Raw genomic sequence first — 144,179 nt, 5'->3', positions numbered from 1 at the left:
GTTATTAATTGACCATGACAGTTACTGCTCAATATGAAGAAAACCGACATTTTTTATCTCTAGATTTCCTGTAAAGAACATCCCTATGAAACACTGTAGTTTGAGAACCTGTCACCACTGTGAGGCAAGTATTCACTTAGGAATTATGGACTCCAAGTAAAATGAAAATACAAGTTGCCAAACTCGTTAAGAGTTAGTTTTTCAAGCTGCAACTATGCAGATTATGCCCTTTTTTAGGCAACAACTTGAAGATTGTCATGCATGGTCTGGTGCTTTCCATATTTGATTATTGTAATTAGTTATATTTGGGTTTGCCTTACTCTACTTTGCAAGCTATGCAGTTAATGCAAAATGCTGCAGCATCAGTCTCTGGGATTCCTATTAGAAACCACATCTGGCCAAATTGCATTGACTGCCAATTACATGGCATATTAGATTCCAAATTCTACTTGGAGTTTAAGGACATGAAGTGTTCAGCACCTTCCTTATTTAATGCTGACGTGAAAATGCATTAGCCTTAGGTCAGTCTCAAAATCTATTTTGCACTTCTTAAACTGGTCAGACTGGATAAATCCTGAGAATGTATTTTCTATGTTCAAGGACCAGAAAGTTGGAATACTTTACCATGACAAAGCTGAACCTAGTCTACATCTGTTTCAGCAGGCATTTGACCAATGAGAGACTGTGCCTTTAATGATGTATAATCTTATGTTATCAGGTTAAATGACTGTACTGGAATAAATGTTTCAGAGCCAACTTTTAGACAATTTTCTAATGAGCCACGGTGTTAGTGTTTTATATTTTATTAGTTAGTTATGATTTTATGTTTTGTATTTTAGCTTCTTATGGATGTTTAACTGCTTAGAAATGATGATAGGTGGTACAGAAAAAAATGAGCCATTGAAGTCACCATGGTTTTCACTTGAGCCTTGACAATTTAATCTGTAAGCCAGTTAGGTCACAACAGTATGAGATAGTACACTAAACTAGAAACTGAGAATGGCAGTTGCCAAACCAACCATCTACGGGGAGCAAGGGACAAGAACAGAAATATAGAACGACAGCAGAAAGACCACATGGCCCATCTAGTTGGCCCTTCCATCCTATTAATTTAGCATTATAAATTCCCATCACTTCCTTAGAGATCCCCTTTATTTATCCTATGCTTTCTTGAATTCAGATAGTCTCCACACTGACTGGGAGGCTGTTCCACCCATCCACCACCCTCTGCAAAGAAATCATGACCCCTCAGTCTAGAGCCTCCTTTCCATGCACACATTTAGATCTTTAAGTCTCTCCATATGCTTTAGGACAAAGACCATTGACCATTTAATATCCACCCTCTGGACTAACTACATTTTGTTTCTATCCTTTTGAAGGTGCAGGATCCAGAACTGTACCAAGTGGTTCAGTTCTGGATCCTGCACCTATGCCGACCATTCCTCTCCCTATGCAGGGAAGCTTAGATGAATTTCACCTTCAATAGTGTACCTTTCCCTTGGGTTTTTACATCCTAAATGCATTGCTCTGCATTTTAGTATTAAATCTTTGCTGCCAGACCTTAAGACCATTCCTCAAGCTTTGTTAGATCCCTCCTGGCTGTCCACTCTTAGATTTTGGTAATAGCAAAAAAAAAAACCCAAACATTTCCTGACCATCCTTCATGTCACTCACAAAAATGGTGAAAAACAGCTCAAGGACCAATCCAAGGCACACTGCTAGTAATATCCCCCTCAGAGAAAACTCCAGCACTACCTTCTTCTGTCACCTCCCACTCAGCCAGTTTCTAACCCAGTCAGTTATTTTAAGTTCCATACCAAGGGCACTCAATTTGTGCAGAACCATATCAAACACCTTAGTGAAATCCAAATCATTATATCTAGCACTCTCCCTTCATCCACTTCTCTGGTCACACAAAGAAATTGATCAGATTCGTCTGACAAGATTTACCTCCAGTAAAACCATGTTGCCTCAAATCTTGCAATCCACTGGATTCCAAAAATTGCACTATCCTCTGGTTTTAGCAGGAATTCCATTAGTTTACTCACCACAGGGGTCAGATTAAACCATCTGTAGGTCTCAGCCTCCTCCTTACTTCCACTTTTATGAATAGAAAATAAATATGCCCTTTTCTGGTCTTCTAGGATTACTCCAGACTCTAAATAAGCACTGAAAAAGGTCAACCAGAGCTACCAGGATCTCTCTACGTTCCCGTAATACCTTTGGATGTATCCCACCCAGCACCATTACCTTATCTACTTTAATTTTAGTTAGCGCCTCGAAACACTGATCTGAAAATGTTTACCTCACTTCTAATCTTATTAGTATTTGTTTTATGTGCTCCTGCTCCAGGCTGTACACCCACAGTAGACACTGAAAAAAATTTGAGTAATTTAGCTTTTTCCTCAGACTCTACATATTCCTCCCCTTCACCTTTGACTCACAATGCCACTTTTCCACTCTCTTTTGTCACTAACATACCTAAAGTCGCATCTCCCCATTTTACCACATTTGCTATTTTTCTTAGATCTGAAATTTTGCATTTCTATGTTCCCAGCTTCTTAGTTTTTCCAGATATCACTTGACTTCCTCTTTCTGCGATCTCTTGTAGTTTGAACACTTTTTCTCCCTTTACCTTCCTAACAAGATAATTGTCCTTATATATTTTACTTTGCCCACTGCCCTTCTATTTCTCCTAGTCTCCCATCCAGCTAACGACTCCTTAAGGTAAGTCCCCTTTTTAAGAAAGTTTTCCTGAAGTCTAGAACCCTTGCCTTAGAATGAACCTTCATCTCTTGTATTCTAAGATTGGAAGTTGAGTGAACTTGACAATGAAGATGAATCCTCCAAGTAATATGCCAGTGCTCACTTGTAGTGCAAATAATAATGAAGATCTAGTTTTGTGCACATGAGGTCTTGGAAAGAAATACAATAGCTTGATTAATGTGGAATGCAGACACTTTCAGAAAGAAAACTGGTCTAATGAATAAAACCAGAACCTATAGCTTGTTTACTCTTTATGCTGGAAAGATAGCCATGAGAAACTTTCCAGGTAAGAAACCAAGTCCACCAACTTGAGAGTTTGAAGGATTTCATTAGGTCTATACTGAGGTCCTAAGGCACTGGAGGTTTACTAACAGATTTGGAATGCCAGTCTGTTCAAGTTTGATATCAAGGGGTGGAGATAGATCAAAGCCCCTCCCACCTGCCAGCACTATGCCACAATGGCATAGTGAAGTGCCCACACTGAGGAAGAGAGGTACAATAGGTACTAAAGCAAGGAGAAGGGATACAACTGACTGGACATGCATAAAAAAATCTCTTCCCTTTAAACCAGCAAGATTCTGGCAAAAGCCAAAATATTCTCCCATCAAAGGAGAAAAAGAGGAGAGTACTGCACATTCAACATACATACCATGAGGGCCAGCAATGATAGGTTCAGATGGCAAACCAAGTCTTCATGCAGAATGGCGGCAAGGGCATTCCAAATAGAATCTGACACTGAACTGACAAGTTGAGATATGGATACCACACTTACCATGGCCGGACCAGTGCTATGAGAATTATCCTCACCTTGTGCCAGAGGACCTTTTAGCTAAAGCTGGCAATAAAGCAGTGTGAACACAGAGTAAACTAATGCTCCAGTCCAGCACAAAAACTGACCTATAACTGCTGATGAATATAGCCGACCTGACCCTAGTTTTTGCTCTTCTAAAACATAAGGTAATGAAACTCCTTGTTAATAGGATTAAACTGTAAAGCTACAGGATCTGAATTTCCAATTCAAAGTTTCACTCTCCTTGCCATTTAGAGCAAGTCTGTTCACAAGTAACCAATCTGTCAAATATGCCAAGCAGTCATTCAGCCAATCATCTCACTAGGGGCCTTCACCAGGATAAGAAGTTGAACAGTCAGCATATAGCCTATGAGCCCACAGCACTGAATGATCCTCCACACAAAAAGCTACTTAAAAAAAAAACCACAACAGATGATCCCTGTGGCACTCCTGAACTCAGTAATGCTAATCAATGACTTGAAAAGTGATTGGAATAGGGACATCATTTTACACACACAACCAAGGAATAAGAAGGTCATTTGCTTGCAATGAAAAAAAAATGGGTAATTAAAACTTAAATTCAGAAAAATTGAAATTGGAAAACAAGAGGAAAAACAAGATTTCTTGTGTTTCAAAAGGGGACGAGCACTACCACAAAAAAAAAAAAAAAAAACAGACCACACTTAGGCCCTCTCCTGTTCCTCCCAACTCCCTTCAGGCTCTTCCTCTGTAGTTGGAAATTTCTTTACAGGGTAGATTGAGGCCAGTATCTTTTGCAATAGCAGCAGTAGTTTAGCAGGAGCAACCGTTTTAGATACAAGGGCAAACCAAACTATCTTATTGGGGGGGGGGGGGGGAGAAAATATGAATGTATATTAACCCTGAGGAAAGCTAATTGTGCTAGTTTATAAAGTTTATGTGACAAGCCCCATTAGGTACCAAAAGATCATGTATTAGATCTTTTAAACATACCACTGAGTCATAGAATGTAGTCTCAATCATTTCTTTTCCAGGGACTTGCCTGTATCCTCAGAACATGCTTAATTGCCTTATGTGAGGGACTAACCAAACATGTAACACTAAATACTTACTTTTACAGTACTACTTGTTGTACAGAGTGACGTGCAATGATAAATACTCAAGTATGCTAAGTGCCTTCCCCGGGATTGATTACAATAGGAGTTCCTGAGGCAACAGGAGCTTAAATGATTTGCCCAACATCATATGAAGCATCAGTGGGAGCAATGAAATTTGAAAACTGGTTCCCAGCCCATAGCTGTAATCACTAGGCCGCCTCACTCTTAAAAAGAACAAAAAAAAAATGCACACCCTTTCAATACAGTTTAAAGAATAAATCAGTTACAGCAATAAACGCCCATGGCACCACACATGTTTCCAAGCCACACCAGTCAGGGAATGGGGAAGACGCTGGGACTTTAAGAACGAACGAGCTCGGGGTTTCTGCCTGGTCACTCCGACCCGAGAGCAGGCTAAGGCTGCCCGCACCGGGCACTCGGATTTGTATTTACAGTAAATTCACGTCCTCCTGCGGGCAGCGAAGGGGGCCGGCCTGACCCCTTTCTTTAATCGGCACACACAACGCCTCTGCCCTGCCCGGAGAGCGGCGGGAGGCCGGGTCCCGGTGTGTGTCGCACCACCGTCAGGGAAACCCCCAACCCGTGCCGAGAGAGTGTGAGAGGTCACTCGGGCACTACCAGAGCCGGGGCCGCGCGCGACGTGAAGGCCTCGCCGGCCGCCCACCCACCCACCGTGTCGCCCCCTCCCCCCCGGGGAGTCGGCGCCAAGGACGCAACGGGGCAGCTTCTAGAAACCTCCGCGCAGCCACCCTCAACGCTCGCTTCCCTAGGGCCCGCGGCCAAAGTACCAGCGTCTCATCAACCAAGCAACCGCCGAGGCCTAGCACCGGGCAGCCGCGCCGTCGCGGCTGCCGCCGCCCCGCCTCCCCCAGCCGCTGCCCCCATCCTAAGATGGGGGGGGGGGGATGACGGCGCCGCCGCCCCCAGGAGCGTCGAAAGAAAGATTCACCGTAAGCGACGAGGACGAGGTGAAAACTGCGGGCGAGGACCACGACGAGAACCGCAACGTCTCGAGAGCCGTCGAGCGCTGTTTCCAGCCGAGCGCGCACGCGCCCCCTAGCGTGACAGACCCAGACGTACAGCGCCGGCACCTCCTCCCGCCCACCGCCCCCTGTGGGTTTATAGCGCGGCGCCGCCCCTCGCGTGACGTCACAGACCACTGCCCGCCCCCCCTCCCCTCTCTCACGCCGGGCCGCGCACGCAAAGGCGGCATGGTGCGTCCTCACGGGCGGGCGCGCGCGCACTCTGGCTACAGAATATGTGGATATTTGGTCAACCCATTCCCCCAGATTTACTACTACTACTACTACTATTTAGCATTTTTAAAAATGCCACTAGACCATCTATTCATGACAAACTTCGGGAGAAGAAGGGTTTAAGGATTAAAAGCGGCCTCTTAAAGGTTGGTTTAAGACTGGATTTGAATAGGGCCAGAGAAGGAGCCTAACCCCTAGAATCAGGAAGTCTGTCCCATGCGCAGCAAGACGACATGGAGCCAGGAGTTAGCAGTGGAGGAGAAGGACACAGCTCAGAGCAATCAGCATGCTTGCATTTATAGGCAAAAGAAGCTATGCAGAAGTGGATGGGGAACCATCGGAGTTACAGGGTCAGTGATGCAGCCGAATTTTGAATCGATTGTAGTGGACAAAGAGGATTCAGTGGGAGGCCGGCAAAGAACAAGTTGCAGTAGTCTGAGCGGGAGATAAGAGAGTGGATACAAATTTTGGTTGTATGCGCAGAAAGGAAAAGATGGATTTGAACACAGCAATAGAGAAGGAAACATGCTTTAGCAGAAAAGGAAATAGAGGCATCAAAGATAACCCCAAGTTCATAGGCCAAGGAACCCTGGAGGATGAGAGACAGAAGAAGAGGGAAAGACAAGTTCTGTCTTGGGCCATGTTAAGTTTAATATGGAGGCAGAACATCCGGGCAGCAATGTCAGACCCTTAGGCTGAGATTTAGCATTGGATTCTTGATGAAATTTCTGGTACAGAGAGATAGATTTGGGAGTTATCAGCATAAAAGTGATACTGAAAGCCATAAGAAGAGATTAGAGCACCAAGGGAAGAAATGAAAAGAGAAGAGGGCTCAGGAGAGAGCCTTGACTTGAGACAAAAAAATGTCAAGACAGTGGAGGTGAACCGGCACATTCACGAAGTTTGGATGTGAAAAAAGTGGAAGATGGGATGATAGCAGGGCGAAAAGGATTCAGTGAGGGGTTTTTGAGGAGTGTTGGGATCACAGCATAGTTGAAGAAAAATGGGTCCAGTCATAGCATCAAATAGACAACTGAGGATGTGACAGATGGATGGAATATTTGTAGGGAAGATAGAACTGAGGAGATGGGTGGGAATGGGGGTCCTAGGAACATATAGTGAGAAGATGGGCAGTTTCCTCCTCTGTGATTTCAGGAAAGGAAGAAAGCGTGGCAGGCGGGAACCAAAGTCGGCAAGGAAAGAAGAAGATAGATTACAACTTACCTGGAATGAAAGTGGGGTGAAAAAACTGAGCGGACCTCAGAGGAGGCAAAAGATTAGAGGAAATGGAAGAGGAGCGCAGCAGCCCAACACCCCCACTGTGGCCTACAGAGCATGGTGTATGGGAGAAATTATAACCTTCATGACAGAGAATAGCAACCGAAGCAGAGTCCTCAGGGGAAAGCCAGGTTTCAGTCAAAGCAAGAAGATGGAGGCAATGAGAGAGAGATCGTGAATACTGGAAATAGAGCAGGCGATCCACGGGGTACATTAGGAAGTCAAAGGAGAGGCAAGAAGGAGGTGGGGGGGGGGGGGGGGGGGGGTAGGATAAGCACCTTGAAATACTCAAATGGGGTGGCGGTTGCCATGGAATGGAGGGTCAGGACTGGGATTGATGTCACTAGCTGAAAGAATGAGAAGAGGTGCAATGACTGTGACAAGCAGCAGATGCTCTCAGGAAGAGAAGTGAAGGCCAAACTCTTCCTGGATTATTACAGTAAATTGTATGCTGAGCATAATACTGCTGATAATTACAGAGCAGACTGGATGAACCTATTTCTCTGTTGGAAAGTACCTAAAACTTGGTAAAGCTCCTGGTGTGGATGGACTTGGCTCTGAATTTTATAGGAAGCTTCATAGTAATTTGCTTGATTTTTTTGTTGCAATTATATAATTTGTCATTGCGGCGTGGCTTTTTCCAGTCTGATGCCAATCAAGCTATTATCACAGTGTTTCCTAAGAACGGCAAAGACCTGCTATCGAAGTCAGAGAACCATAGGCCCATGTTGATATGAAGATCCTGGCGTCGATATTAGCTAGCAGATTAAGTGCAATAGTTCCAGACTTAGTCCTTCCAGATCAAGTGGGGTTTGTGGAAGGTACATGGGGTATGCAATGTTCACAAATGAATTTATGCTTTCTGGGATAAAACACCAACACGTGAGAAAGGCCTATTAGTTTGTATGCAGAAAAGGCCTTCAATAGGGTTCAGCGGAAATGTGTTCTGGCTATTCAGACAATATGATTTTTCTGAGAGCTTTATTCAGCGGTTGCCATTATTGTACACTAATTCCCAGGCAAAGCTCATGATCAATTGCCAAGCGTTGTGCTCCTTTTAATTTGTTAGGTGGCACTAGGCAGGGATGCCCACTATCTCCACCTCTTAACAGTTGAACCCTTAGCAACTAAATTGAGAAGGTATCCTATGATAAAAAGGTTTTCGGGTGAGTAACTCAGAGCAGAAGATGTTTGTTTGCTGATGCTATCCCTCAGTTTAGAGCTAACCCTCATGAATCTCGAAGCATAATATTGTGTAGTTTTCAGGATCTTAGCAAATTTGCTGGTCAATTTCAACAAATCAGATGTGCTACCTAAATAGATGTTGTCATAGGAGCGCAGTGGCAAGGGGATTTCCCTGTGAAATGGGTTTCTGGTCTAACTTACCTGGGGTTGAAATTCATCAAGCCTTTAATAAACAATTTTCAACAACAACTGCAAACATGAATGTGATTCTCTTTATTTGGCAGATGTGCTTTATTTATAATGGTGCTATTACCCAAGCTGCTTTATAAGTTGCAGATGTTGCCTTGCTGGCTACTATGTAAAGACACATTTTCCTTGTAGGGCTAAAGCTAAGAGAACTTGTTATCAAGCCGTAAGGAATGATTTTAGAATGAGGCATGGCAGGTGAAATTTGGTTGGGAGTGGAGAACAGAGAATGATCAGTTTTGTACCCCAGGGCTGGTTGAGCTCCCACATTCACTTTGGGGAGTATTCCATTCTCCTGATTTGAAAGTGCCTTTGGATTATTAAATGTAGTTAGAAAGGCTTGGGAAATGTACATTGCTGGGGATCTTCCTCATTGGTTTGGAGCTTTTTGTCACTAGTGGGGAATGCAGAGTTTCTTTTCTTTAGGGGCAGGCATGAATGACAAATAGCAATATCAGATATGAATTGCCTAGCTTGTTATACAGTTTTCTCCTCTGAACAGCTACAATAGGATTCCCCTATTCCCAAGCAACGTGCTTATGCTTCTTACAGGTTTGGGGACTGAAGCAGCAATGACCAAGCTCTTTCAGTCTAACTCTTTGACACACTTAATAGGGTTAATGGGATATAGATACACTAAGATTTCATTTTGATAAGTCCCGAGACATACCTATTATATCAAGATTAACTTTGCAATGGAATAATGAGATAGGAACCAATATTTCCACTGAAGATTTGGGAACATTATTTACTTGTATTTTACAGCAGATAGACGATGTTGGCTGGATTTATGTATTCTAATTTATGTATTAAGTGTGAAATGCTGAAAGGTTCTTTAATCCATTACTATATGTTATAGCTCTATCTACTACAGAAAAGGTTGCTTATGTCAAGCTGCCATTTCATGGTGAAGAAGCTTCTATTGGGTTCTAGGACTTTGGGCATTAACGTTACCTAAAGCAGGGGTGCTCAAAGCGGCCCTATGAGCCCTCTCAGCCAGTCCGGTTTCCAGGAGGTAGTGCATGCAACTAAATCTCATGCATATTCCTGAGGGATATCCTGAAAACCCAACTAGCTGGGGGGGGGGGGGGGGGAAAGGGCCTTAGGACCGATGTGAGCAACCCTGACCTAAAGGACTCTCCCAATTTGCTGAAATTTCCATTTTACAGACAAAACTCATGTATTTTAAAGTTTGGGATCAAAGACTCCTTGCCATCCCAAAAATTCTTTGGCATGTGCATTCGATTAGATAGACTGGAGTCTAAGCATTATCGAGCTTGCATGGGGAAGCTTTGGGGCTGGGATGTAAGGATGCGTTATTGGAAGAAGCAAGCTTCCTGGTCTTGAACACTGTGAACCGATTGTGCTGTCTGTGTGAATGCTCGTGTTGTGCTTTTCTGTGGTTGTCTTTAGGATACCAAGAAAAGAAAAAAAGGCTGTATCAGTATTGTTGTATTTTAATGGTTAGGTTCTGCACTGGGTTCTGTATGCGCTGTATTCGTTAAATAAATACATTAAAAAATAAAAAGCTACAGTGGACTTGGAAGAGATCCCTTAGTTCAGCTTTTACCAGTCACAGTCACTTTCAGTTTTCCACACAGCAGCCAAAAATAAAAGCCCTGTCCGTGTTTGGCACCAATGCCTATGCCCAGATGCTATTTATGGAAATTGCGTGGCTGTTGGCTCCTATGGAAACTGCGCTCATTTGGGAGAACCTTAGAGCTGGCTCATCCTTCCTCCATGAAGGGGATTTATCTACTGATACTCAGAGATACTCTCTAGTACATTGTGTAGCTGGCATGTAAAATGATTTCTTTATGTGAATGCTGCAGATAGTGCCCAGCAGAATCAGAATTCTTTTTTTCGTTGCCAATCCAATGTTACTGTGGTGGCTACAAATGAGGCTACTGGTGTCCAGCTGTCCGGATTATCCAGTCAGAGCTCAGTCCTGGGGAAAATGTGGGCAGAGGCACAGGCAGGTTGCATCCATTTGATGCTAAATAATGCCCCTCTGCAGTTTCTAGAGAACCTTCTGGTGCCTACGTCTTAAAACATTTGTGTATAGGACTTTTGAAAGCCACTTTATTTGCTGCTATTTTGGACATTAAAAAAAACAAAAGAGGCCATTGTGCCTTAATCATCCATGGCAAGGTTATCAAGATATCCTTTCACACAAATGGTCACGGCCACCCTCATTGCGAGGCTGGGGAAGTGGGCATCTAAATGGCAGGTGACATTTAAATGTGGACAGGGGCAAAGCGATGCACAATCCCGGCTCCGGGCGCACAGTGCTGGGTTCCAGATCAGGACTGCGGGGGGGGTCATTGTCGACACCATGTTCACTGCCCCAGAAAAGTAAAGGCAGCGCTAGGAATTATTTGGAAAGGAACAGAAAGCCAAACTGGAAATATAGCACCACCTCTGTATTGATCCACAGTGCGGCCAAACCGTTAGGACAGGGAGCACCTCATAAACGATACAGCAGACTCAGAAGACAGCAAAAAAAATGAAGGTGGAGGGACTGGCTCCCTTACGAAGAAAGCATAAACGGGTTAGGGCTCTTCAGCTTGATGAAAGAGGTTTGTAAAATGATGTGTGGTAAGGAACACGTTAATAGGAAATGGTTATTTAAACTAATAGTACGAAGACTAGAGGCCGCTCCCTAACACGAAGGGGCCAGCAAATTTAAAACGCATTTTTTTTCAGTCAGCACACCATTAAGTTATGGAACTTGTTGCCAGAAAACGTGCTTGAGGTTAAGGCTAGCAGTATAGAACTGGGTTTGCAAAAGGTTTGGACCTGTGATAGACAGGTCCGCAAATAATTCCTAGCCAGCTACATTTTGGCTTCTCCATCTCTTAATGATCGGGGATTGCAACAGAAAACAGACTTTCGTCTTGGGGTTTGCCAGGTAATTTCCAGGTAGCCCTGGTGGGAGCCAGCATGGCGTTTCTCATTTGTCCCATCCATTCCCTCCGGCCTCTTTCCTAGATCCTATGAAGTAAAAACACTGCGTTTCCCTGCTCCCGTTCATCGTTCACCGTCTCCGCCTTGTGGTATTCGTCACTAGACTCTACCAGGTACGTGCACAAGCTGTTCCTTCAGTTCAGGGAAATAGCGACAACGTCGCCGGATAATGTGCTCTTTTACAGAAAAATATTTTATATTGAATTACTTTTATAATTACTTAGACATTCCACAGTTTTTCTTCTGATTTGTTAGATGCCCTAGGCCTTTGCTTAGTACCTGGCAAGTACCCAAACATTAAAGCTACTAATCCTTATTGATTAATAGTTTATGGACTTCTGCTCTAGGAACTTATCCAAACAGTTTTTAAACCCAGCTACACTAACTGCCGTAATCACATCCTCCAGCAATGAATTCCAAAGCTTAATTACGCATTGAATGAAAAAGAATTTTCTCTGATTTGTTTTAAATGTGCTACTTGATAAATTCATGGAATACCCCCCTTAGTCCTTGTATTATCTTAAAGAATAAATAACCGATTCACATTTACCCGTTCAAGACCTCTCATGATCTTAAAGACCTCCATCATATCCTCCCTCAGCCGTCTCTTCTCCAAGCTGAACAGCCCTAACCTCTTTAGTATTTGCACATAGGAGAGCTGTGCCACCTTATTTATTTATATTCCACTTTTTTCAGAACTTCAAAGCAGATTACATTCAGGTACTGCAGGTATTTCCCTATCCTCAGAGGGCTCACAATCGAAGGGGCAGATGCAAAATAAAACACGGAAAGCGGGCGCTGAAAAGTCAGCGTCCACTTTCTTAATGCACACAAGGCACCCGCAAGGGGGGGGTGCCCTGCTGTATGCAAATTAGGGGTCACGCTAGCAAGGAGGCACTAGTGTCGCTTGCCCGCCCCTTTGCTAACACGAACCCGTGGAGGCTGCCAGTTACGAAAACAGACGCCGGTAAACTCGGCCTCGGTTTTCATCACCGGCCATCTACCAGTAATGGAAACGGACGCTGAGTTGACACTGGCGTCGGTCTTCATAACGCGGCGGTCTGCCGAGGTATTTTTTTTTCTTAAGTAGAAAAAAAAAGGGTACAGAAAAGCAGGCTTTTCTGTACTTTTTTTTACATGCGCTTAGTTATTACCGCCTGCTCCAGGCAGGCGTCAATATCGGAGAACTAAATGTGCGCTAGGCTGAGTGCACTGTATTGCATCAGCCCCTAAGTTTGTACTTCTCTGCACTTTCTCCAGTGCAGCTATATCTTTCTTGAGATGCGGCAACGAGAAGTGCACAGAGTATTCAAGATACGGACTCACCATGGAGCGATAGAGGCATTATGACATTTTCCATTTTATTCACTATTCCCTTCCTAACATTGTTTGCTTTTCTGACCACCACAGGACACTGAACCGACCATTTCACTGTATTCTCTACTACGATGCCTAGATCTCTTTCCTGGGTGGTAACTTCAAGCGTGGACCCTAGCATGTAAACACAGCAAGGGTTATTTTTCCCCGTATACATCCCCTTGCACTTGTCCATGTTATATTTCATCTCTCCTATGAAGTCCCAACTTCCAGTAGGGCAAGGTGCTCCTGCAATGTATCACTCTGCTTCTGGAGCTGGAGGGGTAGAAGTCTAGGAATTGCCCCCTTCCTTGGGCCACTGTTATTTGCACCTTGCTTCCAATCTACAGCCTACCCTGAGAATCAGCAGCATGGTACATTTTTGACAGTAAAGCTTAAAGTAATTTGTCTAATTAAATAGCTGCCTTTAATAACTTGTAAAGCAGAACGCATATGGCTGTAGAGGATGGGCAGGGCTAAGATAACCAGCATTTTTCTCACGTCTGGCTGCTTTTTCAAATTACACCTAAGCTTGCTGATTTTGCATTTTCCATTTCATGTGTATTTACAATCTGCCCACTTTTAAGGGCAGCAGTGTGTGAGTGTAAAGCTGAACCATAATGCCAGATAAACAGTTGCAGGAGAGACTGGTGCTCTGGATATGGGCCTTACCTTTTTCATAAGGAAATGCTGAGGTGCGACTTGGATGACTAAGGCAAGGTTCAAGAAGCTCTCTGTATTAATAAGTAGCCAGCCTGGATCATAACCTTGACTACACATCGAGATACCGTAATGATGCCACGTAATGCAGGATCCACGCTGGTCTTATAAGAAAAAAATTTAAAGTGACAGTACCAGGAAAATTTTTTATTTTTTTTTTATAATCAGGTGAGTAGTTTGAACAATATGAGTCATGTAGTGCTTTAGTTCTGATTTATATTTCATGCAGGAGGCAAAAACAGTGAAGTTTTTGAAATTTTTGGCTCAGTCACACCCATTGCACTGTTTAATCAGCACTGGCCAAATGCTCTGCCAACGTCCCGATACCGTGGAAAATGAGCACACCCTTCTGTGTTTCAAAACACGAGCAAGCTTCCTAGTTGTCAGCCCCTCTCCCGATTTCAGTTTAGTAGGCAAACACCAAGCCAGGGCTTCCCAAGCTGAGGCCTAGCAAGAGAATCACACCGAGAATAGAGGGCAGGCAAAGGGGTGAAATCTGCAGGAAAATAGCTCTAACTGGGTCATCTGGAGTTGCAGTTTTACCTGATCAGTTTCTAAACTATGAAAAGAAAAAGGGCAGGATGAGATGTGTTCCCTGCTAGTTGGCTACCTGAACTTATCACACCCTACTCCTGGGGAGCCCTGACAGGAATCAGTGGTTAGTGTATTCTAGATCAGGTCTTCTTCCTAAAATTGGGATGGTTTCAGAAAGCCAAGGTCATTACTTGCCTCAGGATTGCTAGGCTCCGTGATGCTACAATCCCATCACGTTTTACGGAAAAGTAGACAGCAGGGGACGTGGAGGCAGGTTCAAACATGTTAATGCAAGTGGTTGCACAGACTAACCCAACTCGCTCAGCAAGGACCAAGCAGCCCATCCGGGCTCCCTGTTTCTCCACTCTATACTGCTATGCCTAAGCCACTCTCACCCTTTACTGTCCTTCTTAGCAGGATAAAGTGGTTCTCAAACCTGCTACTTTTATTTTAAAGATACATTTAGATTTTCATATTCATAAAAAGAAACAAGTTGTAATAGTCCACTAGAGATGGAGCCAATGACATTTCTAGTAAATGGTTTCCAGGTATATATATTTGAGGCGAAAGAAATTGGAGAATCTTCCAACTATGATGAAACATTACGCTCACAATTTTACTTCTGAAGAAACCTCAATGGGTTCTTCCAACAGTTTTGACTCTGTTTTCATAAGATAAGACAGGGGGAACCTTAACTTTTAACTCTTCTCTTAAGCACTGTAGAATAGGTTTTTGGAATCTTGGTTCACTACGTGGTCATTACTTTACATCATTTTTCACAACATCATACTGGGTCAGACCAAGGGTCCATCAAGCCCAGCATCCTGTCTCCAACAGAGGCCAATCCAGGCCACAAGTACCCACACACTAAGTAGATCCCATGCTACCAATGCCAGTAACAGCAGTGGCTATTATCTAAGACAACTTGATTAATAGCAGTTAATGGACATCACCTCCATGAAATAATCCAAACTTTTTAAAACCAGCTACACTAACTGCACTAATCACATCCTCTGGCAACAAATTTCAGAGCTTTATTGCACATTGAGTGAAAAAGAATTTTCTCTGATTAGTTTTAAATGTGCTACTTGCTAACTTCATGGAGTGCCTAGTCTTATTATCTGAAAGAGTAAATAACCAATTCACATCTACCTGATCTAGACCCCTCATGATTTTAAAGACCTCTATGACATCCCCTTCTCAGCCATCTCTTCTCCAAGCTGAACAGCCCTAACCTCTTCAGCCTTTCCTCATAGGGGAGCCGTTCCAGCCCCTTTATCCTTTTGGTTGCCCTTCTCTGTTCCAGCTCCATCACCACTATCATTTTTGAGATGCAGTGACCAGAATTGTACACAGTATTCAAGGTGCGGTTTCACCGTGGAGTGATACAGAGGCATAATGACAAATGAAGGAATCTGGTAGTTGATGAATGGAAATGTTGGTTTTTTGATCTTCAGAGGGAATCCTCATTAAAGCAAAGGTAGCCCGTGTAGGCATATTATGGAATTGTCTGCATCTATATTTTGCAGGTTATTTTCTACACTGTACCTTCTGCACCAAAACTCGGCATATTTCAGATGCACCAAAGACTTTGCACTGGTTGCTGCAGATGAATACACCTTGTTCTGCAAGGCTTTGTGCTGAAGATAGGGGATGCTGCTTCGATGAAAATGAGTTGCTGCAATTTGCCTCTGCACTGCCATTCAATGTGAATGGCCCACACTGTTTGTCACACTGCCTTGGGCAAGGGGCTCTAGTACTATGGCTCCTCTATGCCAGTGACTTACTGTGATTTCATGGAGTCTGAAGTGTCTAATGATGGAAAGCAAAATGTTTGTTTTGACTTTTTGTGCAATAAGCAGCTTTTTGAGCTCATATCTCAAACTGTAGATCTTGATAGTCCTGTGCCCTTAGCGATATTCTGCCATGATCCAGATTTAAGCAAAGGAACAATTCATGCTGATGTGCTAGATTCTATATTGGGAAAGAATGTGCCACACGCTTTAAAAGTGCTTTTTAAAAGGAAGATTGAGGACACTATTCATTGTTCTATGTCCACAATTTTTCCTTCAAAGTTTATTGTGGTTTCTTCTCTATTGCAGCAGACAAGAAAGGAAAGACCATGTGACTATTCATGATATAGACACAATTAAGTAGAGGGGCACACAGCAGCACCGATGTGGAACTTCACACATGCCCAGCACACAGGTGAAGTTTCTGGGCAAGGAGTGAGTACCAACATCAATGCTTTAAAATAACATCCAGCTTGTGTGGCTCATTTGTTGTGCTTGTCCATGGAGGAAAAAAAATTACTAAAAGGGAGGACACCACAAAAAGATTTGCACTAATAAACACACACTAATGTAGGAAAGTACCTTAAACACAGGCTTAAGATTAAGTAGGTGCCCCTAAGCCAGCAAGACTGGTTGACCATGATGGAGAATTGCACCATTTATGCCCTGTTCCTGCTCTGCATCAGCCTGGCCCTCTAACGCTATTCTACATGGACAAGGGAAAGACCATTGGTGAGGTTGGAAAGGAATTATTTAGCTTTCCAGAAAAAAAGTAGTTAAAGACCTGGCGCTTTCCTAACAGTTGATGGTTACTTTTATATAGTGATGATTGCAGAGATGGGGAAAAAATTTGACAGTTACTGCAGATTATTAGCTATTTGTCCATATTAGCATTGTTGATATTATGTATAGATCATATTAGGGATGCACTTAAATTTTAAATAAAGGCTAAGGACACCCAATAGTGTAAAGAGGAAGGTGGTGGTGATCATGTAGAATAACCATAGGGTAGTGAGTTTTCCCACAGCTTGTGTTTGGTTGTCTATATCCTTGGTGGCAGGTTACAGCAGGTCCTCCATCAGGCTTGAGTGCTGTGGGGCTCTTCTTACAACAGCAGGCACTGCTACTGCTTCTCTTCTTCACACCCAGCAGTCTAGCAGGGCTCCACTTCAGCATCTCTTGTGCAGTAGCATCAGTCCTATGGGGCAATCAGCTCCCCACCTCTGCCCAGGCAAAATCACCCCAGCACTACAGGTAGGGATCCTCACCCAGCATTGCTGGGATGTCAACCCTGTTTAGCTTGGTTTTCTACAAGCTGAAGCAGCACAACCTATGAAATTTGGTGCTAGATGAGTTTGGCAAACCTAATAGTAGAGTGGCACATTGGACAGGCCTATGATCTTTCTCTGCCATCATGTTCTGTTTCTAGCGGACAGGTCCCCTCTTAACCAGGAAAGCTTGGGGCCTGCCACCTTACTTCTGGAAGTTCAGGAATTCTCTTTCCAGTAGTAGCTGCTTGTGTGACAGTATTGAGCTCAGCATGACATTTATGTAAAAAGCTTGTAGCGGTATTAAAACTACAGACCAGATCTGGCTTGTGAACATTTTAAACCACTTTTGATTGCAGACCGAAGCCCTCATAGCAACTTCTGCCTTAAGTGCATGGTCTTGTGCCCCAGCTACTATTAGTCTGGATAAGTGACAGAAATGGAAGGGAGGGATTTAAGTAACACTTGCAGAAGGAGCATGGAAGAGGCTGAAAAGTACTCTGGCTTACTGCTATCTTCTGAGGTGCAAGAGGAACTGCTCCACCTACTACTAAAGGAGCATGCTGTGGAAGCTGCTGCCACCTGCAGGAGCCACTGGCTTTAATTTCTTCTGTAATTTTGTTGAAAGCAGTTGAGTGATACACTTGCCTTTTGTGATTGCATGTTTCACGATGGATGTAGTATGAACAGCACGAGCAGCTGTATATAAAAACTTGTAAATAAGGAAGGCGAGCACAGGCTGAGCCATGCAAATAGAGTGCAATGCTGCTGGTAGGGGGCCCTGCTCTCCCAGAGCAGAACAGAGGAAGAATGTGCCTACCTGCCACCCCCTACCATTCAGAGAGGAGAATCAGAAGGCAGGATTGCCCAGTTCTAATGTCCAGAATTACTGACAAATGCTACACTCCTGGAAACCCTAACACCCCTGCTTCCCTTCTCTCCCAGTATTTCAAGCGAAACGGGCTCAAGCAGACGGAGGGGGCTCTCTTTCTCTTCGTGCCTGCTTAGTGATGTCAAATGTCTTATGTGGTACTCTCCTCTTCAACTGCACTAATGCCTAAGACCAGAATACTTACCTAGCCTCACAACGTAGTCTCATTAGTGAGCTTCTAGCAAGTGAAGACCCTCTACTTACGTACAGAATCTGTATCCAAGGACTGGATTAAGAAACCTTTCCCCACCACACCCTAGCCAATCATGTTTAGAGGAAATACATTAAGGTTATATTCAATTACATCCAAGTAGGGCTGCAGCTCTTATTACAAGGATCTCATCTAACACATTCCTTCCGTAAGCAGTAAATTTGTTACTGTATACGGTACTTCAGTTCCAAGGATTTGCAGCAGCAGAAAGGGTCTATGAAAGATCTGTTGTCGATGCTTTTGATAAGCTCAAAAAACCAAATCCCTGTGTCTACAAGGGCCAGCTGTGGAATGGAGGAATTACTTTCCTGATAATTTTGTTTTCCTTAGTTTAGATAGATGAACTCAGGACCAGTTGATTTATGCACCCCTGCCAGCAGATGGGAGATTGAGCAACCCTACAGTGACCCCAGCCTGCTAGTATTCTCTTCAAAAGCAGTGTGGACAGACTAGCAAAACACAAAAATAGAACTGTACTCAACCAACCAAACACACTGAATTCACATAATATTCTGGGTATCCCAAGCTAGGGACTGCATGGACACTTCCAGTAATCGCTTGGGAGCCAAGGACTACTGACACTTATGGCAGCCGAGGGCAGGAAGCAGAGTCCATCTGTCTACACTAATGAAAATGAATTTGTCAGGTAAGTGATTTCCTAGCATGTAGACTGATGTCCAGCCAGTCAATACCACACATGCAAAGGTTGCATCCTCCCAGGCCTACACATCCAGACGATAAAACCTAGGAAAAAAATTTAAGAACCATGTTGCAGCTCAGCAGATAGACAGGAGACCGACTTAATCCCCACACATGACCCTGCCTGAGCCCTAGTGGAATGGGCCCTAACCTGAGTAGGCAACAGCTTTCCAGCAGCCACATACACAGCTGTGACCACCTCCTTAATCCAACGAGCTATGGTAGCCTGCGAAGCCGGACTGCTTACTCCCACTGTGGAGAACAGGCAATCCGTCTTTTCACTCCCTTAAAAAAAAACCACTCAGGCCATATCAGGATGAGACAAGGATACACCATTCACCAGGCAAGAGCCACAACCTACACCTTCAAAGAATTAAGGGCCAAGCCTTTACTCAACCCATCCTGCAAAAAATCCAGAATGAGAGGGATCTTAACTGAACAAGGAAGACATCCTGCTCCTCACACGAGGCTCCAAACACTCTCCAAACATACATAAGCCAAGGAAGTGAACTTGTGAGCATGGAGTAAAGTGGCAAACACCACAGAGGAATAACTACGTTTTAACAGGTGAGCCCTCTCAAAGGCCAAAACGTAAGAAAATCAAGTCGATTCTTGTGAAGAACTGTTCCCTGAAGTAGATCCATGTGCAGCAGAAGATGGAGGCCTCCACCAGGAGTCATTACAAATCTACATACCAGGGACTCCTGGCCAGTTCGATTGCGAATTATCCTGCCCAGCAAGGGCCACAGAGGAAAAGGCATGACTCTTCCAAGCAGAACAATACAAGAGCATCTATTCCCAGGAACCATGGATTTCTCCTGCGACTGTAGAAGCAAGAAACCTTTGCATTTCGAGAAGCCGCCAGCAGGTCTAGGAATGTAAGGCCTCAGCAATCCACAGTTAGCTGACAACACCCACTCTCCTGGATCCAGACTCTCTCCACTGAGAAAGTCACTTTTACCTAGTCTTTTCCTGCAACGTGAGAGGCAGATATGATCAGGAGATAACCTTCTGCCCATTCCATCAACTAGTCTATTTCCTGCAACACTTGCTCTTTGTTCCTCCCTGGCAATTGATATAGGCCACCATCATGTTCGATATCACATGAACCGCTCAATTCTACAGCCTGTGGCTGAACTGCAAACATGCCAGCTGTACCGTCCAGACTTCCAGGCAATTTGATGTTGTAGTGGGATTGATATTCCAGCACCCCTCGGCCATTTACTCCAGACAGTGAACCCCCCCCTCCCCCAAATCATAGACTCTGTCATGAGTACCAACCAGGGTGGAGAGGACAAGGGAACTCCCTCTGATGATCCTCCTGCAACCACCACAGGAGGTGAAGATTTCCATTGGCAAGTGGAGCCTAACCGCATAATTCTGAGACTGTGGGTTCCAATGAGATAAGTCACTGAAGAGGACACATGCATGCCCTTGCCCACAGCACCGCTTCCAGGGTAGCTGCCATCAAGCAGAGTATCTGTAGGTAGGACCACACCATCATGTATATGGTGTTTATCAACTGACACTTCAGACATCTTTGGATCCAAACTTCCAGTAGGTAATCTGTCCTGTCCCATGTTGAACCGGACTTTCAGATACTCAGACTTGGATGGTTGAAGATTGCTTTTGGTCAGGTACGCCAACTAACCGAGCCCCTGCAATAGGTAGCTCTTCCTGAGACTTGGCTCAAATCAGCCAGTCGTCCAAGTACAGATGCACCAGGATTCCTTTTTCTCAAAGCCACAACAATCTTGGAAAATGTTGTAGGAGCAGTGGCTAGACCAAAAGGAAGCACCCGAAACTTATAATGGTGGCCTTAACACCACAAAGCGTAGAAAGTGTTGGTGTTCAAATTGGATGGGAATATGAAGGTAAGCCTCTTGCCCCAATTATTCAGTCAGTTCTTATATACTGACACCTAGCTCATTTTAATATTTTAAATGTAAAATCAATCTGGTGGTTACACTTTTCATAGTTACTTCAGAGATAGAGGGTGAAGATTTGCATACATGCAGCTTATTTTTTGGGTACTTGCCAGGTTCTTATGGCCTGGATTGGCCACTGTTGGAAACAGGATGCTGGGCTTGATGGACCCTTGGTCTGACCCAGTATGGCATTTTCTTATGTTCTTATCTGCCCTAGTGCTCTAAACAGAAGGCTCTCTACCTTCACATTACTATGAAAGCCTTTTTCAATCACCAAAATTATATACTAGTAAATTTAAATGCACATAATACAAATAGAACAATTTTGACATTTTTCAAGGGCTTAGTTCACAAGTTTATTATGAAAAATACTGTAGAACTTTTCTGCAGCCACACGGTCTTACAGAAAAAGAGTTCTGTTCAAAACAATTTGCTAAGTTTAGACATTAACAGAACAATTTAGGAGGGGGAGAGAAAAAAAAGAGTGCAGATAGAAATCAATACAATTAAATTATTCCCTGAAAAAACAAACAAAACAAATTTCAAAGTCATAGACATAAGAGGTCTTGGTACTTATTTTTAAAATGTTCTTTTAAGTTCCAATGATTGATAGCTATCATTATCTACAGTCATGCTGAGTAAAGCTATATCTAAATGGAAAGTTAAATCGTATTCACGAGGTGTTAAATGTTTACATCTTAATTTCTGCAGTCTCGGAGAAAGCAAGTAGTAACTACAGACAGTGCTATGCCAGAAACTGTTTCTTGATCAACAATGTCATACTTCAGCATGCAAGGTACTGGTCTTTCTAAAGTAGTCACAGTTGAAGACAAGAGTTTTGTACTTTTATATGGCACATCTTTTGGTCCGTGTGAAAACAGTAAGTTTCTGAATGTTAACTTATTTTCTGACATTTTGGAGTTACTGCTGCACTTCTCGTTTCCTTTAGGTCAACATATGGTTCACGGTAATACTGTACAAAGGTAAAATTTCTTTACAGGAAGTAGTCTGGGGTGCGACGGGTAACATGGGGTTCACCTCTGCGTGGTGCTGGATCAAACTGCAAACTGGAAAGAAAATGTTAAAAATTTATTTCATTATAGCTGAAACAATGTCAAATCTGTAGCCACCATAATAAAGCAGAGTTGCTTACCTGTAAGGTTTTCTAGGATAGGATGTTAGTCCTCTCACACGGGTGATAGAGGGAGCCGGCACAGAAAACTTGTCAGTTTCTAGAACTGACTGGGGTACACTGAGCATGCCCAGCTTGCCCTATACCACACATCTACACAGGGTCCCTTGTCATCTCGTAATAGAATTACGGTAAAAATAAAATAGGAGAAACCCAACTCTGCGGGGAGGTGGGTGGATTTTGTGAGGACTAACACTCTGCTGTCCTAGGAGAACACTTAAGGGTAAGCAATCCTCCTAGGACAAGCAGGATGGTAGTCCTTACATATGGGTGATTCCCTAGCTACAGACTGCTCCAACACAAACATGGAACCAATAAGCACAACAGTGCTGTTGGTAAGAGGGGGAGACAGCCTGAACCCAAACAATGGGCCCTAGGCAGGGAGAGTTGGGTTCTACACCTCAGATTCCAGAGAACAGACTAGCCGAACCTACTGTCACATCACAGCCTTGCAGATCTCCTCCACAGGAACTAGTGGGCCACCAACGTTGCCATGATTCTCATAGAATGAGCCTTATGACCCCCAAGATGCAGTCCCGCCTGGGCATAACAGGAGATGCAATCTGCTAGCCAATTGGAGTGTGTTTGGCAACAGCAATTCCCAATCTATTTGGGGAAAGAAATAGAAAGTTGGTCAATGGGCTTGACTTCTCCATATAGAAGGCCAAGGCTCTTACAATCCAAGTGTGCGGTGCTCGTTTGCCTTGGAGCAAATGGGGCCTGGGAAAGAATGTAGGCAGGACGACTGACTGGTTAAGAAGGAAACCAGTCACCACCTTAGGCAGGAACAGGGTGGGTCTTGCGCCTACACCCTATTATGATAAAACTTAGTATAAGGTGGATAAGTCATGGACCCTGTGCAAGGAAGTGACTGCCAAAGTACCTTCCAGGTCATGTACTTCAGGTCACAGGTGTGCAGCAGCTCAAAAGGAGCTTTCATCACCTGAGTTAGTACCATGATGAGGTCCCAAGAATCAGTGGGAGGCTTCAACTGAAGCAAGCCCTACATGAAGCGTACAACTATTTTATTTTACTTAAAAACTTGTATACCACTTATACAAATAAAAAAATAGAAATCTAGGTGGTTTACAGCCTGTAAACAAATAGAATAAATAAAAACTATAGGCTGTACCGAGATGGACATACCATCTATACCTTGGTGGTATGCTCCAATTGCACTTAGATGAACTCAGAGTTGGTTTTTAGGCCAGTCTCCAATAGGTGCAGAAGGTAGTCAAGCAATTTTTGTGGGGCAGAAGAAAGGATCGGTGCCTTCTGCTCATACCACATGGAAAACCTCCTCTACTTCAGTCCATAGGACTTTCAAGTGGAAGGCTTCCGAGAAGCTATGAGGACCCAAGACATCTTTGGAAAGATCCAGCAGCTGCAGAATCAGCCTCAATATCCAGGCTGTGAGTGGCAGGGTCCAATATTGGGATGCTGCAGCCTGCCCTGATCCTGTGTGATGAGATCTGGGGAAGTCCCCAGACTTATCAGTTTCCGGAGGGACAATTCCCAGAGGAGTGGAAACCAGACCTGTTTCGGCCAATGAGGGGCTATGAGGATCATAGTCCCTTGGTCCTCTCAAAGCTTCAGGAGAGTGTTAGAGGAAGTGGAGGATACGCGCACAGAATACCCTTGCCCCAATGACGGGCAAAGGCATCAGAGGCCGATTCGCTGTCTAACCCGTACAGGGAGCAGAACTGAGTCACCTTACTGTTGCAGGGAGATGTGAACAAGTCCATGTCTGGGTTCCCCCAGAGGCAGAAGAGCAGGATTTGCCACCCCTGGTCCAGCGACCATTCATGGGGCCTGAAGGCTCAACTTAGTCTGCTATCCCGGAGCACCATCCTGAGTGAGAGCCCAGGACCAGATCTGGTCAGCTTCCTGACACAGGAGATCAGACCCTGTGCCTCCTCTGCTTGACGACAGTTGGTTGTCTGGATCAGGACAACTTTGTTGGACAGCCGATCTGAGGGCCCATTGAGCGTACCTGATCGCCCTGAGGTCCAGGAAGTTGATTTGTCTTTGTGCTTCTTGGGCAGACCACAGACCCTGGTTGTGCATCCTGTTTACTTGAGCACCCAACCCCAGGGTGGACGCATCCGTGGTAAGGACTTTTGGAAGGTTCTCTCGAATTTGGAGCAGGGAGTATCTACCACTGGGACAAAGTTCCGGAGAGACAGTGATGCAGATGCGAGCCTGGAGGTCCTGGGTGGCCTGGCACCACGGCAACCTCAAGATCCACTGAGGACTGCACATGTGTAAACACGCCAAGGGAGTAACATGGACTGTTGCAGCCATCGACTGTTGGGCCACAGGTTGGACAGTCTCCTATCCGAGGACATGAAAGATTAGGATGGCTGGGGCCAACGACTGAAAAGCAAAAGTAATTTGGAAAACCTTTTACTGCCAAGAATTAAAGCATGCCACATGGGATCTGTAGGGTATTTCTTCAAAGCAAACCAGACAGTGCTTTGTTTGATGAACCATCAGTTTGCCCAAATATGACACTAACATGTATTTCACTGAAGAGTATCAACAGTATCACAAGGGAGTTCTGGTTTATTTCAACCCACATTTCAGCTAAATAGGTCAAATTAACCATCATATTAAATGAAATTTTTCAGTCTGAATTTGTCCATGCTTAGCCGTTATCTGAGGGCATTAAACATATTCCTACACTGTGACTGCCAAAAAAACTGAGCCAGCAATAAATCTCCAACACTGATTTTTTTCATGAAGTGTCAACAAATGCAATATTTGCGACAAATAGTTTCACTTAACTTGTATCAGATTGCTTAAGATGACTTTATAAAAAGGGAAGGAAAAGTGGAGATGCAGTTCTCAATTTGCAATGCTTAGATATTTTTGTAGGTTCTATGATGTATATTTAAGATATCACCAAATATCAACATATCTTCACACTATACAGCTAGCTTCAATTCTAGCTAAAAAAGCAAGGGCCCTTTATGCTGGCTTAGATACAGCTTACAAACTGATATTGTTAGGGCTTTTAGGATTCACAATTCATCTTCACACATTTAACCAACTTGGGAATGGTTTTTAAAGTTAACTTCAGTTATATACAACATACTCCGTCACAATCAACATATATAAAGCAAACTACAATGTTTATTGTAGGCAAAAAAAGTTCATTACTTACAAGGAGTATTTTAGAGTGTCATCAAGTTCCATGATTGCAGCCTGGTTGCCACAACGGTAGCAATAGTTTGGAGCACTAAAGATAGTTACAACGTTCCGGTCATGGCACCAATTGTATCCCTAAGGAAATGAAGCAAGTTTAGAAGACTGCAGTGGTAATACTTATTTTTAGCATTACAATAAGAAAATAAGATCCAAAAGCACTGAGCAGCTCATGTAATTAACTTCTGATATATATATCCCAGAACACAAAAGTTTAATATTAATTTATATTCTGCCCACTCCATACTTCATGGAGGGGTACAAGGGTAAAAACGTGAACCCTTAATTTATGCTCCCACATTTACACTATTTCACTTTATATTTTTCCTTCCTCCTGCATATGCACAGAACAGTCTAATGAAAACAGTCTGAGTACAATGTAAACAGAATAAAGCAGGAACACGTCTTACCTCCATTACCAGCTGGTGAGCTCTTGAAACCAAGGTAAGGCCATTAGCGTGGTTGAAAGTTTCAGAAATATCTTGTCCAAAGGTGTAACCTGCACCTCGAGGAGAAATGCCCCAACCACCGCGGTCATCTGGATCGGACCACAGTAAATCACACATTGGCCCCTAAAGAACATGTGTGTATTAGGAAACGGTTTCAATAGCAAGTCAACACAACAGCACAAAACTGAAAACCTGAGTCAAGCTTGACGAACACATCCAAATTCAGTATGCCAGCAACATGCTGCAAGGTGGTTGGGTTTTTAGGATACCCACAATGAACACGCATTTCATGCATTTGCAATGGAAGCTGTGCATGAATATTTAAGTATTTACAATGTGTTAACTCATTACAAATGCAATATCCTCTCCTACCATGAACACAAACAAAGTCGAGACCTTTCTTATAATTTTTTAATAACCCTCATCTAATTCTTTGAGTCTTCCTCTTCTCTGAATTCTCCACCTAATTGCTTCAATTTCAGCTCTTGCCTTTTTAATCCATATTCCTGCCTCCTTTTGTTTTGCCTAATTGTGTTCTATGTTTTCTGAATGATTGGTTTACTCTAATAGAAGAAAAAAACATATTTGCCTCTTCTCTTCAACCTTGATAAAAACGCACGCCACAAAGCCTCTTTTTTGGAGCAAGAACTTATAGTTAAGAGGCTATGGGGCATCTCCATAAGCCACAAACAAGGCAAGTTGTATGGGATCACTCACAGGAATATTGAATATCTGTGAGAAATTTTAAACCAAATTATGTTGTGGATTCCCATAACCTGAGACATACCACTTTACTGTGAAATTCCCTCATGTGCTGTCTGAATCTGCCTTAAAAAAAAACGTGAATAGCAATACCTCATGTGGAACTTCTTGTAGACGATCAAGTGCTCTGATGTGATCCAGTGTATCAATAGAAGGTGACAAGCCTCCATGTAGACAAAAAATCTAGAAAGAATAATCTGAATTAAAGCACTCTTTAATTACAAAATATCTAAGGAGAAGTTGAGAACAAAAGCAAATTGAGGGTTTGACAAAAAAAAATGAACAGTGCACAGCTTATGGTTGTGTTGGTCTTCGTATATTTCATGCACTAGCTTGAATTTATAATCAGTTCAATTCTGGCACAGTAAAAAAGTAGCAAACATTTAATCTAAAAGCTCTTTACCCAGAGGGTCTAGATACATGTGCATCTAAAATTCACAAGTCTGATTAAAATAGCTTGTACTAATATACCAGTGAATGTATGTACCATAGGAAAACAGATAAAGATAAGACACCCTGGCCAGGGAATATGGCTTGTGCTGCACACAAGCCAATGAAAGGATTTTAAGCAAGGTGTGAAAAACCAGCATTAAAGAACTTAACCAGACAGGCTACATAACTGTAGTGGGGTATGAAAGATCAGGCAAAATCTAACTGGCCTCTGATTTAGATTTTTCCATATGACTGCTTTTAATTCTTGGTTTTCATATAATTTTTGAAAAAGCTTGATCACCATCAACTCACTAACTGGAGAATACTATGACAAATTCAACTGCAGGTAAACAAACCATTGTACAATGAGCAACATACCTGCCCATCCACCAAGGCAGTAAGAGGAAGGTAATCAAAAAGATCTGTAAAATATTTCCAAACATTTGCATTTCCATATTTTCTTAGACACTCATCATAAAAGCCATAGACTTGTGTGATCTGTCTGCTTTCGTGGTTGCCTCGAAGGATCGTGATACGTTCACGGTAACGAACCTGCAATACAAAGAACACCACTTAAGCTAAAGCTTTTTTGGACTCCCAAAACAAGTCTTAGAGAGCAGTTTAAAATTAAACACTTGCACAATATCTTAAAGCTTCCCTAATGTTGGGCTAGTATAACCCAGACTTTATAACTAATCTTAAGAAAACAGGAATCAAGATGCCCAGTGTGACTAAGTAGCAACTTAATTTTCAGTCTTCAGAAGTACATATTTAAGCTGTATATTTTCATATTTAAACCTAGCAAAATGCTCTCTACACAGCTAAAATTTAACAGTTCACTTTCAAAATCAGTAACCTTGAAAGGCTCAAACAGAAAACCGAGCAACTTTACCTTAAGAGCTACAAGCAATGTGACTGTTTCAACCGAGTAATATCCTCTGTCAACGTAGTCTCCCATGAACAAATAATTTGTGTCTGGTGATTTGCCTCCAATTCTGAACAGTTCCATAAGGTCATGGAACTGTCCGTGGACATCTCCACAGACTGTGACAGGACAGCGCACTTCTTGCACATTGGACTCTTTAGTCAAAATTTCTTTAGCCTGCAAAAAGAAAGAGTTTTTAAAGTTTCCTCTTCTGCTCACTAGTTTGGTCACTTTAGCATGTGTACAGATCAGCCTCGCGTGGCTCAGCTCTTCCCCTCTCTACTGGAGTCACAGAAGCATTTGTAGGTATTTCATAAAGAAATGTAGAACCAAATCTACAATAAGAACTGTCCATCTCCGAGTGAAGCAGCTGCAACTGAATGTGGAGTTGGCATGAGACAGCATCTTTTCCACTTGAAAGGCCTGCCTCGTATACAAGACCAGGGGCCCACTCACTCCTCCCCACCCACCCCCTTGGCAGTGCAGCTAATTCATGACGTTATTTGCTCTGGCATACAAAGAGGTTGAGAAGCACTGCCCTGGTCTATTTTTGAAAGAATAAACCACCTTTTTGCATTTACCCATTCCATGCCACTCCTGCTTCTATACCTCTATCATACATGGGAACTTGTTTTCCTGAAATTAGTAGGGACTAAAGATGGTGCCAGAAATCATGCCACACCCTTCCAAAAGTAGATGCCACCATAGTGAGTGTCTGATTTCTCTCACCTTGCTTTGTTGGTGGCACCTGGCTGCACAACAGTACCCACGTGGCAAACTGACACTAAATGTACCAGAACTTACTGAATGTCCTTCCCCCGCCCTGTCACTAATCTCAGGGTGAACAAGTCTGGCACCTAAACTGTTTTTAGCTGCTGGACCTGAAATTCCATGCCCTTATATTCAAATAAAAAGGCATATTGGGCATTACTGCTTGTTGCTTTAAGCAAGTTTTCAAAAATGCACTTGATGCTAAGCTGGCTGACGGCAGGCACCACCAGAAGTAGGGTATTGGAGCAGACCCTTCCCCTCCTCCCTACTGCACAAAAACAGCACAGTAGAGGGAAAATACTTCTACTTCTCAGGCTCCTGTTTGGGTATCTTCAAAGGATGGGGGGAGTTATGCATCCCCTCCTGTCCTGATAATGAGCTGAAATGCAACAGCCAGGAGAGCAGCAACGGACTGGAGGAGGTCACAGGACTGGGGGTGCACACAGAAGAAGTGAGGTCATACTCTTACCACCCTCCCCTAAAACATGGTGGGGAGTGGCCACAAGGCAAGTCCTGGAGGAATTTTTGAATCTCTGGCTTTAAGTTTAGTTCTGCAAGTCAAGATAAAACTAGCTTGCATTGTTAGGTTTCTAACGTAAAGTATGATATATGTGCAGAGTATGTGGAAATCATGAGTCAAAAGGGGGTCTTCATATACTGACAGGTTCAGTGCATCTGAATACAGTATTTCACCCAATTTAAAATACAGAACTAGTCAAAATAAGTGACATTTTGTGAAAATGGTTTCCTGGAATATGAAGTGTACAACAGGCACATACAACTAATTAAATTAAGTAAAACTAATGACACCTGAAGGGGGAAGAATCATTTGTCTTTAAAACCACACATCCAATAAGCATCTACTACATACAAGTAACAACCCCTAGCTCATATTTGTGAGAACATACTTCATCTTCACACCTGAAACTACTAGAACTCAAATTTATAAACCTAGATCAAGTAGCACATTTTTGATCAAAGAGACCAAATATTTGTACCCATTTGTACTATGGGTACAAATAAGGCAGCTTCAAATATAAGATTCCCCCCTTATATTTGAGTCAATATGGTAGAAGGCTCCCTGCAAACCGATTCGAGTCCCCAGGTTCCCCTCTCACCAAATCAGGCACAGCCAATTGGCCTGTGCTTCTCTAGTCTGAACCTCCTGCCACCAATACCCACCCCCCTACAGTACAAGCTGCACAGAAGCAGACTACAGAAACAGGGCTATCACTTTGCTGTCCTGCTGGCCAGGCCACAAAGAGCAAAACCACGCATACATCTTTGGCCACAATTAGGAGACAAAATATGCATCTGGACATGCAAAATGTCAAAAAAGTAATCTTATATCCAGGCCAATGTGGTATATGGACACAGCAGGCAGTCATCCAGGGCTAAGACCAAACAAAATATTTCTGCAGTTTCAACTGAACCATTAAGAATGGACATATTTCACTTTCTGAAACACAGGCCAACTAAAAACCACTTCCCACTATTCTGCTTCCATAACCAAGAAAATGTCCATGTTCCTTTGCCAATTTTGCAATTTAGACAAATGCAAATCAGCTACTAACAGATGTATCGAGTTTTCTAATGAATCCCAGTTTTTTTTTTATCAGTATCCGACCACAAGACAAATGAGGTCCTATTCCTAGCATGAGAAAAAGACTTAGCATTTTATAATGTGGGGCTTTTGCGGGCCGGTGCTGAGAACCCCATAGCCAGTTTTCATGATATCCACAATAGATACATTTTGTACCCACCTGCAGAACCTAGCATAAATGAATTCTGTTTTGCAATGACTGGGATTCATTGGTTAATGCAGCCACTACCACATTCCTATCAACCAAAGCTGAGCTCAAACGTCAATCACCAGAGACATGAACCAGGCCCTAGCATTCATTTTATATAAACATGCAAAACCAATCCAATGCACGTAATTAACCTGTACAGTTTAATAAATGAACTATGCTTATAACTACGATACTGTTCAAACACGTGAATTTCTGTACACTCTGTTAAACATCGATACTTTGTAAACCGTTGTGATGGCGAAACCGGACAGTCTATAAAACTCGATAAATAAAATACCAATTTAAAGAGCTCTGCTAAAATGACTTTACAAACAAGAAATTTCAGCTGAATAAATTTAAAGTGTTAAAGTAAAAGCAATAAAGCTTATAGAAATGATGGCAGAAGACGACCAAACAGCCCATCCAGTCTGCCCAGCAAGCTTTGCACTTTTTTTTTTCTCATACTTCTGTTAGTCTTGGCTCTTAGTAACCTTTTGGTTCTATTTCCCTTCCACCCCCACCATTAACACAGAGAGCATTGTTGAAACTGCATCAGAATAAAAATAAATAATAAATAAATAAATAATAAATAAATAAAAAGAATAAAAATAAATAAAAAAAATAAATAAATAAATAAATAATAAAAATAAAATAAATAATAAAAATAAAACTGCATCAGAATAAAACTTCTTTTATTCTGTTCTATGTAAACCGCTATTTGTAGCGATAGTTACTGTTCTTTGTGAACCGGGGTGATATGTATATTATACAGGAACCTCCGGTATATAAATTAATTTAAATAAATAAATAAATCTAAGTGAATATCTAGCTTAATTAGTCAGGGGTAGTAACCGCCGCAATAAGCAAGCTACACCCATGCCTATCAACTTACCCAGACTATGTAATTCAGTCCTTGGTTGTCTGTATATAGATCCACTTTTCTTCATTCCCCCTGCTTCTTCTATCCCTTTCTTTAAATTTACATAGAAACATAGAAATGACAGCAGAAAAGGACCAAACAAGTCCAGTCTGCCCAGCAAACTTATAGTAGCATTAAGACGTGCCATACAGGTCTCCCCCATAATTTTAGCAGCCGCCACACCATACAAGTCACCCCCATACTTAATTTCCAAAACCAAAGTTAGCATCCTTGTTGGTTGCTGTCTGAGCCCAATTTCCCATTGCCTCTTGCCGTTGCAGCAGAGAGCAATGTTGGTGTTGCATCTCCATGCTTGTTTTCCAAGACTGTAAAATTCATGTCTTTGTTGGCTGCTGTCTGAAATGAATTCCCCTTTTCCCCTGCCAATGAAGCAGAGAGCAATAATGGAGTTGCATCCACAGTATGAAGGCTTATTGGTCAAGGGTAGAAACCACCACACCAGCAAGTTACTCCATGCACCCATTTCCTCAAGTGCATCATCTCGCCTTTAGGGACCTAAAGTGTTTATCCTTTGCCCCTTTGAAATCCTGCACCCAAACCAATGTATTTCATTTCTTTACTGGATTACCATATCAATTTCAACATCTATTGTACTGCTAAGAAAATTAAAGAAAAAGATCAGAGATTTCATACAGCAAAAATAATGAAATAGAAATAAAACACCCAACAAAAGATGTTCTGAGGGCAAATACTCGTGGTAGACCACAGGGAGGCTGGTAAAAGTGCCAGGAAGGAGGGAAGAAAGATGTCTGGGAAACAGAGGACAGTAAGGAAAAGCAACAAATAGCCCAAAGAATGAGCAAATAAAAAGTGTTCCTGCAGGTCAAACATTTTTGGCTGACAACTAATTTTTCCAAATATTTTCCCAACTCTGCATTTACTACACATACAAGCATAAGCAGTAAGTCTAAGTATCAACATACAACTTTAAAGATGTATACCCACACCTTCCTTGCACTTCCGTAACAGGAAGACCAGATACAAACACTACATGCAAGGATGTATTCTCTATCAAGCTTTGTTTACTTTCAACAAAATCCAGAACAGCTTATCTTTTGCTCATAAAAGGTAATTCTGGTTGTCAGTTACTACAGAATTATATTATAAAAAGCAACATTTTAAGTTAAATCAACATACAGCTTCTCCTATACTAAAATGTAAAAAAAAAAAAAGTGTTGCCAAGTGAACAGTTACACTCTGTTCATATAATTGGGTAGTACTGAGGAAATATCTTCATTACTAAAAGATGGACTCATGATGAATCAAAGTGTTCATTATCCCTCAGCTTTGTAAGTAGACTAACAAACCAAGAATAATCTATGTAATGACCTTATATAGAAAAGAACTCGTCCTCCCATCCATTTTAGCAAAATTTGAGGGCAGCCTGATTTCTCCAGTTTTTCTCTCTAGCCTTGGGTAGATGCTTAGTATTACCTTAGGCAATGCTGTATTACAAACTAGACTTTTCTATATTATGCCTCAAGGTTCTAGTCAACATTATCACACCTACCATGTCAGTAAACAAAACCGAAATGCACACAACCTTTTCAGGAACAAAATGTAAAAAGCACATAGGCAATGTTTTCTTCCATCACCATCAGTCCTGCCACTTGGAAGCAAACCCTGTTTAGCTAAACAAGTTCACAGCAGCCATAAATGCCTTTGCAATTATCAATGGCTCATCAATGCATCAAAGACCTCCTCCTCTATTGTCTTGACTCTTACTTAAAACAACACTGATGGAGATATTTTGTCATAAGATGTAAGGCTCCATTCCAAGCCAAACTGGGCAACCCTATATCTGACACTTTCCAAAGTGATACATGGGTCCCCCTCAAGGCTCAGCAACTATTCAATATTTACATGCTTCCACTGTGTAAGTTACTGACAAATCTAGGAATATGTTTCTTCTTGTATATTGACTTACAGTTTTATATCCCACTCTCCAGATCATTTGAAAACAGCTTCGATAGTTTCAGCCTACATGAATGCATACAACGCGAACTATCGCAGGCTAAACTGACATTAAACCCCAAGACAAATCATTTGATTGAATAGAAACAAACTACCTGACCTTGATGTGGGTAAGTTTAAAATTAATCCCTCAAATCAAGTACAAGATTTAAAGATACAGCTAGATGAGAACCTCAATGAAAATGTACATCAGTAAATTAAGACAGGTTACACCAAGTTGTATATACCATATTGATTGAAACCATTAACATTGACAGACATCCGGATTATTGCAAACTAATCTTCTCAAACCTTTGACTACTATAATTCACTACTAGGTCTTCCAGCAAGTCATTTAAAACCACTACAACCACTACAAAATGCTGCAGCAAGACTTAAGACCAAGGAAATATGATCACATTACATACTCGCTGATATCACTATATTGGTTACCAGTACAATCCAGAATCTACTATAAAGATAACATGATAGTTAGCATTCACTCCAACAACACCGGCTTATTAGGAGTGTCGCTGCAACCATACAATCCTCAACCAACACCAAGATCTCAAAATAAAGGACTATTGTCTATTCCCACAATACACTGCACACATCTGACACAAATAAGAGATGGAGTGTTTTTAATGGCAGGTCCAATGCTCTGGAATTCTCTGCCTGAGGCGATAATCATTTTACCAGATAAAAATATAGCTATTCAAAAACGCATATTATTTAGCAAACATCAGAATATACAGAACCACAAACAATCAAATCATAAAGAATAAAACAAGAGAATGCAAGAAGTGAAAACAATCATTTTCTTTTAATTATTCATAATTGCTGCCTTCTGTACTAGATCAATTAATTGGTACTAGAAAATTGCTCTTGAAAGATATCAATGCCCAACTATGAATACCTCCCTCTGTACCTATCTGATTGTCTGTTGAGTTAGATTATGAACAGCACTTTGTAAGCCATTGTGATCTACACATGGAACAACGGTATATAAAAATGTCTAAAATATTCATTTTCAGATCCCAGCAGGAAATGAAGTATTTTCAAATTGTTCTAAGCTTACATGTTTTTATGCTACTGAATTGTTGGGATATAAAGTTTTTGAAAGACTAAACTAAGCCATTTCAATTCCAATCAACATAAAACGTAAAATCTATTTGCAGGAGATACAGTTATACATCTCATACTTAACATATCTTCATGCCTCAGAAACACCAACCAATAGGCCTTAAGCATGTGGAGCAGGGTGCACAACTCTGATCCTGGAAGGCTACAAATGGTTTTAAAAAAGCTCAATTGGCATATATTTGTTAGCCTGTAAACTCATTTGTGGCACTTGTTAGAAGAGACCCAATGAATACTTGTGCATATTATGAACCTACAAACCTTTTTGGGGGTATGAGGGGGTAATTTGCTTTCTGGTTTTTTATAAGTAAAAAATGTTTAAATGCTATTTTCCTGTATAGCCACATCTGTACCACTGTACATTAAAATGGTATTAGTTGGCCAAGACAGCACCATTTTGACATCACTTTGGTACCATTTTTAAAAAGATGTAGAGGGGCAGCAGGAAGCTACCCCCAAAGAAGGGGTAAGTGGGGGGGCCAAGGAGGATCGCAGCTCATTTGAGCGGTGACAAGGGTGTTGAAGGGCTCTGGGAGGCCCCAGCCAGGTATGCCTGGGCCCCAACTTATTGGTAAGTGGGGAGGGAATCTTTTTGCCAATGATCCAAAAAATAAAAATTCAGGCCTTTTCAGGGAAGACAATTTTGGTCCATTCCATATGGAATGGCCTGAAAATGGCCCTTCAGATCATATGTGCCATTTGTTTTATGTGCATACTGTGAAAACCAGGCCAGTTTGCAGGTTTCAGAGATAAGGACTCTACATCTGAAGTCCAAAGCATATAAAAACAAGGCTCCTGAAATGTAAGTCAGGTCTAGGAGTCAGGCCAAGTTATGATAGATTTACTTAACCATGGTCCCGGAGTAGTTTACGAGGATCACCCTGCAAGTTACAGCAGTGGGTCTCTATCTGGCCTTCTAGATTTAGGCTAGCTACAATGAATGCGCATGAGTCACATCTAGTGGATGTGAATACACAAGAAATTCTGCATTCCTATCTCCACTGTTTGCAATGCATATTCATTGAAGATATCCTGCAAGCCGGAGTAGCTGAAAAAGTCTAGGACTATTTTCAGGACCACTAATTAGAGTAAAAAAAAAGCCTATCAGGACTTTCCCCCATCCCATCTCCCTCTTTTGCAATCCTGTTGTCATTGCTTTTTTTATGTCACTCTCCCATTCACTCCCTCCCTCATGCACCTTACATGGCTGCTCACCCCTGCCTGTAAATATTAAGCATGTAACCGCCTCCCCGGGTGCTGGCTGCACACTGATAGGGCCACAGAAGTAGTTAATGTCCCTATGGGGCTGGAATCTCTTGGGCTAGCTTTCTGACTTTCCCCAGGGGCAAAGTACTATGTGCGTGGGCCCAGAGTGAAAGGGGTGCCTTTAGATTTCCTTCCCTGAGAGGGGTACACTGGAGGCATTTGGTTTAGTGTCCAAAAATACACACTTTACTAATGGGTAATCAGGTGACGTAATGGCACAATTAACATCTTCAGCACCACAGACTCTTAGATTGAAATAGAATTAATCTGTGCATGGGTCTCAGTTACTAAGGCATTGGATACATTCATCCTCCAGGACTTGGAAAAAGAAGTTCCCAGGTGGACAAGGTATCTTATTGGGACAGGAAAAACCCCTCCAATACTGCTAAATGGGTAATACAGTCTTTGTACATAAGCCCAATTCTCTCTCCCCAGGGGTAATCAACTCCAAGTGGGTGTCCTCAACGGTCTCTCTAATAGTACTCACTGTTTCTCAAATGTCCCTTGATTTGTCTTCTTCATCTCAAATCCCTGATGGAAGGGATCCCTCCTGGAACATGCAACTCTGGATGCTCCTGGCACCAAGCAGGAAGAGGGATAGCAAAATCTTGCGCCCAGAACTTGAACAAAAAAAAAACCCTACTCCCCAAAAACAGTGGCAACACACCAGAAAGTCCTGACTTCACTGAAATGGCAAAGGGCCAGGTCTTCCCTAACCTGGGTCACCCAGGCAGTGCCCAGCAGTCAAACCCCAAAGCAACCCTGGATGCTGTCACTACCCACCAGGGAATGGATAAGCAAGGCAGATCCCTGACCAGTCTCAGACTCCAAGCAGGGTTTACCTGAGTCCTACAGAGGCATCCTCAAAAATCCAACCCCGGGAGGGACAGACCCCCACACACCTCCCTATAACCCCAAAAATCAACTATACAGCCCGCAGAGCTCTCAGGAGAAAGCTACTTATAAAACCCACAGAGAGGGGCAGTCATCCCAACTCTCTCAAAATGAGGGACTTTACTGAATGGTTTCACCCCTCACCATCTCAACCTTCACTGTCCTTTTGCTAAATGAGTTAACCCAGGACATTACCGGTAATGAGCCCAGAGGGGCCATTACAAGTGCAAGAGAGAAAGCTAACCAGGAATATAGCAGTTATCACTTGTTAGTAATTATAAATATATGTTGTATGCACTTAAAAATGTCTAAAAATCATTTAAAACATTAAAGAGTGAAAAACTGTCACATGATACAAAGACTCCAACACATACAGAAAAAGAAAGACACCCAGACCCCTCAATCCTCCACCTTGTAGCATTTATCTAAAAACTGAGTGATATATTTTTTGCATTGAAGAATAAAACCCCACATTTTTAGACAAATGCTACAAGTTGGAGGTCTAATGTTAAGACACTGACATGCTTGCTGGCACCTTTTTTTTCACCTGCAGTAGAATCTTGAGAGCATCTGATTTCTCTTGTATGAGGTTTTGGAATCTGTCTCATTTAAAATCATTCAAACCATGCAGGTCACAAATCAAAAGTCCAGCGTTTCTCATCCTTTTTAGTCCATCACCTAACCTGATGTGACCCAGCAGAGTTGGATGGAGACACTTGAACACGGGGACCTTTCTCTATGGCTGTGTTGGGGGGGGGGGGGGGGGGGTAGCATCTCCAGAGTCTTAACCTAGTCACACCATGTTGCAATTAGAAGAATTATGACAAAGAAAGCTTATTTATTGCACCCAGACAGGAGAGAGAAACTTCAAGTCTTATTCCAGAAGACACTGTAGCTATAAGTATTTTTAGCCCCTAGCTACAGTGAGAGATGCTACCCCTTTTAAGGGGCCTGATGCTTCTAGAAGCCTTCATGGCTGCACAGCAAGCAACCGTTTGGAATTTATTTATTTTTTAGTTTACAGAGCTGGACTGCAGGCAGTCCATGGCTCAGCTAAGCCCGATGTGGCCAGTGGGATCAGCTGCTCAGTACCAGTAGTAGTGAAGAGCTAAAGAGTACCAGTAGGCAGGCTCCTCACAGAAGCAATGGGTAGCACTGTCTGACCTGGAGTAAAACCACTAAGACATTCTAGCCCTGAGATTTGGGGCAGTAAAGGCAGACCTACTCGTGGAAGAAAACACCTGGGTGACTGCAGCATGGGCCTGCATCCTCCTGCAATGTCTGCCACTACCAGGACCAGCAAAAAATGCTTCCAGGGACCAGTTGCTGAGAAATGTTCCTTTACTGCGCCACATTGTGCTGCTTTTTCTATATAAGTACCATTCCTCCCACTGGATCCATATTATCCACTTCAAGGTTCCCTTTTTGCACCCACCCCATTCTAGCTTCCATTCAGTTCTCTCCCCCAGCAGGGAGAAAGGGCTAAATGCTGCTTCATTTACCACATGGGCCACATTGCTAGCCAGGAAACCTGATCATACTTCAGCTCCAAGATCAAGCTAGTGCCTCAAGTGCCTGAAAGGCAGAATATAAATCAAACAGAGAAAATATTTCTTTAGAGAGGCTGATGTATACATGGAACACCTTCCCAGGGGATGTAGTGGTGGTTAAAATATAGCAACAGAATGAAAAATGTCTGTGATAAGCACAAAGGACTCAGTTTCAAAAAAGTCTGAGCTGAAAATCAAATTGGAACTAGGACAATACACTAGGAGTAAACTGGGCAGATTATGCAGACTACGAGTATCAAATATTTATATCTAGGACCTTATGCAATAAGAAAACTCGATATAATGCACGTTAAGATTTGGAAAAAATAAAAATGTTTAGCACCCAGATTTCCATACTTGTGAATTCACTAAGCTGTTAGTGGCCCTCTAATTGTAGACGTCACATAATGACAGGTTTCTAAATAAGCAGTTTTAGAAGAAAATAAGATTCCACATGTATAACCTTGGTCTGAATGCACTGTAGATGAATTTGTATTTGTTTAGATAAAATATCCAAACAAGAGTCCAAATAAGAGATGTTCACTGTTGTGTATATGTATGTATATGACATGTGTGTATGTATATATACAGCTCTATTTAAAAAACCACCACCTGTGAATGCTGCAGGGGGGAGCTTAGCCTCTAAACACACACAAGGGTCATTTTTACCCTTAAGGTGAAAATATATCTGAATTTAAGAGCTAGGAATAATTAGTTTGGTTTAACTATAGCACATGGGGGCACACTAGAGATCCTATCCAAGGTACCTGGATTTGCTATGAATTGGTACCTGGACCCAGTTCGGTAGGGAAAGGAGTTCAGCCTTCAGTACCTGATCAAGGCCACCATAGCCTTGCCTATACTCGCCTTGTAAAATGCGAACTCAGCTATTTTTATTTTTTGGATTTCTGGCTGCGCGCTTCACCTCACAAGCGAAACACAAACAGTGGAGAATTGGACGAAGTGAAGCAAAGACAAAAAAAAAAAAGCCAAACCCTCGGGATTAGGGGCAAACGGGCTTGCCGCGGGGAGGAGGAAGCGTTTCGCCTGTTAGAGAGAAGGGGCACAGGGAGACGGGCAGTCACGGCCACGGAGAAGAGGAAGCCGTGAGCGGGGCTCTTACCCGGCCAAACAAAAAAACTGGACGTCCCACCTCGGCCGCTCCAGGAAAGGGTCCGGTGCCCCCCCCTAGGAGCAGTCACCGGCGATTGATTTTTTTTTTTTTTTTTAATAAACTGATTTTTTTTGTTTATTTGTTTTAAGTTCGCGCAGGTCGTTTGGGCCCCCGCATGACCCGGGGTAGCCGCCTTCCCGGGCCGGCTCCGAAGCGCGGGCGGCAGACGCCTCCCGGGGTTGAAGCCAGCGAGGCGCCATTTTAGGAGCCGGAGCCACTGCGCAGAAAAGCCGATTGAATGGAGGAGGAAGGGGGGAGGGGGAGAGAGACTCCCGGCAGCCAGGGAAGCCGAGCGGCCCCGCGTCGGAGAGCGCGGGGTAACGGGCTCTTACCCCTCCCGGGACCCCGTCGGAAGCGCAAGCGCGGGGAGGGGGGGGGGAGGGGGGTCGCCCGCCGCGGGCTTCTTACCTTCTCGCACAGGGTCTTGACCTGCGTCTCGGACAGCTGCTTGCACTCGTTCAGCTGCTCGATCCACTGGTCCAGCTCCTTGGTGAACGCCTTCTCGTCCATGGCTCCGCTCGTTTCCTCACGCCGCCCCCTCCCGCCCCACCATCCACCACCCCCCAAACCCCAGCCGACCGGAGGCTACGCGAGCGGCGGCGCAGAGGCAAGGCCCAGCTGGTAGGGGGAAGGCGCGAAGGGTCCGCTCCCCGCGAAGGAGGGAAGACGGCGACGAAGAAGGGCAGCGAAAGCGGTGCTTCCCCCGGAAAAAAAAACCAAAAAGGCAGCGCTCGCTCTCCCCTCCGGAGCCGCCGTGTAATGGCCGCGGTGACGTCACGCTCCCCTCCCCACTTCCTCCTCCCCCTCGCGAGCGCCGCCCGTCCCGGCTTCTTGTTTCCGGCGGGTGCCGCGCTGTGGGGGCGGGGCGGGGCGGTCACGAGGTGCGCGCAGGTGGCTGCAGGGCGGGGGTTAAAGGAAAAAAAAAAAAAAAAAGGCGGTTGTTGACTCCGCTGGAGAGAAGAGGGGGGGTGACCGGAAGTAAAGGCCTCCAGACAAAAGAACGTAAGTGCTAGGCCTTTTCACTGGCCTAGCGCTGCGGTTTTCGTTTCAGACGAAATAGGACATGGCGAGGAGGTGCCCACTTCTAACCTTACGAGGCTCCATTTTCCTTAAGAAAATGGCCCCCGTGAGTCATTTGACGTCCTGTACCCTTTTTCTTCCCGTTTCAGCAGTGGCCGGTGGTTCTTAAGATGGAGCCTGTTAAAGTATCTGACGAAGCTATTTAAATCAAACGGGTTGCATTTGGAGAGAGCACGGGGCCCCCCCCAGCTCTGTCATTCTAGCTTACGTGCTTTCTTCACAGTGTGTAATTATTCATTCCCAGAGCAATTAATTGCTTGATGCTAGGAAACCAGAAATACTGGTAAAGGAGTAAACAAAAAAAAATTACTAATCGAAATGTCAGTACTCTTGTACTATGTATGGAGAGAGAGAAGATAATGAAATGCCAATGAAATGTAACCTAAAGATATAGAAACATTCCTGTTCTTTGGGCACCACTCGCCTGATAATAAAAAACCTTCCAAGCTCACTTCAGTATGTTGCCTGCATGTATAAAACGCCTTAAACTTCAGCAAGAAGCTGGGCCGCATAATGCAGGAATTAAGAAGAGCATTAATATTAAATTTCAGAGTTTGAGATCAGACCCAACATACTGTACCCTGGATTGAGAAGTTCATTCTTGTTTGTGCAAGACAAACTCTATATTAAGATTGTACCTCCAGTTCTGTGATCATTCCCTCTCCCCCAGCATACACACATCTCTCTAACAGTGGGAGCAGAGCAAGGTATTTTCCCCTACATCTTACCATACAAAAAAAATTCTGGTGTCATCAAAGTAACAGAAACACAAATTTCCATTACTACCAGGCACATGGTGAAATAACTCAGAAATCATGGAAATAAAAAACACTTAGCACATATGCAGCAAACTTCCCATACCACTGCAGCACTAAGTCACAAGACTCCAAAAGCAACAACTTTACCTATGATTAAGGAGCACTGCACATTTTACACTAGGCCCTAGAACACCAATACACCCCCTGATGGGACTACACAGTGAACAAGACTACTACAGATCCCTACACAGAAACTACAGCCTAGTAGAATACCTCACCTTAATCACACATACAAAATGACCCTTAACAAATATGAAATAAGTGATCACAAATTAAAAAACAGAAATATGCAGGCAAAATCTAGAATGGTAACTTTGAGAAGCTAGACTCTGTATGAAATACAACACTGGACCACTACAAAGAATTATGCATTTCCTTCTGAACTAAACTGGGCCCCAGGCATTAATCTTGTGGGGAGTGAGGGCTGTTATGTTATATAACACTCCCCACAAGAAAAATGACACTCTCAGTGGCACCCCACATTACATGGTATTATATTGGGGCAGCTGAGCCGTTGCCATTTTTCTTGTAGGAGGTGGGTAGGCATGTAGGCAGGAGGGAGAGAGAGCAATAGGAGGAGGAGTGGGAATAGGGAGAGAAGAGCAAGAGGAGAAGGAGGTGGGAGGAGGGAGACTGAAGGGAGAGGAGGGGAGTGCAGATGGGGGAGGGATATGGGATGCTGAAGTGGGGAGAAAAAGGAGATCGGGAGAGCGCAAGAAAGAGTGGGGATAGGAAGGGGTGTGATTATGGATGGATGCAAGTTGAATGCATGTCAGGCATAAGGAACAAAAAAAGAGGAAGATAAAAATGGCTTGAACTATATTGTGTATGGTTTTCACAGTTATATTTTATATGGTTTAAGAACATAAGAAATTGCCATGCTGGGTCAGACCAAGGGTCCATCAAGCCCAGCATCCTGTTTCCAACAGAGGCCAAACCAGGCCACAAATTACCCAAACACTAAGAAGATCCCATGCTACTGATGCAATTAATAGCAGTGGCTATTCCCTAAGTAAACTTGATTAATAGCAGTTAATGGACTTCTCCTCCAAGAACTTATCCAAACCTTTTTTGAACCCAGCTACACTAGCTGCACTAACCACATCCTCTGGCAACAAATTCCAGAGCTTTATTGTGTGTTGAGTGGAAAAGAATTTTCTCCTATTAGTCTTAAATGTGCTACTTCCTAACTTCATGCAATGCCCCCTAGACCTTCTATTATTCGAAAGTGTAAATAACCGATTCACATCTACTCGTTCAAGATCTCTCATGATCTTAAAGACCTCTATCATATCCCTCCTCAGCCGTCTCTTCTTCAAGCTGAACAGCCCTAACCTCTTCAGCCTTTCCTCATAGGGGAGCTGTTCCATCCCCTTTATCATTTTGGTTGCCCTTCTCTGTACCTTCTCCATCGCAATTATATCTTTTTTGAGATGCGGTGACCAGAATTGTACACAGAATTCAAGGTGCGGTCTCACCATGGAGCGATATAGAGGCTTTATGACATTTTCCGTTTTATTAACCATTCTCTTCCTAATAATTCCTGACATTCTGTTTGCTTTTTTCACTGCCGCAGCACACTGAGCCGACAATTTCAATGTATTATCTATGATGCTTAGATCTTTTTCCTGGGTGGTAGCTCCTAATACGGAACCTAACATCGTGTAACTACAGCATAGGTTATCTTTCCCTATATGCATCACCTTGCACTTGTGCATATTAAATTTCATCTGCCATTTGGATGCCCAATCTTCCAGTCTTGCAAGGTCCTCCTGCAATTTATTACAATCCACTTGTGATTTAACTCTGAATAATTTTGTATCATCTGCAAATTTGATTACCTCACTCGTCATATTCCTTTCCAGATCATTTATAAATATATTGAAAAGCACCGGTCCAAGTACAGATCCCTGAGGCACTCCACTGTTTACCCTTTTCCACTGAGAAAATTGACCATTTAATCCTACTCTGTTTCCTGTCTTTTAACCAGTTTGTAATCCACGAAAGGACATCGCCTCCTATCCCATGACTTTTTAGTTTTCTTAGAAGCCTCTCATGAGGGACTTTGTCAAATGCCTTCTAAAAATCCAAATACACATCTACTGGTTCACCTTTTCACTGATGTATCTGAAAAATGTTTTGTCACCTCGCTTTACCTCTTTGGCAATCCTTTCTTCTGCTTGACTTTTTGCCATCTTGATTACTTTCTTCGTCTCCCTCAGTACTACCAGATATTCTTCCTTGTGCTCCTCCCTTTGGGATCCTTTATATTTCTTGAACGCTGTTCTTTTAGCCTTTATTTTGTCAGCCACCTCCTTTGAGAACCAGATAGGTTTTCTTGTGCTTTTCTTTACTTTTCTAACATATAGATTAGTTGCCTTGGTAATTGCTCCTTTTAGATTGGTCCACTGTTGATCCACATCTCTCTCGTTCTCCCATCTTTTTAGTTCTTCCTCCAGGTACTTCCCCATTCAACAAAGTCTGTGTTTTTGAACTGCAAAACTTGGGTCTTTGTGCTTCTTTTCCGTATCCTTTTTGTGATGATTTTAGAAAATCTCTCACAGTGTAAAAGATCCACACTGAGGACCCTGCAGAGCTCGATTAATTTTCCACTCACTATTCTGTGATATCCAGATATGAGCAATAAATGGTGCCCAGGAGAAAATCTGTTTGGGACAGAATCTCCTGAAGCAGGACTGAATAGCTTTTTTTTGTTTACAAACTGAGAAAAAAAGCAAACAAAAAGAGAAGCCAAACAATCCTATAACTCAAGAACCACAAAAGCAGTGGTAAAAACCCCTTAATTATACAGAAACATAAAAGGTGAGCAACATTGAGTTGGAAAGAGGAGTATCAAATAAAGTTTATGGGAGATCATCAAATGATATTCAACCCAAACAGATGTAATCATAGATGGCCCCACCAGCTTCCCACCTGTGAACTTTTGCATCTGAGATTTTTCATGAAGCTCAAGCATAAGTTTTGAGACTAGGCTCCCTGGTCAGCCGAGTCTTGCTCCATTGCTGATCTCATCCTTGCCTAAGTGTTGTTTTGTGGACCTTTGGGCAGAGGTAGGATTGGCTGTACTTGCAGGGAGGAGCCCTGCATGTTCCCACCGTTTGCAGGCAGACCCAAGTGGGATCATGCAGGGCTCCTCCCTGCAAGTACAGCCAATCCTACCTCTGCCCAAAGGTCCACAAAACAACACTTAGGCAAGGATGAGATCAGCAATGGAGCAAGACTCGGCTGAGCAGGGAGCCTAGTCTCAAAACTTATGCTTGAGCTTCATGAAAAATCTCAGATGCAAAAGTTCACAGGTGGGAAGTTTGGGTGAACGACAGTGAGCCATGCAATCCTGAATCTGTAAGTCCAAAGTATTTTTCTTTCATCAGGACTTCATACATATGCATATGCGTAGGATCCAGAAGCTAATATTGATTGGAAGTTACCACATAGGATTGGTGGGCTTCCGGTATAACTTCTTCTTAGCTGGTACGTATATGCATATTCCCACGAAGATGATGGCATGAGTCAGAATTTATCTGGCAAACAATGCTTGGCCTCATAACTGAATACAAAGTTTGTGTCCGGTGGTACAGCAAAATTGCAAGGTGAAGACATTTATTGCTCAATATGAAGAACAATAGCAGCCTCTTCACCTCAGTGTAGTACCCACAGGCAGTCACATTAAAACTGCAGGGGCCATCACATGGCTTGACATCTATCTTGTGTTGCTCAGGCCTGAAACGTTTGGTTCAGATGCACACTCCTTTCTAGGGGACTGGCTTTTCTCTACAGATTAACATACGTCCTGATGCTCCAGGACTGTCTTCTTAAAGGGCCCAAGCCTACAGATTGCCCCTGCCCTGGTAGAGTAAATACCCCTGGGGTCTTGTGACACCCATTTTCCCACATGAAGTTAGGTTCCATATTAGGAGCTACCACCCAGGAAAAAGATCTAGGCCTCATAGTGGATAATACTTTAAAATCGTCTGCTCAGTGTGCTGCGGCAGCCAAAAATGCAAACAGAATGTTAGGAATTATTAGGAAGGGAATGGTTAATAGAACGAAAATGTCATAATGCCTCTATATCGCTCCATGGTGAGAACGCACCTTGAATACTGTGTACAATTCTGGTCACCGTATCTCAAGATATAGTTGCGATGGAGAAAGTACAGAGAAGGGCAACCAAAATGATAAAGGGGATGGATCAGCTCCCCTATGAAGATAGGCTGAAGAGGTTAGGGCTGTTTAGCTTGGAGAAGAGACGGCTAAGGGGGGATATGATAGAGGTCTTTAAGATCATGAGAGGTCTTGAACAAGTAGATGTGACTCAGTTATTTACACTTTCAAATAATAGAAGGACTAGGGGGCATTCCATGAAGTTAGCAAGTAGCACATTTAAGACTAATCGGAGAAAATTCTTTTTCACTCAATGCACAATAAAGCTCTGGAATTTGTTGCCAGAGGATGTGGTTAGTGCAGTTAGTGTAGCTGGGTTCAAAAAAGGTTTGGATAAGTTCTTGGAGGAGAAGTCCATTAACTTCTATTAATCAAATTGACTTAGAGAATGGCCTCTACTACTGGCATCAGTAACATGGGATCTTCTTGGTGTTTGGGTAGTTGCCAGGTTCTTGTGGCCTGGTTTGGCCTCTGTTGGAAACAGGATGCTGGGCTTGATGGACCCTTGGTCTGACCCAGCATGGCAATTTCTTATGTTCTTAACCCTGCTCCCCTTTGAAGAAAACAAAGTTGAAAAAGTTTAGAAGTTTAAAGTCCCTGGCCCTGACTACCATTTACAAATCCTGTCCCTTGGGATAGAAAAAGCCTCCTCAGCCCCCCTGACCAGTAGCCTGGTGGTGCAGTGGAGCCAGAAGCCCCTCCTATGGCTCCGAGCCCAGCATCACCATTTTAAAAATGGCTCTGATCTATTGCGTACACGCTTTTGCCACATCACATGACTTTAACTTTTTTTTTTTTAATTTTAAAACTTTGGCCATCTCATGAAAGAGTTTGTTTTAAAGAGACATTATGGGGAACCCCCCCCCCCCCCCCCCACTCAAAAACATCTTCACACTTACCAGACTTCTTCATTCAGTAAACTAAACCTCTTCCCTACCTGCTACTTTATATGCCAGTGTAAAAATCTTTCCTCAGTGATTAACCTTCTTCTGTGGGTAAGCTGGCCTTAAATTGCACATGGCCGCATGTCTTGGGTGTTACTGTAGCTGAGGTAATAAGGACAATTATAATACCACTGAAAGCAGTTTGTTATTATATGAGCTTGGTACTGCAACTAGGGGATTTTGTCATGAGGGCAAAATATAATATTAATTCTGAAAACTTAACATCAACTGCAAGATGTTAATCTGGCAAGTTCAGTGAATAAAGAAATCAAAATGAATACACTTCCTTTGCTTTAAAATAGGAGCAGGAAAAAGTACAGGTCCTTAGTTAGGTTTCATGAGCTGAACAAGTACTGATGCTGGCAGACTATAATCGGGTTCTATCTTATGGATTGCGCCTTTCAGAAAGGCAATTATTTGTGCAGTTTGCTCACACAGTAAAACCAGAACACCTTGCTTTAATTGAGTCACAGCTTCTCTGCACAGCAGAGCGTATTACCTACAGCAGAACATTTGCTTTGTTTTCATTCACTTTTTCCAAGGCTAGGAATCAACAGAACCCATCCTTTCACTTGGTTCTGTTTGGTGGAAGGTGAATCCTTTCATTGCTGTAGAGATTTCTCTGTTTCTGTGCACCACTAGACTTGTAGAACAGAGCCAGAAGACTGGGCTAGAGAGGATAATATTGGGAACCTGGATTGCCAGGGCATTCATGTTGGGGAAGTGAGAAAAAAAAAGACAAGGGAAAAACGGTGAACATAAGACTATTAACTATGAAATATGGAGGGATATAAGTTTCTAATATAGCCTTTAATTGTGTCACAGTTCTACAGGTCCCAAGATCTTGCCTTATCTCTTAGTGGATCTCAAGTAGAAAAATATTGACAGTCAGTGCAATAGATAGTATTGCAGGGATTAAGTATCTGGTCTTTAAGATAATATTGCAAATAAACAGGAAACTGAAATAAATATGCATTCCAGTTGTGTTTTGTTTTGTTTTGGGTTTTTTTTAAATCACAGTTTGTTTTATTTATTTATTTTGGCGTTTTATATACCATTGTTCTAAAAGAAGATCACAATGGTTTACAGTATTTAGCATTCATATTCATGGTCAACAGTCATATGCTTTGTGTTAACTTTCACTCTTCTAATTCAACACCACAGAGAATACATATTCTAGTTCATTATTATACATCTTCAAGGATGTATAGTTGATAGGAGCTTTCAAGAGTCTGTGAATAGGATTTCCCCTTCACCTTGGGTCAGCAAGGGACCTGATCTTGTTCTGGCTCTGTCCCAATACAGGCATAGATTTATGGGTCAGATTTTCTTAGGAAAACCAATGGGAACAAATCATAACAAATGCATGTGTGCACTAGGAAGGAACCTGGAACTGGGTCAGTCTGTTTGGTTGTCCTAGGATGAAGTGGCACACCACTGTCTGTGATGTGTTCTTGTATCGAAACCAGGCAATTGATACTTTTAAAAGTTCAGTATTTTTTTAATATATATATTGTACGAACTGGAATAAATCAGAAGTCGGTTTTCTCAGGGAACAATGATTTCTGCTCATGTCAAATCACAATTTGTTGCAGCATCCTTGTCACAAAAAAAAAAATATCACAGCAGCATCTTAATTATAGCATCACAAAGTGTGCTGAAGATGTTACAGAGGCTAGATGTAGCCAATTTCACTGGACTGTGCATATCATAAGTTTTAATGTCCCAGTGCATGAATCATTTAGTGGCAGTTAAAGCCCTGTTTTAGTCAGCCAGACTAAATGACCTGAACAGAGGTCATGATTGCTGGTATAAGACAGAATTTGTTTCACCGTGATTTTATAAGATAGAAGCAGAAACCTTGAACCTTTCAAAATGTTACACTGGTGAAAAAAGGAATTTGTAGAGAATCACCTTGTTCTTCAACCATTCACACTGATTCAAATCAAATTGAACATTCTTAATCATTCATGATAGGAAATGAAGTGAAAATCACTTTTTTAAAAATGCTTATGGGGTTTAGGTGTTTTTTAATATCTGCTGCAGGTTTGGTGACATGTAGACATGAAAACATTAATGATCATTATTTCATTTTGTGTCATTTCCCATCCAAAATGATGCAAAAATAAAACTCTTTTATCTTTCCTGTTTTAGTGGATGCTAAAATGTTCTAATGCAGGCTATTAAAAAAAACAAAAAATAAAGAATCCACATAAACAGGAAGTGAATAGTGAAAACTACGTAAAACTCCGAAACACTTGGTGTCGGGGCAACGTCAGAGTTCACCATTATCTCAACATCACCTTAAGGCTTACCGACGGACATTACATGGCAAGATAAGTACATTTCTCGGATTTAAGCTTATGAGCAATCCGTTTTGGAAGTACTTACAGGTTCAATGTGCATAAAAGGGCAGCTTTTTCGGTAAAGCGCCCCTTACATCCAGCCCATAGAGACCAATGATTAAAAAATAATTTAATGCTATCAAAAGCTTACATTAGCTTAGCCTTTTGGCATTTAAATATGAGGTCTCTCTGAGCTTAGCCACTCACTATATTGTTTCAGGCTATTAAAAAAAAGCATACATTGCAAAAATTTGTGTTGCATTGTAAAAATAAAAACAGTTTGCACTAAAATCGAAATGAAACAAAACGAAAGGCAAACGAAATGAAAACATGAAAGAACATTTTTTTCCATGCACACCTTAGTGGCATGTAGTAGTACACAGCTGGTATATAACAACAAATAACTCAGATGATGTTAATTTTAGGTCTTTTGTTTAAAGCTGTCAGAAATGACTTATTGAAATTGCTTTGCCTTTACCTTCCCACTCTCCCTCAGAAAGAATTAAAGAACAGGAAGATGAATAAGAATGGAAGAACCCCTTTTGAAATTATGCCCTATTGTATGCTCCCTTCCTGGGGTAATAGCAGTTTTATAGGTATCAGGTGCTTTATTGAGAGGGTTCAGGGAGCTAAAATTGGTTTCAATGAGTTATCGCTCAGTACCAATGAGGGGCCAGCTCTGCTCATCCCTGGGTTCTGCAATTGAGTGAGGAGACACAAAGGTTCCCATTCAGTAATATTTCAGTCTGTTCTGTTCATTTCCCAATTTACAACCCAGCAGGAGGGAGATCACTCTGCTGACAAAGAGCAGGTGTTTTACTCATTACATCACTCCGGAGACGTGGCTTTTTTAATTAAAACACTGGTTTAGATTACATAGTCCTGAAATCCCACTAAACCAGTTTCATACGTAGCTAACAGAATTCATGGATCTCTCATCTAGGTTTCCCAACCCTGAGTGGAACTTGGTGCCTCTACGAAAGTCATGCCGTGGGATAGGTATCTGGGAGTAGTGGGATGAGGCTTCCAGACAGACGTCTGTCTGAAGAGGAGTTGAATATTTATTTATTGGATTTATAAATCACCTTGTTCCATAAGACTACAAGGTGATGTACAACAGTAGCATAAACACAATGAAATGTAATAAACAAACAAGACATAACAACCATCAGGCACCTCAAAAACATGAACTAAAGTTACAGGAATGCTTTTTGAATGAGTAAGGTTTTATATTGCTTTCGGAATATCAAGTAATCTTTTTCTAGTCCAAGAAATAATAGATCTTCCGATCATCGAAATGTTTGTAACCCCTTTCCTTTCTTTTGCTGAAGAATAGGCCTATGTGATCTGGAAAGCTCATGTGCAGCTTCCTTTTGTTGGTCCTTTAGAAAGTATCAACCTACAACTCCACTTTTCTCCATTACTAATAGGGCTGCTAGAAATGCACTTTTCTCTTGTGTGTTCCTTGAAGTTTCTTACTGATGACTGCATTGGTATTTTCTGACAAACATACCTGTAAATTGAGCTGGGAATGCAGACAATTTCAAGGTTTTCAACTAGTCACGGGCCAAGATTTACTAAGGCTTTTGTACCATTCTTTGACCTAATGGCGTTCATGTAATCCAGGATGAAAAGTGTTTCCTTTTAAGAAATTTTCATTTTGTCTGGTTGTTGGAAATGTGCACCAATGCTATCCATCTAAGAGGCTTTTCTAAAGTGCTGACTCATAAAACACTTTGAGATCCTCTTTTAAATCCAAATGAAATTATTATCATTATTCGCTGTACAATTAGAACAAATATGGTCCCGAATAAGGCTTTTTTTCTGGACAGTATCACAATATAGGCACTCTAGAAGCAATGAGTCATTTGGAATCAACACCAGTTAATTGTCTCTTAATGTCTGTGGTACAATCCTGCTGAAACATTCAAATATATGTACTCAGATGGAAAGCTTTAAAACATAAAAAAAAAATGATAAGGACGTTTTGTTAGCTTGCAGGGCAGAGGCAATTCAGCCTCAAACAATATATGTTTGTTCCATTCAAATATTTGGCTGAATTTTGCTGTCCAAGAAAGAAATACTGTCGGTGCTGCCACCAGATGTGGTATATCAAAAAGGCTTGGGATAAACACTGTGGATCCCTAAAGGCTGGAGGTGGAGATGATGAAAAGGGTGCATGGGGGGGGGGGTGGGGGGTGGGTAACCAGCACGGAGCGGCAGCTACTACCCCTAACAGAAGGCACGGGGATTACTACCCTTAACCAATTAGCTTACAGTATTTTGACGCAACGGCATCATCGCTCTCTGCTTCGACGACGGAGGGGAAACAGTCAGGGCTCTGGCTTTTATGGTCTGGGGTACTGATACTCAGACATTAGGGAAAACTTGCAGGGCCGCTTCTCCGGCCCAGTGAGAAAGCATAGCACGTTCAAGCAGCTGCATTGCCTGAATCATCCAGAAGGCTGCTCACCCTGGGAAGATGTTGCTAGCAGTAATTTTGATATGGGTTTGACAGTGCCTGGTTTTGATTGCTAATATTACTACCCTTAACATAAGGCTTGGGGGTGAACTGCATGGTTCCGTAAGAAGCTTGCTGGGCAGACTGGGATGGACCATTTCGTTTTTTTCCGCCATCGATACTGTGTTACATTGTATCACTGTGTGCTTGACAGACAGTACCTTCCTAAGGCACATTTATCAGTTCCTTATATTCCGAGAGGAGATGAGAGCCGATATCGGCAAGTTCCCTCAACTTGGATATTTCTTCTAATGCTAACGTTTGGCCAAAGTTCTTTGCAGTCTTCATTTTTCTCATGCTGTCGGTAGTCGAGATGGTCAAGAGAATCCGTTCCCTTATTTTCAGGCTATCTGTGCAAGAAAGGGTAGGACATTGTTCTGCTTTTACACAAGGCAAAAAGTGAGGCCCAGCTGATCTGGATGGAGCCTTCCCTGCCCCTGCCTATAGTGGTGAGCAAGAGAAGCAAAATTCTGCAGCTAGCAGAGACTGTTTAGTCGCTACCTCATTGCTACTGCTCTTCTGGTTTCTTGAAGCAAACTTTGGCTGATGCCATAAAAATGTCAGAAGTGGCTTAAAGGCATGCTGTGCATCACTGAAAGGAAGAGCTATGTTTATGTTTTGTAGCATGTGAAGAGTTCTCCACCTGCATCCCCGGTCCACACGACTGAAGTACTTCAGTCACTCTCTTCTAAAAATAATCCGAGGAACATTTCCGACTTGCAAATTAGCTTCAATCAATACTGTGCAAACGCTGATGCAGACTTACTAAAATCCACCTCTTCTCTTCATTTCTCAGTACAGCTGCTGCTGCCTCCCGCTGAGCCCGCACCAGGAGAAGAACCTCCTTTGTCAGTCAGGGACAGAAATGGGAACCCGGAGTGCCGACTCAGCAGAAGGAAGAGCCGCAGAAACGCTGCTGTGGAAAACTGCACGAAAATACATTAAAAACCGAAGACTCTGACAGGAGCAGAGAGGAAAATATAATTAGGAAAGAAAACAGGGGCTGCCAAAAAAAAAAAAAAAATGGAGCATGAGCAAGAGAAGATCGGATGGAGGAAGGGAAGCAGAATTCTCCTTTCTGTCAGGGCCGGTTCAAGGGTATTAGGTGCCCTAGGCAAACCTTCTGTCTTACGCCTCTTCCTTCCCCGGCTCCAACCCCGACCTTATTCACTCAGACAGGGCCCCTCTCTTACTCACACTTAGATTCCTTGTCACATTCACACACGCACCTTACACAGGCTCCCTCTCTCTCTCTCACTAAACCCATTGCTCTGTCACACATTCATAATCCCTCTCACTCCCTCACTCACTCGTGGCCCACTGAGAGACTGCATCTCTCGGCCGCGAGCAAGACGGGTGCTGCTTGCATCCCGCCAAGTCTCTGCTCCTCTCGGCTGTGAGGGAGATGGGCTCTGCTCACGGCCCCACAGGGCTCCTCTTTGCTGCCCCCTAATGGCTGGCGCCCTCAGCAACCTCCTAGTTCGCCTCTTGGGATGCACCGGCCCTGCTTACCGTCAATTCATGTTCCGTTAGCTCTCATGCCAAAGATTCATCAGAGTTTTCCTTACCATTAACTAATGTTCTGGAGGCTTTCACCCCTGTGCACACAAATGGTTGGCAACCTCTGCCAGACCATTCCACGGCTGATATTAACCCTTGGCGTGCACCGGAGTGAGAATGTTCCACGTTCCTTATCGTTCCCTTCCATCCTCAGGCATCTCTCCTCATGCCCAATAGGAGTTTTTGGTTTTTTTCCTGACAAACTATGGGGCCGATGCAATAAAGGAGCGCGGAAAGCGGGCGCTCAACACTGAACCCGGGCACCTCTCGTGGGTGCGCGATGCAATATGTAAATGAGGGAGCAAGCTGCCAAGGGTTGATTGCACGTGCCTAGCGCCTCCTATGCAGCAGGCACCCAGGAGAGGTCGGCTTCCGCGGGTTAGGAAAGCGGAAATGAATGCCTGCTCTGGGCAGGCGTTAATTTCTGAGTGCATTTGCATGTGATGAGCACTATTAGTTTCGCCAGGGGGGGGTTGGACGTACATTTTGGACATGCTAATCCCCTTATAGCATAAGGGGCTGTGGACGCATGTCCAAATTGTGCGTCCTACCACAGATTAAACAGTGCGCTTGGCTGAGCGCACTGTTTTACATTGTTCCCCAAGAATACTTACTGTACGCAGTATCTGTTTTTAAATCCAATTTAATGGAACTCAAAAATAACAGGATTGATAGCACCAGTACCAAAATATCAAATTGTCAAAAGCACTTTTGTGTCCGCTTTCAGTGGTCAAAAGATAATTACCAAATTTAATGAGTCTGGGCGAGATACCAGGGCTGAAAACCAGCTTTTCCCACCCAGTTTTGTGATTTGCACAGGTCATTATGGACCTAATTCACCAAGGGTTTTCTCCCATTTTGTGTCAATGGGAATCAAGCTCTTTATCGTCCACTGCCTCAGGTACCCACAGATTGAAATGCCCTGGTGTAGAGGACGATATATATATAAATCCAGAAATCAATCAAATATTAACAGTAAACTGTTCCATACCAAATGCTGTCCTCATTTTTAATTCTGTACTCTTCCCCATTGCTGACAAAAAATATGCCATTTACACATGCCCAGTATCGCTAGAGCTTTGTATTACTTTTATTATTTTAATTAAACAATATGTAAAAAGTTTCATTTAGCAATAAGCATTTACCTGTTTTGTTAGGACAGGAGTTCTCAACCCAGTCCTTGGGGGAGACATAGCCAGTCAGAATAGACACAATGAATTTGCATAAGGTAGATTTGCATACAGTGGAGGCAGTGCATGCAGATCTCTGTTATGCATTTTCATTGTGGATGTCTTGAAAGCCAGAGTGGCTGGGTATGTCCTGAGGACTGGCCTGAGAGCTACTGTGTTAGGATGCTGGGGGGCGGGAGACCTAAGAATTCTGATAGGGACAAGGGTAGGCAACCTCACTCCTCCTGGTAACCAATCGGCTGGGGTTTTCAGGATATCCCTAATAAATATGTTTGAGATAGATTTGCATACAATTGAAGCAGGGTGCATGCAACATATATATTTATTAGGAACTTCCTGAAAACCGGAGAGGACTGCTGTCCATGAGGATTAGAGGTTATCTTCCCCTGGATGGGGGGAATCCATGCCTGTGTGCAGAGCAGGGTTTCCCAAACTTGTCCTGGGGACCCCCACAGCCAGCCGGGTTTTCAGGATATCCACATTGAATATGCATGATATATATTTGCATATCATATGCAAATGTGTCTCCTGCATATTCCTTGTGGATCTCCTGAAAACCCGACTGGCTGTGGGGTCCCCAGGACAGGGTTGGGGAGCCCTGGCGTAGACCCTTTTATCTTCACATAGTGCAATGACAGTAGGGAAAGAACATGAGAGACAGCTGTAACATTTCTTTCTAAGACACCATTATATATCGTGGCTGGAGTACAGCAAACTAATGACTTCTGTTGCAGCTAAATGTTCTCATTCCGAATTCCTACTTGCCAAGAAATAAAAGCACAGTATCAGGATATTTATTACAGTCACAGATAGAGCAGTTTTCTACTGATTTATGTTGAAAATATTCTACATTCCATAGAAAATGTAATCACATATAAATTCATCTCTACTTTACCTTTTCATGATGCAATAATGAATTATGGATCTTTTTGCCTTTATAATTAGATGGTGGAACAGATGGCAGAGGCTTTTTTCATGGCAATATGCACATTAAAATAACTGGTACTACCATCTGTACAAGAAAAAAAAATTGCAAAAAAAATCATTCACTAGAATAGGATTTGTGCTCTGGTGAAAAATATTAGGAGGCTTGATGGGGTTTTTATGTTTGTTATTTTTTTGCAATGGGTAAAAATGTTTTCCTAGTTCATAATGAGCGGAATATTAACAGGTCCTTACATTAGCTGAGTCAAGCTTTGGGTCAGTTCTAAATGCTGATCATGTGACAGTCAAATCATGTGACTGCCATCTGACATGGACTCATCTAGAGTGGACACAAATGGATCTCCTATGGGAAAAGGGTATTTGTCTTGTTTATGCTTATTAAATCCAGGATGGTTTGAATCCCACCCAACTGCCTATATATATATCACAATGTGCAAGTAAAATAAATAGTGTGAACAATGCTATCCCCCTTGCATACTTTAAAAATGAATACACTGTAACCACACAGGAAGAAATACAGTAATCTCCATGAACATACTAGATCAGTGTCTAAACTCTAAATTCTGACTCTCTGTCTAGAGGACATGTGGTAAAGGTAAAGAAAAGCACCCATATCCTCCAGTATTGCAACTTATAGTGCCATACTGACCACTGATAAATTGCACCAGCTAATTCATTTTTGTGAAATTGAAATTGAAATTAAAAAAAAAAAAAAGTCCTCTTGACAATAACCATACAAGAAAGTAATGAAGAGATTTAGACTTTTCTTTCTAATTTCAAACATTGTGATTTTTTTGGGGCGGGAGAAGGGGTTGATTTATTTATTTTTGTATTTCGAATATAAGGAAGAGTTGCATAAAAGTATACAAGAAAATTAAAGCCATTCATACATTTTTTTCATCAAAGTACAAAGCTCAGCTGCTGCACAGCCCTGGAAAATAACTCTGCATGCAGTAGGTTTTTGTGTACTTAAAAAAAAAGAAAGAAATCGAAATATAAGAAAAATATAATCTCCACATAAATAGTGCCACTTGCACATGAACAAATGATAGGACCAGCTCTCAAGCAGACCTTAAAGAAAGATTCCAGTCATGTGAAGTGTCTTGTGTCATAACTGCTCAGTCTTGTTAGCTTTTTCTGAGCAATATTTCCCTAGGCACATTCTGGGAACATGCACAAAACCAATGAAGCGTCCACAAGCCTATGAAGCAGGAGTAGGCAACTCCACACCTGGAGTGCCAGGAACAAGTCAGATTTTCAGGGTCTCCACAATCGATATGTGTACAACGGAGGCAGGGCATGCAAGCATATCTCGTTTTGTATATCCTGAAAACCAGACCTGTTTGTGGTAGTTCAGGACCAGGAGTTGCCTGCCCCCGGCATTAAAAGAAACTAACCCTCTGAGAGCTGAGACAGGCATCCATAGCAGGTCCTAAGAGAGGCAGCTACTTGCATTTAATTATTTGTCTTTCCAAATGCAAGCTCAAGGTGAGTTTAAAGTCAGCTACAGTTGGTAGGTCACTGCTCCATATGGTTTACTATCTTAGGATCCTGGTTACTAATCATTTTCCCTTAGACACAAACTGGGATAATTGTAAATAAACCCCTATGTTTGTACCTGAGGCAGTAAAGGATGAAGTGATTTGCCCAAGGTGATTCACAACATCCAAAGGAAAAACAGGCTTTGATTCTTGCTTTCCAACTCTCTGCTACTACTCTGCTTTTAGCAGTACCATGTGAGGATGGTTGTATGCTGAAACATACACTGTGAGCGATGGATTCTTATGTAAGCTTAGGTCTGACTACTCTTCTAGTCATGAATAACCTGAGTATTTATTCCTTTACATCATGACTGGGAGGAGTTTTGTGTTCAGTATAGATGTACTACTCGCTCTTGGCATATTTGCCATATATAATTAAAGTGCATGTGGCCCAGTCTAGCAATACAAGGAGGCTCTGACACACTCAAGGTCATTCGGAGGAGACTCAATCAGTTTGCTGCTTTGTGCCTATAAGCAGTAACTGCTAAACTCAGTTTTCTATCACATTATGCACAGACACAGGAGAAACAGCAACATGGTTGTCAGTACAACTGCATTTTTTATTTGTAAAACAGTCATGTAGACATATTTAGCTAGAGGAAAAAAGTGGTGGTAGATGACCAGATAGCTCTAAACATAGATCTAATCCAAACCAACTCTGCACTGTACCACTCTATGCATTTGCTTTTGAGTCAGGGCCATATCTGATAAGCATTTTATCCATAAACACAAAATGAGAGAAAACATTTAATAGTTCTGGCCCACAAACTTACCAGCCCTATGGCTGGCTTCAAAATCACAAAGTTTGTGTATACAGATCATGTTTTGTAACTACAAAGATGTGGAATTTGCCTTCCATCTTGGCTATAAACTTTATGAAATTCAAGGTTTATTCCAGCTGGACCACAGTATCATCATGTAAACATATCATGCAAAGGGCTATTGGCCAAATGTTTTCATCCTGCTATGTGGGAAGCTTAATTAATAAAGATGGCTTCCATAGGTACAGAATAGGAAAATATCTTTTTTTGAATAAGGCCCTTTAGAGAGATTTAGTGCTCTACCAAAAATATAAATGCTAGTGAGATCCTGAACGAAGCTAGGCTATATAATGGAAAAGCAATGACAAACCCACAGACATGAATGCAGAATCTGCTCGCATCCTTCTGGTATCTTTCAGGCGCCTTTTTTTTTTGTTTTTACATGTTTGGTTTTTTTTTCCTCGGTGGTCTCTGCCACTCCCTCTTCTTCACAAGAAGCTTCAGGGGTTTCAAAATAGTGATCGTGTGAATGAAAGGTAAAATTCTTTAACAAAACCCTTTTAGTCCAAGGTAAACCGTATGAAGTAGACTCAACAAGTAGCAACACTCCCAGGAATTAAGAAATGCCCTGAACAGGGCGATTGTGCTGCTCTTTAACTTCGATATCGTGTGCGAACAGTTGCTCTCTGCTGAACTGCACATCTCTGCCCTCAGGGCCATTCCTTTCCGCATGCCTGCTTGCTGACATTTCTCCTGCACTTTACTCAGTCATAGCAACGTCACAGAAGTTGCCTATTTCCGTGTAAAAGTGGGAGCTTCTCCACACCCACATCTTCAAAACTTCATGAAACTGTTCCAGATGTTTCTAAAGTCTCAGTGGCAAATAATACAAATACCTTCAGTGAAAAGTGGCACTGAGATTTTAAAAATTGTTTATTGCAATGTACTTTTTTTTTTTTTGAGGTTGGCGTCATTTTGGTTAGACTTACAGAATTGTTTTCCTGACAGTTTCAAGAAAAATCCATAGTGCTCCTCAAGCTACAATCTTTTTTTCTGTTGATAAGCGAGTAAAAGAGCCATGCTGATTGGGTGCGTCGTCCTCTGGTGGTGCGGTTTGGAACCTTCTCCTATGGCAAAGGTTTCTGTTCTGCCCATGCACGGGTGTTCCCGCCCGAGTACCTCAGTTATCATTAACTGTTTTCCTAAGTTGCATTTTTTTCCATGTCACATGCGGACATGAATCTTATCTTCGATTACAAGTTTTTGGGTTTTTTTTCAGAAGACGTCGATGAAGAAAGCCCCGGGTTTTAAATATTGATTCAGCCACCAAGTCAATGTTTCATATTGTGTCTGAGGATCACTCAATAAAAATTGTATTACAAAAAAAAAATATATATATTGATCTTGCGGGCACATCATGTCTGCAACAGACAGACACAACTATTGTTATTTGTGCCTCGGTTCAGAGCACGACCTGGCTGCATGCAGGGACTGCAGCTGCATTCAGGCCCGGAGGCAAAGGGCCAAGAAGATTGCCAGACAATGTGAGGAGGTGGGCTCCTCACCTTTGGGCAATACGTGCCCTCTCCATAGCACTCAACTCAATCTTCACCAAGCCCGAAACCATGGCCAAGAGATGCCTCCTCGGAAGATCCAATGACCATGGGCCATCAGAAGAAACTAAAACATCCCAAAGCGTCTGAAACCAGGCTCCAAAATATCAAGGCCAGTGTTTCATCGATGCGGCCATCATCGACGAAGCCGTCCACCTCAATGCATGGCAAACCGACATAGGACTCCATTGAGCAAATTAAATGGAAGCCTACCACTTATACGATCGACTCAGATGCATCCCAATGTGAAGCATCTGCGACGTCCCACAGAGCAATGGCGTCATCCCATGGCACAACTGCATCAGCTATCTGAGTTTCTACAGTGTCCGCCTCCAAAATTGCCAAGATGTAGCTCCATAGAAGCCATCCAACAGATTTTGGCAATAATTTCTGGTTTCTTCTCATCCTGTCATCCAGAGATCAGTCCTCCAAGGTTTTATATCCCAAGTTCCGAGCGTCATGGAGTGGACCAAAGCCCACCTGAGGATCTCACATATCCAAATGAGAAGATGGAAGCTGCATTAAATGTGGAGTTCCGAAAAATCCCTGACCCCCTGCAAAGAAGTTTTCAGAATCTTAAAAATTTTGTATGTTCCTTCGGAACCAGCAGCTCTGCGTCCTCTCTCTATATTAGATTCAGTCCTCCTCAAATCTTGGGAGTCTCCTCACTCTACCTTGCCAGTGGCAAGAAAGCTGAACTTGAACCGCCTCAAAATCTTAGTGCTATGGCCCAGTCCACCTCCCATACGCTTCAGTAGTGGTCGAGTCAGCCTTGAAGAGGGCGAAAAAGTCGAAGCTTTATGCAAATTCCCCTCTGGGAAAAGATAATAAGATCCTAGATGACTTAGCAATGAAGGTGTTTCAAAGTTCAATGCTTACCTCTCGCATTCAGCAGCATCAGTTTTATATGGTGCAGTACATATATGAACATTTACAGCGCCTAAAGCCATTTCTGCGCTCTGACATAGGCGATCAAATCACGCCTCAACCACTGCAGGACCTCGATGAAGGAATCCATCATCTCCGTTCCATTTATGAATCCTTTGAGAGTACTTTGATTCACATCTACCCGTTCTAAACCTTTCACGATTTTAAAGACCTCTATCATATCCCCCTCAGTCATCTCTTCTCCATCCCAAACAGCCCTAACTTCTTTAGCCTTTCCTCATAGGGCAGCTGTTCCATCCCCTTTATCATTTTGGTTGCCCTTCTCTGTACCTTTTCCATCGCAACTATATCCTTTTTGAGATGTGATGACCAGAATTGCACACAGTATTCAAGGTGCAATCTCACCATGGAACACCTCAGAGGCATTATGATATCCTCTGTTTTATTTTCCATTCCCTTCTTAGAATAAAAAATGGACACAACATAAAATTTGCATGAAGCAACACAAAGCCATAAAAAGTTAAAAAGTATCTAAGCTGCCAAGGTAGCACAGAAGGGTGATCGGATAAAGAGCTATAAAACCAGGAATTCCCTCTACGTGACTCTGAGCAGGCACATACACTCGCTGCCCTTTGCTCAAGCTCAGACCGTGAACTCACTGGGATACTATAACACTATAATAAATATCGGGCCTATATACTAAGCAGTGTTAAAGTTAACGTGTTATAATGCAGGGCTTCCCAAACTGTGGGTCGTGACAGCAAATGAGGTCACAAGGGCCTCAAACAGCAGGGGTCTTCAGGCAGTGAGCATGAGGCCTGTGAGCCGCCCTGCCCTCTTATGAGGTTCTATAATAGTAGGAAGCCTTGCGCGAGGGCTCAGAGTTGCTGCAGGGCATGTAATTTTGCACTGGTTGACAGGTCAGACGCTGGCTTGCATGACTAATGCTGCTGCTGTTTGCAGATCACTGTTGGGATCTGAACCAGCCATTAGGGGAAGGGAGGGTTGAGTGTGCATGGTCAGTGGAGATTGCCACTGCGCCTCTAGCCTCACTCACTACTGAACTTACCCAAGAGAAGTGTTGCCCCTGGCATCAGCCTGCTCTCTCCTCACATCATTTGTTATCCACTGTTGGCCGAGGGTCCAAAGGAAAATGTTGCCATTGATCCTGACCAGAAGCATGTATGGAGGAGGAGGAGGTGTTTGAAGGAGGGGAAATCAGATGCAGGTAGAATGAGGCTTGGATCAGAATGGGGATCAGCTGGAGAGCGTTGGGGAGAAGACTGGCTAGGGAGGGTGAAAGAGAGGGAATGACACAAGATTGACTCGAGGATATAGGAGGGAAGGTGGTGAGAGAGGGGATGGGGACGAAGGAATGGGGAAAAAGTGAGAGGGAGGAGATAACAGAGGACTGATTGGGGAACTATAAGGGAAGCTTGGGGTTAAAGCAGATCAGCTGAGGGATGCAAAAAGGGTTAGAGGGGGTGAGAGAGGTGAGAGGAGGTGGGATTAGCTGAAGAGGAGGTTAAGAGGGGTCCTCAGGAGTGGATGGAGATTAGGAGAAAGAATCTACTAGAGAAGGTAGAGGCCGAGAAATAATCACCTGCAGTATAAAAAGGGTGAGCTGGTGATTGTTGTAGGGGAGCCTGCCTCCTCTAATAATTTGTTTTGGTCACTGTCTAGGGGGTCATGTGAATTTTCAGTTGCTAAAATAGGGTCTCATTGGGTAAAAGTTTGGGAAGCCCTGGTTTAATGTATACATTAACTTATACCAATATACAAAGGGCCCTAATGCTATGTTAGTAACCCAAAACAGCCATGTTAAAAATAACACAATTGCAAATTTTTAATCTACACCACTTCATTAAAAATTACACAGTCACCTTGGTAATGAACTCATTACGCATTATTGTGGGATTTGTGGAAGTGCATTAAATTTACCTTGGCCACATTGCTAAGGTAAATTTAACTACACTTCCAGAAGTGTAATTAACTGCTAGCACATCAACTCAGTTAGTGTAGTCATTCAGAGACTACAGGAAGCAGGCCTGCTGGTGGGGAGGGACCCATGGTGGCCTGGGAGAGGATAGAGGGTCATGTTAGGAGGAAGGCTCCGTCAGACAGGTCCTTGTGGGGGTCTGTACCTTTTGGGGAAGGGGATTAGGGAACGGGGGACATTGTGCCACTCGAGGATGTTCCCCCAGGCTAACCATCCCATTCAATTTGGGCTGATTAGCACAGGGAAATATTAACGCAAAACTATATATGCAGAGCCTGCATTATAAGAGCTATACTCAATTTACCATGACCCTTTCTATATGTGCACACATTAAAACCATGAGGTGATGCACATTAATCTGCCGGTTATAATGGGAGTTAGTACACAGACTCCTATCTGTCCCAATATCCCTTGAGTCATAACAAAAGATACATCTGATCGCAAATCACACACAGGAGAGAATTTATACAAAGGGAAAGTAGATTATACAATAAATTTATTAAAATTATCTCTTTTACACATATTATTGGTCGTTACAGTTTAAAGAAAAACACTAAAATAAATGACGCTACTAGAAAAAATATATTCATTTATGAATAAGTTATTTGACATTTTACAGTGCAAAAGACATTTTAGGAGAATGTACATTTAATGAACTGAAAAATTGTGTAAAATAGTATTTGAATTATCCAATCAACATTATCAAATGTAAAAGGCTGATATGGGAGGAGGAACTGTCTCTTTTCAGTGATGCACAGTACATTGATTCTGCAGTCGAGCCCCGGCAGACCTGTGGCCTTAAGCTGGAAACATAAAATGTTTGGCTTGCACTTTCATTCTGTGAACTTCTTGTTTGTCTAGAAGTTGAATTGGGAAACAGAGAACTTTTAACTTGCTACTGAGACCTTGAGTTTCTGTAATTTGCACATCACCAACATTTTTCATCCTGGCATTTCCATTGTGAAATATACAACAGCAGCTTAACAATAGCTGTGTACAAACGTTCTACACTTCTTTAACAAAGCTAAATTAAAATACTGGAAAAACGGGTCACACAGGAAACTCTAAAATCATGCAAAGTGCATCATGTACAATAAGGTGTCTAGCTTGCATGTGAAAAAAACTGTATAAATGAGTAAATAATCATCACCAGACGGCTTTCCGGACATCTAATATACTGCAGTTTCCCTCGATTTTCTAATTAACGTTGCATTGAACTCCTTCCCTGAATCGTTATGGCTGGCAGACAGTGTGAAAACAAGGCTATTTAGGCAGGCATTTTTCCTTTTTGACATTTTGTGATATTTTGATTGTTGCATTTATGTGCTTGCCTTTGCACTGAAAACTGTCATCATATTCTGAAACACACATCCCCTTTACCTCTTGTTTTTCTTGATTGTGATCCATGGCTACTAACACAGGGATTTTAGATTCCTCCGACTTCTTCTGTTGTTTCTTCACTATTTTTAACTGTTTACCTTTTACAAGAGAAAAAAAAAAAGCTAATTATATCTAGATCTGCAGCTCTCTGGTGTATGGCAGTTCCTTATTTCCTTTAGTTCTATAACTCGTGTTAAACCCTTAATTCGTCCTTTCTTTCACTGGTCTAGGTTTCTCTCTGTAGTGCTCTGTCCCTAGCCAGCAAGAAAGTAAAGAAAAATAAGGGTTTTATTCAATAAAAGGGGTGTTTTGGGAGGCAAAGAGGCCTTAAGTCTTTCCCACGGATGTTGCTAGGACACTGCTTTTTATTTCTGCTTTTCAATTCAGTAGACAAGGTAAGCATTAGAACAAAATCCTTACCCACCAGAATGAAAGTTTCTTTTTGTAAAGCAGCCTATGGCCCCTTCACTAAGGTTTACGTCCCTCCCAGCAGAGGACTGAACTATTTCCTATGACACTCCTCTCTAGGTGCAGTCCATGATTTGGTTAGAAAAAAAACCCCAGAGAATATTTTGATCCGAAGGGTTGAAACTTGCTGTCCCCGGTGCCTATGGAGGGCAAAACAGAAAAGTCTCGGTGGGGGTGCTTGTGTTACTTTCAGCAACTATTCCTGACGGAGCCAGCGAGTTCTGTGTTTAAAGAAAGATCTTCACGAGCAGTGTGGAAAGGTGCCCAAGCAGTGCTGAGATCCAGGAGGTGTGCAGGAGAACGAGTCAAGCATTGCATATTCAGCTACCAAAATGGGTCTGTGGGAGTCAGGGAGCCCCAGGAGAGTGCACCAGTAAGGACTGCAACCCACGTTTTACCAAGCCTGTACTGGTTCTTGGCGTTGTAATGCTAAAAGACTATAACTTGCAACTTTGTAATTTTGATCTGGTTCAGTAAAGACTTTCTAATCTGGAACACCAAGCCTTGTGTGCGGTGTCTCCGTGGTGCTGTGCCATTAAAATGCCTTGGGCCCCGAATGTAATCTTTCTCCCGTCGGCGGGTCCATGCCCGAGATTTGCAGAAGTGAGTCAAGACTAAGCCCTGGTATCAAGTGTCCCCTGCTTAAAAGTGCACCGGGAAGGGGAACTACAGTTGTATATAACAAGGGAAAGTGAAAGGAGAAAATAATAAATCCTCTTGAAGGTGCAATGCTAGATGCCAGGTATGACCGAGTACAAGAACCAGGTATGGGATATATCCTGCAGAATATTCAGGAATACAGGTTTCATATCACACAACTGGATTAAATGTTAGGTTTTTGATTTGATTTGTTGAATTTTAGTTGCCAAAAGTTTCTGAACTTATTGGTGGTAATTGATTAACCATTTTTGGTGAATAAACCTCAAGATGTGATCCTATAGTAAGTACATGAAAGTTTTATATTAAGCCCCCTACATAAAAAGGTGAAACATCCAGTTCAGGACGGGTGTATGACTGCTGTGTATTTACATGGCAAACGATGGCAGATAAAGACTCAAACAGTCCATCCAGTCGGTCCAGCAAAACGTAACTGCCGCTCTCTGCAGCTTACCCCCATGTCTACTGTTTAGGGTGGTAACTGTCTATGCTTGTAACAAAAATATCAGTACATATTTCCAAAACAAACATACGTTACTATTATATGGTCTAAAGTTCATTTTCACAAAGTCTAAACCTCAAATATAAAGAAACAGAGATTGTGTAACAGTTTGGTTTTCCAGTTGGGCCTGTATTGGAAAGTGACTGAAGCTTAGCTTTGCTTTCCAGATCCTGATCTGGGTCTCTTGACTTTGAGTTTTAGGGGTGAAGCTACTGGTGAAGCTTGAACCACAGGCTCCTCAGGTTGGGGAGGGGGGAAGGAATCAGGCTGGTGCTGTGGCCACGAGGCCAAACCTTCAGCACAAGGAATGTGGAGGTGTCAAAGAGAATAAGCAAATAACCCTGCCGCCAAGGAACCAACCTGGCCTTCCAGCCATGAAGAGGGGCTGTGGGACTAGTCACCCTACGTAACAGATTCTGCCTCTGATTTTGATAAGAGGTGCAAACTGCTTGACCTGCTTTGGGATATCCTGAGACCTTTTGAAACCTGTTGCTACTTCTAGACCAGCAGCTGGGCCGGCCCCGAATTTCAGACTATACTTGACCCCACTCCTTGGCAGTGGCCTGTGGTCCTGTGCCTCTGAGCCTCAGGCAACCCACCAAGGGAGAATTAACAGAAACATAGAAAGCCAAATGGACAGCAGATAAGCCTGAAATGTGAACAGGAGATAGGGAAAATATAACAGAAGTAGGCTACCTGCAGTCATTTTAGCTAGTCTGTGTCTTACCGCGGCATATCTGAAGGCATGATGCCACCACTATTTTTAGCCAGTGTGTAATTTCTTTTTTGTTTCATTGGAGCATCATGTTACGACTTTCCTGGCAATTATTTCTCACACTAAATCTATGTTTGTGTTATTATCGAGACTTTATAACATTGCCTCTCAAGAATTCTAAAGATTTAAAGAGAAAACTGTAGTGAAAGAGTCTGCGTTCTTTATTTTTCTTTTACACATGACATTTAGTTTACCAAATCTGAAAACATGTGCATGACGATGCTATTAGACAGAGTGAGCAAGTAATATACTTGCAAGTAAAGGTATTTCACAAAGTAGTCTGAAAATGCTAGTAGCTGTGATTTTACTTCTTTAGCAAACTGATTCCAGAGTATAGGAGCAGTAAATCTCAGACAGCTCTATACACCAGTGCATGTTCTGGATTGATGGATACTGCACATTATAGCTATGATTGATTCATGAACTGATAAATCTGTGTCTGTAATTTGAAAATGGCTCAGAATCGAAACCTATTATAAGGACATGATTTTTAGTTGTCCTTTTTTTTTTTTTTTAACCTTAACTATATTTCAGTCCAAAACACTTCTGCTTGGAATAAAATGCCTGGTCAGTAAGGAAATCTGCCATAAATAATGGTCTATTTCAGGCATCAGCCAGTTTTTTGGCAGAGGGCTTAACAACGGCCATCATCTCCCGCAAAGATGTTAGAGTACCAGGCAAATGGGAAGGGTGCTTTCCCCCTTACCCCCCAATCAACTGCTGCCTCTGGAGGGTACAGCAGAGAAAGGCTAGCACAGCCAGCCTGCAAGTTTCAGAACTGCTTACGGTGCTCGCCCAGAAATTGTACAGCGCTCGGGACGGAGTGCTGCTCTTCCCTGTCCAGTAACGTGATCGTGCCCCACTGCCTGGCACGTGCGCTGGTAGCTACCAACTCCGGTCTAATCACTTTGTATCAAAAAATAAATATGACTGTTTAGAAACATTAAAAATGAATACTGTGTACGCACAAATCTAGTCCGTAGAAGACTTGCTCCCCATATTTAATCCATAATGTTTATTCGGGAGATTAATCTGAGATAACAAATGTCCCCAAAAGAGTGGCACTGTGCGATAAAGATTTATAGATGATGAAGTAGGACTCATCTGCATACTCGGAATTTAAAAAAACACTGTCAAAACAATAATACAGGTCAAGTCCTAAAATGTATCAGCTATTTACTGTACTAGGCAGATGGCTCTTTCCGTACATATAAAACGTGCAGCAGAGCACCACTGACAGCTGACTTCTGGTGAAATATTTTCACGAGTCACCAAGACTGCTGACATCGGCATGTGGGAGCCTGGAAAATCCAAGTTGTGCTTTGCTCCTGACCTTTATCACTGCGGGGCCATCACATGGAACAGACGTGCCTAGTTAAACAGTGCCCAGCAGATGGCACCAAGCAATTCATCTCTACTCACCTCCCATAGAAACAGGGTGTCAAATGAATCCTAATTTTACTATTGCTAAATTAAGTCCTGCTAGACTCATCTCCAACTAAAGCTAATGAACGGTATCTCACTGCAAATAAAGACAGTATTTACTGTTACTAGGCTAAAATGCTATGCTCAGGGTAAAATCTTGCTCATCATAGCAATGTGATATATAATGACATATAAATCAGCAACTACTTTCACAGTTCAGCTTAGCAGCGCAGAAGGCTCACATGAGCTTTAACTGTAAACAAACCTTCTGCCCCTTTTTTCCTAAGGAAATTCCTTCAGTTCTGCAAATAAAACTCTATTCACAGTGACAGTCCCTCAAAGACCGATGTGCTCAGAAACAATCACGTCTGCCAACATGCCCTGTTCCCAAAAGTACAGGGGGCAGATGACGTGCAAGCAGCATATAGCCATTCTCTTTATCCTGGAGTTTCTGTGCTTGCCAGAATGGCTCACAAAAACCCCTGTCCAGTGGTCATTCCCGAACCCCAGCCCTTCCACCTCAGCAACCTGGGCAAGTGATATTTCTGTCTCACCCTTTTCCAACCAAGTCACACACTGGAACGGACTAAGATTAACCCTTGGCAGAGGCTGCATGCCTGCAAACAGCAGGAAGTAATCATAAAGCAATCTTCCCACCTTCCACTTCTCGGAGTTCTTTCTGCTGCGCCGTTACTAGCAGCTCTGGGAAGTGGATTTCTTTCCTCTCACATTTGGAAGGGTTTGGTTTCTTTCTGTTTGACATCTGTGTTTTCTCGATTTGTGGAGTCCGGTCATGAAGTGACACTGACTTCCCAGTTTGATTCTACAAGACAGAAATATTGTCAGAAATAGTGAGGTCAATGCACCCGGGTGCTTTAGAAGACAGTTCTTCAGAAGAACAGGCCGCCATCCTTGGCAAGCCCTATAAAATTGGCTTTTGCATGGTAAACACTGGCTATTGTTTAAAGCTGGGGGAATATTTAGCACTCATATAAAGAAAGTAATAAAGCATAAAAAATTATAAACAAAATGCAAAAGTTAAACTCAAAGACTTAGGCTTAGACGATGGCTCATGTCATATTATACCTGGACCAAGGAGTTTTCCTCTTGTTTATTGTTAGGACCAGCTTGTCCCAGAGCTTGTAAAGGGCTTCTTCTTTTCTTGGGCCTTTCTGTTAACCTACTGCAGATGAATAACATTTTAAGATTTATACACTCTGGAAAATAAAAAAACAAAAACAGGAACCCAGAACATTTTCATTGAAGTTTATGTGAAAAACCTGATTTCCTTCTGTACCAGGATTTTACAGACCACCGACTTTACATCTACTCCCTCCCTGATCATTGTTTTTCCACTTTTTCCTCCTCAGATCCTAAATATTATGTTTTCTTAAACATAAGCAAAAAGAAAGGCTTTCACCTTGCATTTAAATACAGCTGGAATGTAGCAGAGAAATAGAACCTTGGCGTTATACTACAAAACATCATGCAGGGGACAAAATGTTAAGGCAACGTTTCAGCCGAATGAAACAAAAATCAGCTCCATACGATTTTTATACAACCATATACAGCCACTTTTGCTTTCTGAGGAAGCCATTTTCCTCCCCATTTTCACAGTTCACTCTGAGAACTGATAGGGATTCAACTGGGGATTAGGAAGCTTCCAGGAGGGGAAAAATGTTCCTCTTGCCTATTAGCCCTAAATCAGAGCAGTGCACACGTGTGCCGAACGTTTTCTGCACAGCTGAGCGGCAGCACTAAAATAACAAGGAGGCATCTATTCTGTACTAACCTAGTACTGGAGAGCTGGGAACCAAAATTACTCGCAGCAGTAAGGCTGCCACTAATGGTGTTGATAAGTGGCATTGTCATACTGGGTGCCGTTTGCGGGTCTTCCTTCATACCACTTGAATCCTTTCCTGGATCTGTGGAGGAAGTTACTTCAGGGGCAAGAGAGTTACAGTCCTGAGATAATTCTAGAACGATCTGGGATTGGTTGGCAATGGGCTCTAAAGGTTCATCTTCTTCAGAATTCTTCATTTGTGATTTTCCTCCTTTCGTTTTAGCAGGTTTCGTTTCACATTTGTTATCTTTGTTTTTTTTGTCCTTTTCAATGTCCTGCAAGAGAGAGATGATTGAATGGAAAATATCCTATGATCCTGATACTAACGCTTCTAGATGCTTTGGAAAGCTATTGTCCCTTGCCTTATCCTTACAAGTCAACATCTGAAATCTTTATGGGTATATTTAGATGAAACAGGCAAGAAACAAACAGAAATAAACCTTCGTGTTGATACAAAATATCCCACCATGGAGCACAAAGACCAAGGGATACATACATGTACAGAACATTTTTGTAAGCTTCACCATTCTCGTGATGATTTCACAATCAGGATTTGATGACAAAAACTTCCAACTCATATAGACAGGTAGGACCTGACAATATGAAAGGTTCAGACACTTTGAAACAAACATGAAAGGAATTTGAGGCATTGTGATTCCTCACACACAATTTTCTCCTCCACTACAAGTGTTTTTCCCCCTTTTCATTCCTCTTACAGATTTCTCATAATTTAAAACAAGTCAAAAAACTTTAACAAATGTAATGACTGAAAGGGCACTCGAGCAAGTCCAGCCCATGCCCATCTTCTGCAACCGTAGTGGTTAGAATTTTGGTGCCCCTGATCATATTCTTTTTTCAATTGCCAAAGCTCCCCCACTAAGAAATACCTGTATTCTGGATGATCCACAACCTCAATTTTTCAGCCCATTTCTAATTTTGAACTTTTAACAAAAAACAGTGTTAAAGTCCAGCCAATAATTTACTTACATATTCAGGCAATATCGTCTTTAGGTCTGACCTGATGAAGGTTATATAATTCTCAAACACTCATCACAAATGTATTAAAATTAGTTCAATTAAAAGGTATCACCTGCAAAGTGTGTGACATTTCTTTTTTTACGTGAATTTTAAGTACTACAATAAGTTTCAAAGAACACAAGAAAGCATAGTGAAGTTGCTTACCTGTAAGCAATATTCTCTGAAGACAGTTCACTAATCAGACGTGGGTCATGTGACCACACTTGGCTCCAAAAGTCAGATTCTTCCAGAGCTGTCAGGAAAGGGCAAAAGCCCTTCACTGCTCTTCCACAATAGTTCCTATGCAAAGAACCACGCTTTTGTGATGAAACCTGGTATAAGGTGGATAAAAGTCACCAGGGCCTGGAGTTCACTGACTATGGGTTGAAATGACCAAAAAAATGATTTTCCAGATCAGGTGCTTGAGCGTACAAGAGTCAAGAGATTCAAAAGGAAGCTTCCGTCAGGTGGGTAAGAACCACACTGATGTCCCATGACACTACTGGAAGCTTGACAGCAATTTCAAAGGGAGCTAATTCCACATGAATCTCACACATCGAGGAAGTACAGAAATGGGATTTACTTCTATAGGCTGGTGATGAATGCAAACTGCACTGAGGTGAACCCTAACAGAGTTGATTTTTAGGCTGTACTGAAAAATGTAGAAAGTATTCAAGCATTTTTTGGTGTGAAGAAACAGAAGGGATCTAGGGCCTTGCTTTCACACCAGACAGCAGATCTTATATATTGAAAGCCAAAAGACTTCCTGGTGGATTCAATCCTAGAAGCCGGAAGAATTTGGGATACCTTAGTAGAGAAAATGAGGGACCATATTATATCTCCCTTATCTTCTAAGCTGTGAGGGCCAGGTACTAGATGTTGGGTGGTGGAACAACACTCCCTGGCTAACCATGATCATGGTTCCCAACTAGATTGGTTTCCTCAGGGACAAATCCTGAAGGTGTGGAAACCAAATCTATCCTGGAGAAAAGGGAGCTATGAGGATCATGGTTCTCTGATGCCCTCCGAGTTTTATTAATGATTTGACCCCCAGAGGATAAGCATATAAAAGATACAACTCCCAGTGAAGGTAGATGGCCCAGTGCCGCTAGTCTGCCTTCTGATCTCCCCTGGAGCAGAAGACTGATACTTTCCTGTTCAGAGCTGCTGCAAACATGTCAACTTTGGGTATGCCCCACTACTCAAGGAAGATCCAGGGACCACATGTCAGAGTCCAAGTGACAACTGAACGACTGCCAGGAAGTTCTCTTCTGCCAGGTACATGGCTCTTACGATCATCCCAAGAGAGATGGCCCAGTTCCAAGTCTCAACAGTTTCCTAATACAGGAGGATGGACTTTGTTCCTCCCTGCTTGTTTAAGAAGAACATGACCACCTGTCTGTCTCTTTGCTACCCAATTTCTGAAAGCCTTTAGAAAGTTCAGAACTGCCCATAGTTCCAGCAAACTGACATATAACCTCCTCTTCTAGAGTGTGAAACCCTGGTAGGTAAACTCCCTAGCTCAGACTGGAAGCATTTGTGGTTGGAACAGTTTGGTGAGAAGAAAACTGCAATGTTAAACTCAAAATCAAACTAGGAGATCCACAAAACGTCTCTGAGCTCTTCCATGACACACATGTTGTCCTGAATTCCAAAAGTAGTTTGGATCTACTGGGATTTTAGGGTTCACTGAGCTTATCTTATATGGAGATATAAAAACAAAACCCAAGAAATAGAAGGCACAAAGCTTATTCAACAATTTAGAGAACATGTATCTGGGGAGGAGAAAGGCATGAGCTCTAGATTTTAGGGTTGATTCAACTACCATACTTTGGTGTGGTAACTAGTAGTTGTTGTATCCCTCAGATACTTTATGTCTGCCTTCTTAATGTGGGACATACTGTATGTGGAGTCTTCCACATTCTCTCTCATACATCCTGGAAGAGAGGATGGCCCAATTCTGCCACCAACTCTTTAGGTGCATCCAAGTATTTAAGGAGGTCAAGAAGAGGTGTCCTGGACTCACCCTCAACCTGCAATTCAAAGCAGACTGTTTTAGCCAGCCTCTGAACAAAACAATAGAAGGAAAGATCTTCACGTGAAGACCTATTCCTGACCTGTGACAGAGAGAGCCCTGATGGGAGATCAATTGAGTATTCCTTTTCTGAACAGTATTCAGGACCTCTCAGACTTAGAAAACACTGCTTGAATGGATGTCTGGATTACATCAAACATCAAGCCAAAGATCTCTATGGATTACAACTTGGCTCTTTGGGACTTGGGACTGAGTGAAGTTGAAGGCAGGAGAGGCTTCCCATTCTAAACCTATATGACTTTGACTTGGAGCAGAAGTTGGCAAGACAGGCTCGGGGCACTGAACACGGGTCATTGAAAATATGCTCAGAGCCGAAGCAGAGGCAAGAGGAGAACTGCTCATCAAACCTAGGGGAGCCAAGGTGCTGTGCTGAGCAAACATTTGCCAGGTCTGTGCAATTCCACTGCAAAGAGTGCTCATGACAACATCAGGGGTGTCCTTGTAAAATAGACATCCTCCATGATTCTCTGGAGGTCACTGTCAATAGCTCCAGACAACGCCTTCTGGGTTCTCGTTCCAGCTGGCCCCAATCAGACAGCTCCTTATGCAGGGCCTCTAGCTTGGTCCAGCAGAAAGAGATTTGCGATGCGAGAACAAACAAAAGTTACAAGGTACTACCCCTAAAAACAGAAGACTGGAGGTAATTTTGCATAAATGTAACATCCTATCATAGTCATTTTCAAAAAGCCCACTTATGTGTTTAAAGTGCACTTACACACACAAAACCCAGTTTTACACGTGTAGATCCTTTTGAAAATGACTGCCTTAGTTTTTACCGCTGAAGGATGAATAGCATTATATAATAAAAATACAGTACTACAGTAATACTCAATGGGGTTCAGACAGGCTGTTGAAATTTTTATGTAATTAAAGAAATAATTTGAACAAATGTATTTAAAAAATGCTAAGAAGTCTAAAAAACATTTAAAACTAAATAATTTCAGTCAAAGGGAGAAAAATAAGAATGAATACCATCTGACTTCAGTGCCTATCCTTATATCTCAAACTCATAATTTTATTTATGTACAAAATCCCCCTCCCCCCAAAAAAAACCCAACAACAAGATAAAGGAGCTAACGGTGACAAGCATTCTTGGTTTTTAAAGGGCACTTTGTCCCTTCATGTAACAAGTACAAAGGTACCAACAAATACTGAAAATCGGTCAAACTAAGACCGTGTTTCTCACCCTCGGGAACTTGATGTTGCCCTGTGACACACTTCCTTGAAATGTCCGTTTATCCTCTTTTCCACAATCCAGCTCTCTGTTTTCTCCGAGTTTTGCATAAGAGTTATTTTTCCTTTCCTGTAGCAATTTAGCCTGAAGTTCTTGCATAAATCTGATAACAAAATAATGCCTATACACCTTAATGTGTGTGTCATATATTACGTGTGTCCAACACATTTACATTTAATTCAGTTTTGCAATTAATATCTACATTTAAATGTTAAACAGATCACCTTACTACCTCATGTGCAAGAAGAAATATATAACAGCTGCTATAAACAGGCTCTTTAAATGTGTAATACGTACTGATCAGAAAAAAAATCTTTCTAGAATTGGCCTTTTAGAGGTCAATCTTCAAAGGGTCTGTTGGTTAATTTTTGGAGTTAGCTGGACAACCCCTGAAGCTAACATTTTTGTCCGAGCAAACTGTTGCCCGCACAACATAAAAGGAAGTGGCACATGGTGTCCTGTGTCCAAGTTTGGAAATCTGCAGGTGTAAACGTTCTCCTCCTTCCTCCAGCTTAGCTGTGTCCCCTCTGCTGCCACAGCCTGCTTGCTAGTGGCCCCCTTTTTTTTTTGTGCACAAGAATCAATCTGGTTTTCTGCCAAGCTGCCCAGCCCCCTATAATAAGCGTAACACTTTGAACTGAATTTGGAAGGATCGTAAAAAAGGATAGCCAATCTTAATGCGTCACCTCGTCTATTTATAAAACTGCACCACGCCAGGCCAAGGGAAGACTTCATATTCTAAGCCTATAGATCATTTACGTGGTATAAATCTGAGCGAGACACACCTCTCTATGTAGGCCGATCTGATACAGTGCATGCTTTTCGTGTTCAGATCTGATAAAATACTTACTTGTCTTGGAATGCTTCCCTGGTGAAATAGTCATGCTGCTGCAGATCTGTGGCTGATACCCTATCAGGAGGATCGATTTGTAAACAAGACTGTAAAACACAATGCACAACCTATTATTTTATCGGAGGTATTAGCCGTTACACGGGAGACTAGATGCTCAGGCAACAGCTGTGCTATTACTGCTTAGCTATTTAGATGATTACAAACCTCATGTGTTTAGAAGGGCCAGGTCCAAACTAACAGGGTCATTTTCCAAAACACGATGGGCCATTACCGCGTGCGTTAGGACCTTATCACATGCGATAAAACCCTTATGCAGGGCAATAACGACCGCATCATGATGATAACATTTAAACGAGGGAAAGGGGAAAGGGTTTGGGCAGGATTTAAAATATTTCGGGTCCGGTTGCGCTGCGGATGATAATGTTTTGCACATCATCGCCGTTAATAGCGCCAGAAATAACTACACTTTTTGCAAGGGGTGCTCTGGGGAAGACAGTGTGCACCGCGGCTGCAACCGCAGCAGGCAAAAATGCACCACCGCGATGCAGCCGGGTGCACACCATTCTTTCTTAGCACATGAGCGGAGGAAATGGAAAAGGCTAATTGCATTTGCATACTGGTAATGACACGATACTGTGCACAGGATACATTCAAAATATCAAATATGCAAAGAAAATCCAAGGGTTACAATATCTTGGTAGGTTGTAATTTGCACAAAGCTTCCGAAAAGTGAATGGATAAATTGTCATACCGTGCCGTTCATACGGATGTCTGCGCGATATTGCAATAAATACTAAAAGGATGAAGACACTCAATTCTGCATCAGCAATAATTCGAATAACCGCAAAAAAAAAAAAAGAAAAGAAAAACAACCTTGATATATAAACTCAAACCTCTTTGAACATACGTGTACTATGTCAGCCAATAAGGGGCTTAATCTGGGATATTTTTTCCTTGCATTTGTAGGGTGATGAACTTCCGGGAGAACTACCCCAGCAAAGACCGCATTGCTCTCAAAGAGTTCCTGGAGGCGTGGACTCAGTTTATCTAAAAGGCAAGGAAGCACAGATAGTCCATTAGGGGGCAATCGGAAGATATTTAACTTTAGAGCACCTTTGGGTTCAATAGTTGTGTTATTTAATTCAATCTACATCAGCATTCTTGCTATTTCTTAGCTAGATTTGTGCATGCAAGTTCCTGGTAATTCTGAAATTGCATCTGGTTACAATGGCAAACAAATTATTTGCTTCTGCACTGTTACCACCAATCCATCTACAACCAGGCTTTATGCTGCTCTAAAACCGTCCTGGGCTTACAAAAGAACATAAGAACATGCCATACTGGGTCAGACCAAGGGTCCATCAAGCCCAGCATCCTGTCTCCAACAGAGGCCAAACCAGGCCACAAGAACCTGGCAAGTACCCAAACATTAGATAGATCACAAGCTACTATTGCTTATTAATTACCATCATAGCAGTTTATGGATTTATCCTTATCCAAACCTTTTTTGAACCCAGTTACACTAACTGCTGTAACCACATCCTCTGGCAATGAATTCCAGAGCTTAACTATGTGCTGAGAGAACAAGAATTTTCTTCAATGTGTAAAAGTGCACAGGTGACCCAGTTTTACGTGCAACAAGGAAAGGCCTTCTGGGGACAGAGTCGGCATGTGTGCCCTTAATTTTTAATTTTAAAAAGTATGCTTGTAAGTTATGCTCTCTGAAGAAGAGGTGCAGCTCTACATAAGTGGATCTGCACACATACTCATCTAATTACCTGTGGATATTTAAAGTGAACTTATGCGTATAAGTTCACTTTGAAAATACTCGGTGAAATCTGCATATATCATGTACATGCAGACTTTACTGCTATGCAGCCTATTTGAAAATTACCCTCTCTGTGTCAAAATTAAATCTGGCACTCTAGAGCAAACCAGAAAAACAAGGCTAAACAGGTTAGGGCTCTTCAGCTCGGAGAACTGATGATAGAGGTGTACAAAATCATGAGTAGGGTGGTACAGTAAAAAGAAAATGGTTATTTTCCCTTTCAAACAGAAGGACTAGGGGACTCTCCAGGAAACTAGCAGATAGGAAATTTAAAACAAATCAGAAAAAGTGTTTTTTCACTCAATGCACAATCAAGTTGTGGAATTTGTTGTCTCAGAATATGGTCACGGCGACTTGCCTAGTGGGGTTTAAAAACGGTTTGGACAAGTGCCTGGAGGAAAAGTCCAGAAACCATTATTAGCCAGGTGGACCTGGGACAATTCAGGAGTGAGCAGCAAGGAACTGGATCTACTCTTTGGGATCAGCCAGGTAACTTGTGACCCGGCCTGTCCACTGTTGGAGGCGGGATGTTGGACTGACTCAGCATGACATCTTGTCTTCTTAACAGAATGAAAAAGAGACGGAAGGTTTTAAAAGGATGATGTGCTCCTGAGATCTGTGCTACAATGTGCTCGCCGCTTTGACGGGGGACGAGGAATTGGATTCAGACGACAACCAACACGAGCTCGGACTTTTCCAGTCTGGGGTACTGCTCCGCAGACACAAGGCAAAAAGCACAGGATGGTTTTTCCGGCCAAGTCCATAAGCGAAGTTTCCAGAAGGCACATCGCCCAGTAAAAATGTTGCTAGCAGTCCATTTTTTTTATGGGTTCTCATAAGCTTGGGGGATATCTGCACAGAGAGGCAGCTGCTATCCTTAAGAGAATCCTGGGGTAACCTGCACAGCGCAGCAGTTACTGGATAAACCATTTGGTCCTTTTCTGTCGTCATTACTATGTTACGATATGTACAAGGAAACATCTTTTTGTCAGATGTGCTTTAACTACATAAAACTTGCAACTGAAAGTTTAATTATAATTTATACTTTTCTGAGTTGTATAACTGACAAATAAAATTAACTTCTACGGACATCGTGATAAGTTTATCAACAAAATCCTTCTTTTATAATGTTTTTCCTTTAAGGGAATATACATATCAATTCAATAACACCCACCTACTTTTGCTACAATTTTATGGAGCTGATCCAGATCAGAGCTGCCTGGTAGAAATGCTTTTCCAGTGGCCATTTCAATGATCATACAACCCAAAGCCCAGATGTCAACAGGCCTAAAGTCAACCAAACAGCAGAGGTGAAAAAACAGCTAGCAAAAGATGACATGCACAAAAAGACAAACTAAAACAAGACAAATCAAAGCCTCTTAACAACCACAAGTAGATAACATCGGAGGCAGGGACTGGAATGCCCCTTAAAAGTGAATTTAATGCTATTGCTCCTTTTTGTCCTTAGCAATTTGTTGACCAAGATGGTCAAATGTCTTGATTTTAAATTGGGCTTCAGAAGCTTAAGACTGTAAATTTCTCATGTCCCTCCACCACAGTTTATTTATTTTAAAGTTTTTCTATACCGTCATTAAGTTATTTACCATCATAACAGTTTACATGTTTTTTTCAGTACTAGGCACATATCCCTTGATCTAAAGCCTAGCGAGGACTTCCTCAGTCCGCAGATCATCCAAATACTGGCAAACCATCAGATGTTTCACGGTGTGTGTTTTAATAGTCAAGTTTCTGACTAGATGGAGAATTCCCTTTTCCGCTTGCTGTATTTTGACTCTTGTTTGAATATGATTCAAGCATTGCCACATGGACCGGTTCTTTTCTGTGCTTGCAGGGAAGCTCTGGGCAGCAGCAATATGCTTTTTGGCATCCTTGGCTACTGTAGTAAGTCACATGCACCTCTATATATTCATATATAGAGAAAAGACCAGAGTACCCAGCTTAGTGCCTGATTCACCAAAGGTTTTTCCCATAGTCACAAAATGGGAGAAAAGCCTTAATGAATCTGGCCTTTAGTTGGCCAAACTGGACAGCTAAATTAAGCACATTTTCAGCTATACCTCGGAACCTATGTATGAAGTTAACAATAAGCTTAAATCTAGCCAGCCAGATTTTAGCCATCTAGATTCAAGCCTGCAACTGTTTCACCTAAATCTGGGTACTTAACTCGGGTGCCCAGGACTGATAATCAGCACTAAGATCCCAACATACTACTCCCAGTCTAAACCTGGCCCCAGACAAAATTTCCCCTCCTGCCCCCCTCTGGATCTAGCCACCTAACTGATAATAAGACATAGAAGGGAACCTGATCATTGGATTTAGTGCTAGTCTTGTATGAATCGCCTGAAATGACCTACCAGTGGAAGTGGTAGAGGCCAGATTCTGGACATGCATGAGACTGATACATGGCAGGCAGTGATAGGAAAACCAGGTGAGAAGGAGGCTGGGGAGTGCCCAGCTATCCAAAATGGAAATATCTCTACTGGGCAGACTGGGTGGGCCAACTTAGTCTGTTCCTGCCATCATTTACTATATTATGTTTGCTACAGCAAAGTTACCTTGTACTAAACATTATTTGAATTGTAGTTAAGATATATCCATCCAGCCACCCATTGGACCACATCCCAACAAAACTTCTGCTCCTTATTCCAGGCACCATCTCCAGATCTTTGGCCGACTTCATTAATTGCTCCCTTGCCCAAGGAATTTACCCGGATGACCTTAAAACAGCATCGATTAAACCTATCTTGAAGAAACCCAACCTAGACACTAATGAGCTCTCCAACTTCCGACCCATTTCCAACCTCCCACTGCTAGCAAAACTCACCGAGAAGGTGGTGAACACACAACTTTCGGACTACCTGGAGGAACACAAAATTTTATACCCCTCTCAGTATGGCTTCTGCAAGTCTTCCAGCACCGAAACCCTCCTCATCTCACTAACAGACCACATCCTCTTGGGCCTAGACAAAGGGATTTCATTCCTGCTAGTTCTCTTAGACATCTCCGCGGCGTTTGATACCGTGAACCATAGCATCCTCCTCAATCGTCTCTCAGACATTGGTTTATCTGGACACGCCCTCCAATGGTTCAGCTCATTCCTCAAAAACAGATGCTCCAAGATCACCATCAACAATAAGGAATCTCCTATCTTCAAATCTACCCTAGGTGTTCCCCAAGGCTCCTCTCTATCCCCCACTCTCTTTAATATCTACCTACTATCTCTCTGCCAGCTACTCACAAACCTCAACCTAACTCACTATTTATATGCTGACGACGTTCAGATCCTGATCCCTATAAAAGAATCCCTTCCAAAGACGCTCTCCTTCTGGGAAAACTGCCTCAAGTCCATCAACCACCTACTCACCAGCCTGAACCTGGTCCTCAATGCAACCAAAACAGAAATTCTGCTCATCTCCCCCGACCATTCTACCAGCTACGATCAGTCAACCTCTATTCTTCAGACCACTCAAGTTAGAGATTTAGGAGTCACCATTGACAACCATTTAAACCTAAAAAAAATCAATCAACAATATTACGAAGGATTGTTTCTTTAAGCTACAAGTTATGAAAAGACTCAAACCCCTCCTCCACCTCCAGGATTTCAGAACAGTACTTCAGTCAACGATATGCTCCAAAACCGACTACTGCAATACTCTCCTTCTAGGACTCCCGATCTCTGCCATTAGACCACTACAGATGCTCCAGAACTCAGCAGCCAGGATATTAACCAACACTAACCGGAGAACTCACATCACCCCGATACTTAGAAACCTACACTGGTTACCTATTAAATACAGAATCTTGCACAAAGCACTCACTATCATCCACAAATCCATACACAACCAACTTCCTTTAGACCTTCAGTTACAACTCAAATTATACACTTCTGCAAGACCCATCAGATCGGCACACAAAGGAACCCTTCAAGCTCCCCCAACTAAATCCACTCGTCTAACCTCCACGAGAGAACGGGCACTTTCCACAGCTGGCCCCTTCATCTGGAACAACCTGCCGACGGATCTAAGACTGGAACCCTGCCTGATTACCTTCCGGAAAAAACTCAAAACTTGGCTTTTTGTCCAAGCCTTCCCTCAAGCATAACATCGGAACAGTGCTTTGATTTAGCTCAACAGACTAAATGAACAAATTCAGTAATTGCTAATTCTTCCATGTTCATTCTCCAGTTTTTTGTTTTTTTTTTTCTGTCCTTTATTTCCTGGCTACTCTAGCCTCCAAGTTCATTTTCCCTGTTATTTGTATCTGCGCTTCGGCCTTCTTGTTATACGGTTTTTTTACTAAGTTAACCCCTAAGTTTGATGTAAACCGGCCTGATATGACGCCTGTCATGAAGTTCGGTATAGAAAAATGTTAAATAAATAAATAAAATAAATAATATAAAGAATAAGAATTGTTTTCTGTGTAAATTCTGTTAAAGATAAAACTTTACATTGTGGATAATGGAACATATTTCTCCTAACATATAGGGAGAGTCATTTTATAATAACCCGCCCAAGGATTTTAAAGTGACGCTACATGCATAAGTTTGCTTTGAAAATCCTCAGCTAATTGGCCCAGAATATGCACAAATTACCTTGCACAAAGTTACACTTGCTTTAAGCAGGATGTAACCTGGGCAGGTAACATGCGCATCCTTTTTAATTCAAGAGCCTTTGAAAATTGCTACAATGCATGCTACTGAAGTGTCAATAGGTTTTACCCTTATTAAGTGTTCTTAACATGGGTAAATGGGTTTTTGAAAATTGCAACAAAAGTATGTCACATTTACATTTTCCTTTGAAAATTTTCTCCTATGCGCATAAGTCACTAGTCCATCCCCGCCACAATGTTTCTCCTCAGTGTGCAAAAAAGTACATGCAAAACCCAGTTACTAGCATCTTTTTATGTACACTGGCCCCTGACTGATTTTCAAAATGCTACTTACATGCGTAAGATTTTATGCATAGAGATCATTTTGAAAATCAAGCCCGCAATGTTAAATACTGTTTCACCATTATTAAGTTTATGCCAATATGGACAGTAGGGACAGTATTGGGACAGTAACTTTCAAACAGGGATTTATAACTAGCATGCACATGTTATAAAATAGCTTGGGCATGCACATAGGTATACCCAATTTTAAGCTTGACTGTGCCCAAGCAGGGAATTTTAAAACTGTACAGCTAAGTCCTCAGGACCCTCCTGGTATAAGAGCCTGCACTCCCCCCAGTTAACCCTGACCCTGAAACCCTTCTGTGAGGCATGGAACTGGTTTCATTTAGACTTACACTTCGTGAATAGCAGAAGTAAAGTTACACAGCACTGGACCTTGCCACAAATATTTAAATGCCCATATCTTGATCCCTGCCCTGAAATACCCACACACCTCCCAGACCTTGCCTCTTTTTTAATCCAAGTGATATGTGCATGCCATGGAAAATGTGTGCACGGCTGGCTGGTTTTTAAAATACAGTAGGCGCCTGTAAGCCCTACACACACACATGCATCTCCTGATTTTGGTGCGTGCCAGGCTTTTAAAATTCATCTTTATTTGTGCAGAAAACTGAAATACTGATAGGCTAGCCCTATGACTAATATATCAAACGGGAAGATTTAGTGGCAGTCAGCATGAGCTACAGAGCACGGGAAAGACTGAGGAGTGGGAAGGAATAAGCTAGAGGCAGCAAATAGGGAAGGAAATACATAAATGATATGCAGACAACATACTTTCCATATACAGGGTCTCCTAGTAACAGTTCTGGAGCTCTGTACCAGCGCGTTGCCACATAATCTGTGTAAGTCTCACCAGGCTCTGCCAGTGTCCGAGCAAAGCCAAAATCACAAAGCTTAATAATGCCAGATTGAGAGACTAAGATATTTTCTGGTTTGATATCACGGTGTATTATCTGGAAAGGCAAAATGCAGAAAAGAAGCTGAATAAAGCTGAGCACAAATTCTGCAAGTTTCCTGTACACCTTCCTTACAGTATATACGGATGAGAAATATGGGTTTTCTTTAGAATGTCTCTCGGTTGACCACAGTTATTTAATCTTTCACGTTAATGAACTATTACAGAGACTTAATCTACATATTATAAATACAGCAAAAAAGCATCAGTTAAACATTTTTACCATATTGTAAATACAATATTAACAGATATGGAATAACAAATATAAGCACACAAATCCAAAACATCTCTGAAGGAAAAAAGAGCAGACAACGAGAAATCGTATTCCAACCGTTATAGCCCCTCAGAGAGCTTTTGTAGTCTTGCTGCAGCCAGCAAGTCATAATAGAAATGCTGAATTCTAGCAGAACAGAAAGCCATAGCTTCATATGATCAGGTATGGGGATCGCCTAAGACTTAAATGCTTTTCTGCTTTACCTTTTTTCTGGTTTGGATGCTAGCCCTGTAAAGGGCTGGTGAAGACTGCTGAGGCAGATATCACTCAGAAGCATAAACAGAAAGCCGCTGGTTATTCCTCTCCCTACTTGTCTACCTGTTTGGCCACCTTAAGATCAGGTTTGATTGCCCCCAGATCCTACTCTCGTTTTGTACACAGAACCCCCTCTATTGTTTTGCAATCCAAACGGATGCCTCTGCTTTTTTTTTTTTACCATAAAAACTTAGCTGCCAGACTCTAGATCATTCCTCAGGCTTCTCTAGATTCCTCCTTCTGTTTCCTATAATTTCCAACACCAAGCAAACCTCTTATCTTGCCATCTTACCACTAAACTTTGTGATAATAAAAGCTGTTGCCCTGACTTCTGGCTGCCCAATTCCTGCTCCGTTTTAGTGCTGAGCAAAATTCCTCGGTACCATCAGCTGCTGGCCTCCCAGAAGGTACTCAACACTACCCCTCATCATCTTGACGTCTGCCCACCCGAAGACCGGCGTCCCAATCTCGGTGATGCCAATTTTATAAAAATGAATTTACCCAGATAAAATGGCCGGAAATTTAACTGGAGTGTTCCTGTGGGCGGGTTTTAGGTCACGGAAGGACAACCCCGTGCACAAGTCTGCTATTTTGCCCCCTACTCTGTACCTGCTATTTATGTGGGCGGCAAAGTATGTGGATGCTTTTACCACGAGTTCTTTGCACTTGCTAAATTTTCAAAGACAAACCTCGTGGGCTTTTTGAACATTGTTCCCAGTACGGTTCAGTTTAATACTGCGACAAGAAGAGCTGAGGGCTTAACTAGTCTATGGTATAGATCAGGGGTCAGGAACCTATGGCTCGGGAGCCAGATATGGCTCTTTTGATGGCTGCATCTGGCTCGCAGACAAATCTTTAATAAAAAAAGTAAAAATCTGACAAAATCCCCCACCCTCCTGACGCCCCCCAAGACCTCCAAAATTAATTTACTACAACCCCCACCCTCCTGACCCCCCCAAGACCTGCCAAAAGTCCCTGGTGGTCCAGCGGGGGTCCGGGAGCGATCTCCTGGACTTGGGCTGTCGGCTGCCAGTAGTCAAAATGGCGCCGACGGCCCTTTGCCTTCACTATGTTACTGGGGCTACCGCCGCCATTGGTCGACCCCAGTGACATAGTGAGGGCAAAGGGCCGTCGGCGCCATTTTGACTACTGGCAGCCGACAGCCCAAGTCCAGGAGATCGCTCCCGGACCCCCGCTGGACCACCAGGGACTTTTGGCGGTCTTGGGGGGGTCAGGAGGGTGGGGGTTGTAGTAAATTAATTTTGGAGGTCTTGGGGGAGTCAGGAGGGTGGGGGTTTGTAGTTAGTATGGCTCTCACGGAATTACATTTTAAAATATGTGGCCTTCATGGGTCTCTCAGCCAAAAGGTTCCCGACCCCTGGTATAGATGATAGCACTGCATGGTAATAAAAAGGGCTGGGATGACATAGACTTCTGCAAACTGATGGGCACGGACCAGGTCCACTCTGCATTCTGGGTGCGCTCGTCATCCCCCAAATAACACATTCCTAGAAGACAGCGTGGGAATGAACCATTCAGAAAGGGTACCAGATTTCGCTCGGCTTCCGTAAGAGACTTACATTGTTCTTGTGCAGATAACCAAGTCCTCGAATGATCTGAAAAAGGTATTTTTTAAGTCTTTTACTATCCAGCCCATTGGGTTGAAGCTCTAGCTCACGTAAAACTGTGTGATCAATGAATTCAAACACCAAAAATAATCTCTTCTTCCATGTAAATACTTCAATCAGATTAACCAGGTTTTCATGGCGAAATTGCTGTAAGCAAAGAAAAATGACAAATGCTACTTAACTGCTGCTGCCTTTTCTGCTGTCCTAATATTATTACATGATTTCAGCGAGAGCAGGACACTTTTCTTTTTTTTTGGCATCACGCTCTCCCGAGGGCCAGATATTACAAGGGGATTTTCTCCCTCTATTTCGTGGTCTTTGGGGAAAATTCTAAGTACACATGGCCCAAAACCGGTACAACACAGGAAAATACCTCAGACAGGTAAACAGAGCCCTTTGCTCTTTGCTTACTAAGGACCAGATGTTTTTATGGGGAAAATGCTTACCTCATCTGATCCTGAGTCCATTAATGATTAACTTCAAGTAAGCAGACATGGGGCTTTTTTTTTCCCCCACACTCTCTATATTTATTTAGATATTTTATATACCAGCGTTCCATATGTAGATCACAACGGTTTACAAACTGACATTCATTATTATAACATAATTACCAGACAAATATGGTTACATAGGTGGTATGCAAAGGCATGCATTTATCACATCTAGTTTCTGGTACATATTAGCATTGATCTAGAACATCTGGCATAGAGATCGGATAATTAAAATTACTTATTTATGGTTTTCACGTCTCAGTCAATGAGTAGTTTTTTTTTGGTGGATCTTTGCATTCATTCATTTGATTTATACTTTAGGTTTAAATAACATCTTTTTTCCTTCTTGTTTTGTGGTTCTGTGTATTCTGAGGTCTCAAGTTATATCGTATGCATTCCTGAACGGCCATGTTTTTAGGTCATTTTTGAAACTCTTACTGTCTGGTAAAATACGCAGTGCCTCAGGCAGAGAATTCCAGGGCTTTGGACCTGCTATGGGAAACACTCGATCTCTGTATTATTTTTAACAATCTACTAATACTATACTAGAGGTTAAACGACATCACAAATGTCGTTTAACCTCACAACATTTTCTTTCTAGATAGTTTTCTCAAATGAAAAAAAAACAAACAAAAAAAACCCTTCAATAACAGGAAACACCAAAAAAAAAAAACCCAAAACCCAAAACTGGAAAGCAGAATGTCTGTCAAACGAATAAGCAGCCAAGGAGCCCAGTAGCAGCAGGAAAGCAGGTCAGCAGAAACGTGGGTCACCTGCTTGTGATGCAGAGAATGCTCATTCCCTACAGAAGAATTTGGAAAAGGTTTATAACAAAACGCTAACAACAGTTCAACGCTTGCTTTCAAGAACTGGATCAACGAGTCTGTCTGTGACTTGGGCTGCAGCTGCTTGTGCGAGAGTTAAGACTGTGCTTTTGAGTGATGTCCCCCGACCGTTTTTGATATATTCTAAAGGGGGTTCATTATATTTGGGTCATTCTGTGCAATGGTTTGTCTTAGCTTTCAGCTGGACACTGAGACCTCTCACAGGGACAGAGAGGGTCATTTTATAACAATGTAGGTAACTCATGCTTTGCCAAAGTGCTTAGGAGCAGATTTTTAATCCTACGCACGCGGGGTACATTTGTGCGCGCTACTCGGCGCGCACAAATGTACACCCGATTTTATAACATGCGCGCGGATAAAAGCCGGGGTCGGCGCGCGAGCAAGGGGGTGCACCTTGCGCGCGCCGAGCCCTGATGGCTTTCCCCGTTCCCTCCAAGGCCGCTCCAAAATCGGAGCGGCCTTGGAGGGAACTTTTCTTTCGCTCCCCCCCACCTTCCCCCAGCCCTACCTAAATCCCCCCCTACCTTATTTTATTTTTTATGCAAGCCTCCTGCAGGCGTATCTTGCGCGCGGCTGCCGGCGCGTGAACCTCCGGCACGGCTGCTGTGCCAGAGGACTCGGGACCGCCGCCATGCCCACGACCCTGCCCCCTTCCCACCCCTTTTTCAAAGCCCCAGGACATACGCGCGTCCCGGGGCTTGCGCGCGCCGCCGAGCCTATGCAAAATAGGCTCGGCGCGCGCAGGGGCAGGTTTTCGGGGTTACACACATAACCCTTTGAAAATCTACCCCCTAAGTTAATGCCAGATTTCAAAGCCAACTTTGAACCTTCTCCCTAAGAACCCACTCTGTGCAGCATGTAACTGTGACAGGTTAATTTGTAACCCACCAGGAGCAAGCATTTCAGACCGGCGGGCAAAAAATGTGCGTAAATAAACAAGAACCAAAGTGCGTGCGTTAAGTCCCATATCCACCCCACGGAACCCCTATTTTTTGTGTGCATAAATCAGGTGGCGGGCATCCTTTCATGCTCACAACCCCTATGCAATTTTGTTAAAAAGCCATTTATGCACACAAATGCTGGGTTTTCTATAGGGAAATGGCTTCGAATGTTACCCCCTAGACCCATGCATGAGTGCACATTTGCCAGCACGCACACACAGACGCATTGATTGTATAACATGTGCGGGTCTCTATGCACATATGCGCGGCCATTATAAAATCGTCTGTCCGCACATTGGACTTTTCCTAGTTGGCTCCCAGTTCTCCCCAGTAAAGGAGAGGACGTCCTAAACCCCCCTAGCTAACTTGCCTCCCTTTTACCCTATTAGCTCCGAGCCTTGAAACCCCGCTTAGCCTCGTTTTGTTTGTTATACGACAGAAGTAAAGTTACACAGTAGGGAACCCCGGCGTGCGTTTACTACTTACGCGCTGACTTCGGCGTGCAGTCCCGGCACGCCCATGTCCTGCCCACATCCCGCCCCTTTTTCAGAAAAAACATTCTTAGGCGCGTGTCCTCGGGCCCTTTAAGATCCACACGGCGCGCGTGAAAGTCGACCAGATAATATATAGCCAAGTTGCACTGAAAACATGGTTGGCAGGAGCATGCTGCCATCCTGCCGGGCATCGTGAGAAGAGAGAAGGAAGATGTTTAGACCGTACAGAATTAGGCAAAGAAAATCTGCACAGGGAGATGGAAGTTCTAATGGCAGCATAAGAACAAAAAGCCAAGAAAATGTAGTTTGAGAGGGATTTTTTTCATGTCAGCAGACCTCAAGCTTTAATTGTGCCTGACTGGTGCATCCTTTACAGCTTAGGTCGTCACTGGACTCCTCAACGTGGCATTACAAGCTTGCTGGTTTATAGTATTGAAATGCAAGAGCTCCCTTCTCTGCCACCAGTGTTGGAAAAGGAAGAAGGTGAGCCCAGTAGGAACGACAAACAATAGCTGAAAGTTTTCTTTATTTAGTAGTTAAAAGGAAGTCTTGTATACAAAACTGTGATTGTGCAAAACCCATAAGTAAGAAGATCCCACTACAGCCAGAAGCTATGTCACATCTCTCAATAAATGGAAATGTTTTTACTGCTGTATAATAAATATCAGAAACAATTATTCTACCTAACAAACCCCTTTTTTGCAAATTTTAATATCATTTTTATAGATTAAAAAACAAAGAACACATTTTATAATTATGTCATGAAAGTGCATGAAAATCACAAGTGTCATGTATTTTCTTAAAAATAACATTAGTTATATTGTGTTTCTCCAGCAATTTTATCCACTCATTGAAAGGCACAACACATAGTAATCTGGATCATTAACATCCCTATTGAGTGGGTAATATACTGGAGCCTTCCAGAGAGGCCTGCGTGATGCAGCAGGATTGCTCTCTTTCACATGGATGACTCCATGCAGCAGAATATTACTGCTGGGAACAGGTGCCAGCAGCTAGGAGGCAGGGAATTTTTTATTTTTTTTTTTTTATGAAAAAGCTGGAAAATTCTCTTTCCTCTCATCTTTTAAAAGTCAATGGAACCTTGAAGGCAAGGCAGATGCTCTGAAAGTATAAAACTCCAAAGAGAATCTCTATGGTAGTTATTTATTTATTTAACATTTTTTTTATATACCGAGGTTCTAGAGATAGAATCACTAAGCACTTCGGGTTACAGACAACAGTTATTAGTAGTGACTTGTTTTCAAATATTGTTTGTGTTAACGCTTAAAGTAATTAAATGAAACAAACCTTTAGAAAATTGATTTCTCTCATAGCAATTTTGTTGATAGATTTTTCTGGCCTCTCAAAAAATTTCTTGATGGCTACAATGTTTCCCGTTTCCTTGTGTTTACACTTCATTACTACGCCATAACTTCCTTCTCCCACCATCCCAAGGTTCTCATACATATCCATCGTCAAGCCTGATGTCTAGTTCTACATAAAAATAGAAAGGGAAAATAATGAAGCATTAAGAGGTGCACTGGGACAGGTCTACGAACCATTAATTTACAGAGTGGGTGAGAGCAGTGGGCTGAGAACCAGAGAATGCAGCATTCAAATCCTGTTGAGGCCCTTTTTGACCCTAAGCAAGTTACTTCCCTTCCATTGCCTCAAGTACAGACTTAGGCCCGGATTTATCAAAATGCACTAAATATCACATGCAATAGGAAAAGGGGTGTGTTTTATTGTAATAGGCAGTTTATCACAATGAGAGAGAGAGAGAGAGACTGACTAGCCAGAATGCCCTCATGCTAGATAGGTATTTATATCGCTATGGGAGGCCCACCTAGTAACTCGAGGTGAGGGTTAGGTATTAGTGTAGGGGATAGGGGCCACTTTGACATTCAAAGTGAGACGTACGAACAGAACAGTGCACTCTTGTGAAGATTTGATGACCTTCGGAGTGAGGAAACTCACTCAAAGATGAGATTTGTGCAATGTTCTCCCAACCTAGCTTGATGTTACCCAGGTAGAGAGTCCATCAAGCTAGGTTGAGAGAACATTGCACAAATCTCCGACGAAGGTTTTACTAAAACTTCACAGTGCTGCCAAACCACACTCACCCACTTTTCCCCAAGAACCACATAGCAATAAAATGTTCCTCTAGGGTACTGAATACATCACCCATGTAAAATTCTGAATTATATATAGCTCCAGCTTATTTATATTTTTCTATTACAGAGAGAGTCATTCATAGAAACATAGAAACATAGAAATGACGGCAGAAGACCAAAAGGCCCATCCAGTCTGCCAGCAAGCTTCGCACTTTTTTTCTTCTCATACTTATCTGTTTCTCTTGGCTCTTAGTAACCTTTTGGTTCTATTTCCCTTCCACCCCCACCATTAATGTAGGGAGCAGTGTTGGAACTGCATCTAAGTGAAATATCTAGCTTAATTAGTTAGGGGTAGTAACCGCCACAATAAGCAAGCTACACCCATGCTTATTTGTTTACCCAGCCTATGTAATTCAGTCCTTGTTGGTTGTTGTCTGTATATAGATCCACTTTTCGGCAGGATTCCCTACAAAATCTGCTGTTATCCTTAAATCCAAACCTCTCTGGGCTCAAGTTACCCAAAAAAAGCAAATAGCAACTGTTTTAAAAGCAGACATTGAGTACCAAATGAAAATATTAGACATGTGCATTTGTTTGGTTTTTTTTTGTTTCTGTACATGCATAAAACTGTATTGGGGCACCTAAAATATTCATGTATCTGCCTGCATAAAATTAATGAAAAACACAAGAAAAGGAAACAAAATGAAAATGTTTCCCTAGAAAGTATTTATCCCAGCCCCCAAATGGATACAGCAATCCCTCGTTTTATGGACACTCACTTAACAGAATTTCGCTTTAATGGAAATTACATTTGGGGACTGGAATGCGACACACAGAATGTACAGACTCGCTATAACCGAATTTTGACCCAGCACTCTTGCTGTATTGCTGAGCTTCCCACAGGCCACTTCCTGTTCTGCACAGAGGTAAAACCTTGCTACAGTCCTCAGCCACTTTACACAGTGCCCTAAAAGGAAAGGAGAGCGCTTTTGGGTTAGTTTGGAAACATATAAAGCTGCAGGTCCATTTCAGGAAAAGAAAGCCTGGGACAAGAACTCCTGCTACAGTCCACAGCTTCTCGCCACATTCTGCCTCCTCCTGGGGCAAGGAACAGTAAGTGGAGCTGTCAGCAAAGCGTCCATTGTCTGAGGTCACCGCAGAAGCACCAAAAGAAAGAGAAAAAAAAATTACCTTAGATATAAAATCAGAAGTTTTAAGGCTTTTTGAGTGATGAAAAGCTGCCCGAAATAGCTAAAGCATTAGGGCTTGCAAAATCCACGGTAGGAACGATTTGTGACAATAAAGGCAAAAATCAAAGCAAGTTCTCAAGCAAGAATACCTTTAAGTGCTTCCGGGCTGTATTTACGTCATGGAAAACATGGAAAAACTGCTGAATGTGTGGATCAAAGATCAGAACCAACGTAATGTTTCCACAAACACAGTTAGAATCCAGGAGACGACACAAAAATTTGGGTGATGACTTACAGTGAGCATAGAGAAAGCGCTGAAAATTTTACTGCCAGTAACATTTTCAAGAGTAGCTTGAGAGACTTAGAAGCAATACAGTTTGCACAACATAAAAATGGCCGGAAAAAGAACCAGGGCTGACGTCGATGCTTCTCGTGAAGAAAATCATTGAAGGGGATACAAACCATGGCAAGATTTTAGCCTTGATGCGATAGGCCTTTTCTGGAAGTGCATGCCTGACCGAATCTTTATTGCCAGGTTTTTAACACTATCAAAGATGGCTTGACACTTCTCCTCAGCTAACACTGCAGGCAATTTTAAGTTGAAGCCCTTGCTTGTGTGCCATTCCGAAAATTTGAGACCCATGAAGAGCTATGTAAAATCAAATTTTCCTGTCATTTTGTTGGATTAGATGTTCTAAATCGCTTTGACCTACAATTGGAAAGGTGTTGATAAAGCAAAAAAAGAAATAAAATCTATAAATCTGGAGATCAAACAAGAAGGCCTGGGCAGCTCTAAGCATTTTTCAGGAGTGGCTCACAGCTTATTTTTGGCTTGTGGTGTAGTGGATCACTACTGTGACAGGAAGAACTTTGCCAACAAGGCAATGCTCCTCATAGACAGTGCCCCATGCCACCCAGTCAATCTAGAGGATTGGTCTGACAATGTGCAGGATAAATACCTCTAGAACACAAAAGCACTGATCCAATCTATAGACCAAAGAGCAATAGCTACGTGTGCTGTGTGTTCTCTAGGGTCCATTGCAAATGGAAACCATTCCACCAGTTCAACAGAATATAGCGAGCCTTGGACGTGACACTGGATTTGAAGACATCGTAGAATCAGATATGATTGCATTGCTATAGTCACATGGATAAGATCTATCCAATGAGGACCTAATACAGCTAGAACAATTGTGAGCTGCAGAAGGAAAGGAGAATGCAGACACTCCAGCCAACCCATAGCAGTTAGCCAGAAAGCAACAATACCAATCATAGACAATCTACAGGAATGAACAACAGTCTCAAGTGCTACAGGGCACTGCATAAGGAGAAAAAAATGTCCAAAGCAGCTGTGTTTGGATGCATATTTTGCAATGAAAGCTCCAGTGTAAGAGCAAGGAAAAAAAAGGAGGATGATCAATGGTATAAAGGAGTTGATCCACAGAATGATGCCTATGATCCACAAAAATAAGTAGATGGTCAAGAGAATGAGACAGAAAAAGGAAGATGCCTGTAGGAATGATAGATTTCTAAAAGAAAAAGAAAATAATTCTCTCTTTTCGATCCTGTTTGTCTGTTTTTCCATAGAAATGAATCTCCACGTTTATGACGACAGTTTGTGGGAAAATGGGTTTCAATATATGGATATACAGAAATAATAATGCAAATATACCATATATCAAGGGATTGCTGTATTCAGAGCGTGCAGAATACTGTGCTCCACTCTGCCCACGGGCATGCCTACAAAGACTAATTCACCCAAATAAATATACGTCTTTTATTTATTTCCAGAAACTCTCAGTCCTATATTTACTCCTGCTCCAGGCTGGCATAAAATCAAGAGCGTGGTGGCATTAGACCACTAGGGGCCCTAAGCAGGAATATTCTGGTGCCATCACCAGGTGGAAGGAGGAAGGCGTAGAGGTCTGCAGGAACAAAAGAAAGGGCAGAAGTCCACGTGGAGAGGGAAAGAAGCAAGGGTCTGCCATGTTATTATAAGAATAAAAAGGGAGTCTGGCAGATCTTAAACTGCTTGGGGCTCCAAACAATTGCTTAGTCTGTCAGCATTGTCCCAGCCTGGATTACTTCCTATGGAAGTTATTTTGACACTTTCAAACCTTTTTTATACTTGAAAAAATAAATAAGAAAGCAAGCAGAACAAACCTTCTTCTTGTACACTATTCAAAATTTGAATCGCCTTCTCCTATTTTTAAAACAGTAGCTAAGCCTTCCTTGCAAAAGCTGCTCTTAAAGGACAAGTCACTTTTCCTGCCTCGGATGGTTGCACATGCCTTTACTTTAAATCACACTTACTGAAAGTATGAAGAAAAGAATATATTATGTCCTCTCTTATGCAAAATCATAAAAATTAAAACATCTAATTACTTTAAATATTTTTTCATCAAATTGCAACTCATCTAACCCTGAACTTTTAACAGCACTTAAAGTGCTCGTCTTCTAAAAACTATTTTGGCAATTCTTAACAGCTAGAACCTCGTTTACAATCAGGCCGATGCAATACAGCGCACTGTTTAACCCGTGCTTGGATGCGCGTCCACAACCCTTTATTCTATAAGGGGATTAATGCGTCCAAAACCTGCATCCAACCCCCCGCAAAACTGATAGCGCTCAGCATGTTCAAATGCATGTTGATAAGGCTATTAGTTATTCTCCCCCGACTAAAAAAAAAAAAAAGTGCATCCAACGCGCACATTTTTACCCTCAGAAATTAACACCTGTCCGGAGCAGGTGTTAATTTCTAAGCAGCCCAAAAAGTGTACAGAAAACCAGAAAATATTGATTTTCTGTACATCCTCCAACTTAATATCATGGTGATATAAGTCAGAGGTACAAAAAGGCCAAGAATGTTTTAAAAAATGTTTTTTTAAATAAAAGTGTGCCATGGTCATGTTAGGAAAAAGGATGCTCAATTAACGAGGGTCCATTTTCCTAACCTGTGGCTGTGCACAGGTTAGGAAAACAGACCCTGGTAAAATTGAGCGTCCGTTTTCCTAACCCGTTAACAGCCACCTCTCCTGGGCCCCCGCTGCCAAGGAGGCACGAGGGGCGCACGTTTGTCCCTAGCACCTCCTTTTTAGCACAACCTCTCATGTAAATGTTCGATCACACACCCAGGAGAGGTGGCTGGGCGCGCATTAGGGAAGCGGGCGCTCAACACTGAACGCCCGTTTTCTGTGCAGATTTATTGGATCGGCCTGATTATGGGTATGCTGTCTCTTCTATACTACACCTTGCATTATCATCTTTATGCCTGTTCCACCTTAAATGCATTCAGCAACACTTCTTACACTTTCTAGGTGCGTGCACACTCTTTTCCTCATATCTAGCATAGTTTGGATAACATATCTATTTATGTATATGTGTGTGTGTGTGTGTATATATATATATATATGTATATATACTGTGTGTATGTTCTGTGGGTATAAAATGTGGTCTGTTGTGTGCGGATACAATTTCTAGCACTTTTTTTTTTACTATATACATGGTGTGATTACACACACACACATATATATATTATATATGACACAAACATACAGACAGATGGGTGTACACATATACTCAAAACACCCATGTACATAGTATTTCAGTTTTAGAGACTGTGCCATATAATTCATTATGTCTACACAGCACCGAAGCCGCTGATGCTCTGCAGGAGTCAGCCCGTTCGTTTTCAAGGCTGTAAGGAGCTCTTTTAGGGGGAGTTTGGGGGCACAATGGTAGAAATGCCCGCTGTCTGCTTGGCACTGGGCTCTCTTCTTCTCCAGGGGCACCCACCAGGCAGGCGCTCCTCCGGCTACTACCAACTGCCGGACCCACGCCTGGCATGTACCCCTCCCAAGCAAGGCCCCGGGCCCTGCAAAACCCCCAAGGGCCAACCAGAGGCAAGCACTGCACCCGCTAAAGGCCAGGGGCGGCGAGCAAGCTGAAAGGAGGAGCAGAACGCGGGTTACGTTTTGAGAGTCTCCTGCGCTGGCGGGAGACCTCCGGGTCCCGGGGCGCAGGTCCTGGCGCTCGGCAGCTCTCCCGAAGGTCCCAGCCCTCGAACGTAACCGGCCCTCACCCGGCATGCTACAGCATGCCAGCGCCGCGGCGGGCGGGAGGGCAACGGCGAAGTCTCCACCCGGCCGAGGTCGCCCGTCAAGAGCGCGCAGCAGCGAGCAGGCCCTCGGCAAACCCGCCCCGCCTCTGTCACCATGGCAACGCCCCCATGTTTACCTTCTTACGCGGCCCGACGTGCGTCCTGCGAGCCCCGCCCCGGGGCGTGGTGCTCTCGCACGCAGGGCCGCGAGCTCGGGAGAGTGACGTCACCGCTTGCGGCAGCTCTCGGCGGGGAGGCAACGGAGGAGCAGCTTAGCAGATTTCAATAGCGTTGTTGTGTTGCTTAATTCCTTACAGTGGGAAAGAACAACTCAAAATGCAGTATGCCTTCAGAATTCGAATCAGTTTCTTGTAAATTAAATAAAGGTAAAAGGCCGCATTGTGTTGGTTATTGACTGTTTTTCTGTAGCTTATTGCCTACCCAGTCCTTTCTTTAATGGGTTAGGGAGTGGAGCTTTGTTGTGTTTTCGGCTATTGTAGGGTATGCATTCAATCCTGAGGGTGCACTGCTTGCAGAAACTGCACCTACTGATGGGTGCGCAGGATGGGAGTATTCATTTTCTGGGTACAGTTTTTGTGAGGCTTGAAATATTACTGTGAATGAATACTATGTGCTGAGAAAGCAGTTTGCAAGTTTACATGAATCCTGAGTGCTTTGCTTTGAGAAGGTGTGAGAGCTGGTTCCTAGACAAGTAATCAGCACTGTTTGATTCCCAGCCATATTTTTAAATATAGACTGTTACTCCAATTAGGATAGTAATTGTAATTTTATTTTAATATACAGATTTTCTAAACAAAATCAAAAATGGTGTCCTATAAATAATAATTTTAAAACAATAAGCCAGATAGGGATTTACATCAACATACAAATAACTCAGATTTTAGTAATTAACTAATTTAAGACCTATTTTTGGTCATTTACAAGCTAATATCAAACCCTAGAAAATTTGATTACATACCTACTCCTTAAACAGCTTTAAACAACTTCAACAGCATTAAGATGCATAAAGAGTTTTAGAAGTGAGGGAAATGGAGGCTATCCAGTCTTTTGCACCAGATGCCACTAGGGTTGTCAACTGGCTCCAGCTTTTCAGGACAGGTTGATTCAGTCCTGGTTTTACTCCATTGCATGCAAGGAATTGTAGTCCTGAGTTCCCTTTTGCAGGTCGTTAGAAAAGCAAGGCTATGAATCCCTGCATGCAACGGGGTAAAACCAAGCCTGCAACAACCTGTCTCGAAAATGTGGAACCAATTGGCAACCCTAGGTGCCACATGTATGTTTATCTACCTGTTGGTGAGAAGTTGTATATGTCCACCCAATGCAAAGAGATTCTGGCTGTCAGAGAATAAGTCTGATCTCTGGAATCGAGTGGCAGACTGGAGGAATGAAGACAGACAAAGAGGTATATAGAGGAGACCTTCAGTGACATAGTAGAGCAGTCTCAAGTCCATTATTTATTTATTTATTAAAGGCTTTTCTATACCGAATTTCTTGATACAAATCAAATCAGCTCGGTTTACATCAAACAATTAGGAACTATAACCAACCAAACAGTAAATGCAATTTGAAGGAGAGTAAAGTTACATTATAACAAGGATGTATAACTTGGAGGAGGAAAAATAAGAGGGGGAAGAGAGATTAAGATATACATTGGGGTATGCGAAGGTGCAGATAGAATACCTCATGATAAATTTGTAAACATTCTCTTAAAAAATTTATATACACGGTTTAGAATTTGTAAAGTGTATAGTTATGGCAGCTCCTATGTTACATTGGAAGAGCAAGGTCACCTAGAAGAACAATATCACCTTGGTGAAGCAGAACGTGATCCTGCAGTTAGGACCTGCCCTCCAGTTGATGCTTTCTTCGCATACTGAGGATGTTTTTCCAGAGGCATATGCCCAGGAGGAAAGGGTTAGGACAGCCATAGTAGTTGGCATTCTGGTGGGCTAGCATGAAGATCTCTTGATAACTTGCCTGCTTAGTGCAAAGGTAGTGGACCTCATTTATCACCTAGATAGAATTTTAGAGAGTGCTGGTGAGGAGCTAGTTATCCTGCTACATGTGGCTACCAACGATGGAAGATGCAGGAGGGAAGTTCTTGAGGCTAAATGTAAACTTTTAGGTAGGAAATTGAATCTCCAGGTTTTTTTTCCCCCAATTCCATGCTCAGGATCCCAGAGGAAGGCTGAGCACCAGAATCTCAATGCATGAATGAGATGAGGGTACTAAATTTGTTAGGAATTGGGGGATATTTTGGGGATAAAGAAGCTTATTTGGATGAGATGGGCTCTACCTTAACCACAGGGGAATGCAGCTGCTGGCATTAACTTTAAAAAAGGAGAGAGAGCAACTATTAAACTAGATCATGGGATAAAGCTGATAGTCACTCAGAAGTGCATGATTCAAAAGGGTTTTGGGGGTTTTTTATTTAAGGATACCAGCAAAACAAAGGATGGGAATCATGGCAGGGGTCAGTTGTACACCTCCTGGGGTTAGGGAAGTTTCCTCCCAATCCACTCCTTTATTGGGGCGGACTGGGAAGGAACTGGGAATGGGCCGTTCGCGTCGCCGTGGTTTTTTTGTTTTTTTAATCACCCCCCCCTTGCGCGCGCAAGTCGATATAAAATCAGGTGCACGCGGGGATCGAATTTTATAACGTGCACCCGAATCGCGCCTAGGCTCTCGGGTCTCTGGAGAATGCAGCTAGATTGAAAAATATCTGCATCTGCTCAGTTTTCCAAGGAGCAGGTTGCTGTTTGTAAAGGAACTCTTTGGGGAAATATCTTAGGAGAAGTATTGAAAATCCCTAATGGGGTGGATGTTTTGCTTTCAGAAATGTACTATATTCCACTGGTGAAGCGAGGGTCGAACGAGGAAGAGCGAGCCCGGGACATAATTAGCACTACTGATAGCCTAGACTTGTCAGCCTTTTTGGAGACATCTCAAGATGATATTCCAACACAGGCTGTATCGTTGGCCTCCTTTCGTTCCGAAATGGACAAGATCTTTGTGTTTAAACACATTTTTCAGATATAAAGAGAATTCCGTTTGGGATGCAAAGGTAAAAGTGTTCAGGCATGTTGCCCATTTAATTCAGCGCAGGAGAAACCCTCTCCTTCTGAGGAGACAGCTGCTCACTGCCATGGGGACTTGGTTTTCCCCATGTCATCAAGGGAACAAGTTTGTTCTTCCTTTCCAATAAGAACTTTTTCTGCTGGACAGGAATGTTTGTAAGTTTGCTTTTCCTGGCCCTTGCTATTCATGGGGTGGGTAATGCAGCTTCTAGATGTGGGGTATGGCACGGCTCAGATGGATGTCTGATTTGGTTTTTTCCTTTTCCTTCCCGCTCCCTGTCTAATATGGACTGGCCCTTTATTATTCCCTTTTTGTGCATCCTTGGGTTTTATATTCTTGCATAGTTTGCAATTTCTTTATGCATAATGTTATGTATTTGGTTAAACGCAAATACAAAAAAACCAGAGAAATGCCCTAAAAGCTGAAACCAAAATTAATTTGTAAAAATAAAAAAGTATAGATAAAGTCCAAAAAGGTTGTTGATTTATCAGACAATGGATATAATTTAATCAAGACAAAAAAATAACTTCTGTACAGCCTAGTCAGTCACAGAATCACTAATTCAAGTCCTGAGCATCTGAAAGTGGGCCAGGTCCAGTTCTCAGCCTTGTCTTGGAGGCACACCTGACCTGTCTGGTTTTCAGAACAGCCACGCTGAATGTGCGTGAAATAAATTTCCATACATTGAGCTTCCAATGTATGCAAATCTCTTTCACACACTTTCATTACAGATATCTTGAAAACCAGACCAGTTAGACGTGCCTCCAGGACACGGATGAGATCCACTTCTGTCATAGGTTCATTATTATGCCAATTTAACATTTCTTTATGCAGGATGCACTTTAAAAAAAAAACAAAACTGTGTAAATACATGAATATTTGGAGATCTTTGATGAACTGTATTATTTCTCATGCTGCAGAGCTATCTGAGCCTCCTTGTTTTGCTCATGCAGAGAGCCCAGCCGTTTGAGTTTTTAGGAAAGCGACAATGAATGTGCATGAGATATACGTATTTGCATGCATTGCCTGCTTTGGATGCAAATATGTCTCATGCATAGTCATTGTAGATATCCTGAATGCCCTCTCCTCCTGAGTTTCTTCGTTTAACTGCGTGCCCTAATCAATTTAGGAAGAGCCTTAAGATCTATTTATTTAAGTTGGCTTTTGAGCACCCTTAATTTTGCAGGTTCCACCCATACGTGTATTGTTCCAGGAAGCCAACCTTGCTTTGTTTATCTTGCAGGATATAATCTATTTTTACTTTTGTTTGTATTATGTTGTCTGTTTAAATGCTATGTATGAAAGGTTGTAACCTGCAACGTACGCTGGAAGTGTGCAGGACATTCATTTTGAAATCTAAATACCCGTTCCCTGAGGATAGGCTTGGAAAGCACTGTGGAATGTGCCATCAGAAAGATGCTTCTCCTCCAGCAGATGGTACAGGTGCAAACCTGCAGTCTGTTCGAAATTTAAAATTTCAACTGCGGTGGTGGGGGGGGCATTTCATGATGGACGTCGTTAGAGTCTCCTCCTGAGGCTCCTTACAACTTACACAATTTTTCCTCCCTAAACTCTTTCCTCACCTTGAATCAATGGGGAAGCGAAAAGCGAAGGCTCCCGCCTACCCTTGGGTTTCCTCACCCTTGGTTACCGATCCCATCGATAGGTTTGTGGTTGTCACGGAAGGAGAACCAGCTCAGCTTCCACTTGCTGGTGAAATGTCCTTGGGAGGTGCGCTGCGCCGTGTGAAGGTATGGTGGCGCTTTCCCCAGGTTCCATCATCTCTCTCTCGCGGGCAGCTGCCCTCCCCCTGACAGCTCAGATTTACTGCAGTCTCTCTCCGGTGCCGTTGTGGACACACGGCCTAACGGTATTTTAAGCACCACTGCGGGTTGTTCTGCAGATTTGCCTCAGCCAGGGGTCGTGGCAGCTGGAGTTTTAGGGAGTGAAGCTACAGTGCAAGTTGGTGTTCCTGATATTTTTCATGCTGTGAATCAAGGTAACTCTGTGTTGCTACCAGAAAACTCCTTAAAATGTCTCGAAGAAGATTTTACTCTTTCAAGATCTACAGCTATTACTTTGGATTCTGTCTGGGAGGCAATTGCTGGTCTTTCTTCTCAATTGGGGCAATTATGTAGTTTCTCAACAGTCCCTTCCTACATCTTTGCAAACTTCACAAAAAGAATGGGTGAAGCTCTCTACTCAGGTCACAGACCTTCAACCTCAAATGTTTTCTTTAAAAGAAACTGTTGGGTTTATCATGAAAGGCCTTACAGCTTTGCCAATTAAAAAGGAATAGTTGGAAAATGTGGTCAGATCAAAAAAATATCAGACTGATACATTTTCCTAGCCAGAAAACAGTGTCCACCATCTCAAATGCTGAGGAGATATTTTTTGGAGATATTGAAAATTCCTGAGAGCATTTTACCACCTATTGCTAAAGTTTATTATCTACCTTCAGCTAAGAAAAATTCTCAAACGGATTCTGTTCGCCAACCCTCTTTTGATGTTTTGAATGTTACTGATATATTGGAGATTTCTGTTTCAACTCTTTGTGGGGGGGCTCTGATCGGGACCTTGGGATGAGGTTTTTTTCGCAATAGAATTGCCCCTTTTTTAAACTTTCGGGTTAACATTTTTCCTGATGTAGCGAAAGCAACCCTGCTTAGAAGTAAGAGATTTCTGCTATTGAGGTTTGGTGTCCTGCAACTCGGAGCATTATTTTGGTTAAATTTTCCTTGCAAAGGTGTGGTTAAGCTCCAGGGGGGTTATATATACTTTTTATGACCCCCAGCAACTAACCAGCTTCATAGTTCAAAGACAAACACCAATTTCCCCACTGACTTCACTTTCCTTCAATGACATCTCCTCCATAAATCAGGCTAACTTAGTATATTTGTTGCGCTGACACTAATTTTGGTCACTTATTTACCTTAACAACATTTTTCTTCACTAGTATTGTGTATTCCTCTCCACTTGTGGGCTAAGGTGTGACTAATTTTCCTTTATGCACGTTTGTGTGTAATATTCTGATTTATACTTTTTTCTTATTTCTGTACAAGATTCTATTTCTTGGAATTATTGTAAAAGCAATAAATAAATGCATACAAAAAAAAAAAAAAAAAGACGGTCCTTTTATGTCCGGAGCTCCACTCCCCTGCTACACCTAAACTCTTATCTCCCCATCCATTAAGAACGCGTTCATAAGATTAACCCAGATGTAGTATGTACACAGCAGACACAACAGCATCCAGGCCAAGCAAAAGAGCCGCACACAGATTAAAACTGTATTATTCCTTTTTTTTTTAACTTGTATATTTTCAGAAAAGAGTACCGTTACTGTTCTCCTCCTGTCCAGAGCTGAGGGTGATGAGTGGAACAGTCTCCTATGCGCCAGCCGCTCCTGGGAGATGGTGAATCCTACAGCTTCCACCTGGAGGAGTGGGTCACTGACGAAAGGAGCATTGAGCTCTTTCAGCTCTATAAAAGACATCTGCTGACAGCAGGCTGGGTTTAAATTCACTGTGCAGCCTACGAGTACTGTTGGTGATTCTGGCTTGAGTACAATGAAATTTGCAATCACTCGCTGGATGAACTTGGATTTCCTCTCATGCCTCTGGGTCACAGCAGCGGGCTCGGATTTAGGTACAGACAACAAAGGTAACTGCCCAGGGTACCAAATATCCAAGGCCAGCCTGCTTCTGCTAGTTTCAGGACCATACGCTGGCACAATTTCAAGGGAGCCCTGCCATGGCATTCTGCCCATGGGCGCCAAAGTCTTAAATCCAGCCTGGCACCGCAGTGGAATGTGTGTCCTTTGATGTTTGTACCTGGGTGTCCTGAAAGCTTGATGTTTGACTCAGGCCATACATGCTGCTCAGGTCACTCGAAGAGATTTTAGCTTTGGTTCTTGGGTGCTGATCCTCTCTCCATAGCTGCAGAATCCTGAGGTACTTTTGCCAAACGAGATAAGGTGGTCCTTGTGAGTGTGGTAGCATCTTATATATGAGTGGCAAAGTGCTAAGAAAAATCCGAGAAACCAGGGTTCTCTGGCTAGCTCTGCAGAGTGCTGCTGCTTTACCTCAGCAGTAAAGCTCTTTATGTGGAGCTAGGCCCATATCCTGGGAGCCTCAATGGAAAATAGACCGTGGCATTGCAAAGAGCTATGGCAAGGGTTGAACCTTTAGATATGATCATAGAAGTGTCCCCAAACTGGATCCTAAACAGAGAGTTATCAGGACAGCTGTTTCTCTTTTCACCATGAATCTAAAGCAGACAGTGCTCTCTTACTAATTCAGCCAGTGGAGCTGTCCCTAGTGTCCTTGTGGGCAAACAGACTGTGACACTGTGGTGTGCTGCAGCTGGTGTCAAAACTTCACAGCTTAATAAAGGGACTTTTAACCAGTAAACAGAAAAGCTATTTAGTGACCCTCCAGCATTAAACACAAGCATGCCAAAGATTTTATCATTACAGATTAATAACTGACTAAAATTCCACTGTATGAGGGTAATGGATGCATAGTACAGCCTCCCGATGGAGGTGGTGAAGAGAAGGATGTATCTGACTTCAAGAAAGCATAATACAAGCATAGGGGATCTCTGAAGGAGTAGTAGGGATCAGCAGTTGATATGACTGAGCAGACTAGATATGCCCCTATGGTCTTTTTCTGCCATCATATTTCTATGTTTCTAAATTTTCCTTAATCCTATTCTTATTTTCAAAATAGAAATTATAACAAGTATAAAAAGTGTACTCCCATTAAGGGTACACAAATGGGAGTGACATTCTTGTACAGCACGCATAACACCCAGTTACACCAGTCATCCAGTTAATGCATGCTATTGCAGCTGGCTATAAAATGAGATTCTGCAGATCATGAGCCTAATATCACAGTCAGGGTTTGGTTTTTATTGTGACTACCATTTTTACGTGTTTTATACAAAATCAAGCAAGAACACTTCATGTAAAGATCACGTCATCCATCTATCGGTGACCTAGTGTAAGGAGACAAATCACCAAACAGAACGAGTTGATATTTTACCATTTACCCTTGGGTGCTTAGAAGATTTCAGAATTTTATTGAAAATGTTATTGCCTTCTGTTTGGTTCAGTTTTGTTCTTCCACATTTCAACTGCAATAATGTGCATTAACTGATACCCTAACAGCGACTACAACAAAGTAAAAATTGTGGTAGGAAATACATCTACCCAAAGTAAATACATCTCAACTGGGCAGACTAGACCTTTTTGGACATTTACTATGTTACTATATAAAATTGATGGCCAATAACTTCTTCACTGTATACTGATATCAATGGTTTTATTATTAGTTGTGTACATGTTAGTGTGTTTGTTAAAATTTGTCACCACTGCTGACGTGCCTCTAATTTCAATCTTTTCTATGCACCTTTTTCTATTGTAAAGTGCTGCTACAAATCTCTTCTGTATGCTACCATCCTAATATGCCGAGTGAATTCTGTATTCAAAATGGTGGCTATCAATTCACATAATAGATACACAGTACATGTTCTTGGAATGTGAGAACCACAAAGCACATATTCGATGCATACCCCTCTTAAGAGGGTCTTACAGAGTACCATTAGCAGGCCATAGTGATGGGAGTTAACAAAACACCGACTTCTATTTAGGGATCTATCAAGTGCACCTACAGAAACCTTTTCAAGGGGAAGCAAAAAGAAAAGGCAGGGATGTATAAAAATTCAATAAAATACATACAAAAACAATTAGTCCTCCTTGGACTCTCGTTAGAAAAATAAAAAGCCATAGGGATATGGTTTGACTAATGCCTTCCATATACTCTGCAACCCACATTGTTTTGGGGAGGAAGGCAAGAGGCGTAGGCCACAATGTGCTCCTACCTAGAGTATTTGCTCGTTTCTGTTTTCTAGGATTTTTCTCACTCACAAAAACTGCGGAACACAGGGCCGCCATCATCATCGTCGCAATGGTTTATTTATTTAATGGGTTTGCTTTTGTCACGCGTTTTCCACCAGAAGCGTTCACCGCGCGTTACACCATCCTCGCAAATCCCGCAGCGAGTTGCATTGTGCAATAATATTCAGGGCGGTCACTCGCTATCACCTTGCCGTGACCTTCACCTGGTCAAACCTGCCCTTCCTACGCACGCGCCCCGGGATTTTAACCCGACGGCCCCGGGGGGAGGGGGAGGGGGCCGGCAGCTACCCACGCACGCGCGTGGGCGCGCACTCGCACGCCGCCCACGGGCCACCAGCCCAGCCTGACAACGGATTGTTGACGGATTCCGCCCCAGCGCGTCACGTGACGTGACGTGACGCAGCCCTTTCTCCGGAGGAACCCTTACGCTTTCGGCCGCTCCATCCAAGCCGCCCGGCAAGGAGAGGGAGGCACCGTTCCGCTGCCCGCGCTCCCGCTATGCCCTGAGCTGCCCTCCGGACGCGAGAAGGCCACTTCCGATGGAAGAACCGAAGGTTTAGGGGGCGGGTCCGGTTTTTCATTGCTCCGCTGCCCCTCTCAGGAAGCCGCCGGCGGTAATCCCCACTGCTCCCTCCCCCCGGCTCCGGTGAAAGATGGTACGGTCGGGTAGAATGTTCTGCTCTCCCTTTTTGGGTGTTTTGAAACGTCATCGCTGGGGTGTTTGCATTCAGGGCTGGCGAGGAGGGGTGGCGGCGGTGGGGGGGAGGGAGCGCGAGACGGCGGCGGTGGAGGAGGCGCTGGGCAGGCTTTCGGTTAAACTCTCTCCCTCTTTTCCAGCTTCCTTCCTGCAGGACCATGTCCACCCCTGCCAGGAGACGGCTCATGAGGGATTTTAAGCGGTAAGTGGCGCCTCGCCGTGCGGGCGTGGAGCCGGGGGGGGGGGGGGGTGTTCTCGCGGGCCCTGGCGGCAGGCCCCGGGCCGCCGCCGCGCCTGAAGTTTAGGTTCCCTCTCCGGTCCTCGTGCCTGGGCATGGAGCGGAAGCCCCTACGGAGAGCGGCTGGTGCCGGGCGATCGGTGATGTGGCTTCCTTCTGGCTTGTTGCTCTCCGTGCTTGGGCGGCATCCTGCCTCTCATAAACATTTTTTACATTTTTTATTTTGGTGCTGTTAGTGTAGAATGGAAGGTAATATTCGTGCCCCACGCTGCTAGCAATAAAGCCCCTGGAACTGGGATGGCCAATCATCCTCTCTCGTCTCGTAAGAAACCGACTGCACCTTTTTTTCGGTGTAATGCGGCGACTTGGATGCTGGGCTTAGTCGCCGATCCCCCCCCCCCCCCCCCCCCCCCCCCCGGAGGCAGCTGGCGAGAAGTTGGCAGGGATCGACCTGCCCAAAGTGGCAGGGCTTAGGTGGCGCGGGCCGGGCAATGGTTCCGTGGCCTTCTGCAAGGCGCTCACCTTCAGTCGCTGGATGTTTGCGTGGCTTGTTGCACCGAGGTGTAGTGAACTTCTTAGCACTCTGGCGTGCATGTTCCACTGCTTGGCAATGTCAACTTTAAATATGCAAAAAAAACAAAACCAGGGACACCTTTTTTTTTTTTTTTTTAAACCATGATACCTATGATCTCTCTTTGGGCGTGATTTACCATGTGCCACATAGATACTAAATGGGAGAAAAGTCTTAGTAAATTAGGCACTTTTTTTTGAAAACCAATATCGTTGAGGATTTTCATCAGTTGGTGGTACTAGTTGTTGGCTCCTAAAAATATTTGAGTTTATTTTTTTTAATTAACAAAGTTAATATTGATTTTACATGGAATAGGCTATAAACATTGTCATCAAAACCTTTAAAGATGTGAGTTCATGTGGGATCTTGAAAAGAGCATCAGTAAAACAAAACAAAAACTCATACCTCTCAAGGTTTTGTTACTGATTACAGATAAGCTGTAGGAGGAGGTCCATATTTTGTCTCAGTTTTCCATCCTCTGTTGCCAGGGCCAGCTTTAGGCAATTGGGTGCCATGTGCAAAAACTGACAATTTGACTCGCTCCTTTTTTTCTTCCCACCCATCCTAGTGAAAAAATGCTAGCTTCACTCATGTCACCACCCTGCAGCCTCACACACATTTTCTGCCCTCCCTCCTCAGCCCCACCAAACAGGAAAACAGTGCTGTGATCCAGTCTTCTTTTTTTTTAAGCCCTGCTTCCTACTTGCCAAGGGTCTCTCTTGCATGGTTTTCAAACAGTGTATGAGGCGGGCAAGAGAGGCTCTGGTGGCAGGAAACATTTAGAAGTCCTGTGCCCCCTTCCGTGCTGTTCTTCTGTTGGCGGGGTCTGCAGCAGCACTTTGGCCCTATGGATCTTTGGGGGGGAGGGAGGGAGCAACACTTAGCTAACTCTTCTTCACTTTGCAGGCAGTGGGGGACAGTAGCAACTCTTCTTTGGCCTAGCAGCCATAGTGGCATTCCCCTAGTGCTTGGTGCCTGCATGGCCTCGCTGGTTCCACACCCCAAAAGCCTGCCCCCGTCTGTTGCTAAAGTAAGTCTCTCAAGAGAAGCAATTGTAATCCTATTTATAATATTTGACTACACTGATGGGGGGGGGGGGGGGAAATAGTAACAAAAGGGCAACTATAATGCCAATAGGTTTCTGTAACTGCTTTTGCATTTTTCTTCAGTGTGAAAGTTCTCTTTGAAAACGCTTCCCAACATTTTTCTTTTTTTTAGACTTCTATATTAATTTTACTATAAATCTGTCAGATATATACAAAGAAGTGAAATTCCATTTTGATTCAGTGTAGTTTTGTGGCCAAGAAAAACTGTAATTGTGCCCGTTCTCAAGGCAGAGTGAGCTATTTTACTTTAATGCTGCCCTTCCAATAAACTTTCACCCTGTACCCTTACATTCCGATGTTCAGAGAACCTTGCTATGTCAGTATTTTATTGACTGTAGTATGTAGGAAATATCTTGTGTATACAAGGAGGGAGAGCGTGTCTCAGCTGTAAATACTGAACTCTTCAAGGCAAAGCTTGAATTCACCAAGAGTCTGGTTGTTGAAACAAATACCTCAGAATGAATCCTTTGTCATATGTTTGATAGTTTCATGCTCAGCTAGAGAATGTTTGAGTCAGATTACTTTTTAAGTTTGCGTGTAAGAAAAGGTCTGCCATATGGAGAGACCTTGATTTGAATCCTGGATCACTTTTTCTGCATCTGATGCTAACTGGAAATGGAGATGCCGCGAAGGCACTGTGAGGGAGGGGGTCATGGCTATCAATAAGAGCCACATCTGGTGGCTGGATTTAAGGAGCCCATGATTACAGGGGTCCAGAAGGGAACCCTAGTGTATGGCTCTCCGTCTAGGTCTGTTGCTGCAATGACCAGATTAGGAACAGTGGGAGGGAGGGACTATTAACATGGGGTGAATTTCCAGATGAAAACTGGTGCCAGGATCCTGGCACTGGTTATGATTTGAGCTGAAAGAAAAAGGAGAGGAGCATCATGAGGACAAAAAAAAAAAAAGCTCTGCCACATGGCTCAGGAATAGAGCTACACATGTCAGATACTCGCATTTTATTCAAGTCTCTGCTTTTCAGTGAATCTCAGGCCAAAGTATGATGTGGCACTAGTTTGCTGAGTGTCCCAGCTATATTTAGTATGAACAGGTTTGTCAATGTGCCCAAACCTGTTTTGAAAGGAATATAGATTGGATCCTTGAATTGTCTTATTATGCTGGGTGTAAAACCAAGCTATAGACACTTGGTGTGTCTTTCTTTTGCTATAGGTTGCCTGAATACAGTTTTTATTAAATTGGCCTTTTGTTTTTTTCCTTGTTACATTAGGATGCCTTTTTTTCCCCCCCCCCCCCCCCCTAGATTACAAGAAGACCCACCTGTGGGTGTCAGTGGTGCTCCATCTGAAAATAATATCATGGTATGGAATGCAGTAATATTTGGGTGAGTAGGAGAAAACAACATTTTCCCAATAGAAGCTGGAATGAAATTTTAAAATCTGTTCAAACCTGATAGGACTTTTGCATGTATTTATTTATATTTAGCTCCAAGCTTTTCATTGGTAGCTCAAGGCAAGTTGCATTCAGGTACAGTAAGTGTCAAGCATGGTGCAGAGCAATGGAACGTGGCTTCAAGGAGTGACCTGGAAGCCAGCTGGGGGGGAGAAATGCCTTGCTGGCTCATTATATACAGATCATGATAGTCTGTTCTGTGCTGGAAAGGGAGAATAAAGCCTGTGATCCCTGTGATAGTCTACTCAGGAGACATTTGTCATCACAAAGGAAAGAGAAGATGCTGCTTATATTTTTCCAGTAGTTTAAAATGAAAGCTAATGCGTCTTTTTTTTTGTTTTTTCTTCTTTTTTTAAATATCAGTTCTGCTCCTTCAGATATGGGCTATATTATAAATGTGGTTTGAGTACTTGATTATTCATACATGCACAGACTGAACAATTGGGAAGTTAAAATGTAGATGTTAGTCTTTTTTTTATCAAGGATTTATAAACAGAGCAGTAGTTAAGACTTTGATAATTCCTATACTGCTATTTTTTTTTTAATGAAATTGCCCTAATGGGAGACTGTGTTCATTTTTATAGGCCAGAGGGGACGCCTTTTGAAGATGGTAAGTAATTTTTGGTAAAAGCTCAAAATGCTGTTGTGCACGATATTAGATTTATTGTCCGACTCTTACAAACTTTGGGCAGCAGGAGGCTGAAATGCATTGCATTTTTTAGAGCAGTACCAAACTGACAGCAGTTCGTTTTGTAGTTGAGGCAATAAATACTGTTCAGTTTTTGTGTATAGTTTGACACACAAACTCAACTTTTATTCCTGCTCAGCTCTTCGACCAGAAAAGGCACAAAATAGGACAAATTAATTGTCTTCCCCCTTAAAACTGCCTGTGTGTGTATTTTTGCTCAGTAGTTTAGTGCAGAAGAACCATTTAAACTGCTCACCTACTGATCCAGGCCTTTTCTACTCTCCCATACTATAACATTTTATCCCACTGGTAATCGCATGTCATAGTAATGACAACAGATAAAGATCAAAATGTCCTTGCTTGTTTCATAATTTTCTATTGTCTATGAATACTATTGCTTCCTATTCTCATTTTTAATCCCATCAGATCTTGGTATATTTTTGTCCTATTGATTGGATTGATGTCCCAGTACTAGTTATGATCTAACTTTGAACTCTTAGGGTGAAAAAGCAAGACAAAAAAATAGTGAGTAGGCACCAGTTACGAGCAAAAGAGAAATTTGGCAGTGTGTAAAATCAAGTAACTGCATCAAGATTTCAGTGAGACAAACAAATAATGCCTGCCTTGCTGGTTTATTTTTTGCTGAATCTCTGCTAATCTGGAAGGAGAGGAGTTCTATGCTTCTAAAATAGCAGCGAGTGGCTTGTGAAGCCTCTAGAGAGAGTATTGAGTGCGCGCGCGCAGTCCTGCTCTGGTGCATGTGGCAGTTGGCGTAAGATTAAGATATCACTTTGAAGGGATAATTATTTCAGTGTGACGCTCGGTGTCTCACTCCCCCTCTCCCCCACTTCATTAGATGTATTATAACAAGTAGGTTTAATTGGCTGTAAAAAATTGCTGCTTTTTTTTTTTATTTATATATAAAAGAAGTGGTTCATGATAAAACATTGACAGTTGAGCACGCGGGGACCTTTCTTTTTAGGCTTGACCTACTCGTGCACTAAAGGTCATGGTGACCTTTTTACATATGTAACTTCAGTACGGACATTGTTTTATTTTTGTGTTATGTTTTTATTTATGTTCTACGCTGCTTCAGACAGCTCTAACTGGAGCAGGGGAAGCGATTAATCGTTTTTTTAAAATACATTATTTTGCCCTGATTTCTTTAGTAAATCGTAATATTTGATCTATTAAAGCCTGTGCCATGGATGAATGTGCAGATAAAAGATGGGGGTTAGCATTGCAATCACTAATTATATCTGGCCCACCTTTCATTCAGAATCTGAAAAGCTGTTGGCTAGAGGCTTTGATTTATTTATTTTTTTTCTTTTTAAATTTTAAAGATATATTTTGGGTTAGACCTGTTTCGTTCTCCCCATGGGTTCTGAGTTTGGATTCCCCGTCTGAGGCAAACTGGATCTGGATGTGCTGTGGAGGTGATAGTTAGGATCACAAAGGGAAGGAAGCTGCTGGATGCTACAGAGCTTGGCCCCTTGTAGCCAGCCAGTGGTACTGAGGATGCATTTTGGAGCAGGTGCTTTTCCAGCTCTGGACTGTCCAAGCATCATCTGGGGATAGGATGAGGCGACAAAGAACACAGGATAGTAGAGTGCAGAGAAATAAAATTGTGTAATGCAGTAATGTACACATTTTATATTCCCTCTTTCTGCAGGTACATTTAAACTAGTAATAGAATTTTCAGAAGAATATCCAAATAAACCCCCAACTGTTAGATTTGTATCCAAAATGTTTCATCCGAATGGTAAGCGCTGTATATTGTAATAATTTGGTGCGTGATATAGCATGTCAGATGTGTGAGGTACAATGATGTATATGCAATATTAAAGAACAGCCATGCTTACCTGTTACCAGATGTGTAAGTCCTGGAACAGCTGTCTGATGTGAAAGGGGAGTAGAAAAGCAGCCTAGTGTGCTTAGAGCAGCGGGCGGGAAGGCAGGGTTCAAATACCACTGCAGCTCCTTGTGAATCTGGTCAAGTCACGTCGCCTTCTGTTCCCTCAAGCACCTACTTAGCTCGATGTATTGTACTGGCTTGAACTCTGATTTGGAAAAGCGAGTAATCTAAAATCCATACCGCGTCTCTGAGGTTCACTGTAACATGATGTCTATGATTGCTGACGTTACCTAGGTCGCTTCTATCATTTGCTGCTAACTATACAGTGAAGGTGAATCCATTTTAGTAAAAAAAAAAAAAAAAAGTTTGACATGCTCATTTCAGACAATCCACAGCTTATTAAATTGTAACAGTTAATGCCATGAAAGCCTCTTTCTGAGGTTTTCAGGAATTTAGATGTTAGAAATAAAAGGCCTCAAGTTTGTTTTTCCTTTGGTAAATTCTACTCCCCATCACATTTCTAGCAGGGCGAGTAGGCAGTCTTCCATTCATTACGTTTTGTATGAGTTATTGTGCTGTATACCTTGCCCTGTAGTCTTTTCCAGGCATGACAACGTTTCTCCTGTAATAATAAAACCACTTTGTGTACCTGTTTATTGCTATTGCAGTTTATGCAGATGGTAGCATATGTTTAGATATACTGCAGAATCGTTGGAGTCCGACATATGATGTGTCTTCCATTTTAACTTCAATTCAGGTAAGTGCTGATAATTTTCAGCTTTATGAGACTGGACCACATAGCATCTGACTTACTGTACTTCGGGGTTTCCCAAACCCGTCTTGGTGACAGAACGGACTTCATTGCCAATAGCAATCTGTACCAGCACCAGAAATGTCACCCTCCGAGGCCAGGCTGAAGGGGTTTTCCTATCCCCTAGAGCAGTGGCTCTTAACCTGGTCCTCAGGGCACACCTAGCCAGTCAGGTTTCCAGGATATCCAGTGAATGCAGCGGAGAGACTTGCATACAACATTCTCATGGACATCCTGAACGTCGGACTGGCTGGGTTGAGAACCAGTGCCCTAGAGCAGAGAAAGCTGGTGCTATCTTCTATGGCTAGAAAAGAGGGAGTACCCACTTCCAGAGAATTGCCGCGGCCCTCTGTGCGAGCTCACAGGTCACGCAGCCCCAAAGCGAGCTGAGCTGCTGCTGCCACAGCTGCGTGCTCGGGATATCCACCAGAACGGACATGGGCTCACGTTTTTGCAAAGATTGCCCCCCCCCCCCCTATCAAAGTCTATTTAGTGGGTATCTTGCAAACCTGACAGGCTGGTGGGGGTCACCAGGGCAGGTTTAGAAAGCCCTGCTGTGGTTGCTGTGAAACAGTAGCGTGGGTCTTGGCACCAGAATTAACCTTTGCCGTGAGTAGTAGGGCAAGCATTCGTATGCCAAAGAGCCATCGCTACTGGGACCGCTTTCAAAAGTGGTAAGAAACCATTTGGGCTGAGGAGCGTGTGTTCTCCTCGTGTCCCCTAGCTACCCGTTAGGGGCAGGTTCAGAAATGTACTTTGGTTGCTGAGGGCATGGTGTGGAAAAGTACCAAAACCAGGAGCGAGGCTGCAAGACATTCCTCACTTGAAGTTTAAATTTAGAATATTTGAAGTCTGGCACTGCAGTAGTCCCAGGTGCTGAATTTTTTTCCTTTGCTGGAATAAAGTCTTGGCTTGATAGATTTACACAGAAGCTTCAGGTTTCCCAAAGAGCCCCAGCCTTTCCTAAAAACCCCGTTTCCAGGCCAGCTGTGAGCAACCAGCTTTGCAGACTGGAAAGCTCCTCCTTTTCTCGGCTCACGGGACGCTGGATTTTCTTCCTTTTGAACAAGTTCAGAACAAGTTGATCTTGGGCTTTGAATGCTGCTTTTCTGTGCTAGTAAATAATTACCTGCACTCTGTGCTGTCTCGTTTGGGGATTTGAATATCCTGACTAAGGGTTGATGGTGAGAGGGGGCCGGATTTAATACCGGCCCGATTTATCCTTACCTAATTAATATTGCCTCTTTTTTTTTTTTTTTTTTTTTTTTGTCTTTTTCCTTCCAGTCTCTGCTTGATGAGCCTAATCCGAATAGTCCCGCAAATAGCCAAGCTGCACAGCTTTACCAGGAAAACAAGCGTGAATATGAGAAGAGAGTTTCTGCTATCGTTGAACAAAGCTGGAATGATTCCTAATAGCTAATTTTACTCTGTTCATCCTTCTCATCACCGTTGTGTATAACTTAACTCAGTAAAAAGGAAAGTTGCCTGAATATTTTTAAGTGCCACCAGTTTTAAGGATTTGCCTCCAAAAGGTGTTTTTGCAAACAAAGAAAAGCCCTTCCGTGTGGAAACTTTAAAAAGCTTGTGTAGCTTCATTTAATGTACTCCTTCTTGCATGGTATGAACTAAGTTATTGCTACATTTGTAATATATCCTGTTTGTATTAATTTTTTTTTTGAACTGTATAACATTGGTGTGGAGCTTTCACAAAAAGAATACACATTTTGTAAATCTGTACTTTTTTCAAAAATTGAATGCCTTATTTGTGAATTCTTTAGATTTTTAAATTTCAGAAAGAGCACTTACTTTTTTTATACTGTATAAATGATGTGCAAAGCTGTTTAATTTCATAAGCATCTGTGCAAAAGCTGTTTTTTGTTCTTTTATTTCCTTATCAGTATAAGGGATTCATTTTAAGATTTTTATATCTTATGACGTGTTGTACATACAGGGGCCGAGGCCTCTCTTGACTTGTATTACAATCTTTAAACATGCACTAAGGAGAGTGCCTCGGAGTTGCTGTACGGTTTGGTACAGATAAAACTCAAGCAGCCAGCCCGTACCTTCCAGCTGCAACTTTGTTACTGAGAATTAAGTGTTGTCCCCTGTTGGAAGGTGAGTTGGTGCTCTAGGAAACAATCAATTCATCCAGTCGGCTAGTGAAAGTGACTATTTTTAAATTTCTGTGCAAACTACCACGAAGTTAGGTAAACAAAAGGTACAACTGTGCTTGCTTTTTACAAAGAGGGCGGTCAGCCAGTTGCCCTGTTCTGCTTGCCCATTAATTTGAATGTTTTGTCTAAACAAAAGGAAGGTTTACGGGTGCAGGCACTATTTTTTTTTTGTGCAATATAAATTTAAAAATAGAACATTAAAACTGCATCATGACTTTGTTTTAAATAGCTCTTTCAGTTCTTTGCATAGTCACAGTTGTAAATGGAAATGCCTAGCAGATGGGAGGGGTTTTTTTTTTCTTCTATCCCCTCCCTCCATAAAATTACCACCTGTGGCAGGGTTGTTGTGCCCTGGCCTTAGCCTGGTTTTTTGAATGGGGTATCATCCTCCTTCCCCTATAACTCTGGTTAATGAAGATAGGTAAATATTTAAATGAATTATATATATTAAAATAATCCTGCCTGTTTTAAAGCAGTATGCTTATAATTTTCCTACTCTATGAAAAGGCACTGGCAGGTAAAAGAGTAGGATTTACCTGCAGGGTCAGAAAGTAAGAGACCAATCATTTTGTATCCATTTCTTTACCTACAAGGTAAAGAAACTGCTTCTACGTGCAGCTAATCTGCTTAATGCAAAGGCGCCATCTGCCCTGCCTGCACTTGGGCTCTTCTGGTTTATCCCTCTGTACTAGAAGTAACAGGATTGTTTCTGAACGTGCACCGGTCCTACAACAATAATGCCGGCGGTAAAGCCTGGAGAACAGACTCAAACCCGCTGTGAGCTGAGGGATATTTGCCTTTTCTGGTGTTACATAAGGACTAGGGACGGCAGTGGAAGAGTAGACAGCGAAGACGTGCTATCTGCTGCCAAAGCTCACAGAAACTGATGCGTATGCCCATTGTAGCAAGAGAGCTTAATCAGATGGCTTAAGATTCTGTTTAAAAATCACTTTTTTCATGTTTAAAAATACACTGCAGTCGGTTTGCTGGAAACAGTTGCAAAGTGGCTGGCCTGATCTCTTCCTTGTGTGTTCCTGAGGGATCGGCCATTTTGCTAAAGAAATCATTTGTATAGACATAAAGCTCACCTTTAATGGCTTCAGCGTGGGGGGGGAACCCTCCTGTACTTATAAATCTTAAAAGCAGCACTGTCCCCCCCCTACAGTCCTTGAGGGCTGCTCTTGCACGTTAGTATCGAAAAGTCTATTTAATAATAATTGATGGGCTATCATCTCCAAAGTGGCCCTTGTATCAATGCACACTAGCACAACAGCCTTGCCCTTGTCAAGATGTAAGCTGATATCATTTATCAAACATGCAAGTGAGTGTCGGTGCTGTAACCCTTCCTCTAACCTGATTACTCTGGGTGCAGCACAAGGACTTTGGAAAAAAAAAAACAACCCATCAGCTTCGTTGAGTGTTGGGGGGGGTAGCACACCAAGTTGCAAAACTTAAATTTACTGTATCTGTTAGGGGAGATGGTAGACCCAGCTCTGAGTTCTTAATTTAAATGGCTCTGGGGATGAAAGTAATGCGAAAGAGTTTGGGATCACCACGATCGAGCTAGGTAAAATATCAGTTCACATGCTCTGAATTTTTGCATCAAATGTACTAAAAAAACAAACCTATCAATGGTCAGTTGATTTATAAGAAAAACAGTTCTCAGATTGAAAACCTGAACTACAGGAATATAACTCAATTGTTTAGACCTGTAACTAGCCCTAGAAAGTATTCTTGTAATGATCTGTTTCACTTGCTTTATCATAAATAGATAAAAGTTTAATGCTATGCTTTAGCCCAGATGGTCTTAACATAGGCCTTGGACTACAGCTGGCTGGTCAGGTTTTTAAGAGCTCCAGACTGAATAAACATGAGGTAAATTTGTAGGCACTGCCTCTATTGTATGAAAATATATCTTATGCATATTCAGTGTGGAGATCCTGAAAACCTGATTGACTGGGTGGATCCTGAGGACGGGGTTGAGAAACCTGCTTTAGCCTATGCTCATCCTCAGGAAGATTGCTTTTGCAGGGGAGAGAGGGTGTCTGCCTCTTCAAAGATTTTTAAACCAGAGTGATGCCGTGCCTCATAACTGCCCTTGTGAGGGCAGTAAATACTGGGAGCTCCTCAATCAAGGGCTGAGATCTTATCATCAAGAGAGAAGTTGGTGAAAGCTGAAGAAGATGCGATTGCATGAGGAAGCTTCTCCAGGTCTAGCTCTCTGGTCTTCCTAACTGGGATATTGATCTTAACGGATGAGAATGAGGAATCACTGACCGTAATGGAAAAATGGCCATAACATGGGCAGTCCAGGAGCAAGGTAAGCACTTAATGGCATCAAGCTGAAGAAGATGAATTTTAGTGGAAGAGAAAAATAAGTCTAATATATGACTTTTTATGGGTAACAAATCAGCCGTCACAAGAAAAAACCTGAGACTTTCACATTACTAGATTCATCCACATGTTGGTTAAAAATCACCTAGTAAAATAAAGTTGAGAGCTCTTCATAGAATATTCATTTATTAGCATAATTAAATCTTGAAGTTGTTGATTCTTCGGGGGGGGGGGGACTTGAAAACCAAATGCCGTGATACCCCTGCATTTGACTGACAGTTCCTTAGTAGGGAAAACCTTAAAAACTATTATGGCCATGCCCCGCCCTTTTATTTATTTGCTACATTTATAAGCTGCTACATCCCAATGCTGTTGATGGATGTGGCTTGCACCTTAAGAAACATACCTAATCATTATATCACAAACAAACATTAAATATTACGATACATTTATATAAGCTTCTTTAAAAAGCTTATGTAAATATGTCCATAAGGATAGGCTTACTTTTAAGCTATCCTTATGGAGAAATGGATAATTCAGAGGGCATAGTTATTGCAGACAGCAAATATCTCCTGGTTCAAGCCAGGTTTTAGTTATAAATAAAAGATGAAGCTCATATACCAAGATAAGATCAGCAATCAAAGATGCTCCATTCACAATAGATTGTGCATTAATCAAGGCACAATTGAGCTGAGATTGATGAGCATATACGGTAATTTATGAAAAGAAAAATGGAGGAGTGATCTGCTGAAGGACAGGGTGGTAGAGTAAAAATGGAAGAATAGCTGCCTTTCCCCAGGCACACGGGAATTGACTGAGAACCGGACACACCGTCGTCAACTAAAAGTACAGCACCACATTTTAAAAGGTAATCTTTCAGGCACAGAATCGGTTACACATGTTGAAGGAATATAAGGGAACTGCTGTAGATTGTAACATGAAACATGAAAATGATTTATCGACGATAAAGTTATTCATTTTAAATACTACTGTATGGCGAATTATATTATGAACCCATCCAAGCTGGTATTTAGGAATAGAGGAGCTTTCTACTTACTTTAGGGCTACGCCACTGCCACTTCAGAGGGCCCACCGTGGCTCTCTGGCCAAACAATGCTCCCCCCTTTGCAATTTCCAGTGGCAAAGTCGCACCTGTCCAAGCAGCGGGGGAAGGGAACCTCAACCTCACCCTACGAGCCTACTTATGGGTGCCAAAATCTTAAATGCAGCCCTGAGCCCATCCATTAATATGTTTTTATCATGAAGCAAGTCTACCCAATGTTAGTTCAACTGTTTTTTATTGCCATGAGTTACTAAGCTCTCAATCAATAGTGCTTTGAGATGCTACATCATCCTCTCTAAATCTGTGTTATTCAGCTGCATAGAAAATTACCTTCTGCACAGCGCAGCTTACAGCAATGTATGTCAAAGGCCATTTTTTGCAGGGTGAGAGATAATAAAAGACTGCTTGCAGGACACTAAGAAAAATAATAGATTCCTATCCAGAAGGAAAAATATTCCGAAGAAGCACGTAATTAAATTGTCATATGGTAGAAGGTGCAAGTTGCTGCAAAGTGAGCCACTGCCCTAGAAAATAATTATTTCTGAAGAGTGCAAATATGTAGCTTAATCGCGCAGAGGCTTTGAGAGTGGGCTCCTGCTTGGCGTCCAACATCATTTTGAAATGGAATAAAGTACAGCTTCACACCCCAAAAGTGATTATGACTGTACTTTTATTCCCAATTGGACTATCGTTATGTGAGAATAAAATTACTGTCAAACACTTTCGGTGTGCGAAAATCTTCATTCCCTTTCTGGAGAATGCACTTGCTGACACTTAAAGGTTTAACATTAGCTTAGAGATATGTACGATACTACTTAAGTAGGGGCCTTAAGTATACATTAAAAAGCATTATTGTACCTGCTGGGACATTCTATATACATGCAAAAGAGTCCACAAGGGACATGAGAGAGTAACACTTTATTTAAGAGATCAACGGGGCTCAAACTTAAAAGTGCTATTTGTGATGAAGTTGGTTTTTCACAAAAGAGGATGGAAGGTGCTTTTTTTTTTTGCCAGTAATGATTAAAACTTTTAAGCTAGCCCATGGGAACCCAGGTGCAGTATTATTATACAATAATACAGCTTTTACCCTGCAGATTATTTATTTACTTTATTTGTTTGGAGTTTAAGCAAGGATGTTTTCACATTTTTTTTTGTTTGTACACTACTACTTAATACGATCATATATGTGCACAGCACATTTTAAGAGTACATATGACAATTACAGTGGATACAATTAGAAATTGTATCCTATATCGTTTTTAAATGCTTCAAGTCAGTACACTACAATTCTGTTGTATCTCTGGCAAAAAAGTATACTAGCAAAAGTCACAAATTCCTTTGATTAGTCCACATTGCCTATGGTTTCATGCATTTCACAACACTCCCACTACATGAGCCAATCAGACCCGTCCCATGCAAGGCAACCGGCAACACTCATATATGGGAGATGACTCGGGCTATAAGATAAATTGTAATTATGTGGTTAATAATGTACTGGTGTCTGTTCGAGAGCTTTATCTGTTATACTGTTAATGGTGTACTAATTAGTATACATTCATTTGATGTATATTATTCGGTATATCGTTTTTTGTTTTTCTATACCAACTACCGGTATAGAAAAGATTTTAAATAAAGAAAAATAAATATGGCTTCCTCTAAGAGTGCATCTTTCAGAATTACAAAGTAATAACGTGGAAAAAATGTGTTTTGAAAACCGCGAAAGGGTGCATTTACTGTGTGTACATACACACAGTAAATGCAGCTTGTATAAAGGGTTGAGATTTCTCCCTGTTTAACCTACCAATGAAAATAGCAATGGGAAAATGGACAGAACACTTTATAAACGTGAGAATTCTCAATGTGGTACAAACAGAAGCCAATGTCCATAATTATAAGGAAAACCATGCTATTTGAATATTCCTTTTAAAAATAAAACCATTTAAGTGCATAGAACTTGATGTTTTGTGTTTTATTATGGGGGTTTTTTGTGTTAACTATGGGAGCTGGTCTAGAGTGCTCTTGATGTTTTATCCTGTAATCCGCTTTGTAAAAGGTAATTGAAAAAAGTGGAACATAAGTGTTAGATAAACAAAGCCATAGAAACACAAAAATGCAAGATATTTATTTGAAATCTTTTTTCTCTTTTCAATTTTAAAGGCAGAGATAAAGCATCAGGAAGAAATTAAAATGCCTTCTCTTAAAATCAGGCCATTCTTTCGGGTCAAAGTTTTTTAATATGTCAATATACAAAGCTTGAAAATTCAAAGATTAAAAATCTCACAAATATTTTCAGTAAAAGCTGGCTTAAAAATGAGCACTCTGAAAGACATTTATAAAAGATCCAATTTCTGTCTCACTCTAGAGTCTGTAAAAAATATATGAGTCCCAGCCTTCGAAACAGCATGTAGTCAAATTAAGGTCCATTTTCTTGTCATCTGTGCAGTGGTGATTTGAGACATCGCTTGCTCTACTGATGCTGCTAAGGGGAAGAATAGGAAACGTTTTTTTATTTTAAAAATGTCCAGGTAATATGATCACTGACAGAAGCAGACAAACATCAACACAACCAGCACTCGCAGATCTGGGGGCCGACCTGATAATCTGTGAATGGGTTTGCTGGAATGAGCCAGTACCATGAACAATTTTTTAGCGAAACTAGTTTTGATATCATTCAAATGGCTTTATGGGGATTTTCTTTTGCAATACAATCTACATGAAACTGCAGATTTTAGCACAAAACCCCCCCCCCCCCCCCCCAACTTCACCGCAGTGCGTGATTTTCTGCGCATTACGTTGGTATGCCAAAATCACCAAATGAGACGATCTGCATAATCCTAATGGTCATTTGGGATTTTACATCATTTTTGCAAACAACTTCACAAGTGCAAGCTGGCACACGAAAGCGCAGAAAGATTACGCATGCTCTTTGCTATTTTTGTGCAGGATATCACATTTGCAAAACTGTGTATAACCTCTTGGTACATCGGCCTCCTGGTAAACTGCTTCCCAGTAAAATCGTTGCCTACTGTACATGATATTAAAGCTGCAGCACTGTGTGCAAAAGGGCCACACTGAAACAACTGTACATCCAGCACAGCAAAAGAGGTAATAAGCAGCAAAAGCATAGGTTAAATGAGGTGCCCACCAGATGAAACCCACAAAAGAACTGCTGGGGCAATCTGGGTTCAACATTTTTTCTAAGGCAGCACAGGAATGCTCACTGTGGTCTAGTAAACATATTTGCCAGGTTACTGAAGCTATGAGGACAGCCAAGGCTTATGATTACTGTATTATAGTACAATTGACACCCTGCCAAGCCTTGGTGGATAATAAGGTAGCAGTCACATCTCAAAGGCCTGTAGCTCTGTTTGTAAGGGTAGGAGGCATGGATTCCCTTAGATAAAGGCTTTTCAACATTTTAATGAGTCATACAGGTCAGCAAACAAGCTGTAGGTGATGCTTTTTTTTTTCCTTGCTGGACTAACATATCTGTGACTAGTTTTCGAGATCTATCTTTTTTAAAGAGGGGGAAAAAAAATCCCACAAACTTGTGAGGGATGAGATCCAACAGGACTGCCATTGTATGGCAAGGGAAATCTTAGCATTCCCACCTTCCCCCCTCCCAAAAGTGGGGGTAATCGCAAGCTGCCCACAGACCCATGCAGCGCTCATCGCACAAAGGCCAATGAGCATGGGCCCGGCCGGCTTCATCGCCTCTCCCTTTCTGTGGCTCATGTGACGAGAGCTGGACCCCCGGTTCCGATCTGAGGAAGGGGCAGCCGAGTGCCCGGCGGCTCTCTGGGCAGGCGATGCCCCCCTACCTGCTTCATGATCTCGTCCCGGGTGGTGAAGTGCGGCGCGTCCTCCACTTCAATGCCCTCGGCCATGTGCAGGACTCGCTCCAGGAGCTCCCGGCTGTACCTGGAGAAGGAGAGAGAGAGAGAGGGGGGTGATATTTCCTGCCCAGGGAGGGGGGCCCGCGGCCCGTTCGATCCAATGCTCAGAGCCCCGGGGGTTTCTGTAACGGAGTTACCGGCAGCCCATGAAGACGTGGTTGGCCCACACCATGGACAGGGCCAGGAGCTGGTCCGTCTGCCGCGGCCGCTGCTGGAAGCCGGGCAGGTTGCGCTCGATGAACGCCCGGCGGGCCCGCCACTGCTTCTCGCTCTCGGCGTACGAGCGCCACTGCGCCACGGCCTCGGCCAGCGCCCGCTCCTCCACCATCCTCCTCCGCTGCTGCCGCTGCTGCTGGGGGCCGGGGACGCGACGTGTGCAGGCGGAGGGGGCGGGCCGCGGCCTGGGGCGCTCCCTGCCCACTGCTGCAGGCCGCAGGCGCACGGCCCGGCCTATCCGGGGAGCGCGCCGGGACCGCGGGCAGGGAGGGGGCCGGGGCCGCGCGAGGGAACGGGCAGGGAGGGGGCCGGGACCGGGCGAGGGAGGGGGAGGGGACCGGGCGAGGGAGGGGGAGGGGGAGGGGGAGGGGGAGGGGGAGGGGGCCGGGACCGGGACCGGGACCGGGCGAGGGAGGAAGCCGGGGCCGCGCGAGGGAACGGGCAGGGAGGAAGCCGGGACCGGGCGAGAGAGCGGGCAGGGAGGAAGCCGGGACCGGGCAGGGAGGGGGCCGGGGCCGCGCGAGGGAACCGGCAGGGAGGGGGCCGGGGCCGCGCGAGGGAACGGGCAGGGAGGGGGCCGGGGCCGCGCGAGGGAACCGGCAGGGAGGGTGCTGGTACCGGGCGAGGGAACTATGCAGGCAGGGAGGGAGGGCGCCGGTACCGGGCGAGGGAGTGGGGGGAACAGGCAGGGAGGGCGCCGATACCGGGTGAGGGAATGGGGGGAACAGGCAGGGAGGGCGCCGGTACCGCACGGAAATATGCAGGGAGGGCGCCGGGACCACAGCAGGGATGTAGCCAGAACTGAATTTTGAGAGGTGTCGGGGCTGAAGGTTAATATGGGTGGACCCTGCCCTGTCTTCCGTCTTTGTCTGCCTCTATTATACAAGGGTTAATCTCTGAGGAGCTGAAGCCTTCCACTCAGCCCAAGCAGTTCTGGACTTTTATGGGTCTGATTAAAGAATGAGCGGAGTAGTGGTTAGAGCAGCGGCTACAAACCAGAGAAACCAGCGTTCAAATCCTACTACTGCTCACGACCTTGAGCAAATCACTTTACCTACTTTGTCGCAGGTACAAACTTAGGCCTGATTGACAAAGGAATTTCTCCAGTTCTGTGTCTATGGGAAAATGCCTTGATGAATCAGGCCCTTAGATTGTAAACCCTTCTGGATATATGGAAATAGCTACTGAACCTGAATATAATCAGCTTTGAAATGCTAAAAAGCAAAACATAAATAACTTACCTGCCAAAAGTGATCAGTTTGATAAGAACATAAGAAATTGCCATGCTGGGTCAGACCAAGGGTCCATCAAGCCCAGCATCCTGTTTCCAACAGAGGCCAAAACCAGGCCACAAGAACCTGGCAATCACCCAAACACCAAGAAGACCCCATGCCAACGATGCAATTAACAGCAGTGGCTATTCCCCAAGCAAAATTGACTAATAGCCATTAATGGACTTCTCCTCCAAGAACTTATCCAAACTTAGCCTCAAACTTTCACACATCTAACCCAAGGGCTGTGGTACTTCCCAGTTCGTTACCCCCTTAAAAGTGTAGGGGATCATAGACTCACAATGATTCTTGTGCTTTCAGTCTCTCTGTGCTGCCCCTTTAAGGAGCTGACTCAAACAGCACATGACCCAGACGCTAGAGCACAAGTGAGCGAGCCCAAGCTGTTCCGAGGCACACCAGTAGCCATGACCAGTGTTCTACAGAGGGGGTATCCCAAGAGTTCCCTGGTAGCCGTCATGATATACAGGGGTTATACAGACAGTGAATAGGTACTTCACTCACTCTCAGACTTTGAGGAGGAGAACCTATGGCCCTTGCTGTCTATGCCTAGGGTAGGGACCAACCAGGCAGGTCACCTTCATCCAACAGGGCCATCAACCAGTTGAGTTTTCAGGATACCCCTAATCAACTTGCATGAGAGACATCTGCATGTATACTGCCTCAGCTGTAGGCAGATTTCTCATGCACATTTATTTGGGATATTCTCAAAACCCGACTGGCTGGTGGCCCTCAAGGACCCTGCTCACCCGTGGCTTAGATGCTCTTGTTGATAAATGCATGGAGGAGCTTGAAAAATGAACACGTGCTTGTAAGTGAATCGTTGCTGACTTCAGACCCGAGGGATAGGATGTATTAGAAGAAGATAGATTCCTTAAGTGTATGTATTCAGAAGGATCCCTGGATGGACAGTGCTTTGAGCTGTGAGAAACTGGACACGTTCCAAAGTGGAGCAGTGTCTCCGTTTGAGCTGCCCTGATCCAGTTCCTTGAGTATCCATCACGAGGATGACATCGTGATATTATTATTATTATTTTATAGATTGCAGCATAAACTTAATTCACTGCTCTGGTTATTCTCCAAATGATGTTGCAAATGATGGAACAATTTAGCATGTATCTGTCCCTACTGACTAGATAGTATGCCTTTAGGGACAGATAGTTCTCTCTCCTTATTGTACCCACTGGTCTGTCTGATTTGTGTGATTCAGCGCCACGTTACACCATCTACTTTTATCATGGCTATAACTGATAACACAAAGGAGTACATTCTCTTGTTTGGGACCTAGAAAAATACCCTGCAAAAAAAAACAAACCATGTATTCACTACTACAGGCAACTAAAACCAATCATATCTCGAGCTTGAATAACGATGCCAGGATTATCCCACACATCTTGGAAGCTCTGCATAAACTCCATTTCATAGGCCTGCTCCTCACCTCCAGCAACTTCCTTGTACTGCCCTTGAGGCTCGTTATTCCTTTTCAGCCGGGCAAAGTCATCCTGCCGGCACCAGCACCATCCGGAATCAGGGGAAAGAAGGACAATGGCACAGCAGGGCAATCGGAGGGCAAGAGGTCATAAACATCTGCCCACACTTCAGACACTTCTCGGCCTCATCTAAATAAAGTTTTAAATAGGATGCAAAAGAAAGTGCCGTAAAATAAAAAGCCATAAAGTACAATAATACCAGACACTTGCACCACATGGATCAACTGATGCACATCAGCAGAATCGTTAGAACAATACAGATAGGTCTGGCCCAGTGGCTCATTGGTGGTGCTTGCTGGGTGCTGCCATGGGAGAGACCTAGGTCTCAGGGCTATGCAGGCCTAACATTTTCATTTTGGCTTTGTTCTCCAGTTTGAAGTGGGGGATTCATTTTTTCAGTTCATTTTCGGTTTGGCATACTTACCGAACTGAACAAAATATATTAAACCCCCTCCCAAAACAAGAAAAGAACTGAAACGGGCCTCAACGACCCTCCACAGCCTCCTCCTCCGTCCCCCCAAAAAAGCTAAGCAAAGCCTCCATGACCCTGCCCAACCCCTCCCGCCCTGCAAAAGAAGACAAGGGACCCAGAGATATGTAAATGACATGTAATTATTATTATTCCTAATTCACCATATACTGATACTGAAAGTTCAATAAAGATTCTGTTCTCTAAACACAAAATTCATGTCCATCTTGTATTACTGAGCTATGAATGACCTTCATACAAATGAGACCATGAATGCACTCCTTGACAGAAGGTAATAAGTCTTAGCGAGACCCCGTCTTATAATATAATCATCGGACATCATGCATGTACATTTTGAAATGGCTTTTTGAACATTGCAAATAAAATCACTGATCTCTTAAACGAGTGTGTGCACATCTTCAACCAACTGCTTGCTCAACATTGCATCGGGGGCACCAGAAATAAATGTTAATAATAATGTTGAGCTAAACTAAGCTTTCAAATCGGCGATGTGTAACATAGTTAAAGAAACGTATAGCTGGTGCACAATATGAAAAGGAAAAAAATTGATTTAAATGCAACTGGATAGATGTAAGCAAAACATGGGACTAACTTGTGGGTTGATTAAGGAACACATTTATGTAAAGTCCACAGTGAGCCCAGATCTTAGTTCACTGATGCGATCTTACTCAGGTCAAACGTCCACTGCACTTGTCAGCGCCTCTGTGTGACTGAACCGGTAGTGCAGGAGTGCTGTCGCCATCTTTAAAGAGGGAAAAAGGCAGGAGAAGCTCAGATGATGGATTGAGGGTAAAGCCTGAAATGACCGCAGTTGTGATCCTGCTGTAACATGATTGCAGTGAAGAGTGTAACCAGTCTGTGACCTCATTCAGGCCGTACAGAGCCACGGTGTTGAGCTAACAACAAAAAAAAAAAGAATCGTTAACTATAATTCAGAAATGCTGCTATGTCGCCGCCCCTCAAAGAAGGACAAATCACTTGCCCGACATCTGGATTCGTATATAATTAGTATTATGTAATTACTATGGGCATCCGTAAGGGTTCCCAGGTAGAACGGATTGGTCAGCGCAGCCATGCTCTCTGCAGGGTGACGATTAACAGAATAAGTCACTGTTTGTGCCCATTTGGCAGCTTACGCTTGCTCCTTTGGCTTCTAGCTTAATCAGAACCCGCTTTAAGTGGGGGTACAGCACGGTGAGGTCCCTGCAAGCTGCTCTGTCTTCCTGGAAGTGGGGTCTTGGTCATCAGCCTCTGTTTGCCCTGAAGCCAACATAGTACGGCAAGAAAAGGAGTGTTGTGCACCAAGATACCTCTTACATTCACTTGCATCCTGTTACGTGCTGAAAGGTGTTCATTCTTTTATGGCATCCAAGTGCTGTGGCGAGGACTCGAACATTGAGGGGGCCGATGCGATATCACGTGCGTAAAAACGTGCCTTCGAACCGGGCGCTCGTTTTTTTTCAACGCATGCACGTCCAACCCTTCTCGGCCGCGCAGTACAATATTCTAATGAGTACCTGCGCTAAAAAAAAAAAAAAAGGCCATGCTAAGGTTTAAAGCATCGGGGCGCCCAGGAGATGTGACTGTGCGGGAGTTAGGGAAACGGACGTTCAACACGAGTGTCCGTTTTATCCCGCCGCAGATAATTTACTGGCACAATATACGCACATGATACACGCTGCCTAGAGCGTATGTATTGTGCGCCCCAAAATATTCTGTCTTTTTTCATCCAGCCTTTCGTTTTCAGTTTGGTTTACTTACGGAATTGAAAAAAAAATGTATATTAAAACCCCTCCCAAAACAAGAAAAGAACTGAACCAGGTTTCGACTGCCCTGTACAGCCTCCTCCTCCAACTTTCATGTCTTTAGTCTGCACTAGTGATTCCTGTTATAGCTCTTGGTACCTCTCCCCCCTATCTGTGCAACCATTGCCATCCCTAAGCCAGTGTCGCGCTCCACTCTTATTTACTTATTTATGTAATAATTATATACCGACTTTTCATGCAAGCCAACATCTTATAGCTTAACCGAGCAATGATCTTCATATTCTTTAATTTAATTCTGATGTTCATAGGTCGCTTTTGCAAACCAGTGCTCAAAATATTTTAATAATCAGATAAAATAATATGCAACACCTATAAATATTCAGAACAAAATAAACACAAACGCATAAAGGTATGACTTACAAAAACATAAGAACAGGAAGCAATCATAAGCCAACCGATGAAAGAAGGTAATAAGAGCAATCGGTAATCCAACAGTGGAGAACTGAATTTAATGTCGTCTTCCAGACCACATGTATGTCTATGCCAAGGCTACATTTCTAGCTGCATCCAGTATGAATATATTTCATAAAGATTGTGCCGATTTGACCTTATGCCATAAATATAGCATTGAAGCTCAGCTGCTCACACCACTGCAGTACATCAAACCATTCTTTCTGCCTCTCCCTAGACACATTTTTCCATGCTCTCATTATCACACTTCTTGCTGACACGGTGGTTTTTTTTTTTTATTTGGACCTGACTTATGGAAAGAGTGATGCGGCTCCTCCCAGGATGCAGGCACCAACCTTACATTCGCATTATTTTTCAAAATGCCCTGGGATGGCGTTCTGTCCTTAAAGATGCATTACGGGTGTCTGAGAGCAGTGGGGGTCATGCCCTTAGTTAGGGGCCAGGGGCCAGCAGGTTGCCTCTTCCATGCAGCTGAATACTCTCCGTGGCACATCCTGAGCTAAAAATACCTACAGTGCCTGAACGTAATCTGCTTTGAAGTGTCCCAAAAGGTGAAATATATAAATAATAATGATTATTATTATTATTAATAATAAATCCTTAGGAATAGGACAGCAAAGAAAGTGTAAGATTTACAGAGTAGATGACGGCGGATAAGGACCAGATGGCCCGCCCAGTCTGCCCAGACGACTGTCAGATTAGATCCAAAAGCTGAGGACTTACCCAAACTGGTAGCCTCGCAATTGGCCCAAATGCAGCGGGAGAACATGAGCAGTACGCTGAGCCCCGTGTCTTCCTGCTGGACGACTCTGAAGTGATGCTCATAGATAACGCCTGTTCCAAGAACAGCGCTGGATTCTCTCGACGAAGCAAGAACAATCTACACACAGCACTGTCCTTTTTTTTTTTTTATCCTCCTGCATGAAAATGGTTTGATACCAAGATTCTTTACGTGTTTTTTTTTAACTATTTATTTATTTCAGCAAAAAAATGACAGCAAAATTCACGGTGCATGAAAGGAGCATGACGCGTCACGAATCTATACATATAGTAATTACTTTACATTGACATCCAATCTGATCGTCAGTCCTGCTGCACTCGTGTGCAGAGAAATAGCACTTTTTTTTTTAATCAAAGCCAAGCTGACGCACAAACCGTATTGAAAGTGAACGGTTTTCAGTTATACTCTGCATGCATTCAAAACGGGTTCGAGACTGCTTTCTAAGGCATCGTTGGGGGGCATATTAAATGGGGACCAGATTTGCTTTCCTGCTGTCACCTTTCCAACCCCGCCACATCCCACCTATTCAAGCGCAAGTTGCATTTCCGCCAAGGGCGCCTCACGTTTTCCCAGAACAAATTGGGCAGCACGTAAAATCTCCCAGGCCCCATTTACTGCAGGTCACTTCCCCACCTCCGCCTTTCCAAAGACCTAGCATAGGAGAAACACTAAAACTGTGTTTGAGCCCAGATTCAGATCTGCAGTTATTTGCCATCCACTTTCCCAATCTGACTCTTAGGTTTTTATTTGGTTTCTCCAGCAGTTCTTCCCACTCCGTTAGGGCTTTCAGTTTTCGGGCTATGGCACCATGAGCCTTTTTCCCAACTACCTAAATTTCTTTCTCCCTTGTATTTATATCTCCCTCCCCCCCCCCCCCCCCCCACCACACACACTAATTCAGCCACTACAGCGACAGTTCTTGGCCAGGAGCCACAAAATGTGGCTCCCTCCGGAACCCAGTTACTGTTGACCTCGAGTCTGCCCACTAGGTGTCACTGTTGTCACTGTTGAGCGATGGCTGCGACTTGGTTTTGATGGGGGTTCAGACTTTAATTCAAACCAGTTACTTTTCCCTGGTCTAGGTGGGACAATAACATAGACAATCCATTCCACTAAAGCAGCGGTTGTCATCCCGGTCCTTGAGGGCCCCCTCGGGGTTTTCAGAACATCCACAATAAATATGCACACGATATATACTTGCATGCACTGCCTCCATTTCGTATTTGTTGTGGGTATCTTGAAAACCAGACCGGCCAGGGGTGCCCTGAGGAATGGGGGTGAGAACCATTGCATTAAAAGCTCCTTTTCTTGGATTTCAACATTTTGAGGCCGATCTGGCTGCGTGACTCGCTGGCTAATGATGCGCCTAGGCAGGTAAGAAGGAAGCTTATGGATATTTGATAGCACCTGCAGGGGGAACATTGAAGAGGTCCTGTCGCTCTCATCTCTCCCATGTGACACCACCAGCACAAAAGGGGAAGGGAAAGGGGAGAGGAGTTATCACCAGATCATTCTCATCCTGGCTCCATTAGGACCCCACCTTGTGAAAGCCATGGCCTGAGTCACTGACAATGACAGATAAAATGCAAACAAGGCAAAGGTTCAGGACTAGGTTCAAACAGCTTAACAAAAAGTCCTAGGTGGGAGGTCCCATGGCAAAGAGCCTTCTACAGCTGAAAAGTTTGAAGCCTTTCACTATCAATCATCTCAATACAGGAGCACAGTTAACTCAGCAAAATAACTTTATTATTATTGTAAGCAGATCAAACCTCTGGCGACAATGCTCGAGAATTGTTCTACACTGTCAAGCAAGGCTAATAATTATCCTCCTGTAGTTTCATTATCCGGTCTCTGTAAGTACAATTGTAAAGCTCTGTGCTGCTTTTCCTCCTGGTAGACCTGCTCCCAGTTAACAATACATTACAAACACGTGTTGGCTATGTATCCCGGCCTGAGATTCTACAGATAAAGAAGAGCCTAGGCCCACGGTCATGTTCACTTAACCAGTGCTCCGCCACTCTTCTTAAACTTCTCTGTGATGACGTCATTGAACCTCTCCCAAGAACAGGTGATTTCTCATTTGCCTCTGGTAATCTCCCATCTACCTTAAAAGAAGCCTCAGGCTGGCCCATCTTGAGAAGGCCTTCTGCAGAGCCCGCTGATTTCAGACGATGTTCTGCCTATTTCATCTCTCCCGTTTTTAAGCAAAATAATTGAGTCCGTTGTACTAGAACAGCTTATCCCAATATTTCGACAACTCAATTTTCGACCATAGCATTTTGGGTTCAGAAATTTCCACAGCACCGAAACATTACTTTTATCTAGCGCTGGCTCCAGTCACCGAGGTTTTCACGCTGGTACTTCCTGTAGGTTCATACTTCTCAACAACAGCATTTGACATCCCGAATCATAACATTCTTCTCACTCGCCTTGCTAATATTGGGATAGTTGGATCCGTTCTACCATACTTCTACCATACTTCTCCCATACTTCTACCATACTTCTACCATACTTCTACCATACTTGCAGAAGTCGGTACACCGACTTCTGCAAGTATCTTGCCTACGCCTTGTATATTCCTGTAAATAGTCCGTTGCAGTTTTTATTTATTGCTTTAATTCCTCCACCTCCTGCTCTTTGTATACTCCTCCTTGTTCGCCCTCCCTGTTCATTGTAATTTCTACCTTTAAAGTTACATTGTAAACCGGTATGATGTATGCATACTAATACCGGTATATAAAAGTTTTTAAATAAATAAATAAATGATTCAACTCCTAGCTCACCAATCAAACACGGCAGGTCAGAATAGCTGGGTATCCGGTTCTTTCTGGCAGGCTTTGCTGAAGGCTCGGCCCTAGTTCATTGTTTATCTCACACCATTGTGCTACGTACGCTCCACACAGGGTTTCTCACACAGGCCACATGAAGGCAGCATTCAGTTTTACTGTATGATAAAAATCTACCTGGTCTGCTACTGCACGATTCACCTCACTTTGGTGAGGTGAATCGTGGGGGGGGGGTTTGTTGCATAACAAATGATGACTACATCCCAAGAAAACTGAAATAATGCATTTAGGTCGTTTTCCAATATATCAGATTCCATCCACATTTTCCTTTGGCAATCATGGTCTGCATATCTCTCAGAAAGTTCACCGTCCAGGTGTCATCCCTGACCCAGCTTTGCCCATGCGCTCTCAAGTTAAAGCAGTAGTGTAGGCCTCATTTGCTAAACTTAGATTCCTTCAGCACCTGAAACCACTCCTCCAGCCTCCTGATTTCAGAACACTTCCCCAGTCATCGGTTCTTACAGCTCTAGATTGCTGCAGTTTGCTGTATGCAAGCTTTCCACAGAGCTGCAAACAACTCAAAATGCTGCTTGCACGGGTGCTTACTGGTACTAACATTTGTGAACACATCTCACCTGTACTACAGTCGCTCCACTGGCTACCAAGTCAATATAAACTCGCCGTCATAATACAAAATCTCCTCAATAACTTCGCTGAACTCCAAGGCTTCACATTCCAGTGGGACCCTCTGGTCCTGCAGTCAAAATCTCTTGGACGTTCCATCACCTGCAGCACGAGTTTCCGTAACACATGAAAGAGCCTTTTCCATAGCCGGTCTGGCTTTATGGACTTCCCTTCCATCTGCGCAGCCTGAACGATCCCAAAGAATATTTTTGAAAACATGGCTGCTTATGGCAGCCTTCCCCCCCCCCATGCCTCTGCATCCAGCCTCAGGATGTGTTTGATGGGATGCAGTCATGCAGATTTTGTTTTTAAACCAGCCTTTGTCTGAAAGCCATGTTTTGTTTTATCTTTATTTTGGGAATGTTTCTATGGACCCCATCCCGATCAGTGGAGAGGGCGGAGAAACGAGTAGTTTTAAATAAATGAATGAAAGAAATAAATTTAGTTTGAGAATCTGGTTCTCATTCTGTCTCAGCTTCTGACATCCAAAAGGCACCGTGGAAGTGACCCGCCCATGACAATGCCCTTACCCTACAATATTTCTTGAAGTGGCCCGGTGGTGGCCTCTGAGGCCTCTTCTGGTGCATAATTCTTACCACTTTCTTACCTGCATGGAAACAGATCTCCTTTGCCCTTCAGGGTGTACAGAGTATATGCACAATGTTTTCTGACACATTTAAGACTCAGTAAGTAGATCATTCTTTCGGAATCCTAAAGTAACTAATAATGAGCCTGCAGAAAAGAGAGAATGATCATTTTAAACTTTAGCTAGCTGAGGTGGGGATGGGGAAGGCAATGTACCAAAGTGAGTTAACATTGGCTGATAACACATGCAAACCATGGTGTTTATTGTGCATATTAACTTCCAATGTTAATAAGATGCAAATGAGGCATGCCTTACTACTTTAGTACATTGGCCCCTTTGTTGGTTAAGAACATAAGAAATTGCCATGCTGGGTCAGACCGAGGGTCCATCAAGCCCAGAATCCTGTTTCCAACAGAGGCCAAACCAGGCCATAAGAACCTGGCAAGAACCCAAACACTAAGAAGATCCCATACCACTAATGCAATTAATAGCAGTGGCTATTCCCTAAGTAAACTTGATTAATAGCCATTAATGGACTTCTCCTCCAAGAACTTATCCGAACCTTTTTTAAACCCAGCTACACTAACTGCCCTAATCACATCCTCTGGCAACAAATTCCGGAGTTTAATTGTGTGTTGAGCGAAAAAAGAACTTTCTCCGCTTAGTTTTAAATGTGCTACTTGCTAACTTCATGGAGTGCCCCCTAGTCCTTCTATTATCCGAAAGAGTAAATAACCGATTCACTTTTACTTGTTCTAGACCTTTCATGATTTTAAACACCTCTATCATATCCCCCCTCAGTCGTCTCTTCACCAAGCTGAAAAGTCCGAACCTCTTCAGCCTTTCCTTATAGGGGAGCTGTTCCATCCCCTTTATCATTTTGGTTGCCCTTCTCTGTATCTTCTCCATCGCAACTATATCTTTTTTGAGATGCGGCGACCAGAACTGTAGACAGTATTCAAGGTGCGGTCTCACCATGGAGCGATACAGAGGCATTTTGACATTTTATATTTTATTCACCATTCCCTTCCTAATAATTCCTAACCTTCTGTTTGCATTTTTGACTGCTGCAGCACACTGAGCTGACGATTTTAAAGTATTATCCACTATGATGCCTATATCTTTTTCCTGGGTGGTAGCTCCTAATATGGAACCTAACATCGTGTAACTACAGCAAGGGTTATTTTTCCCTTTATGCATCACCTTGCACTTATCCACATTAAATTTCATCTGCCGTTTGGATGTCCAATCTTCCAGTCTCGCAAGGTCCCCCTGACCGACAACCTAGGGCAGATCACCAATCATAAAGAATTTAAAAAAAATCTTAAAAACTTTCTTTTTTCAATTGCCTTGCGTCTTAAGCTTGTCATCGGTAGACACCCCTTCAGCACTTAAAATGCTTACCAGCCTCTCCCTCGCTCTGACTAACCCCTTTCTAAATCAACAGACACATTGATTTTTGTAAAGATTTACCCGTCTGTTTACGCATGTTGTCTTACTCTGTTTTTATGTGTTTTATGTTTACGTTTTTATGTTACCTTAATTATGGATGTTTTTACCCTGTAAACTGTTTTGATCAACAAATCATTGTAAAAGCGGTATACAAACATTTTAAATAAATAAATAAAATAAAAATCCACTTGTGATTTAACAACTCTGAATAATTTTGTAGCATCTGCAAATCTGATTACCTCACTCGTATTCCTTTCCAGATCATTTATAAATATATTGAAAAGTACAGGTCTAAGTACAGATCCCTGAGGCACTCCACTGTTTACCCTTTTCCACTGAGAAAACTGACCATTTAATCCTACTCTCTGTTTCCTGTCTTTTAACCAGTTTGTAATCCACGAAAGGACATCGCCTCCTATCCCATGACTTTTTAGCTTCCTTAGAAGCCTCTCATGAGGGACTTTGTCAAACGCATTCTGAAAATCCAAATACACTACATCTACCGGTTAAAGAGCCCATCTGTTAATACCCGTGTTATATCTGTTACTCTACCAGGCCGTGCCCCGGTCCCTCCACTCACCTCAGGGCCGGCCCAGCCTGCTGTTGCTCCGTCCTGGCCAGCAGGCCCCGTCGGGGCCTCTCCCGCAGCGCTCCCTCCTCGAGGGAGACGCCACCGATCCGTCGCGGCTGGCCCCGCTCCCTAGGCGCGCGCGCGCAGGAGCAACAGATTTAAAGGGGCCAGCGCGGGAACAGGCAGGACAGCCCCAAGATGACGTCAGACGCTGCAGGGGTATTTAAACCCTGCAGCTAAGCCTGGGTCTTTGCCTTGCAACGAGGTTCACTCTGGTTAGAGTTGCTAGTTGCTGCTTCGGATCCTTCGGCTCCTGACTTCGGCTTCTGACTCCTGGCTTTTGAATCCGGCTTCCGTCCACGGACTTCTGATTCAGCTTCGTCCTTTGGCTTTTGACTTCGGCTTCGTCCAGGAGGCCTCGCCTAAGTCCAAGAGGCCCGGGTCCTCACGGGCTCCTCCTGGGGGGACCTCAGGTCTCCAGCGATGAAGATCCCTTGGTCTCCTGTCTCTGCCGCCTCCCGGCTTTGACACCCACTGGGTTCCTCCTCAGTGAGCCACCAACTGTCCTAGCCGGCCCAAGGGTCCACGAATCCAACATATCAGGTGGCAGGGTGTAATAAATGCTGCTGTGACCCATGCATTAGTGATTTGTATGGCCTGAGGAGTTGATATTTTGGGCCGTGTGAGTAAAAGGCTCAAATGTCATATAACAAGGGAAGATGATAAGCCTACGCGGCGGCTGTATTTGACAAATAAATGCGGCCTGGAGAAAGTGCAAACTGAAACAAAAAATTACCTGAAGGCTCTGCAAATTCTGCCAGTTAACATCTTCACTGGCATTTGGCTCTCCACCCTTGTTTACCTTGCCTGTAATTTTAATTAAAACACACTCTTCATTGTCATTGCTGTAATAATCTGGATATGCTGCAAATTTGCAAATGCTTTTATGTAAATTCTGTTTGCCCGCCAAGAGAAGTCAACTGTCTTAAGTACATAACCAAAGGCAAACTACACCTGCTGTTAACTGAACGGCAGCTCAGTGCAGGTCTTAGAGCAGACAACAGAAGCTGTCCGGGATAGCTACTGATATCCCACAAGTGACCAAGCTCTGTGCCTGGCAGCTGGGATATATTCTTGTCAAGGTGGACAGAAAATAACTGGGGCAGACCAAATGGGTTATTTGGTCTTTTTCTTTTTTTTTTTTTTTTTGCCGTCACCTACACAATATACGAGTTCTGTGCAGTGCGCCAGGACCAGAAAAAAAAAACCCCGAGGTTGTAGGGAAAGTGGCAGTAGTATGATGCCTGATCTGTTCTCCAAGTGTTTTTGGGCCTGCTCGTTCTGCCTTGACTTGACAAAGGGCGCATTAGCTCTCGAAAGCTGGAAAGAAATATATTACGGTTTCACCGGCGACTTGTTTGCTGACTTTTTATGACCCTGTGTTTGTACAAACGCTGTGCAGTGCTCTCTCCCCATTTGCAGTAATGGTTCTTGCTGAGCAGGCCTTATGTTTGGAGTAATCATGTTCAGCACCATGATCTTTGTTTTACAACTGTAAATTTTTATTCCAGCCTTACTCCGCCACTGCAGTTTCATTTGTAGAAATTGCCTAAGTCATTGCAGTTGCCACCAGGATTTGAGTCAGAGATGCTAATCTGTGTTTTTTTTTAGCAACCGTTAATGTTGAAAAAAACCCAAAAACCAGATATTGCCCTTGACGACTTCATTGACAAGCAGATACATTTTCCCCTCCTGTGTCTCAGTAAAAACAGCAGTGGTGAAATAATGTGGGTGAAATTTCAGTCCCCAGTCATTTGGTTTAAATGTGTTCAGTGTTATTAAAGCAAGATGAAGTTTGGGGAGAAAAACTCTGTCTGGTTTTCTCACCTCCCCTGGTTGACCGACCTCGGCTCACATGGCTTTCTTGTAGAGTTGCTCTATTGCAGGGGTGCAGAGCTGCCAGGTTACCCACTTCCAGGAGAGAGATTTTATTCCATCACCTAAATGTCTGACAGCCCCATCTTGATGAATTAGGGGTCCTGCACCACTGGCTTCAATGGGTAGAATCAAGATCCACAAATCCCACACCGCATTGGGATGGAAGTTCAAAACCAGGACCGACCAGAAAAGTCTCCTCCCTGGAAGTGGGTAACTTGGCAGCTCTGAAAATGTGGCTCTTGCCCTCCTGTCCCCAAGACAACAGAGCAGCTCTGCAGGGGACAGGAAGGGAGGGGCTGAGGACAGATCTGTACTGCCCCAGCCCTTCCCCTCCTGTCCTTGCAGGGCTGCTGGTTGCTGCAGAGATAGGAGCTGGAACAGGAAGCAGAGATTTTCCCTTCTTCATTCCTACTCTGCCTCTCCTCTCATTTCTGTAGCCAGCAGCAGTGCAGAACAGGAGGAGAAGGGGACACCAAGGAAGAGCCAGCCAGCTCCCTACTCCAGCCCTCCCCACCCTGTCCAATCCCCTACTGGAGCAGAGGGTTCTCTGTCCTGCTGTCCGGAGGGAAGGGGCTGGAGTGAATACTGGCCCAGGACTTGGGATTCAGCTGACAGCAGAGAAGAAAATCCCCCAGAGTTCCAGTCAGGCCAGAATAATTTGGGGTGAAGAAAAGGGGATGGATACTGAAAGGGTGTGAGATGAGAAGTGGGGGGGGGGAGGTGAATGCAAATGGTAAATACTTGGGGATGCAAGTGGTGAATCTTGGAGGGGTGTGAATGTTTGGGGTGGAATGGTGCAAAAGGGGGTGAATGCTTTGGGGAAAGGTACAGTGCAAGAGGGGGGGGGGGTGAATGCTTCTGGAGGACTGAGATGAGAAGGGGGCGGGGGGGGGGGGGGAGGTGAATGCAAATGGTAAATACTTGGGGATGCAAGTGGTGAATCCTGGAGGGGTGTGAATGTTTGGGGTGGAATGGTGCAAAAGGGGGTGAATGTTTGGGGAAAGGTACAGTGCAAGGGGGGGGGGGGTGAATGCTTCTGGAGGACTGACATGAGAAAGGGGGGGGGGGGGGAATACTGGTGGATAGCGCAAGGAGGAGCCGAATGCTGTTGGGGAAGTGAGGAGGGCCTGAATGTCATTTCACTTCCTGTTTCCCCGAACTCAGCAATACAAATTGGACTGTCTGCAGCAGGGACCAGGGCTAGGATGGGGGGAAGAGAGGGAGGGAGGGAGGGCCAGGATGGGGATTACATGGGAGACATGTGGGGGGGGGGGGGGGGAGCTTGCATGTGAAGTAGTGTGGGAAGGGGAAGAAAGAACCAGGAATGGGGCAGAAGAGGTTTGGAAGAATTGGGGTAGAGGCAGTAGAAGGTGCAAGAAAGCCAGAGAGGGAGGGGGTGTGTAAAAGAAAGTTAGAGGTGGTGAGTGGGAAGCGTGACAGAGCCAGAGTGGGTGGAGGGGTGAGCGTGGGTGACCGAGAGCCTTAGGTAGTGTTATGTTCTTTACTTTATTATAATGTTCATTGATATTGTTATTGTCTTTGTATTTTCCTATTTTATAGTTATTCAGCGCCTTGAGTTTTTAGAAGGGGGGGGTTAATAAGGTAAATAAATGAATAAGAGGGAGAGGGGCCCTAGGGGTAGGAGGAAAAGGGATCTGGGAGAGTAGGATGGAGAGATGCCAGGGAAGGGCCATGGGGGAGGGTGGGAAGAGGAGGGAGAAGACCCAGGACCGGGGGCCTCCCTTCTGAGTTTCTGCCTTGGACCTCTGAGGGCTTAAGTTCCTGCCCTGGGTTAATCCTTGAGCGCTGACAATAAAAAGAATCAGTCCTGGCCAGTGATGTGCACATGTGCGCACCCTTGCACAGCTTTTCATGATTCATTGCACAAACCTCTCCTGGTAAGGAGGCCGAGTCGCGGGTCTGCCCTGGCCGGAACGCGTAACAGTTGTGGTGTTGAAAAAATCCTGATCTGTGTGTGTGTGGGGGGGGGGGTTGTGAGTATGGGGTGTGTGTGTGGGGGGGGGGGAGTGTGTGGGTGTATGTGTGGGTGTGAGTGGGTGTGTGGGTGTGTGTGTAGGTGTGAGGGGGTGGGGGTGTATGTGTGTGGGGGTGTATGTGTGTGTATGTGTGTGTGGGTGTGTGTGGGTGGGTGCGGGTGTGTGTGTGTGTGTGTGTGTATGTGTGTGTGTTTGGGTGTGTGTATGTGTGTGTGTGTGTGTGTATGTGGGAGTGGGTGTGTGTGGGTGTGGGTATGTGTGGGTGTTGGTGTGGGGGTGTGTGTATGTGGGTGTAGGGGGGTGTGGGTGTTGGTGTGTGTGTGTGGGGGTGTGTGTGGGTGTGTGTGTCTGTGTCTGTGTGTGTGTGTGGGTGCTGTGATCTGTGCATTCGACTGAAATGTATTGAAAGAACAAAGTGTGCATAGTCTGGGAATATCCTCTCACCTGATTTATCCTGTGAGTTGTAGTTTGATAGCCCAGGGCTACCGGAAGGGCCGGTTCCACATCAGGTTGTAGGCATCTAGCTAAAGGTTTCAGGATTTTTTTTTCTTTTTTCCTCTGCAACTAAAAATCTCAAAATCAGTTCTAAGAGACATCTTACTCCCATTTCTGAACTGGGAACTTCCGCCATGAAAAGACCCCGGGGTGCCTCCGGTGCGATCAGTCCTCACCCCAGTTATGCTGTTCCCCCCCAGACGTCTTGCTGAGGGATCCGACCGTTGCTTCATTTCCAAATAGGTTGTTTCAAAATAATAATAATAATAATCATTTTACCTTGTGCCGCTGTTCCTCTGTCTCCTTTCCCAGCCTTTGCATGTATTTGTTTGGCTCCAGCACAATTTAAAAACCACTTAACCAAACAGACAGTTGCAATTAATTACAATATTGCTGATAGTCAAATTTCAATGTAAATTGCATGGTGGAGTTTATGCTGGAAAGCTGGTAAATGAAGGAAAATGGCACACAGTGCGGTATTAAATTCATAATTCCATTTGTTGCAGTTGGAAACACTGAGCTAAAAGTTAAAACCAAAAAAAAGCATCACAACAGAGCAATGTTAAAATACACTGATGGTACCGGCTAATGCAAACCTTCAGTCTGCATTTGGATGCAATTCAAAATTATGTCTCAGAGCCCTAAAGATATCGGCAAAAAGGTGGAATGAACCAGCACATAATTCATGTTTTTGCAGAACTGTCAGCTAGAGATCCGTTATTAGTTCAATGTCTTCTCCGTTATCTGCTTGGATTTCCTAGCGAGCGGTTTCCCATTACAGATGTGCGCAGTGCTGGCAGAAGCAAAGGGAGCATTTCTGACGTTTTGCTTTCATCCGTTCAATTAGGTGCGGTCATTTTTTCAGAAAGACGGACCCAAACGAGCTGGATTTGAAAAAAAAAAAAAACCGCAAGCAGAGAGTATTTCAGCAACCAGAAAAATCTGCAACTGGACTCTGAAATGAAAGAGATAAGACGTCCTTGGATACAGCAGCTGCTGTGGGATTAAGTCACCAGCAACAACTCATCCAGACTGTAGGGTATTTTGTTGAATAGGTAGGAGGTTTAATCTTCTTGCTTTGGCAATAGTGGAACATCATCATCATGTCCCCAGTAGGGTTGAGTGTCAGCTGGTTACACTCTCCTACCATATTGTACAAACTCTCCCTAAGCCGAAAGGCCATAAAGGGACCATCCCCAGCTCTGAGCTCAGGCCCTCAGTTTAGTAGGAATTGTAATAATCGTTAGGGGTTTTTTTTTCCCCGAGACACAGAATAAGAGGAAAGGTTTGGTAAATCCGGCCTGTTGCCTGCTTCTTGCAAACATTGTTTCCAGTGCTGGCTTAACTTTTGCCATCCACTTGCCTAGTGCCTTTTATGTAACCAAGTGCCGGTGCCATAGCTAGAGACGTGACCTGTCCCCGGCTTTCACCAGGCGGGCTTCATTAATATTGCTGCCGGCACCAGATGCCACCTCTGCCAGCTCAATCCCCATTCCCTGTCAGAGATGCGCCTTGCAAACCGCAAGCCACAGAGCCCTGATAAAGGACATTGGAATCAGAGGCAGGAGAGCCGAGCCTGATCATCACCCTGATAACGGTCCTGCATGGGAACTGATATGAGAGAACTAGTAAAATGACTATTTTCTGAAAAAATGATGGATGTGTCAAATTTTTATAATCATTAGTGGAGCAAACTTCCCCGGGTACCAGGACAAGCCTTTCTGGTTCTAAACAGCTCAGGTACCATCCCACATCTTCTCCTGCTGCTGCTTTCCTACAAGAGAAGCTCTGAGATATGTATTTACCCTGAAAGCACTCACAATGTGTCTACGAACACACTTTACCGCATCTGTCCACCAGCAGGTTATTGAAGTGGTTAGAATGCTAAAGCTGTGAACCTGGAGACATATTTGGCGGTGCCGTCCACCCTCACTACCTGCCTTTGAATGCGACACTTAACCTCCCAGCGATCCAACTTAGAGGATGATGTACTGGGCTGTGAATATTTTTGCAGATGGGGGGGGCCTACATGTGAATGAAACCACGCAAAATAGCCCGCGCTGAAAGCCAGCGAGTCAGGCTTTTGCGGCTTTTTTTGCACATAAGCCTCATGTTTTGCAAAACATATTTGCAAACCCGCCATGAACAAGAATCTACGGTAGTAATTATGGCGGTTTATAAATTATTGTAAATAACTAAACAACCTTTTCGCATGTAGTTCGCGGCATGCAAAAATTTACCAAAATTCTCAATTAATGAGCTTCTGTGATGCACTATTAGGCAAAGCAATTCATTTATTCAGGAGTCAGCAACAAAGTGGCATGCGAAGGCATCTATGGATGCTGATTTCCTCGATAAAGATAAGTGCACCTCAGTGAGGTGTAGTTATCTTTCTCAGCCGGGCCCAGTAGCAACCTTTCTCATAGAAGTTTGCTAAGGGAGCTCATTTGCATCTGTAGCAATCTCATGCATTTATTATTTGCTTATTTCGACTCAAAGCTGTTACGATAAATAGTTATACATATAATCATCTTACATCCCACCCCTATCCTATATCCAACCGTCCAAGCCAATCCACCAAACCCAACAAGCCTCCCCTTTCCGTCCTATTTTCCATCCCATAATCCCATTCAGCCCTAAACATAGTCATAACAGATGGAAACACTTAGCTGGCAAACCAGTCAAAAAGCAGGGTCAAATAGCCAAGAATTAATCTGTTTCCTGCACTGTAAATATGAAAATTCCATTTGAATAGCTAGAGGAACCGCACTCCGGACCATTATAAACAGATATAGTTTTGCAGGGAGTTCCTACGTTCACCTGAGATAGTGGGGGAATGTGAAGTAAACCCTGTTGTGAAGAGCCTAAAGTCCTGGGCAGTTTATAAATAGACTGGAGAGACAGTGAACGAGATGCCGCAAACACTTTGGCTGAAACCAGCTGCTAAACCACGGGAAGTTTCTCAGGGAGGTACATTGGCCCTGTAGACTCCCAACCTTTTGGAGCAGAGGCTCTTAACCACATGAATTATGCTGTTTAACACTGTGAGCACTATTGCTGTTAGATAAATAATGAATAGTTTCACTGTTAATTGAAAGTCAAACATGTATTTTACTCTAAAGTTGAGCTTTTTGGAAAGTATCCTGTATAATTATGGGGTGCTTTAAAGTTTAAGAATCTGATTAGTGCAAGTTTGCTGGCACTGGCTCCCTGAACAGACGTGAACTTTAAAACCAGTGCTTTATATAATTAAACATAGGCATTTCTGTGGAGTAATGATGGATTGTTGTCTACTGCCAAAACACCTTGTTTGCAATGTGATAATAGGTGAATAAATTTTAAAGAAATGAATTAAAAATGGGTTCTAGGCTATAAGTCACTATTTTAAACTGCATGCAAGTACAATTGATGTAGTATCATAGTATAGTATTGCATCCCCTATAGCCAGTAAGAGGGCTATACAGACTATGCTCAAAGTTACAGCACAGCTAAGTCTATAAAACTATAATTCAAAGCTTAGTCCTTCCTACTCCCTAACCATAGTGCCCTCCCGAGCTTCTTGGTCACTTACCTGCACATAGACGTAGAGTATAAGGTACATAGTTATGGACAACAAGTCTATCTCCATATCCATTTTATTTGTTGCACCTCGTTATTTTTATTTTATTTATTTGTTTTTCTATACCGACATTCGATAAGAAATATCCATCGGTTTACATAGTAACTTGAGAGATAATTTGACAACAGTAACGACAGGGTCCTATTATCTTTACATTACAACAATAACAAGGTCTTATTATCTTATGAGTATAAAAGAAACAATTATCTATACATTACTGCAATAACAAAGTCTTATTATCTTAACATAAAATGACAGTAACAAAACAGAGTTTTATTAACTTAACAGTATAAAAGAGTAACGTTTTTGACAGTGAGGAAACTCTTTTGGTATTTTACGAATCGATTTAACTTATGATAATTCATTGGGGAGTATGAAATTTCTGCATTTGAGGTATGCATATGATCTGATGGGTAGAGCAAATTGATTTTTTCAATTTGGAGGTTGGGTTGGGGTGTTTGGGAGATTTAATGGTAGATTTAATGGGATAGTCTCATACTATGCTGTGGGCCGAGATGGTTTTCTGGTTGCTTTGCAGGGATGTGGGTTTAACTTGTCGGTTGGAAGGCTTTCTGGAATAGCCAGGTTTTTAATGATTTTTTGAAGGTCTGTGCTGAGGGTTCCGTTCTGAGTTTTGAGGGCAGTTTATTCCACAATGTGGGGCCTGCTATTGAGATTGCGCATTCTCTTGTAGAGGTGAGGTGAGTCAGCTTGGTGGAAGGCATAGTTAGTAGACCAGTGTTTCTGGATCGAAGATTTCTTTGTGAGTTGTATGGGATGAGGGTATCCTTTAGCCAGTCTGACGTTTCATTGTTGATGGATTTGTGTAGGAGGGTTAGGGCTTTGTATTGAATTCTATGGATTATGGGGAGCCAGTGGAGGTCTTTCAATATGGGAGTGATGTGGGTGGAGCGTTTGCTGTTTGTGAGGAATTTGCTGCCGCATTTTGCAGTAGTTGGAGGGGCTTGAGGGTGGAGATTGGGAGCCCAAGGAGAAAGGAATTACAATAATCTAGTTTGGAGAATAAGAGGGCCTGGAGAACTGACCAGTAGTCTTGACTTAGTAGTAGTGGTTTGATTTTTTTGAGGACTTGTAGTTTGAAGAAACCTTCTTTTATTATTGCATTGATGTGTGGTTTTAGGTTGAGCTCGGAGTCAAAGGTCTTTTACAGTTGTGATGAGTTGAATCTTAGGTTGTGAGAGTGGGAGGTCTTGGATGTGCTTTGATGGGGGTTTGTTGGATATCTATAATATTTCTGTTTTCATGTGGTTGAGGGTGAGCGATATCTGAGTTAGGAGTTTTTGTATTTGAGATGAGGTGGAATTCCATTGTAGTTGGGTGTTCTGTATGTTTTCATTTGTGGGGAGGAGGATCTGTACGTCATCTGCGTAGACGTAGAAATGTAGGCCCAGGTTGGTGAGGAGTTTTCAAAGTGGGAGTAGGTATATGTTGAAGAGGGTAGAGGAGAGTGATGATCCTTGCAGGACGCCGTGTGAGAAGGGGAATTGCTTTGATTCATAGTTGTTGGGTGCTACTCTATAGGACCTGTTTGATAGGTAGGAGCTGAACCATTGTATGGTGTTGCCGCCTAGGCCAATTTCGCTTAGTCTGGTTAGGAGGAGGTTGTGGTTGATGGTGTCGAAAGTGGCAGATATGTCCAGTAATATCAGTAGGTAGGACTGGCCGGTGTCTAGACCTCTGAGTGCAGTGTCGGCGAGGGTTAGGAGGAGTGTCTCCGTGCTGAGTGTTTTTCTGAATCCATGTTGTGAAGGGTATAGAATTTTCCGGGTTTCCAGGTGTTCAGAGAGTTGAAGGTTTACAATTTTTTCAAGAATTTTCGATATGAAGGGGAGGTTAGATATGGGTCTAAGGTTGGTGGGGTCTGTGGTGTCAATGTGTGGTTTCTTGAGTATGGGTTTGATGGTAGCGCATTTCAGGGCTTCAGGGAAGTCACCATGTTCGAGGGATGTGTTGATTATATCTGCTATCGGTTTGGCTATGATTTCTGGAATTAGTTTCAGGGTTTTAATTAGTATGGGGAATTGGTGGTGACAGGATGTATGCAGATCTTGTCATTCACAATTTAATTCTGTACCTCCTCCAACTACTTTTGTCTCCTTCGTATTTTCAGCCAATGCAATACCATGCGCTGCGGCCAGCGCATTGCTCAACATGCAATTGGATGCTCGTCTAATCGAGCGTGTAGCTAATAGTATTCATCATATGTAAAGTACACGTAGACGAGGCTATTAGCTATCCCTGCTATGCAAAAATATTCCCGCATGCCTAATGTGCTCTTGAAATGTATCAAATTTTACGTCAGCCCGGGGCAGGCATCAAGGTCTGCTGCTCTCAAGGGCGAATAGTGAAAACCCCAAATTCCTTTCTGTGATCCCTCCTACTAAAAGGTTTGGGGGCGCCCAATATACACCCACAATATACATGGTCTAGGTCGTGTATATTGTGCCGGTAGCCGGAGAAAATGGATGCTCGTATTGAGCATCCGTAACCCGCTGACAGCCACCTCTCGTGGGCGCTCAATGCCGAGGAGGTGCTAGGGACGCTCAATTCCCCTAAGTGCCTCCTTTTTACCACGGCATCTCATTTTAATATAAAACCAGGCGCCTAGGAGAGGTGGATGGGTGCACATTAGGAGAGCGGGCGCTCAATCATGAGCACCTGTTTGACGAGTGACGAAATTGCACGGGCCTGTTTGAGTTTTCTGCTCGCCACCACCGTGCCCCTTCTTTCCTTGGCTGTATAGTGGTGAGGGGGATAAGAAGTACATTACCATGTTTCAATAGCTTTTAACGTGCCATTTTATGTTCACTGAACCTTTTTTTTTTTTTTTTCTTTTGGGAAACCTGGACCTAGAAGTTAAGTGTGTCAGCACTACAGAGGGATGTGGGAAAGTATTACTTGCAACGGGCCAAAAGTAGAGTGAAATGAGGGTAGAGAGCCAGCAAGCCATGAAGTCAATTTGCTTGCACAGTTTTTAAATCGTTTAGCCAAAGATTTAATATCCTGCAACTTCCAGAAGGAAACCCTCCCCCACCCCCCAACCCAACATGAGCAAAATATTATGCAGGGAGCACTCTTGGACTTCTGCATTTCTTTATTTATTTGATTTAGATTCCGCTTCTCCACACTGCATTGAGCAGGATTAACTAAAGTGCCATGGCATTCTTTGCTGTGTAATTTTCTTCCTACCTGAAGCTGCTGGAAATTAAATCCTTGGGCAAAGGATGCATTTCAAACCACCAATCAACTGGAATCACCACCTCAAAAGGCTAATTCCAGACGCTTACAGAGATTTCTCCACTCTTGTGCTCGCCAACAACTGGCACGGAGCCCAAATCTAGGAAGGCGATGTGCAAAGGTAACACAGACGAAGGAAGGCCCTCTAACATCACCCTGTTTGAAAGGACAGCAAACACAGAGAATGAGGAGCAAAGCCATGGAAGAGGCAAGCGAAGGAAGAGGCAAGCCGAT

General features: G+C 43.1%; 5 protein-coding genes across 15 annotated transcripts in view; 1 reads left to right on the top strand and 4 right to left on the bottom strand.

The window, feature by feature from the left end:
* Positions 1–5,759, bottom strand: part of SKP1 (S-phase kinase associated protein 1) — a 15,415-nt gene extending 9,656 nt beyond the window's left edge. Inside the window, exons 1-2 of one of the 2 annotated variants that reach the window (XM_029583603.1) lie at positions 5,603–5,734; positions 4,648–4,856 (exon numbers count right to left, since the gene is read on the bottom strand). The gene's annotated coding sequence lies outside the window, so the exon portion shown is untranslated. Of the gene's footprint in view, positions 1–4,647; positions 4,857–5,602 lie in introns of both variants that reach the window. The other variant, XM_029583602.1, reaches the window with a different exon arrangement.
* Positions 5,760–21,348: 15,589 nt separating this feature from the next.
* Positions 21,349–40,266, bottom strand: PPP2CA (protein phosphatase 2 catalytic subunit alpha). Its single transcript, XM_029583462.1, has 7 exons — positions 39,882–40,266; positions 27,960–28,169; positions 27,446–27,619; positions 26,729–26,818; positions 25,835–25,996; positions 25,384–25,502; positions 21,349–22,092 (listed from the first exon to the last, which is right to left on the bottom strand). The coding sequence occupies exons 1-7, from the start codon at positions 39,981–39,983 to the stop codon at positions 22,020–22,022; spliced, it is 930 nt and encodes a 309-aa protein (XP_029439322.1). The 5' UTR covers positions 39,984–40,266; the 3' UTR covers positions 21,349–22,019.
* Positions 40,267–62,339: 22,073 nt separating this feature from the next.
* Positions 62,340–103,584, bottom strand: CDKL3 (cyclin dependent kinase like 3). Of its 7 annotated transcripts, XM_029584005.1 has the most exons (14): positions 94,067–94,293; positions 92,259–92,407; positions 88,100–88,285; positions 83,973–84,167; positions 81,683–81,861; positions 77,112–77,224; positions 75,017–75,156; positions 74,107–74,195; positions 73,209–73,377; positions 68,860–69,185; positions 68,154–68,250; positions 67,725–67,890; positions 63,241–63,338; positions 62,340–62,717 (listed from the first exon to the last, which is right to left on the bottom strand). In XM_029584005.1, exons 3-14 carry the CDS (start codon positions 88,262–88,264, stop codon positions 62,694–62,696), a joined length of 1,761 nt encoding a protein of 586 aa, XP_029439865.1. In that variant the 5' UTR covers positions 88,265–88,285; positions 92,259–92,407; positions 94,067–94,293; the 3' UTR covers positions 62,340–62,693. The 7 variants fall into 7 exon arrangements, with proteins under 7 accessions (XP_029439865.1, XP_029439864.1, XP_029439867.1 ...); XM_029584004.1 differs by lacking the exons at positions 92,259–92,407; positions 94,067–94,293 and adding an exon at positions 103,174–103,584; XM_029584007.1 differs by lacking the exons at positions 92,259–92,407; positions 94,067–94,293 and adding an exon at positions 103,220–103,584.
* Positions 103,585–113,253, top strand: UBE2B (ubiquitin conjugating enzyme E2 B). Of its 3 annotated transcripts, none has more exons than XM_029584010.1 (7): positions 103,585–103,764; positions 104,048–104,109; positions 107,084–107,164; positions 107,817–107,842; positions 109,593–109,682; positions 110,444–110,532; positions 111,871–113,253. In XM_029584010.1, the coding sequence occupies exons 1-7, from the start codon at positions 103,750–103,752 to the stop codon at positions 111,997–111,999; spliced, it is 492 nt and encodes a 163-aa protein (XP_029439870.1). In that variant the 5' UTR covers positions 103,585–103,749; the 3' UTR covers positions 112,000–113,253. The 3 variants fall into 3 exon arrangements, with proteins under 3 accessions (XP_029439870.1, XP_029439872.1, XP_029439871.1); XM_029584012.1 differs by having other exon boundaries at positions 103,585–103,824; XM_029584011.1 differs by having other exon boundaries at positions 103,709–103,866.
* A 5,006-nt stretch (positions 113,254–118,259) lies between these two features.
* On the bottom strand, positions 118,260–120,574 carry CDKN2AIPNL (CDKN2A interacting protein N-terminal like). 2 transcript variants are annotated; one of them, XM_029584014.1, is made up of 3 exons: positions 120,194–120,574; positions 119,982–120,081; positions 118,260–118,636 (listed from the first exon to the last, which is right to left on the bottom strand). In XM_029584014.1, the coding sequence occupies exons 1-3, from the start codon at positions 120,382–120,384 to the stop codon at positions 118,628–118,630; spliced, it is 300 nt and encodes a 99-aa protein (XP_029439874.1). In that variant the 5' UTR covers positions 120,385–120,574; the 3' UTR covers positions 118,260–118,627. The 2 variants fall into 2 exon arrangements, with proteins under 2 accessions (XP_029439874.1, XP_029439873.1); XM_029584013.1 differs by having other exon boundaries at positions 118,260–118,639; positions 120,194–120,568.
* Between the last annotated feature and the right edge of the window lie 23,605 nt (positions 120,575–144,179).

The sequence above is a fragment of the Rhinatrema bivittatum genome, chromosome 18 (genome assembly GCF_901001135.1).
Source record: "Rhinatrema bivittatum chromosome 18, aRhiBiv1.1, whole genome shotgun sequence".
NCBI classification, from domain to species: domain Eukaryota; kingdom Metazoa; phylum Chordata; class Amphibia; order Gymnophiona; family Rhinatrematidae; genus Rhinatrema; species Rhinatrema bivittatum.
The sequence above is the reverse complement of the archived record's forward strand: the minus strand, read 5'-3'. Positions and strand labels throughout refer to the sequence as shown.

What these genes read in the sequence shown, in the direction of transcription:
- PPP2CA (XM_029583462.1), bottom strand. Translation starts at nt 39,983, where the DNA reads ATGGACGAGAAGGCGTTCACCAAGGAGCTGGACCAGTGGATCGAGCAG. An exon ending in TCAAGACCCTGTGCGAGAAG is followed by an intron (nt 28,170 to 39,881) that starts GTAAGAAGCCCG and finishes TTCTTTTTGCAG; the next exon opens with GCTAAAGAAATTTTGACTAA. An exon ending in CTGCCTTGGTGGATGGGCAG is followed by an intron (nt 26,819 to 27,445) that starts GTATGTTGCTCA and finishes TATTCTTTCTAG; the next exon opens with ATTTTTTGTCTACATGGAGG.
- CDKN2AIPNL (XM_029584013.1), bottom strand. Translation starts at nt 120,384, where the DNA reads ATGGTGGAGGAGCGGGCGCTGGCCGAGGCCGTGGCGCAGTGGCGCTCG. An exon ending in CACGTCTTCATGGGCTGCCG is followed by an intron (nt 120,082 to 120,193) that starts GTAACTCCGTTA and finishes CTCCTTCTCCAG; the next exon opens with GTACAGCCGGGAGCTCCTGG.
- CDKL3 (XM_029584004.1), bottom strand. Translation starts at nt 88,264, where the DNA reads ATGGATATGTATGAGAACCTTGGGATGGTGGGAGAAGGAAGTTATGGC. An exon ending in AGGGAAGCATTCCAAGACAA is followed by an intron (nt 73,378 to 74,106) that starts GTAAGTATTTTA and finishes TAAGGTGTATAG; the next exon opens with GCATTATTTTGTTATCAGAT. An exon ending in GCAACATCAAGTTCCCGAGG is followed by an intron (nt 69,186 to 73,208) that starts GTGAGAAACACG and finishes TCTCTCTTGCAG; the next exon opens with GACATTGAAAAGGACAAAAA.
- UBE2B (XM_029584010.1), top strand. An exon ending in GGGGACGCCTTTTGAAGATG is followed by an intron (nt 107,843 to 109,592) that starts GTAAGTAATTTT and finishes CTCTTTCTGCAG; the next exon opens with GTACATTTAAACTAGTAATA. An exon ending in CCATTTTAACTTCAATTCAG is followed by an intron (nt 110,533 to 111,870) that starts GTAAGTGCTGAT and finishes TTTTCCTTCCAG; the next exon opens with TCTCTGCTTGATGAGCCTAA.